We start from the raw sequence: 144179 nt of genomic DNA on the forward strand, positions 1-144179 counted from the left end.
CATTACATTTATTTTTATTTTTGACGATATCCGTGCCGGGTGCGGACACGCGATATATCGCCATCCTGGGGTTACAGAAGTCATGTTTCTCGGTGTTAATGTAGTTATGAAGTTGTTTTATCAAGATACAGCCTACATGAAGTGTCTGCACCGACATTTGTATAAGATTGCCGAGCTAGCGGCGTCTCCTGTAGCCGTAGAGATTGATAGTGTAACGTGCATGGATACGTAGACACGCTGGCCGCTTGCTGGAGGGTCCGACCGTTTAGTCAAGCGGTTAGCGATGTCTCCTGCGTTGCGGGCGATACAGGTTCGCTTCCCGGCCGCGGCACTTCCTGTGGCTGTGTTGTCCCCCGAATTCGCTACAATACCCAACGATAGTTACAGCTGTTGTTTCACTTTGACCTTAACAAAAGGCCGTGTTATGCGGCGGCTTTCCGCTGAGTGTTACGTTGAGGGACAAGATTGAGGGCTGTACAGCCCTCAATTTTAAGATCTTCCAGCACCTCCCTCGGCAGTAAGTGCTATCCCACAATGCCTTGCGTATCAACATTCAAAGCAAGATGGCGGCGAACATCGGCAAGAAGGCGAGCTATAAATGTAAGTATTTTCTTTGTTAATAGAGATCCAAAAATTACGAAAACCACTGTATTATCTTAGTTTAATGTCATTTTATGGATTATGTACCTCTGTGTAGCATTACATTTATTTTTATTTTTGACGATATCCGTGCCGGGTGCGGACACGCGATATATCGCCATCCTGGGGTTACAGAAGTCATGTTTCTCGGTGTTAATGTAGTTATGAAGTTCTTTTATCAAGATACAGCCTACATGAAGTGTCTGCATCGACATTTGTATAAGCTTGCCGAGCTAGCGGCGTCTCCTGTAGCCGTAGAGATTGATAGTGTAACGTGCATGGATACGTAGACACGCTGGCCGCTTGCTGGCGGGTCCGACCGTTTAGTCAAGCGGTTAGCGATGTCTCCTGCGTTGCGGGTGATACAGGTTCGCTTCCCGGCCGCGGCACTTCCTGTGGTTGTGTTGTCCCCCGAATTCGCTACAATACCCAACGATAGTTACAGCTGTTGTTTCGCTTTGACCTTAACAAAAGGCCGTGTTATGCGGCGGCTTTCCGCTGAGTGTTACGTTGAGGGACAAGATTGAGGGCTGTACAGCCCTCAATTTTAAGATCTTCCAGCACCTCCCTCGAGAGTAAGTGCTATCCCACAATCCCTGCGTATCAACATTCAAAGCAAGATGGCGGCGAACACCGGCAAGAAGGCGAGCTATAAATGTAAGTATTTTCTTTGTTAATAGAGAGCAAAAATTACGAAAACCACTGTATTATCTTAGTTTAGGGTGAATCCCAATTCCTTTCTTAACCCTCAGTCTCAAAAATTCGCGCTCCCGCGAAGTACTAGTGCCGTCCAAATTCTCAGAGTGTTACGTTGAGGGACAAGATTTTCCAGCACCTCCCTCGGCAGTAAGTGCTATCCCACAATCCCTGCGTATCAACATTCAAAGCAAGATGGCGGCGAACACCGGCAAGAAGGCGAGCTATAAATGTAAGTATTTTCTTTGTTAATAGAGATCCAAAAATTACGAAAACCACTGTATTATCTTAGTTTAATGTCATTTTATGGATTATGTACCTCTGTGTAGCATTACATTTATTTTTATTTCTGACGATATCCGTGCCGGGTGCGGACACGCGATATATCGCCATCCTGGGGTTACAGAAGTCATGTTTCTCGGTGTTAATGTAGTTATGAAGTTGTTTTATCAAGATACAGCCTACATGAAGTGTCTGCACCGACATTTGTATAAGATTGCCGAGCTAGCGGCGTCTCCTGTAGCTGTAGAGATTGATAGTGTAACGTGCATGGATACGTAGACACGCTGGCCGCTGGCTGGCGGGTCCGACCGTTTAGTCAAGCGGTTAGCGATGTCTCCTGCGTTGCGGGCGATACAGGTTCACTTCCCGGCCGCGGCACTTCCTGTGGTTGTGTTGTCCCCCGAATTCGCTACAATATCCAACGATAGTTACAGCTGTTGTTTCGCTTTGACGTTAACAAAAGGCCGTGTTATGCGGCGGCTTTCCGCTGAGTGTTACGTTGAGGGACAAGATTGAGGGCTGTACAGCCCTCAATTTTAAGATCTTCCAGCACCTCCCTCGGCAGTAAGTGCTATCCCACAATGCCTTGCGTATCAACATTCAAAGCAAGATGGCGGCGAACATCGGCAAGAAGGCGAGCTATAAATGTAAGTATTTTCTTTGTTAATAGAGATCCAAAAATTACGAAAACCACTGTATTATCTTAGTTTAATGTCATTTTATGGATTATGTACCTCTGTGTAGCATTACATTTATTTTTATTTTTGACGATATCCGTGCCGGGTGCGGACACGCGATATATCGCCATCCTGGGGTTACAGAAGTCATGTTTCTCGGTGTTAATGTAGTTATGAAGTTCTTTTATCAAGATACAGCCTACATGAAGTGTCTGCATCGACATTTGTATAAGCTTGCCGAGCTAGCGGCGTCTCCTGTAGCCGTAGAGATTGATAGTGTAACGTGCATGGATACGTAGACACGCTGGCCGCTTGCTGGCGGGTCCGACCGTTTAGTCAAGCGGTTAGCGATGTCTCCTGCGTTGCGGGTGATACAGGTTCGCTTCCCGGCCGCGGCACTTCCTGTGGTTGTGTTGTCCCCCGAATTCGCTACAATACCCAACGATAGTTACAGCTGTTGTTTCGCTTTGACCTTAACAAAAGGCCGTGTTATGCGGCGGCTTTCCGCTGAGTGTTACGTTGAGGGACAAGATTGAGGGCTGTACAGCCCTCAATTTTAAGATCTTCCAGCACCTCCCTCGAGAGTAAGTGCTATCCCACAATCCCTGCGTATCAACATTCAAAGCAAGATGGCGGCGAACACCGGCAAGAAGGCGAGCTATAAATGTAAGTATTTTCTTTGTTAATAGAGAGCAAAAATTACGAAAACCACTGTATTATCTTAGTTTAGGGTGAATCCCAATTCCTTTCTTAACCCTCAGTCTCAAAAATTCGCGCTCCCGCGAAGTGCTAGTGCCGTCCAAATTCTCAGAGTGTTACGTTGAGGGACAAGATTTTCCAGCACCTCCCTCGGCAGTAAGTGCTATCCCACAATCCCTGCGTATCAACATTCAAAGCAAGATGGCGGCGAACACCGGCAAGAAGGCGAGCTATAAATGTAAGTATTTTCTTTGTTAATAGAGATCCAAAAATTACGAAAACCACTGTATTATCTTAGTTTAATGTCATTTTATGGATTATGTACCTCTGTGTAGCATTACATTTATTTTTATTTCTGACGATATCCGTGCCGGGTGCGGACACGCGATATATCGCCATCCTGGGGTTACAGAAGTCATGTTTCTCGGTGTTAATGTAGTTATGAAGTTGTTTTATCAAGATACAGCCTACATGAAGTGTCTGCACCGACATTTGTATAAGATTGCCGAGCTAGCGGCGTCTCCTGTAGCTGTAGAGATTGATAGTGTAACGTGCATGGATACGTAGACACGCTGGCCGCTGGCTGGCGGGTCCGACCGTTTAGTCAAGCGGTTAGCGATGTCTCCTGCGTTGCGGGCGATACAGGTTCACTTCCCGGCCGCGGCACTTCCTGTGGTTGTGTTGTCCCCCGAATTCGCTACAATATCCAACGATAGTTACAGCTGTTGTTTCGCTTTGACCTTAACAAAAGGCCGTGTTATGCGGCGGCTTTCCGCTGAGTGTTACGTTGAGGGACAAGATTGAGGGCTGTACAGCCCTCAATTTTAAGATCTTCCAGCACCTCCCTCGGCAGTAAGTGCTATCCCACAATGCCTTGCGTATCAACATTCAAAGCAAGATGGCGGCGAACATCGGCAAGAAGGCGAGCTATAAATGTAAGTATTTTCTTTGTTAATAGAGATCCAAAAATTACGAAAACCACTGTATTATCTTAGTTTAATGTCATTTTATGGATTATGTACCTCTGTGTAGCATTACATTTATTTTTATTTTTGACGATATCCGTGCCGGGTGCGGACACGCGATATATCGCCATCCTGGGGTTACAGAAGTCATGTTTCTCGGTGTTAATGTAGTTATGAAGTTCTTTTATCAAGATACAGCCTACATGAAGTGTCTGCATCGACATTTGTATAAGCTTGCCGAGCTAGCGGCGTCTCCTGTAGCCGTAGAGATTGATAGTGTAACGTGCATGGATACGTAGACACGCTGGCCGCTTGCTGGCGGGTCCGACCGTTTAGTCAAGCGGTTAGCGATGTCTCCTGCGTTGCGGGTGATACAGGTTCGCTTCCCGGCCGCGGCACTTCCTGTGGTTGTGTTGTCCCCCGAATTCGCTACAATACCCAACGATAGTTACAGCTGTTGTTTCGCTTTGACCTTAACAAAAGGCCGTGTTATGCGGCGGCTTTCCGCTGAGTGTTACGTTGAGGGACAAGATTGAGGGCTGTACAGCCCTCAATTTTAAGATCTTCCAGCACCTCCCTCGAGAGTAAGTGCTATCCCACAATCCCTGCGTATCAACATTCAAAGCAAGATGGCGGCGAACACCGGCAAGAAGGCGAGCTATAAATGTAAGTATTTTCTTTGTTAATAGAGAGCAAAAATTACGAAAACCACTGTATTATCTTAGTTTAGGGTGAATCCCAATTCCTTTCTTAACCCTCAGTCTCAAAAATTTGCGCTCCCGCGAAGTGCTAGTGCCGTCCAAATTCTCAGAGTGTTACGTTGAGGGACAAGATTTTCCAGCACCTCCCTCGGCAGTAAGTGCTATCCCACAATCCCTGCGTATCAACATTCAAAGCAAGATGGCGGCGAACACCGGCAAGAAGGCGAGCTATAAATGTAAGTATTTTCTTTGTTAATAGAGATCCAAAAATTACGAAAACCACTGTATTATCTTAGTTTAATGTCATTTTATGGATTATGTACCTCTGTGTAGCATTACATTTATTTTTATTTCTGACGATATCCGTGCCGGGTGCGGACACGCGATATATCGCCATCCTGGGGTTACAGAAGTCATGTTTCTCGGTGTTAATGTAGTTATGAAGTTGTTTTATCAAGATACAGCCTACATGAAGTGTCTGCACCGACATTTGTATAAGATTGCCGAGCTAGCGGCGTCTCCTGTAGCTGTAGAGATTGATAGTGTAACGTGCATGGATACGTAGACACGCTGGCCGCTGGCTGGCGGGTCCGACCGTTTAGTCAAGCGGTTAGCGATGTCTCCTGCGTTGCGGGCGATACAGGTTCACTTCCCGGCCGCGGCACTTCCTGTGGTTGTGTTGTCCCCCGAATTCGCTACAATATCCAACGATAGTTACAGCTGTTGTTTCGCTTTGACGTTAACAAAAGGCCGTGTTATGCGGCGGCTTTCCGCTGAGTGTTACGTTGAGGGACAAGATTGAGGGCTGTACAGCCCTCAATTTTAAGATCTTCCAGCACCTCCCTCGGCAGTAAGTGCTATCCCACAATGCCTTGCGTATCAACATTCAAAGCAAGATGGCGGCGAACATCGGCAAGAAGGCGAGCTATAAATGTAAGTATTTTCTTTGTTAATAGAGATCCAAAAATTACGAAAACCACTGTATTATCTTAGTTTAATGTCATTTTATGGATTATGTACCTCTGTGTAGCATTACATTTATTTTTATTTTTGACGATATCCGTGCCGGGTGCGGACACGCGATATATCGCCATCCTGGGGTTACAGAAGTCATGTTTCTCGGTGTTAATGTAGTTATGAAGTTGTTTTATCAAGATACAGCCTACATGAAGTGTCTGCACCGACATTTGTATAAGATTGCCGAGCTAGCGGCGTCTCCTGTAGCCGTAGAGATTGATAGTGTAACGTGCATGGATACGTAGACACGCTGGCCGCTTGCTGGAGGGTCCGACCGTTTAGTCAAGCGGTTAGCGATGTCTCCTGCGTTGCGGGCGATACAGGTTCGCTTCCCGGCCGCGGCACTTCCTGTGGTTGTGTTGTCCCCCGAATTCGCTACAATATCCAACGATAGTTACAGCTGTTGTTTCGCTTTGACCTTAACAAAAGGCCGTGTTATGCGGCGGCTTTCCGCTGAGTGTTACGTTGAGGGACAAGATTGAGGGCTGTACAGCCCTCAATTTTAAGATCTTCCAGCACCTCCCTCGGCAGTAAGTGCTATCCTACAATGCCTTGCGTATCAACATCAAAGCAAGATGGCGGCGAACACCGGCAAGAAGGCGAGCTATAAATGTAAGTATTTTCTTTGTTAATAGAGAGCTAAAATTACGAAAACCACTGTATTATCTTAGTTTAGGGTGAATCCCAATTCCTTTCTTAACCCTCAGTCTCAAAAATGCGCGCTCCCGCGAAGTGCTAGTGCCGTCCAAATTCTCAGAGTGTTACGTTGAGGGACAAGATTTTCCAGCACCTCCCTCGGCAGTAAGTGCTATCCCACAATCCCTGCGTATCAACATTCAAAGCAAGATGGCGGCGAACACCGGCAAGAAGGCGAGCTATAAATGTAAGTATTTTCTTTGTTAATAGAGATCCAAAAATTACGAAAACCACTGTATTATCTTAGTTTAATGTCATTTTATGGATTATGTACCTCTGTGTAGCATTACATTTATTTTTATTTTTGACGATATCCGTGCCGGGTGCGGACACGCGATATATCGCCATCCTGGGGTTACAGAAGTCATGTTTCTCGGTGTTAATGTAGTTATGAAGTTGTTTTATCAAGATACAGCCTACATGAAGTGTCTGCACCGACATTTGTATAAGATTGCCGAGCTAGCGGCGTCTCCTGTAGCTGTAGAGATTGATAGTGTAACGTGCATGGATACGTAGACACGCTGGCCGCTGGCTGGCGGGTCCGACCGTTTAGTCAAGCGGTTAGCGATGTCTCCTGCGTTGCGGGCGATACAGGTTCACTTCCCGGCCGCGGCACTTCCTGTGGTTGTGTTGTCCCCCGAATTCGCTACAATATCCAACGATAGTTACAGCTGTTGTTTCGCTTTGACGTTAACAAAAGGCCGTGTTATGCGGCGGCTTTCCGCTGAGTGTTACGTTGAGGGACAAGATTGAGGGCTGTACAGCCCTCAATTTTAAGATCTTCCAGCACCTCCCTCGGCAGTAAGTGCTATCCTACAATGCCTTGCGTATCAACATTCAAAGCAAGATGGCGGCGAACACCGGCAAGAAGGCGAGCTATAAATGTAAGTATTTTCTTTGTTAATAGAGAGCTAAAATTACGAAAACCACTGTATTATCTTAGTTTAGGGTGAATCCCAATTCCTTTCTTAACCCTCAGTCTCATAAATGCGCGCTCCCGCGAAGTGCTAGTGCCGTCCAAATTCTCAGAGTGTTACGTTGAGGGACAAGATTTTCCAGCACCTCCCTCGGCAGTAAGTGCTATCCCACAATCCCTGCGTATCAACATTCAAAGCAAGATGGCGGCGAACACCGGCAAGAAGGCGAGCTATAAATGTAAGTATTTTCTTTGTTAATAGAGATCCAAAAATTACGAAAACCACTGTATTATCTTAGTTTAATGTCATTTTATGGATTATGTACCTCTGTGTAGCATTACATTTATTTTTATTTTTGACGATATCCGTGCCGGGTGCGGACACGCGATATATCGCCATCCTGGGGTTACAGAAGTCATGTTTCTCGGTGTTAATGTAGTTATGAAGTTGTTTTATCAAGATACAGCCTACATGAAGTGTCTGCACCGACATTTGTATAAGATTGCCGAGCTAGCGGCGTCTCCTGTAGCCGTAGAGATTGATAGTGTAACGTGCATGGATACGTAGACACGCTGGCCGCTTGCTGGAGGGTCCGACCGTTTAGTCAAGCGGTTAGCGATGTCTCCTGCGTTGCGGGCGATACAGTTTCGCTTCCCGGCCGCGGCACTTCCTGTGGTTGTGTTGTCCCCCGAATTCGCTACAATATCCAACGATAGTTACAGCTGTTGTTTCGCTTTGACCTTAACAAAAGGCCGTGTTATGCGGCGGCTTTCCGCTGAGTGTTACGTTGAGGGACAAGATTGAGGGCTGTACAGCCCTCAATTTTAAGATCTTCCAGCACCTCCCTCGGCAGTAAGTGCTATCCTACAATGCCTTGCGTATCAACATTCAAAGCAAGATGGCGGCGAACACCGGCAAGAAGGCGAGCTATAAATGTAAGTATTTTCTTTGTTAATAGAGAGCTAAAATTACGAAAACCACTGTATTATCTTAGTTTAGGGTGAATCCCAATTCCTTTCTTAACCCTCAGTCTCAAAAATGCGCGCTCCCGCGAAGTGCTAGTGCCGTCCAAATTCTCAGAGTGTTACGTTGAGGGACAAGATTTTCCAGCACCTCCCTCGGCAGTAAGTGCTATCCCACAATCCCTGCGTATCAACATTCAAAGCAAGATGGCGGCGAACACCGGCAAGAAGGCGAGCTATAAATGTAAGTATTTTCTTTGTTAATAGAGATCCAAAAATTACGAAAACCACTGTATTATCTTAGTTTAATGTCATTTTATGGATTATGTACCTCTGTGTAGCATTACATTTATTTTTATTTCTGACGATATCCGTGCCGGGTGCGGACACGCGATATATCGCCATCCTGGGGTTACAGAAGTCATGTTTCTCGGTGTTAATGTAGTTATGAAGTTGTTTTATCAAGATACAGCCTACATGAAGTGTCTGCACCGACATTTGTATAAGATTGCCGAGCTAGCGGCGTCTCCTGTAGCTGTAGAGATTGATAGTGTAACGTGCATGGATACGTAGACACGCTGGCCGCTGGCTGGCGGGTCCGACCGTTTAGTCAAGCGGTTAGCGATGTCTCCTGCGTTGCGGGCGATACAGGTTCACTTCCCGGCCGCGGCACTTCCTGTGGTTGTGTTGTCCCCCGAATTCGCTACAATATCCAACGATAGTTACAGCTGTTGTTTCGCTTTGACGTTAACAAAAGGCCGTGTTATGCGGCGGCTTTCCGCTGAGTGTTACGTTGAGGGACAAGATTGAGGGCTGTACAGCCCTCAATTTTAAGATCTTCCAGCACCTCCCTCGGCAGTAAGTGCTATCCTACAATGCCTTGCGTATCAACATTCAAAGCAAGATGGCGGCGAACACCGGCAAGAAGGCGAGCTATAAATGTAAGTATTTTCTTTGTTAATAGAGAGCTAAAATTACGAAAACCACTGTATTATCTTAGTTTAGGGTGAATCCCAATTCCTTTCTTAACCCTCAGTCTCAAAAATGCGCGCTCCCGCGAAGTGCTAGTGCCGTCCAAATTCTCAGAGTGTTACGTTGAGGGACAAGATTTTCCAGCACCTCCCTCGGCAGTAAGTGCTATCCCACAATCCCTGCGTATCAACATTCAAAGCAAGATGGCGGCGAACACCGGCAAGAAGGCGAGCTATAAATGTAAGTATTTTCTTTGTTAATAGAGATCCAAAAATTACGAAAACCACTGTATTATCTTAGTTTAATGTCATTTTATGGATTATGTACCTCTGTGTAGCATTACATTTATTTTTATTTCTGACGATATCCGTGCCGGGTGCGGACACGCGATATATCGCCATCCTGGGGTTACAGAAGTCATGTTTCTCGGTGTTAATGTAGTTATGAAGTTGTTTTATCAAGATACAGCCTACATGAAGTGTCTGCACCGACATTTGTATAAGATTGCCGAGCTAGCGGCGTCTCCTGTAGCTGTAGAGATTGATAGTGTAACGTGCATGGATACGTAGACACGCTGGCCGCTGGCTGGCGGGTCCGACCGTTTAGTCAAGCGGTTAGCGATGTCTCCTGCGTTGCGGGCGATACAGGTTCACTTCCCGGCCGCGGCACTTCCTGTGGTTGTGTTGTCCCCCGAATTCGCTACAATATCCAACGATAGTTACAGCTGTTGTTTCGCTTTGACCTTAACAAAAGGCCGTGTTATGCGGCGGCTTTCCGCTGAGTGTTACGTTGAGGGACAAGATTGAGGGCTGTACAGCCCTCAATTTTAAGATCTTCCAGCACCTCCCTCGGCAGTAAGTGCTATCCCACAATGCCTTGCGTATCAACATTCAAAGCAAGATGGCGGCGAACATCGGCAAGAAGGCGAGCTATAAATGTAAGTATTTTCTTTGTTAATAGAGATCCAAAAATTACGAAAACCACTGTATTATCTTAGTTTAATGTCATTTTATGGATTATGTACCTCTGTGTAGCATTACATTTATTTTTATTTTTGACGATATCCGTGCCGGGTGCGGACACGCGATATATCGCCATCCTGGGGTTACAGAAGTCATGTTTCTCGGTGTTAATGTAGTTATGAAGTTGTTTTATCAAGATACAGCCTACATGAAGTGTCTGCACCGACATTTGTATAAGATTGCCGAGCTAGCGGCGTCTCCTGTAGCCGTAGAGATTGATAGTGTAACGTGCATGGATACGTAGACACGCTGGCCGCTTGCTGGAGGGTCCGACCGTTTAGTCAGGCGGTTAGCGATGTCTCCTGCGTTGCGGGCGATACAGGTTCGCTTCCCGGCCGCGGCACTTCCTGTGGTTGTGTTGTCCCCCGAATTCGCTACAATATCCAACGATAGTTACAGCTGTTGTTTCGCTTTGACCTTAACAAAAGGCCGTGTTATGCGGCGGCTTTCCGCTGAGTGTTACGTTGAGGGACAAGATCGAGGGCTGTACAGCCCTCAATTTTAAGATCTTCCAGCACCTCCCTCGGCAGTAAGTGCTATCCTACAATGCCTTGCGTATCAACATTCAAAGCAAGATGGCGGCGAACACCGGCAAGAAGGCGAGCTATAAATGTAAGTATTTTCTTTGTTAATAGAGAGCTAAAATTACGAAAACCACTGTATTATCTTAGTTTAGGGTGAATCCCAATTCCTTTCTTAACCCTCAGTCTCAAAAATGCGCGCTCCCGCGAAGTGCTAGTGCCGTCCAAATTCTCAGAGTGTTACGTTGAGGGACAAGATTTTCCAGCACCTCCCTCGGCAGTAAGTGCTATCCCACAATCCCTGCGTATCAACATTCAAAGCAAGATGGCGGCGAACACCGGCAAGAAGGCGAGCTATAAATGTAAGTATTTTCTTTGTTAATAGAGATCCAAAAATTACGAAAACCACTGTATTATCTTAGTTTAATGTCATTTTATGGATTATGTACCTCTGTGTAGCATTACATTTATTTTTATTTTTGACGATATCCGTGCCGGGTGCGGACACGCGATATATCGCCATCCTGGGGTTACAGAAGTCATGTTTCTCGGTGTTAATGTAGTTATGAAGTTGTTTTATCAAGATACAGCCTACATGAAGTGTCTGCACCGACATTTGTATAAGATTGCCGAGCTAGCGGCGTCTCCTGTAGCTGTAGAGATTGATAGTGTAACGTGCATGGATACGTAGACACGCTGGCCGCTGGCTGGCGGGTCCGACCGTTTAGTCAAGCGGTTAGCGATGTCTCCTGCGTTGCGGGCGATACAGGTTCACTTCCCGGCCGCGGCACTTCCTGTGGTTGTGTTGTCCCCCGAATTCGCTACAATATCCAACGATAGTTACAGCTGTTGTTTCGCTTTGACGTTAACAAAAGGCCGTGTTATGCGGCGGCTTTCCGCTGAGTGTTACGTTGAGGGACAAGATTGAGGGCTGTACAGCCCTCAATTTTAAGATCTTCCAGCACCTCCCTCGGCAGTAAGTGCTATCCCACAATGCCTTGCGTATCAACATTCAAAGCAAGATGGCGGCGAACATCGGCAAGAAGGCGAGCTATAAATGTAAGTATTTTCTTTGTTAATAGAGATCCAAAAATTACGAAAACCACTGTATTATCTTAGTTTAATGTCATTTTATGGATTATGTACCTCTGTGTAGCATTACATTTATTTTTATTTTTGACGATATCCGTGCCGGGTGCGGACACGCGATATATCGCCATCCTGGGGTTACAGAAGTCATGTTTCTCGGTGTTAATGTAGTTATGAAGTTGTTTTATCAAGATACAGCCTACATGAAGTGTCTGCACCGACATTTGTATAAGATTGCCGAGCTAGCGGCGTCTCCTGTAGCCGTAGAGATTGATAGTGTAACGTGCATGGATACGTAGACACGCTGGCCGCTTGCTGGAGGGTCCGACCGTTTAGTCAAGCGGTTAGCGATGTCTCCTGCGTTGCGGGCGATACAGGTTCGCTTCCCGGCCGCGGCACTTCCTGTGGTTGTGTTGTCCCCCGAATTCGCTACAATATCCAACGATAGTTACAGCTGTTGTTTCGCTTTGACCTTAACAAAAGGCCGTGTTATGCGGCGGCTTTCCGCTGAGTGTTACGTTGAGGGACAAGATTGAGGGCTGTACAGCCCTCAATTTTAAGATCTTCCAGCACCTCCCTCGGCAGTAAGTGCTATCCTACAATGCCTTGCGTATCAACATTCAAAGCAAGATGGCGGCGAACACCGGCAAGAAGGCGAGCTATAAATGTAAGTATTTTCTTTGTTAATAGAGAGCTAAAATTACGAAAACCACTGTATTATCTTAGTTTAGGGTGAATCCCAATTCCTTTCTTAACCCTCAGTCTCAAAAATGCGCGCTCCCGCGAAGTGCTAGTGCCGTCCAAATTCTCAGAGTGTTACGTTGAGGGACAAGATTTTCCAGCACCTCCCTCGGCAGTAAGTGCTATCCCACAATCCCTGCGTATCAACATTCAAAGCAAGATGGCGGCGAACACCGGCAAGAAGGCGAGCTATAAATGTAAGTATTTTCTTTGTTAATAGAGATCCAAAAATTACGAAAACCACTGTATTATCTTAGTTTAATGTCATTTTATGGATTATGTACCTCTGTGTAGCATTACATTTATTTTTATTTTTGACGATATCCGTGCCGGGTGCGGACACGCGATATATCGCCATCCTGGGGTTACAGAAGTCATGTTTCTCGGTGTTAATGTAGTTATGAAGTTGTTTTATCAAGATACAGCCTACATGAAGTCTGCACCGACATTTGTATAAGATTGCCGAGCTAGCGGCGTCTCCTGTAGCCGTAGAGATTGATAGTGTAACGTGCATGGATACGTAGACACGCTGGCCGCTTGCTGGAGGGTCCGACCGTTTAGTCAAGCGGTTAGCGATGTCCCCTGCGTTGCGGGCGATACAGGTTCGCTTCCCGGCCGCGGCACTTCCTGTGGTTGTGTTGTCCCCCGAATTCGCTACAATATCCAACGATAGTTACAGCTGTTGTTTCGCTTTGACCTTAACAAAAGGCCGTGTTATGCGGCGGCTTTCCGCTGAGTGTTACGTTGAGGGACAAGATTGAGGGCTGTACAGCCCTCAATTTTAAGATCTTCCAGCACCTCCCTCGGCAGTAAGTGCTATCCTACAATGCCTTGCGTATCAACATTCAAAGCAAGATGGCGGCGAACACCGGCAAGAAGGCGAGCTATAAATGTAAGTATTTTCTTTGTTAATAGAGAGCTAAAATTACGAAAACCACTGTATTATCTTAGTTTAGGGTGAATCCCAATTCCTTTCTTAACCCTCAGTCTCAAAAATGCGCGCTCCCGCGAAGTGCTAGTGCCGTCCAAATTCTCAGAGTGTTACGTTGAGGGACAAGATTTTCCAGCACCTCCCTCGGCAGTAAGTGCTATCCCACAATCCCTGCGTATCAACATTCAAAGCAAGATGGCGGCGAACACCGGCAAGAAGGCGAGCTATAAATGTAAGTATTTTTTTGTTAATAGAGATCCAAAAATTACGAAAACCACTGTATTATCTTAGTTTAATGTCATTTTATGGATTATGTACCTCTGTGTAGCATTACATTTATTTTTATTTTTGACGATATCCGTGCCGGGTGCGGACACGCGATATATCGCCATCCTGGGGTTACAGAAGTCATGTTTCTCGGTGTTAATGTAGTTATGAAGTTGTTTTATCAAGATACAGCCTACATGAAGTGTCTGCACCGACATTTGTATAAGATTGCCGAGCTAGCGGCGTCTCCTGTAGCCGTAGAGATTGATAGTGTAACGTGCATGGATACGTAGACACGCTGGCCGCTTGCTGGAGGGTCCGACCGTTTAGTCAAGCGGTTAGCGATGTCTCCTGCGTTGCGGGCGATACAGGTTCGCTTCCCGGCCGCGGCACTTCCTGTGGTTGTGTTGTCCCCCGAATTCGCTACAATATCCAACGATAGTTACAGCTGTTGTTTCGCTTTGACCTTAACAAAAGGCCGTGTTATGCGGCGGCTTTCCGCTGAGTGTTACGTTGAGGGACAAGATTGAGGGCTGTACAGCCCTCAATTTTAAGATCTTCCAGCACCTCCCTCGGCAGTAAGTGCTATCCTACAATGCCTTGCGTATCAACATTCAAAGCAAGATGGCGGCGAACACCGGCAAGAAGGCGAGCTATAAATGTAAGTATTTTCTTTGTTAATAGAGATGTAAAAATTACGAAAACCACTGTATTATCTTAGTTTAATGTCATTTTATGGATTATGTACCTCTGTGTAGCATAACATTTATTTTTATTTTTGACGATATCCGTGCCGGGTGCGGACACGCGACATGTCGCCATCCTGGGGTTACAGAAGTCATGTTTCTCGGTGTTAATGTAGTTATGAAGTTGTTTTATCAAGATACAGCCTACATGAAGTGTCTGCACCGACATTTGTATAAGATTGCCGAGCTAGCGGCGTTTCCTGTAGCTGTAGAGATTTATATTGTAACGTGCATGGATAAGTAGAGACGCTGGCCGCTGGCTGTAGGGACTGACCGTTTAGTCAAGCGGTTAGCGATGTCTCCTCCGGTGTGGGCGATACAGGTTCGCTTCCCGGCCGCGGCACCTCCTGTGGTTGCGTTGTCCCCCGAATTCGCTACAATATTTAACGATAGCTACAGCTGTTGTGTCGTTTTAACGTTAACAAATGGCCATGTTATGCGGCGACTTTCCGCTGAATATTGTGGTATTTATTCAGGTTATTTGGTTGAATATCAACTCATGACGAAATCAAAGAACTTATAAGCTACAGAAAAAAACCAATAATGTAACTAATACATTACAGGTAGCCCACAACAATTTCATAATCTTTTGAACCCATGCATCAATAATGGCACCGACTGTGGGGAGGAGACAGCAGCTACCTGGCAGTACTACCAGGACATGCACGATGTTCTGGGTGGTCGGCCATCAATTGACCCTCCTCTGCTGGGTGGCACCCCTCACACCACCCGAGGACCCTACCAGACTTCTAATGGTATTGTAACGTGCATGGATAAGAAGACACGCTGGCTGGCGGGTCTGACCCTTCAGTCGAGCGGTTAGCGATGTCTCCTGAGGTGCGGGCGACACGGGTGCGCTTCCCGGCGGTGGCAGTTCCTGTGGTTGCGTTGTTCCCCGAATTCACTACATACAGTACGTTTGGAAGACTAGGAACATTTAATTTTTTTGTATCATGTACATGTGTATCTAGAATATTGTGAAACAGTTCAGTATTTTTGGCAGTTATTTCATAAATTGAAGAATATAATGGCGATGTCAACCGGTTCTTTCATTTTCCCCCCAGGGAGATTGTTGATGGTCCCACCACATCTGCCTCCTCCAGTGCCTCTACTTCCTCCTCATCCACTGACTCCTCCTCCTCAACTGCCTCTTCGATGGACCCTGCTCAGTCTCCCTCAAGCCCTAAAACCCCTTCACCTGCCAAAAAAAAAAGGAGGAAAGGAAACCCCATATTGGATTTTTTGAAGACAGAGAGTGAGAGGGAGCAGAAGCGCCATGAGGAGAGTGAGGCCAAGATAGAGCGCTTCCTCAGCCTGTTTGAAAAAATGGTTGAGAAAATGTGATTGCATTTACTTCGTGATTGGTCCTCTAGAACAGTGTTTCTCAACCGGGGGTCCGCGGACCCCTAGTGGTCCGTGGTGTAATTGCAAGGGGTCCGTGAAAATAAAATATCTTTAAAAAAAAAGATCCTATGACATTTTTAGAAATAGGATTATTTTACTCAAATGTGACTGAGACCTTTATCTATCTAAACTATAAAGGGTAACAGGACTTTTTTCTCTAATTACATCTGTTTCACAAGTGTAATTTATTGTATTTTAATAAGAGATCTCGCTCCCGTTTGCATTGTTAAAACTTACTGCATAAAAATTCTGTTGTTACATATATCTGAAAGTTACTGAATACATATTCTGTTTTGTTACATATATCTGAAAGTTACTGCATAAGAATTCTGTTTTGTTAACTATATCTAAGTTACAACTGAAAGCTCTTATTTTTGCCCCAAAGAATGAATAAATGCTATAATGCAATTTAAAATGCAGTTTCTACTGTTTCTATCAAATTGCAACCCCCCTCCCCCTCCCCCAAGATCAGGTGGAGGGGTCCTCAGGGTATATCAAAAATACGCAGGGGGTCCAGGACCCCAAAAAGGTTGAGAACCACTGCTCTAGAACAGCGGTTCTCCCCCTGGTCCTGAGGACTCGCTGTCCTGCATGTTTTAGATGTTTCCCTCTTCCAACACACCGGATTCAAATGATAGGGTTGTTATCAGGCTTCTGCAGAGCTTGATGATGACCTGATAATTTGAATCAGGTGTGTCGGAAGAGTGACATCTAAAACATGCAGGACAGCGAGTCCTCAGGACCTGGGTGGGGAACCACTGTTCTAGAGGACCAATTACATTTTCTCAACCATTTTTTGCCAGTTTTTTTTTTAATATATAAATCTTTGTTTACACTGTTCATTCAATTTTATATATATATATATTGTATTTTTTGATAAATGTTCTATTTTTAATAAAAAAGTTTGAGTGTAACAGATTGTGAGTGTTCTTATGTAATCACACTAGATTCTCACATAGCTAGTAGAAACATTACCATGATATAGAAGAAAACACAAAATACTGTTTGGATATGAAAATGATTTATTTAAAAATGAAACCGTAAAATTTGACAAATATTTGTGTAAAAATAGAACAAATATTTGCATATCTGTAAGGAAACATGTTGCTCTATTAGTATCAAAGAAAGTAGCTGACATGCCAAATTTTTACAATACTAACTATATACATCAATCTTATAACAGTAAAAAAATATATATACAGAACTCTGAATTTTTTTTGGATCACAGACAGCATTGTTACAGTCAGTCCTACACATTGCCAGAGATTAAGGCAGCCAGTTCATCCCTTTTAGCACTGCCAGAGGTTTCATTAGCCACTAGGGCTTCACGGGGTGATTGAGTGTCAAAGATGTCCTGTGCAACATCATCGTCTGGCTCAAGCATGTCTCCATTTTCCAAACACACATTGTGGAGAAAGGCACAGGTAGCTATGACCACAGGTGAGAATGTGGGCCTAACTTCTAGCGCCTTGAAAAGAGTAGACCTCCATCTCGTCTTCGTTACACCAAATGCCCTTTCAATAATACTGCGACCCCGGGAATGGTGGTAGTTGAAGCGGGACTGTGTACGTCCCCTAACTGGCTCTTTGTAGGGTGTGATTAGGCTGATTGGTTTGTCCAGACAGGGATAGCCTCTATCACCAAGAATAAAGTAACCTGTGGGAGGGTACTGTTGTGTCCTGTAAAAGGTACTGTTCTTCATGATGTGGGTGTCATGAACTGACCCTGGATAACCTACAAAGATGTCCAGAAACTTTCCTTTAGAATCACAAATGGCCTGCATGTTGATTGAAAAGAAACCTTTGTAATTCAGGTAGTCAATTCTGTGCAGAGAGGGAGGTTTGACACGGAAATGGCAGCCATCTATTGCAGATGACATTGTTGCTGGTTCTGTTGCTTTGCCAAAACACCGCGTCATTTCATAGCGACGGTAATGGACGACTTTTGATGACGTAACTGCATTTAAGGGGTGTCCCATTTCCAAGTCGCAAGATAACCCTTAACACTTAAGACTGAGGATTGAGCTTGAGGGTTAAGATTGAGGGTTAAGAAAGGAATTGGGATTTGACTTTAGCTTTGGCTCAGCTGCTTTTTTTGCACTAAGAGGATTGTGGATTTGCCCCCATTAGTTGCATTAAGTTCTAGATGGGCAAGCTAGATAGGCATGCGCAGTATGAAGAAAAGGATGGATGACTGTGAAAATGTAACCTACATACGTACAACATTAGCAGAGAATATATATAAATTAGGGGTAGATTTCAAAAACTCCGAGCTAATTCTTTAAATTAAGTACAATTTGAGAACTGTTGTTCATACAGCACAGGGAGAAGATGGATGGGCTAAAACTAATTCGGGCCCTGGCAACATAGCACATGCAGATACTGAGGCCCAGAGTTCATGAGGTCTGCATAGCCATCACACAAGAGGTACTGTATTTATTTGCTTTAGCCAGTTTTGTGTGTTTGTGTATTTATCCACATTTGCATGAGTCGTAATTGCGTTAGCAGTGGTATCCCTCATTGATCATCAATATCCTTTATTGTCATTCATCATACAGATAATGAACCTGCACTCTGCAGTGTCAAGCTACGCTATCGCCACCTGGTTGACATGTTTGTCCACCTGCAGAAAGCAATGAATAGCAAGACAGAGGCGTTAACCAAATTTCTGCTGCTTAAAGTCCAAGAGTCCAATGCCTTCATCTGCCAGGAGGCAAATCTCACTTTGGCAAACATGGTGTAGAAGCACAGCCCAGGGTGCTTCTTGAAGGCGCTGCTCAATGGTGGACTGATGTAAGAAAAAAAGAGGCAACATTTTATTGGCCAAAGTATGGACACAGTGGCCCAGTGGTTAGCACTGTTGCCTCACAGCAAGAAGGTCCTGGGTTCAAACCTTGGGGTTATCCAACTTTGGGGGTCATCCTTTCTGTGTGGAGTTTGCATGTTCTGCCCGTGTCTGCAGTGGGTTTTCTCCGGGTGCTCCTGTTTCCCCCACCATCAAAAAGACATGCATGTTAGGGTTAGTACTCTTTTCTGTGCCCTTGACCAAGGCAATGGGAAGAAGAACTGGAGTTGATCCCCAGATGCTGCACGGTGGCTGCCCACTGCTCCTAGCTACACAGCTAGGATGGGTTAAATAAAGAGAAGAATTTCCCCACGGGGATTTATAAAGTATATCAAAATCAAATCAAATCAAATCAAATCAACAGGAGAAATAGCAGCATCACCAGTTAATCCAATGAAACAACAGCATACAAAAGCTTCACCAGTTTATTTTTGTTTTGTTCTCACGTCGCTAAATCTCGGTCCTTCCACAACCGCTGTAAATGGCATATGAAGAGGGAGAACTGTGCTACATCTGGACCAGTGGACGAAGGCCCATGGGGACACTGAAGTCCTCTCAGGGAAGAGGGACTGTACTGACGGCTTCCTTATGGCAGTAATAATAAAAATAATAATGATAAATTAAACTTAGTCAGCGTTTTTCTAATACTCAAAGTCGCTTTACAATAAACGGGGTGAAACAAGACAACAGATAAACATAACACAGACATACAGGGGTGGATGGGAAGGGGGGCTACGAGAGGGAGAAACGGCAGCCACACATGAAGCCAGCAGTACTCTCCAACCTGGACAGATACAAAAGGGAAAGAAAAACAAACATCATAAATCACAGATGAAGTCTGAAGAGGTGAGTCCTAATTAATGACCTGAATGTGGGCAGATCACAGCAGTGTCTGATGTGCTTGGGCAGGGAGTTGGGGAGGGAGTTGAGGGAGGGAGCAGGTCGAGTGCTCGGTCCTTAGTCTGCCTCAGATTAGCGGTGGATGGGGGGGGGGGACACGAGAAAGCCATGGAGAAGAGGTGTGTCTTGAGACGGGATTGGAAGAGTGGGAGGGATTCTGAGTCGCTAACAATTTGGGAGAGTGAGTTCCAGAGCCTGGGAGTTGCCCTGGAGAAGGCTCGGTCACCAAAGCCGCAGAGGTTGGACCTGGGGGTTGAGAGAAGGGAGGCTGAGGTGGATCTGAGGGACTTAGAGGGTTGGTAGGGGGAGAGGAGGTCGGTGAGGTATGGGGGAGCCAGTAAAATGTAATGGCATCCTGCCTAGGAAGTGAGGTGAGATTGCCTAAAATGGTTGCTTGGATGTTTGGGTAGTGCAGTTAAGGAGTGTAATTTCCTTTGTTTGGTAGATCAGAGTTGTAACTGTGAGAAAAACATTGCGACCCAGAGAGCAGGATAAGTGGTTGTGATAATGGATGGATGGATATTTGTTAACGTGTCTGATCATTTGGGTTATGTTCATTTGAGAAACACATATGAATTCTTTTTTGTTCTTAGGCATTACGGGCACAGTATGCTGCAAAAACTTAGCGGCCACAGCAAGCCCCCCCCCCCCCCCCCAAAAAAAATGTGGCAACAGATGGTTCCACAAAAAGAGAGTCTCCCTCCATATGATTATTAGCAAACTGAATGCAAGATAGAGTAGCCATCCACGCCGAGGGAACAGGACGATCATGTACAGATTGTCATACAATAGATGGAAGTGAACAATGAAACGATGTAATTTTTCTTGTTTGCATATAATAATGACAAACGAGAACAGCCAGAGAAGAAGAGACTTGTCATGTTGGGCAAATTGCTTTATTTCAGACTGAATTGAGGAGCAATATGACATTTATCTTAACAACCACAGCAAACATGACTCACCATTTCAAAATTCAGATTCAAGTCATGAAATAATTTTCCAGAAACAAGTACAATCCAATGCACAAAATTGTGTTTTCCAGTAGTACAAGTTTCACCCCATATCTTACCTCACGAGCCAGACAAATCTTGGAAGTTTTTCAGAATGTGATGCTACCCCTGCATCACGGTCTCATTTATAAATATTAGAAATACTACAGTATCCCCTGTCCTTCCAAGGCATATTGTTCTCTGGCTCTTGAAAACCAGTTTAGGTTGGACTTCAAACAACTACTGAGATCGAGAGCGTGGCGTGGTTCTTCTGCATGCATTCATAAATAATGGCATTGCATGAAAAAGCTTCATTGCTTTTCAGATTGTTTCCCTAGATAAAAAATGAAAGGGTAATTTAATGTAATCTGTTTGGCTTTGAGTCGGCTTTACACTTTAGTAGAAGTGTTTATTTTTTGTGTTTTAATATCCATGTTTTAGTTTTGTGATTAGATTGTGTTTTGCGAGTTTGATTTTGTGTTGTTAACGTCATTGTTATGCATGTCTCAGCCATCGTACTACTTATTATAGATATAGACAAGTCGGTATCTGTACCTGTTTATATAGAAATTGTACGGGCCTGTATTAGAGTTGAGAGTTGCCAATGTGGATGTGGGCCCAACAACTATTTCGAGCTATTTTGAACTTGATAGAAGTGTACACTTTTAACCCCCCTTTGGTTTTATAAGGAAACCAGTACTCACGTGTAAATGCATTTCAGGACGAATAGATCGTTTTCATGTTCAAATGTGATTGTGGGGCTTACATGTGCACACTGGCTGAAAAGTAGTGTTGCATTGACCTTTTCAGGTTTAACCTTTTAACTAAGCTGCACTGGGGGCCACACTCCAAACTTGATATAAACGTAAAGTTATTACCGTTGAAAATCCTCTATGGCATCATGATTGGGATGTGGCTAGCAGTGCAGCTTAATTAGAAGTTTCAACCTGAAGAGGCCAGTGCAGCACTAAGTTTAAACCAGGTGGCACAGACTGAATATGTATTATAGATGTGTAACCACCAAAAAAAAGTACATGGCTGCAACCTGCAGCGTTTCAAAGTGGGCGGAGTCAAACGGTTGACCCCGCCCACTGAGACCCAGGTCAAAGGGCCCGACCCGGGGGCTGCAGCGAGGCATGTGGTTGTCTCAGTGTCCACGACGTTGTTTTTACACCCAACTTCAACTCACCAAGCACGTACTTCTCCCGTGCGTTGAGGACTCAGCGCTGAAAAACGCCCGAGTGTTCCAGAGCGTCCCGTTTGTGTTTTACTGTCACACATTTTGGAGCCTTCTTCCAGGCTCGTTTCTGGGGCGCGGTCCGGGAGCAAATCGGGGATGAGGGCTTATTGTTGGCCCAACCAACTACACAGCAACTCTTGGCATAACGTTGCTATTTCAATCCACTTTTGACCCATTAAACTGGTGCATTCCCTAGCACGTCTGCCACACTACGGAGGACATATTACGCGACTGAGGCGGCGTGAAAGTGGGCGTGGTTATGACAGTGTTCTGACGCCACCGGCCTCCCAGAATGCAACGGGCAGGACGAAAAAGTAAACAGGACTTAATGATGGCTGCGGACAGCGATGTGAGTATTCGGACCATTTATTATTTTCATTTAGCCGACCGACGGCATAGCTGTTGAACTGTTATCTCGTGGCAAACAGGCTTAAACAAACGGCTGAATGTTTTTGACCTACAGCCCGAGTCGGAAGTGTTTGAGATCACGGATTTCACCACCGCCTCGGAGTGGGAGAGGTAGGTTGCGTTAGCCCTGTCATCACTGCCGCGCTAAGCTAACCAGTGGCTAATTTCATGCGGATCAACAATCGTCCGTATCCTAAGTGTTTTCTCTGTTGAATATCAGATGTCAAACGTAAGGAGCTGTCATAAAGCTGGCCGTGCAACGTCTTTTGAACTTGCTGGGTTTTCCTGAATCAAGCTACTGGCCTCAGTTATGCTGTTACAGTTACGCCATAACCACGTCAGGAATTCAGCATTAACGTTGAATTGGAGATGTATTTTCCATGGCAATTATCCTCTGTTATGACATTGTGCACACACAACTAGTTTTATGCTGGAGATAGGCGAAAGCTAATGCGTCCCCTTGCAGGTTTGTGTCTAGAGTTGAAGAAGTGTTAAATGACTGGAAGCTGATCGGGAGCTTTGCGGGCAAGTCGTCCCCAGAGAAGGTACTCTGGCCTCATATACCGTCCTTATTTTAACTCAAATCACTGTCAATATGCAGTGATGCGCTGCTGTCTCACCAAAGCTCATTCGGCGCTATATCCCTTTTGGGGCCCATTTTGGTTTGTCACAGGGTGAATACACCAGTGGCACCTGGGAAGAAAAGTCTCAGGAAATTAACTTTGCTGACTTCAAGTTCTCCATAACTCACCACTACCTGAAGCAAGAGTCTGATGAAAATGAAGGGAAGGAGGAGCCTGAGGAAGGTATGTGATGTTTTTGGTTTATTGTAGTTATCGGACACTGTAATGTCAGATACACTATTTGCATATTTTCACACCCTATTAGACTACAGATTTGTACATTTATGTGTATTACTTTTTGTTTCTATTCTGTCACTTGTCATCATTGCAAGAATTCATTCTGAATGAGAGGAACTCTGCATTTGCATAATGGAGATCTATCTTTAATGTTAAATAGCATTTATTTGCTTATTTATGATCTGCATATTTAAACAAATTTGCTTATTGATGCTAGGTTTTTCACTGGGAGTGATGAAGAAGGACAGGATTAGGAATGATTATATTAGAGGGACTCCTCAAGTTGGATGATTTGGAGACAAAGCAAGAGAGGCAAGATTGAGATGGCTTGGACATGTGTGGAGGAGAGATGCTAGGTATATTGGGTGAAGGATGCTGAATATGGAGCTGCCAGGGAAGAGGAAAAGAGGAAGGCCAAAGAGGAGGTTTATGGATGTGGTGAGGGAAGACATACAGGTGGCTGGTGTGACAGCGGAAGATGCAGAAGACAGGAAGAAATGGGAACGGATGATCCGCTGTGGCAACCCCTAACGGGAGCAGCCGAAAGTAGTAGTAGTAGTAGCACTTGCTCGCTTTTTGGACATTTTTTATGTCCTAGTCTTTGTTTGCTGCAAAGATTTGATTTTGTCTTGGAAATATATAAAGTTCATCCTATTCTTGATAAGCAATTTTGGTGCTGGGAGAAGAGTTTACCTATAAGCTGTTATTATGGTTTTGTCAAAACTCAATTTATATGTATAAATAGTATATGTAGTATACGTATACTGCTGTGTGCATGATCATGTGGATCATCACCACTTCCTTTAATATCTCAGTTATCTCCTATAAAGAAAACATTCAGACCAAGCTTAAGCAGAAATATGATGGAAAGAAGTGACTTATATCACCAGTCCCTGAAAGCTCATCCACTCACTTAATTTAGAATTATTTTACATTTATTGTACATATTGGGTTGCTGACGGGAGATGTTCAACAGGTTAGTGAATGTTCCAAGACAGCATTACATTCTGAAATTTGTGGTTTATTGCTTATTGACTAGTTCTGATTTGTCCTTCTAGATGCCTTTCCTTTGGCTATGCAGGACCTTCTGTGTATGAACAATGACTTCCCTTCGCGGGCCCACTGTGTGGTCAGATGGTAAGTTTAATCTGTATACAAGAGCATCAGCTAAAGCAGAAAATTAAATCCACTTGCAGGTTAACCTAGTTTTTCTTTGTTTGTTTTGGCAATCTCAGTAAAAAAAAATTTGACCAGAAGTAAAACTGCAAATACCCCAAAGTCCATAATGCTCTATAGAATTAAGTAATTAGCATCTGATAAAGTTCACCCTAGAAGATGCATCAGCAATCTTAAATAGTGCATGTTTTCCAGCTCATAGTCCTACTGCTAAGTTATTTGAAAGTCTGTGTTGCCAGGTTTAAAATTTTGATATTATACATTTGGTCGTGTGTGTCTGTGTATCTGTCTGTGGCTAATGTCGCAAGCTACTGGACCACCAGCCCAAATTTTTTCGTGCACTTATGACTGTATGATAAAGAACCTCTCATGCTTGAGGTGATTCACAACCTTCAAAAAAATGTTTGTTCTCGCTATCACTGCTCCCTCACTTCATTTACTCTCTAGCTCACTTGACCGACGCTGCTCTCTGTTGCTGCCCAATCTAAGTCGACCATGTGCATGTGTGACTCACATTTATGGTTGATTGGGCAGTGACCGTGTCAAAACGTGTATTCGGATATGAGTCTTGAAAGTAAACGAAAAATCGATTGTATTTTGCGAGTCAGCAAATCATTCATTGCTGATCTCAGCACAGGACAACCAGAGGAACACTGGATGAACCAAAAATAATAACCTCTGTCTTTATTTTCCTAGGGTTAAGTTTGGTCGCATAGAAAACCTTTTCTTTTTGGAAAGTGCAAGTTCATATTAGACTTGGTCACATTTGTGTGAGGATCCACCTAGGAGGCTGCACGTCCACAGACTGACAGGCAAAACGTTTTTATTAGGTAGATTTTTTTTAGCTCGAACGCTGCATATTAAAAACTTTTTTTTCCATATTTCCCATTCAGTCGACTTGGGTGCTGCACAAAAGTCTTTTAATGGCAGGAAAAGCACTGGTTTTTCTGTCCATGTGTGCGTGCATCTGTCTGCTGCAAATCCTGCATACTACTGGGCCTGTCAGCCCAATAATTTTTGTGCATAGTTATGACTGTATGATAACGACCTCTTGTGGTTGCGGTGATTCAAACCCTTCGAAAAACCTGTTTTATACTACAATTGAGTGCTAACTCCTCAGCTGGTTTTTCGCATAAGTCCGAGCACCAGAGAAGGGGAGATACACCTGGTGGGGATCTGCACTCTGCTGAGTGCACTCTTCTAGTTGCATGCTGTCACTAGTGCCCTGTGGAAAAAAATGTATTTTGGTTGTGATCAGGGTCAGTATTAATTTAGCACTTTGATACACAATGCTGCCTTGGGCAGAAGACCTGCCATCTCACCTAAAATGAATCAATCAGTTTTGATGTAAATGGAGAAGGCTGACGTTTGATACTACCATAACCATATAAAAGTGAATAGTCTCATGTCTGACAAACATTCGTGCCATTAAAAGCAAAGTGTTAGAACTCACTGAGTGAATCTATGTGGAACTGTGGCCTTATGTGTTACACAAACGTCTCTTCTGCAATAACGCTGTCTGTCTGTGGTGATAGGTATGGCATACGGGAGTTTGTCGTCATCTCACCTGGAGCTAACTGTGAGGCCATCATTAGTGAGTCCAAGTGCAACCTGCTTCTCAGCTCCATTTCCATTGCTGTTGCCAACAGCGGCTGGTAAGTGTTCACCCACAACAATTGGGTTGACATTTTCAAAGATTTGTTTCCACCCATTTTTCAAGAGAATTTAGAAAATGTTTAAATATTACCAATTAAAAGGGCTGTCGATTGATTAAATTTTTTAATTGCATTAATCACATGATAGGTTGTAATTAATCATACTGAATCACGTATCTAAATTACATTAAAATTTATTGCTAGTTATTTTCATAAAAGGCCATAGACATTTGTGGTCATGTTATAATGAAGACAGCAAAGTGGTTGGCCTGAAGTGTCTGTTTATGTTCTCACACTTAAATTTATTTATGTGACATGACTCCACTTAGCGAATGCCATGTTGACGGGCCTGCAGTCTATGGCAATCCATTTTATTGTTGCATTTGTCAGTTTATCTGATGTAGTTCTGGCTTCACTCAGCAAGTGCAGTTTGACTAACACAGTCTGCTGTTGTATCAGTAATAACACCAGCATACCACGACACTCAGGTGGTACTTTGGACTTGTGCTTTGGTGTAAAGACAACTTGACATTGCAATATGTTAGGCTGGGCCATGCTGACAAAATCAGATTTCACAATATTTTTGATTAAATACCTCTATTGAAAATGTGACAATATTTTGGGGATGACTATGGGTGGTTTCGTTAGTTATTATTTCCACAAAAGAAGAAATGAGAAGTGATCATTAGTTAGGAGGATATGATGACCAAGCAGGTAGAAACATTCCATGTTTATTTCACTCTGCTAAAACCGTCCTATAAGTTCAGAAAATTGTATCATTTTACTGTAATGCAGCCTTTAAGACCAGGGAAGGACAACATTTAAGATACATCTCAGTATTATGAAAATCAAAACCTCAGACAATATCTTGCTCATGTCACAATATCGATATTGTGCTGCACGGTGGCCCATTGGTTAGCGCTGTTGCCTCACAGCAAGAGGGTGCTGGGTTTGAACCCCAGGCCGTCCCGGTCCTCTCCGTGTGGAGTTTGCATGTTCGCCCCATGTCTGTATGGGTTTGGTATGGTACTCCAGTTTCCTCCCACCATCAAAAAGACATGCATGTTAGGGGTAATACTCCTGTCTGTGCCCCTGACCAAGGCAATGGAAAAAAGAACTGGAGTTGGTCCCCGGGAGCTGCAGCTGCCCACTGCTCCTAAACAATAGGATGGGTTAAATGCAGAGAACAAATTCATTGTAAGAATACAATCCGTTGTAAGATTACAATGTCGAATTAAGTGGCTTTCAGTCTTTCTTTAGTCTTTTCATTAATATTATATTGATATATTTCCTAGCTCTAGCAATATGTGCAAACTGCTATTTGTTTTATCCAAAGTTCTAGTCAGAAGTTTTGTATACCGAGTTTACTGTTTTGCACACCGATATCTTTCAACTAATTAGCGTTTTTATCACGTTAACAGTTTCAAATTAGTCACGTGTTAATACATTAACTTTGATAACCTCAAAAGATGTTTCTCTCAGCTGAGTTAAAGCAAATCATTTAGCTTTCTAATGGTAGAAATGCATTAGAAAACACGTCCTCTCAAAGTAGGTGAGTTGAAATTCTTTTTTGTGTCTGCTGGTGATATTTCATGCTACCTGAAGACGAAAGAATAGGATATCACTGGGATGTATGCAAATCTGTCAGCTAATGGCCAAACAACCATAACGGTCTCCTTAAAAATGAGAGCATTATCATCGGCAACATTTTCATGGTGAACAGACAATTGACAGCATGTCTTGCTTCAGCACTTCAAAATATGTGAAGTCACTTTAGCTTTTTTGCTTTGCTGTCATTATATCTAATACTACTACTACCTATCTAATATTACTACTACCTTCGGCTGCTCCCATTTGGGTTGACTTTAGTGGATCATCCGTTTCTATCTCTTCGGGTCCTCTGCAGTGTCTCTTTCACACCAGCCGTCTGCATGTCCTCCCTGACCACATCCACAAACCTCCTGTTTGGCCTTCCTCTTTTCCTCTCCCATGGCAGCTCCATATTCAGCATCCTTCTCCATATATACCCAGCGTATCTCCTCCATACATGTCCAAACCATCTCAATCTTGCCTCTCTTGCTTTGTCTCCAAACTGTCCAACCTGAGCTGTCCCTCTAATATCTACTACTACTACTTTCGGCTGCTCCCGTTAGGAGTTGCCACAGCGGATCATCCGTTTCCATTTCTTCCTGTCTTCTGCGTTTTCCTCTGTCACACCAGCCACCTGCATGTCTTCCCTCACCACATCCATAAACCTCCTCTTTGGCCTTCCTCTTTTCCTCTTTCCTGGCAGCTCCATATTCAGTATCCTTCTCCCAATATACCCAGCATCTCTCCTCCACACATGTCCAAGCCATCTCAATCTTGCCTCTCTTGCTTTGTCTCCAAACTGTCCAACCTGAGCTGTCCCTCTAATATACTCGTTCCTAATCCTGTTCTTCTTTGTCACTCCTGCCAAAAATCTTAACTTCTTCAACTCTGCCACCTCCAGCTCTCGTCACCTCCTGTCTTTTAGTCACTATCATAGTATCCATCGAAACCATACAACATACACTATATGTACAAAAGTATTGGGACACCTGGCCATTACACCTACAGGAGCTTTTATGACATCCCATTCTAAATCCATAGGCATTAATATGGAGTTGGTCCCCCCCTTTGCAGCTATAACAGCTTCCACTCCTGTGGGAAGGCTTTCCACAAGATTTTAGAGTGTGTCTGTGGGAATTTTTACCCATTCATCCAGAAGAGCATTTGTGAGGTCAGGTACTGATATTGGATGAGAAGACCTGGTTTGTAATCTCCCTTCTAGTTCATCCCAAAGGTGTTCGATGGAGTTTAGGTCAGGGGTCTGTGCGGGCCAGTCAAGTTCTTCCACACCAAACTCACCCAACCATGTCTTAATGGACCTTGCTTTGTGCACTGGGGCACAGTAATGCTGGAACAGAAAAGGGCCTTCCCCAAACTGTTCCCACAAAGTTGGAAACATAGAATTGTCCAAAATGTCTTGGTACGCTGAAGCGTTAAGATTTCCCTTCACAGGAACTAAGGGGCCTAGCCCAACCCCTGAAAAACAACCCCATACCATTATCCCTCCTCCACCAAACTTTACAGTTGGCACATTGCAGTCAGGCAAGTAACGTTCTCCTGGCATCCGCCAAACCCAGACTCGTCCATCAGACTGCCAGACAGAGAAGCGTGATTCGTCACTCCACAGAACATGTTTCCAATGCTACAGAGTCCAGTGGCCGCGTGCTTTACACCACTCCATCCGACGCTTGGCATTGTGCTTGGTGATGTAAGGCTTACATGCAGCTGCTCGGCCATGGAAACCCATTCCATGAAGCTCCCGGCACACAGTTTTTCTGCTGATGTTAATGCCAGAGGAAGTTTGGAAATATTCAGTTATTGAGTCAACAGAGGATTGGCGACTTTTACGCACTATGCATCTCAGCACTCGATGACCCCGCTGTGTGACTTTACGTGGTCTGCCACTTCGTGGCTTAGTTGCTGTTGTTCCTAAACGTTTCCACTTTTCAATAATACCACTTACAGTTGACCGTGGAATATCTAGCAGGGAAGAAATTTCACAAACTGACTTATTGCAAAAGTGGCAGGCGTCCTATGACCGTACCATGGTTGAATTCACTGAGCTCTTCAGAACGACCCATTCTTTCACAAATGTTTGTAAATGCAGACTGCATGGCTAGCTGCTTGATTTTATACACCTGTGGCAATGGGTCTGAATGAAATACCTGAATTCAATGATCAAGAGGTGTGTCCCAGTACTTTTGTCCATCTAGTGTAGCTGGTCTCACTACCGTCTTGTAAACCTTCCCTTTAACTCTTGCTGGTACCCTTCTGTCATAAATAACTCCTGACACTCTTCTCCACCCACTCCACCCTGCCTACACTCTCTTCTACACTCCCTGTTATTTCTTTTTTTTTCTCCCCCCTTTTTCTCTCCAATTGTACCCGGCCAATTACCCCACTCTTCCGAGCCATCTTGGCCCCTCTGCCAATTCGGGGAGGGCTGCAGACTACCACATGCCTCCTCCAATACATTTGGAGTCGCCGGCCGTTTCTTTTCACCTGACAGTGAGGAGTTTCGTCAGGGGGACGTAGCACGTGGGAGGATCATGCTATTCCCCCCAGTTCTCCTTCCCCCCAAATAGGCACCTTGACCGACCAGAGGAGACGCTAGTGCAGCGGTCAGGACACATACCCACATCCGGCTTCCCTCCCGCAGACACAGCCAATTGTGTCTGTAGGGACGCCTGACCAAGCCGGAGGTAACGCGTGGATTCGAACCACCAATCCCCGTGTTGGTAGGCAACGGAATAGACCACTACGCTACCAGGACACTCCACTCCCTGCTATTTTGGAAGGTTGACCCCAAGTATTTAAACTCATCCACCTTTGTCTACTCCTGTCTCTACTCCTTGCATCCTCACCATTCTGCTTTCTTCCCTCTCATTCATGCATATGTATTCCTTCTTGCTCCTACTGACTTTCGTTCCTCTTCTCCAGTGCATACCTCCACCTCTCCAGGCTCTCCTCAACTTGCTTCCTACTCTTACAATGTCAATCGCGAACATCATAGTCCATGGAGACTCCTGTCTGATTTTGTCCGTCAACCTATTCATCACCATTGCAAACAAGAAAGGGCTAAGAGCCGATCCTTGATGTAATTCCAGTTCCACCTTGAACCCATCTGTCATTCCTACAGCACACCTCACCACTGTCACACTGCCCTTATACATATCCTGCATCGCTCTTTCATACTTCTCTGCCACTCCTGACTTCAACATACAATACCACTCCTCTCTCAGGGCCCTTTCATATGCTTTCTCTAAATTCACAAAGACACAATGTAACTCCTTCTGATAATCTCCATACTTCTCCATCAACATTCTCGAAGCAAACGTCGCATCTGTACGGCTCTTTCCTGGCATGAAACCATACTACTGCTCGCTAATCATCAGCTCTCTTAATGTAGGTTCCATTACTCTTTCCCATATCTTCATGTTATGGCTGATCAACTTTATACCTCTGTAGTTACTACAACTCTGCACATCACCCTTATTCTTGAAAATCATTACCAGTATGCTTCTTCTCCACTCTTCAGGCATCCTCTCCCTTTCCAAGATTGTGTTAAACAATCTAGTTAAAAACTCCATTGCCATCTCTCCTAAACATCTCCATGCCTCCACAGGTATGTCATCTGAACCAACCGCCTTTCCACTCTTCATCCTCTTCATAGCTGCCCTCACTTCCTCCTTGCTAATCCACTGCATTTCCTGGTTCACTATCCCCACATCATCCTACCTACACTCTCTCTCATGTTGTTGATTCATCAGCCCCTCAAGTTACTCCTTGCACCATCTCAGCACACTCTCCTCGCTTGTCTTCATGTTTCTATCTCTGTTCTTCATCCCCTTAACTTGCTGCACATCCTTCCCAGCTCGGTCCCTCTGTCTAGCCAATCGGTACAAGCCCTTTTCTTCATCCTTAGTGTCCAACCTTTGATACAACTTGCCATATGTCTTTTCCTTTGCCATTGCTACCTCTCTCTTTGCTTTACGCCACATCTCTTTGTACTCCTGTCTACCTTCTTCATCTATCTTGACTTCTTCTTTGCCAACCTCTTCCTCTGTATACTTTCCTGTACTTCCTCATTCCACCACCAAGTCTCCTTGTCTTCCTTCCTCTGTCCAGATGACACACCAAGTACTTTCCGAGCTATCTCCCTCACTATTACATTACATTACATTACTTTACAATACATTACAGTCATTTAGCCGATGCTTTTATCCAAAGCGACTTACAATAAGTGCATTTAACATAGGAAATCAGGAGAACTACTAGTCATCAGAGGTCATAAGTGCATTTAAACAAGCATCTAAGAGCAAAACCAGTGCTAAAGTTAAAGTGCAAGAAAGAGATTTTTTTTTTAATGAGTGAATACAATAAGTGCTAAGAACAAGTAACAGGGTAGTAGTTCTTAAAGAGTTGAGTTTTCAACCTGCGCCGAAAGATGGGCAGCGACTCCGCTGTCCTGACATCAGTGGGGAGTTCATTCCACCACTGTGGGGCCAGGACAGAAAAGAGCCATGACCGGGTTGATTGGCAGCAGGGGCCTCTGAGTGACGGGGCAACCAGGCGTCCCGAGGCAGCTGAGCGAAGTGGTCGGGCGGGAGTGTAGGGTTGACCATGGCCTGGAGATAGGAAGGAGCTGTTCCTTTCACTGGCCTGTAGGCTAGCACCAGAGTCTTAAACTGGATGCGAGCAGCTAGTGGGAGCCAGTGTAGGGACATGAGAAGGGGAGTTGTGTGGGAGAACTTAGGGCGGTTGAACACCAGACAAGCTGCAGCTTTCAGAACAAGCTCCAGAGGTCTGATTGCTGACACTGGGGCGCCAGCAAGGATGGAGTTGCCATAGTCCAGCCGGGGGATGACCAGAGCCTGGATGAGCACCTGTGCCATCTCGTCGGTGAGGAATGGGCGAATCCTCCTGATGTTATAGAGGAGAAATCTGCAGGAGCAAGCAACTGATGCAACGTTTGCAGGAAACGACAGTTGGTCATCCAGGATCACACCCAGATTCCTCACAGTCCAAGTTGGCATCACCACGGTGTAGTCAATGGTGATGGCCAGGTCCCGGTGCGGGCAACCTTTCCCTGGGAGGAACATCAGCTCTGTCTTGTCCAGATTGAGCTTCAGGTGGTGTGTTGCCATCCACTCTGAGATGTCAGTCAAGCACGCAGCAATGCTTGTCTCTTACTTGTGTGTCAGAGGGAGGAAAGGACAAGATCAGCTGGGTGTCATTGGCATAACAATGGTAAGAGAAGTCATGCGAGCGAATAACAGAACCCAGGGATGTCGTGTACAGGGAGAAAAGGAGAGGACCCAGAACCGAACCCTGTGGAACGCCTGAAATAGTATACACTACAAATAGTATAGAAATAGTATACACTATTTCTGCAATGGTAGTCCAGCCATCTGGTAACTCTTCACTACCACCCAGTGCCTGACTTAACTCCTCCCTGAACTCCTTCTTCAAATTCCACCATTTGATCCTTGGCTCTGCCGTCACTCTATTCTTCTTTATCTCCAAAGTCATCCTACAGACCACCATCCAATGCTGCCTAGCTACGTTCTCCCCTGTCACCACCTTGCAGTCTCAAATCCCTTTCAGATCGTGCCTCCTGCGTAAGATCTAGTCCACCTGTGTGCACTTTCCTCCACTTTTATGCACCTCTTTGTGTTCCTCCGTCTTCTTGAAATATGTATTCATCACAGGTGTTAATGTCCTTTTCGCAAAATCCACCACCATCTGTCCTTTCCACATTCCTCTCCTTGGCACCATACCTGCTCATCACCTCCTCATCACCTCTGTTCCCTTCACCAACATGCCCATTGAAGTCCGCTCCAATCACCACTCTCTCCTCATGGGTACACTCTCCACCACTTCATCCAACTCACTCCAGAATTCTTCCTTCTCTTCCATCTCACTCCCAACTTGCGGGGCATATGTGCTGATAACATTCATCATCACACCTTTAATTTCCAGCTTCATACTCATCACTCTGTCTTTACCTCCAACACACTCTTGACATCCTCTTCCTTCAGAATTACTCCTACCCCATTTCTCCTCCCATCTGCACCATGATTAAAGAGTTTGGACCCAACTCCAATTCTCCTGGCCTTACTCCCCTTCCACCCAGTATATCTACCTTCCTTCTCTCCATCATGTCAGCCAGCTCTCTCCGTTTACCGGTCAGAGTGCCAACATTCAAAGTTCCGACTCTCACCTCCACACTTTTACCTTTCCTCCTCTCCCACTGCCTCTGGGCATGTCTTACCCCTTTCCGTCTCCTTTGCCCAACAGTATCATAGTTTCCACTGGCACCCTGCTGGCCAACAATACCGGTGGCATTCGTTGGTAACCCAGCCCAGGCCTCGACCGATCCGGTATGGAAATCTGATTTATGATCCGCATATTTGATTTAGCAAAGATGTTACATCAAATGCCCTTCCTGGCGCAACCCTCCCCATTTATCTGGGCTTGGGACCGGCACTAAGAATGCACTGGCTTGTGCATCCACAGTGGCTGGGTTTTTGCTGTCATTACATTTATATGTATATATTCAATCGACACAAAACTCTAGACGAAAGGAGTGAAAAAAGGCTCCTTTGATTTATTTGGAAGTGTTATTGACATTTTCAGTTATCCTTTAGCTTAACAAATTATAGCAATAATAATGAAAAAGGTTGGAATACAATGCAAATATGACAGAATTGATTTGCTATGTGGTGCAAAGCAACACAAAAGGCTACTATATAGATGCAGCAAGGTGGCAGTGCACTTGGAGCCTGTTTTGCTTCTTCAGGCAGCATCAAACTATCTTTGTGGAGGTGGTCCCTAGAAATTGCGAAAGAAAGTGTTGTCAAATAAGAAATTTTGCATGGAAATATCAACACTGCCCTGCTAGAATGTCAGCCATAATGCATATATATGTATGCAGGATTAGAAATGAACTGATAACCAGGGTAGGCGAAGCAAAGAAAACATGACACATCAGAACATAAATAAAAATATTATCATTCATTTGTGCATAATTTGTGCTGATTTGTGCCACAAAAACTATTGTTTGTGCTGCAAGGTTTTCTGAGATATTAAGCATTATATTTTATAGGCTGTGATGTCAGCCTACACCCCATTTTCATCCAAATCCTTCAAAACTGATCTTATTTGTTTGTGCTCAGTTTTCGCCCGTTTGTGCTGTTTAAAACAAAACATTTGTGCGCTTTTAGTAATTTAGATATAAAACAACATTTTGCCAAAGGAATGACGTCACCCTGCAGCCCATTATCATCAAAATCGTTCAAAACTTGTCTTGTTTGTTCTTCCTTGACTTGTGCCCATTTGTGCTGTTAAAATAAATATTTGTGCTCTTTTAGTATTTCAGAAATGAAACAATATTTTGCTAAAGGAATGACGCAATTCTGAACCCGATTGTCGTCCAAATCGTCCCAAACTGGTGTCGTTTGTTTGTGCTCGATTTGTGCTGTTAAAAGAAACTTGTGCTCTTTTAGTTCTTCACATATATGCCTAGAACAATACTTTATAAATGTGTGACTTAATTTCACACCTCATTGTTGTCCGAATAGTTTAAAACTGGTCTCGTTGTTTGTGCTACATCAATGCCGCTTATAGAGATTCATAATTTACCAGGCATGGCTGCCCTACCTCTCTCAGCCAGGATTCTGGAATAGCAACAAAATGTATGAATTGCATCAAATCACTGAATATTTTGGCGTTGCATTTTGGGTATCAGGAAGGCGTTTTGTCAAGAGCATCTGCTGCCAACAGAAATAAAAATTGAAAGGTAAATCTATACTTTGCGTGCTCAGTTCTCCCATAGGTCCTGAGGAACAAAAGCTTACCTCTATTCCAAGCTTAAAATAATAAATCAGGCACTATTCATGTGATTAGCAAGACTAATTGCAATGAAAAGGAAATTGTCACTTGCTTTTGTGTGTGTATGCTGAATGGCTAATTAATTAATCCGAATTGGTGAATGGCATTATTAAAGAGAATGACTGCATTGGCTGTAGAAATTGTGAGTCAGAGGATCTTGCCTGCCAGCACAGAACAACACAGCACATACAAAGTAAATTTAAGCATACTTAGCTTTGTGGTTAGAGCATGCTCTGTGTGCAGGAGATTCGGGCTCATTACATTGTCATTTTTAGATTTGTTGAGTAATTAGCAAATTATTCTTATTTTTATCAAATGCAGAGGAAGCCAGCTTTTCATAAAGATCCATCCATACATCCATCCATTATCCAAACTGCTTATCCTGCTCTCATGGTCGCAGGGATGCTGGAGCCTATCATCTTATCTGCTAGGGAAGATGTTGTTAAACGCCAGTGTATAGCACCTCCCTCAGAAAAAGTGTGGACATACCTGAGTCGACTACTCCACAACAAAATTTCACCAAAGGCTTTATTATATATGTTTGTAACATCGAACAGGCACAATACATGGGAAATCCAGGGCTACAATGATGATAAACACATCAAAGGTGTACATAGAGAGAGTGACAGTCCTGACAGTGGCAGCCCAGATGAGACTAATGTTCACCCCTCGGTGCAGAGCAGGCAGAATAATTATTTGAACTGTCACTTTCTTTCAAAAGATGGACAGAAATCGGGAATGAGGAACTCCTTTACAGCGATGAATATTCGAAGTCCCTGAAAGACAGTACACTATATTAAAACATGGCACATGGACTCATGGCCTGAACGAGGAGATATGGGAAAAGGGGAAATCTCAATGCACGTTAAGATTTTGGAGGGCAAAGGTGCATCCATATGGTGCCTCAAACTATATTGGCGTCATAGGTAACTGCAGTGGGTGCAATGCAACACTGTCCATTACTACAGATAAGATACCAGAGATTGATCAGTCAGTGTTTCTTAAAATGCAAAATCCAAAATATTGATGACAGTCTCCACACTGGACTATATAAACGAAGATTATCTGGAGATATGAGAGCACGTGTGTCTGAACAACTCTGGGAAGGTCGAAAACAGCCACACATATGGTGGGCTGCTGAAGCCCACAAACTCATGGATGTTGGTGACCCAGAACCAAGCCACCTATCAAATCTGACAACATTAAGAAACGCCAAACAAGAGAGAGGTGACAAGGAAGTAGGAGACAGGGATCCCATTCTTTCACTTCAGCTATTGAAATATGGTGTGCCACACAGTGGTAGCATATATGACATTGGCCTTGATAAAAATGTTTGTCATTACTGGACCCCCCCCCCTCAGATGCGGGTTTACAAATCACAATCTAAAAACAGAGGCTCCACTTTGAGTATTGATGCTACAGACACAGTTGTCAAAAAAATAAAAACACCTATTGCATCCTCTGGGCACTTTTTTTTAAAAATATATATATACCAGGGAGTTCTGTCCTCAAGAACCGAAACTGCAATTCATATTCCAGTGGTGCAAATGCTCTCTGATCGTCATGACATTAATACCATTGGAAACTGGCTATCTGAATGGCAGCAAGCGGGTGCTTCTGTCCCAAAAGAAGCAGTGTGTGATTTCTCACTTACATTGCTGGGGGGGTCTTGTCAAGGCCTTCACCCTGCATGTTGACTTGAAGGCTTACATTAATGAATGTTTTGGGGTGCTCACAGGAAAAGCACCATCCAAACTACCACCTTGTTTTATTAGAGTGGATGTTGCGTATTGCATGAAACTGATTAGTCAGTGGTACTATCTCCGGAAAAAGGGCAATCAAGTGAGAGACTTCTACCTCAGGTGCATGGCACAACTTGCACAATCAGTGACCCTAGAAGATGTAAGGGGGCTGATACGTTCAGTTATCCTTGTTGCCTTGAGTGAATCTGAAGGGAGTGATGACAGAGGCATGCCAGTAACCTCTGAGACTTGCAAGATGCAACTAAAGAAAATAATTCCAGAAGGATGTGTCCTGCTTCCATCCATAAGACAATGAAATGGAAGACGTCAGTTTTAAAGAAGCTGTTCATATACACTACCGTTCAAAAGTTTGGGATCACATTGAAATGTCCATATTTTTGAAGGAAAAGCACTGTACTGTTCAATGAAGATAACTTTAAACTAGTCTTAACTTTAAAGAAATACACTCTATACATTGCTAATGTGGTAAATGACTATTCTAGCTGCAAATGTCTGGTTTTTGGTGCAATATCTACATAGGTGTATAGAGGCCCATTTCAAGCAACTATCACTCCAGTGTTCTAATGGTACAATGTGTTTGCTCATTGGCTCAGAAGGCTAATTGATGATTAGAAAACCCTTGTGCAATCATGTTCACACATCCGAAAACAGTATAGCTCGTTACAGAAGCTACAAAACTGACCTTGCTTTGAGCAGATTGAGTTTCTGGAGCATCACATTTGTGGGGTCAATTAAACGCTCAAAATGGCCAGAAAAAGAGAACTTTCATCTGAAACTCGACAGTCTATTCTTGTTCTTAGAAATGAAGGCTATTCCATGCGAGAAATTGCTAAGAAATTGAATATTTCCTACACCGGTGTGTACTACTCCCTTCAGAGGACAGCACAAACAGGCTCTAACCAGAGTAGAAAAAGAAGTGGGAGGCCGCGTTGCACAACTGAGCAAGAAGATAAGTACATTAGAGTCTCTAGTTTGAGAAACAGACGCCTCACAGGTCCCCAACTGGCATCTTCATTAAATAGTACCCGCAAAACACCAGTGTCAACATCTACAGTGAAGAGGCGGCTGCGGGATTCTGGGCTTCAGGGCAGAGTGGCAAAGAAAAAGCCATATCTGAGACTGACCAATAAAAGAAAAAGATTAAGATGGGCAAAAGAACACAGACATTGGACAGAGGAAGACTGGAAAAAAGTGTTGTGGACGGATGAATCCAAGTTTGAGGTGTTTGGATCACAAAGAAGAACGTTTGTGAGACGCAGAACAAATGAAAAGATGCGGGAAGAATGCCTGACGCCATCTGTTAAGCATGGTGGAGGTAATGTGATGGTCTGGGGTTGCTTTGGTGCTGGTAAGGTGGGAGATTTGTACAGGGTAAAAGGGATTCTGAATAAGGAAGGCTATCACTCCATTTTGCAACGCCATGCCATACCCAGTGGACAGCGCTTGATTGGAGCCAATTTCATCCTACAACAGGACAATGACCCTAAACACACCTCCAAATTGTGCAAGAACTATTTAGAGCAGAAGCAGGCAGCTGGTATTCTATCGGTAATGGAGTGGCCAGCGCAGTCACCAGATCTGAACCCCATTGAGCTGTTGTGGGAGCAGCTTGACCGTATGGTACGCAAGAAGTGCCCATCCAACCAATCCAACTTGTGGGAGCTGCTTCTGGAAGCGTGGGGTGCAATTTCTCCAGATTACCTCAACAAATTAACAGCTAGAATGCCAAAGGTCTGCAATGCTGTAATTGCTGCAAATGGAGGATTCTTTGACGAAAGCAAAGTTTGATGTAAAAAAAATCTTATTTCAAATACAAATCATTATTTCTAACCTTGTCAATGTCTTGACTCTATTTTCTATTCATTTCACAACATATGGTGGTGAATAAGTGTGACTTTTCATGGAAAACACAAAATTGTTTGGGTGATCCCAAACTTTTGAACGGTAGTGTATGCCAAACAGATTTGAAGTAGTGGGTGATGGGAGTTCTGTCATGACAGCAAAAAGCTTGCAGTGGATGATGGTGATCAGGACAATTTAAACTTTCTTCCCGAGCTTGTCCCTCATATCACAGGAATGATATGCTACCTGCCTATTTGGACAGGCATAATGGTGCCTCACTTTAAAAGGGAAAACCTTACAGCAAGTTCTGCCAGTGTTGAGGCAGAATTCAGTAATATCAGACATGGTCTCTTCAAGCATGATAACTTGCCAATCCATGTAGACTGCGTCATTGTCCGTCACCTACAACATATTGAAGGCAAGATGAAGCTGTCCTCTGCACCTGTGAAGATTTCAGCGCACACTGAAAAAAAGATCTTAAAGGTGGAGGAATCCACATCAGGTCATGGGAAATAGCATCAGGAGGTCCTTGCAATATTAGAAGATGAACATACAATGACAGGAGAGCGCAATCTACCAAGGGATGAATTTGTTGAAAACTTTAGAGGCCTTGTTCTTCCACCAAAAAAGGAGTCCGTCCTACCTTAATCCTTGCCCTGAGTGGTACCACGTAGATCCAAACTTGAAAACAAACCAAAGTTTGTCTTCTAAGAAATTGCAACTACATGGCCAAACAGCCTGTTAAAGTCAACAAAACCCTTCTTTGAGTAAACAATACTTGTACCTTTGATTCCTTTTTGCCAGTTCTCTGTTGTGCATTCTGTGGCAGTCAGGCATTTTGTAATTATGTCAACAAAGAAGAGAAAATGACTGAAATGTTTCACTTGGTGAAAACCATTGTCACAAAGGGAGTGCAATGTGATGTTTATGCACAGAGGGCAGAAATACTGTCTGATACATTTGAGTCTGTACAGCTAAAGTCAGGTGTTAGTCAAGTGAATGCAGAATGTACCATAGCTCAGATCATCACTACAACTGTGAGACAAGCTGCTAGTGTGACAAGTAAGAGTCAGTGCTCCTCCCCACACTGTTGCCGAACCATAGGACATTCAAGGGAAATTCCTTGAGTTTTAGGTTTTTCTGTTCTATTTTCTAGGTTTGAGGTTTTTCTATTCATATTCACTTGAGAACACATTGTGGTTTCCCACTAACTGTAAAGCAGGCCTACGCGTGTGTTGCCTGGCTTTAACACTTGCAGGCTTGCCTCTTGCCAGTGTACTACCTATATCCTTAAAAAACTCGCTGGAAATAATTATCAACAGTCATAGAAATTGTTTTTCTGTATGTGTGAACCAAAGTAGGCAACAAAGCTTATATCCTCTCTTCCCCGTCTCCTTAGAACTCTTTACAAAAAGATTTAAAAACTCGGAAGTTTTTTGCTTTCGGTGAGTTTGAAATGATTACAGGCTCCTGAGACACACTACAGTTGTCTGTGCTTTGTTGAGCTAAGCACAGGTTGAGTCCCTGATCCTTGCAGCCTGCAGTTGAATTTCTGCCTTTTGAGTGCTCAAATAATGAATTTTGACTTTGCTCTAACGTTTTAAATGTTTGTTTGATTTTTTTTCCTGCATTCTATTTATTTACCTTGTTGTGTGCTGTTTGCCTGAAATGTCGCCGTTTGTCCTTGATGTTGCTCTCTCGGCGAGGTTTCTTTTGAAAAAGAGATTTTAAAACTCAATGGCACAAGATAAATGAAAGTTGGGGGGGGGTGCATCCATGGCAACAGTGTACTGCTTATTAATCGTAGCCAAGTTAATATCCTTCTGCAGGGTAATATATCCATGGCAACGCCCCACTGCTAGGTGACTGTATCCATGGTAACATACTATTGCTAGGTAACTGTATTCACAGCAATATCCTACGGCTTGGTATCTGTATTATTCATTGTTGCATCCAGCTGTTAGGTGACGATACTTTTCATCTCCTCCTCTGCTTAATGTGATCTTTGGCCTGCGCTGAATGTTGGTAGAGATTGAATGACTGCAGAAGCAGCCAGACAGCTTACCCTATTAAATACCATTTGAGGTTGCAGCATAACAGGTTGATAAAACAAACATTAAATTATTCTGTTGGTTTGTGATCCCGTTACAAATGTTATGTTTCAAGTCAGCGCTATGAAAATGTTCTAGAATTAGTTCTCGCAATTTGCAGTCATAAATTGATGTATAAGCCAACCGTAATGTGTATGTGGGAAAAACTTTTTTTATTCTATTTTCTCATGTATGCTTATCTATCTATCTATCTATCTATCTATCTATCTATCTATCTATCTATTTATTAATTTAGTGGGAACCCCCCCCTTTTCTCCCCAATTGTATTTGGCAAATTACCCCACTCTTCTGAGCCATCCCAATCGCCGCTCCACCCCCTCTGCCGATCCGGGGAGAGCTGCAGGCTACCACATGCCTTCTCCGATACATGTGGAGTCGCCAGCTGCTTCTTTTCACCCAACAGTGAGGAGTTTTGCCAGGGAGACGTAGCGTGTGGGAGGGTCACGCTATTCCCCCCAGTTCCCCCTCCCCCCGAACAAGTGCCCCGACTGACCAGAGGAGGCGCTAGTACAGCGACCACGACACATACCCACATCCGGCTTCCCACCCACAGACACGGCCAATTGTGTCTGTAGGGATGCCTGACCAAGCTGGAGGTAACACGGGGATTCGAACCAGCGATCTCCGTGTCAGTAGGCAACAGAATAGACCGCCACACCACCCGGATGTCATGTATTCCTATTTAAAAGAAAATGGGAAAAATAGTGGGCGAGAAGAACACTTGCTGTGACATTAGATTGTGTGGGGTCATTGGGTTTCCATGGAAACTTCAGTGATGGCAAGATGACCTTGGTGTGTTAAGAGTAAGGTCACCTGGCTGCCCCCCTGCTGCTCCTGGGAACCGTGGTTCACAATGTGGCATCACACTGCTGACCGAGGCAAACACTGGCTGCAAATAAAAATGGACAAAAAGATTTTAATGAATATGCATTTCTATGTTTTTTGTATCAGAATTTCTCAGACAAATACTTTTAACACCTCAGTCAAAAATATTATGCTCATAATGTGTTATTTCATTAGATATTCAATGTTTTTGCGTCAAAGATGGTAAGATTCATAAATTGAAATTGCCGGTATTTTATCCAAGTCAACCAGGAGGTGAACGACTTCCTGTGTTTCTGCGTTTGTCCACATGGTGCTGCTGTGTGGCTTTACTAGAACAGGCACTTGGTGAAAGTCTGCTGCTGCACCTTGCTGGTTTCTAATGGACCGACCTGACATCAGCTTACACTAGTTTTTTTATGAATGCCCTCTCTTTGCCCCTCTGCTTCTGTGTGCACAGCCAGGTGCCGATGTTTGTGCAAATCCAGCAGAAGTGGAGGCGGATGTACGCAGGGGAGTGCCAGGGCCCCGGTGTGCGTACGGACTTTGAGATGGTCCACCTCCGCAAGGTGCCCAGCCAATACAACCACCTGTCTGGCCTCCTCGACATCTTTAAATCTAAGATAGTGAGTATTGTGGAGCAAAGTGGGGCACGATTCTTGATCCTGCATTAAAAAAAAAATATTAAAAACTTATTTTGAAGGCGCTCACATTTTTTTTCCCAAACTCCAGCTATCACATACAGACTGACAAAGATCTGGTGTTGTCACCCCCCTCTTTGAAGAAGTTCTCTCTTGTCATGCCGTCATTTAATTTTCACATACTGTTCACCATAATGGTGTTCATTTGGTATTCTTCTGTTCCTCAGGCGTCAGTTATTTCCCTGCCCACGTCATCTTTGTGTGGCACAGTTCCATTTTTCCTCCCCCGCTTTTAATGATTCCTCTTGGTGTTCCTCATCCTCCCTCATGTTCCTATTTTGTTTTCATCAGGGCTGTCCCTTGACCCCTCTGCCCCCCATCAACATTGCCATCCGCTTCACTTATGTCCTTCAGGACTGGCAGCAGTACTCCTGGCCGCAGCAGCCTCCAGGTAAGCACAGGCCCAGCAGGAGATTAAACACCTGACATAAAGGAACGCTTGGCGAATACTCCCTGTGATCAGCTCTCTTTCACAACATGGAGATCAATCAGAGTTTCATTTCAGCCTGTTTGGCATTTAGTGCCACGTTGTTTTTGAGATGGTGCACGTAACACATTAGTGTGCACTGGACCGAGCTAAATAACAGTGAGTGCACAGGTGAAAGTATATGCTCGGAAATAATGTTGAGTTATGGGAAATGTGGGAGTAAAACAAATTGTGGGTCATGCAAGTAATACGAAATAAAATAAGCTCTTAGTGCTCCGTGAACTGAAACCCGGGGCACTTCTTTGCCTCAGTGCCTACCAATAACCTTTTAGGACTCTGATGTAATCCACTTGCTTTGCTGTCCCTCCGCTCTGAATTCACTAGTGTGTTCTCGCCGCAGCTAAGCATCGCTCTTCAAGGTGGCTTTGAGCAAAGTAAAGAGATGCTTGAGCCTGTGAATGGTTCAGGAGAAGAGAGCAAATGCTAGGAGGTCGAAAAGAGATTATTTTGAACGCATGATGAGTGGACTCCTTATCTGAGGCTCCGCGGTGGGTTGGAGAAGAATGGTTTTGGGTGGTGGGAAGTCAGATTTAAGTTTTGGTACTTTGCCTTTTGTTGATTTTATGGGATGATTTTACCTACCCTGAAGGAATGAAATATGCTACAGTAGGAGTTGTTCATTTATTGTCTTTTTTTAGCAGCCCCTTGGGTATAGATAATTTAAAATGAGCCCACATGAAGATAATGAAAGTGCATAACATATTTGTTCTGGCAGACTTTGACGCTCTTCTTGGAGGTGAGGTGGGAGGGGTAGAGTTTGGGAAGCTGCCATTCGGAGCCTGCGAGGATCCAATCAGGTATTAGTATTGTAGCCATGACAACAATGCATTCCTAATTTATCTCATGAACAGTCAATTATGTTCTACAGGTTTCGGTTTGACTTTTAGATGTGAGCTCATTGTCATAAATTATAGGGAAAAAAAGTCTTTGTGTAAAATGAAGTTAACTCTTCCCCCCCCCCCCCCCATATGGCTGTCACAGTGAGCTTCACCTTGCCACCACGTGGCCACATCTGACGGAGGGCATTGTCGTGGATAATGACGTCTACTCGTGAGTGCGCACCCACAACGCCTCAAACTACATTCGACATACGTTGCCTTACATGCATCAAGGAAAATAAGTGAATGTAAAATAATTTGATGAAAAGGATTTTTCTTTTTTTTCTCCAATTACACATACTCTTTCTTAATGGCAGCCTAAGAAGCAGACATTACAATGGAACTTGTAATTGTGGATATGACTTAGAAAGAGTTTTTAGTTCCTTTTAATTTGAACATCAGGCTCGTGAGGTGGCAGGGAACAAAGACCCAGCCAGGTGCCGTTGACAATAGAACAATTTCTACATGGCCCTGCAACAGTGTGATAGCTAGGTCGTTAGCCATATTAATTTCCTCTGTGCCAGACAGTGTAGGTGTGCGAGGGGGCGAGAGTAGAGGAGGTGAGTTATAATTGGAAGGTGGGGGGAGGTGCTTTAACGAGTACCTCGACTTTGCCATTTTAACAGCGTTAAAGCCATAAATTGAATCATACTGCATGATTTTCTGCTTTTCGAGTTGGGAATGAACTGCCACTCAGTGAGCCATTGAATCATTTTAAAATGTTTGTCTTTCGCTCAAGCCCCCCCCCCACTACCACAACCACACTGCCCCACCTCCCCTCTTAAGATTTGCATATAATTTACTGGAAAAAAGGCATGGTGCAACCCTGCCCTCTTTGAAGTACAAATCTGCGCCTAAAAAAAGAGACATGCAAATAATAATCGAGATTATCTAGCTGCACGACAAGAGGCCCCATCTCCTTACATGATTTGCGTAGTTATTTTGATGTCTGTTTCTGGAAAAATGAAATAGATGAGACATTGCTAGATTCAAAATGTTTGTTTTAATTGACTTGGCACTGCTGTTGCCACACTTGGCTTGTCAGTTACATTGTTCATGAATGTGTCCCATGACTCGGCCATATGTATATGTATATCTTCAGCTACAGTTCTGGAGTCGTACTCACATATAGTGTTAAGTTGATAAAGCATTTGCAGTGTGATTTCATCAAAAATAGAAAATGGAGAGCTGTGTACTCATTTATTTAAGTGTAAGATTGTGAAATACTGCATTGTTACACCGCTTGTTGCACATAACCGAAGACATCTGCGGTTGAATTAGCCTCTATGTGTCCTAACCTTGACAGTAATGAGTGCAGGTGAGGTGCTGTGTTAGAAGCTGCCCATCTCTCCCCCATGTGATCTTACCATATGTGCTCTCTGTGTGTGACCTGGCAGTGACCTGGACCCTCTCCAAGCCCCTCACTGGTCAGTCCGAGTCAGGAAAGCTGAAAATCCCCAGTGCTTATTGGGTAAGATTGATCTCCCCTTATTTTCAAGCAATGCATCCATACATACTTGTATGTATCTGACATCTGGCTGATGCCTTGCTAATAAGAAAATATTTTATTAGGAGCTACTGTATGTAACACGTCAGAAACCTGGAACTATCAATCGCTGCTTTTTTCACTCATCAATATTAACTGAATTTCAGATAATATGTATATTACCCAACCCTAATGGCTTAATTCTGCAATTTTCTTGAAGTACACACTTAGTTCCCTCACACTGTATTGAAGTATAGCAATTGTCAATACCACCATCAAGTATCAAGGTATTGGCATATCCATAATCATTGCACATTGAATTGCAAGGGGACACGCTTATGAAAATGTAGCATGTTTATATGCCTCATATGTTTGATTTTTGTTGTATAGGATATATGTCATGTCTTTGCAATTAGAATTTCTACAATTTTGGACATGCCACTTATGCTTATAATTGGACATTTTATGAAATGTGTACGTGGCCCTGTAAATTATGACTTATTTAATTCAAAAGGTCAGATGATGATGAGAATTTAGATTTACCATCAATAGAAAATACACCCTTGGGGCGTCCGGGTAGTATAGTGGTCTATTCCATTGCCGGTTCGAATCCCCGTGTTACCTCCGGCTCGGTCCGGCGTCCCTACAGACACAATTGGCCGTGTCTGCGGGTGGGAAGTTGGATGTGGGTACGTGTCCTGGTCGCTGCACCAGCACCTCCTCTGGTCAGTCGAGGTGCCTGTTTGGGGGGGGGGGGGGGGCTGGGGGGAATAGCGTGAGCCTCCCACGCGCTACGTCCCCCTGTTGAAACTCCTCACTGTCAGGTGAAAAGAAGTGGCTGGCGACTCCACATGTATCGGAGGAGGCATGCGGTAGGCTGCAGCCCTCCCCGGATCAGCAGAGGGGGTGGAGCAACAACTGGGACAGCTAGTGAGAGTGGGGTAATTGGCTGGGTACAATTGGGGGAGAAAAAGGGGGAAAAATCCAACAACAAAAAAATACACCCTTTATTGGTATACATTTGGTTGCTGCAGCTGTAATATGTCTGCCGGACAGGAGATAAACTTTTTCTATGTTTGATCATTGACACTGCTGAAGTTCCTTGGATTTTTAGGTCAGTGTAGCTGCAGGAGTGTGTAACTGATGTCTACGAGAGTGTAACCCTTTCCTCTCCTTCCATACAGGAGACTTCCTGAATGAATTTTTTAAACTGTGCTATAGGAAAGAATCAACTGAAGAGATTCTTGGACGAGGACCATCTGAGGATGAGGGCAAAGGTCAGGAATTGGGCTTTACTGTCACCCCTAGAGTTTGGGGTTGTTGGTAATTCAGTGGTTACCCATTAACTGCTAGTTCAACAATTTAAAACATTACATTTTTTTTAGATTATTTGTGGCAGTGGTTTTTTAGAGTGTATATTTCTCAAATGTATGTGGTAAATGAACTGGAGTCCATGATAGTTTTTTTTAACTTAAATACCAGAAATCCCATTCAAATTTGACATCTCTATATGTGTTGAGCATACTTAAAAAAAAAATTTTTTGTGACTGCAAGCCCAATTTTACACTACAGTCACCATTTAAATTGCCAACTACTTAAGCGGATCAGGTTCATTGCAAGATGACGCAAACGTGCTTTGAGTTGGCCCACATATTTTCTCCAGGAAATGTACTTTTCACGAATCTTATTATGATGCTTTAGGAAATGTCTTGCAGCCGGTCTGTCTGCTGCTATGGTAAACAACTACAGATGAACTTATGTGTCTCCGGGTAAAGTGAATAGGATTGCAATGGAATAATGTAATCTACTGTGACGTCTTCTCATTATGTTTCCTAATCAAGTAGGGTATAAGGTGGATTAGATATTCATTTAACTAGACCGTTAGCAAAAGTGCTTGCTTTTAACCAGCCAACAAAATATCAGAAAGTTGAATCAGTTCATCTGGACACCAAATTTATTGAGAGAGAAGTGTTTCATCGCTCATCCAAGTGAGCTCTTCGGTCTCAACTGACTGCAGGATCCCCACCCTTCCCTTATAAACAAGAGACTGAAGAGGTCACTGACATGAGTGATGAAATGTTTCTCAATAAACTTTGTGTCCAGATGAACTGATTCAACTTTCTGTGATTTTCTTACCTGGATTATTGAGCATGCATGAAGACAGCCAAACAAAATGGTTTTCAATCCCCCAAATCAGACCAAACCTGCTCTTAGTATCTTAAGACAGCTTCAGACAGCTAGCACTGCTCCTTTGGGATCAGATAGGGGCTAATTGTGAGTGCTCAAGTGCTTGACAGGTACCGATGCATAATTGCTGGAACCCGCACCCTCTGGTAGCAGGATGACGTCACTGAGTGCTAGGCCATCTCACTTTCCTGAAAGACCACACAAAAGCTTGCAGAGCGCTACCAACGCTTTCTGTTCCAAGTGCAGCTCTATGCATTGGGTCTCTCCTCATGTTTGTCAGAAACTATAGATGTGTTTGTTTAGCCATGCATGTAGGTTCAGCATATGCTCCTCACAGCTGCAACTCCGACTTCCTGTTGGACGGCAATTTCCTGGCTGTGGGTGTTAATTGAAGTAGATGGCTAAAATACCATAGATGATGAATCATTTATACTAAAAATGTATGTGTATTTGTTAAAATAGTCTGTAATATGATGACAAGCTGTTATTATATTTACCAATTCATAGGGAATGTGTAAAATATAGCAAGTTTAAGAATATACTCACAAATATAGCGATTACTTCCTCAGAGTTTATACACACATGAACTCACATATAAATAAATGATAAGGTTATTATTGAAGCAGATGTTTTTCTTTTTTAGATGCCAACAAACTGATGCTGTCTGTTTTATTTAGAAAACAGTGACATCAGCGCCGCTCTTTCCAAGCTGACGGAGCCGGCAGCGGTGCCCATCCCAAAGCTGTCGGTCTCTAACATGGTGCACAGCGCGCGCAAGCGTATCCGACGCCACCGCCGTGTTGACGAATCACCTCTCAGCAGTGACATGCTCAACTCCATCCTTCTGGTGAGGGAACACAATCTGTCTGTCTGTCGGTGCTATGAGCTTGTGTACTCACACTTACCATATGATAAAAACATGCCAGTTGTTTTTACTGAACATTGCAACTGTAATATGATTTTGAATATATGTAACTAATTTTTAGTTTGATCTGCCATAGCTATTTGTTTTTATATTCAGACGTTTTATGGTGCTTGAATGTTGAGAGTGTGTGTGGTGCATGAGGTGACAGTCAGGATTGGCTCAGTGTGAATTAACATGAAGCATTTTCTCCAACTGCACACTGATTAACTTGTTTGTGAAGGCTGCCTGAAAAATGCTTTTCCCCTGAGTTAAATAATATCTTAATCAATTTGTTATGTATAATTTGCAGCCCTAAAAAAAAGTGTATATCTACGTGGAGGTACATTTCCAGTTCGTGCAGATGAACTCGGAGAGTTTGTGCTCACACAGACATTTGTGGCGACTGGGAGACATTTTTTTTTCCTCACACACACACACAAACACTGACAGACACACACCTTCAGCTAAACCCCATGTGTAAGTAGTGCCAGGGCAGCAGGCCTTGCAGTTTGGCCTGTGATGTCCAGAGCCTCTCCCTGTAGGCTGGCAAAGATTGAGGCTGTCTGACATCCAGAAGTGGCAGTTGGGCCTCAGTGGCTGTATGAGAAGCTGACTGTGCACCTTACTGCTGCTACTGCAGGCCCCGCTAGGAAGACTGACCAGCTTTCTAATCAGCCCCAGAGGCTCAGTGGGGAGTGGTGTGGTGAATAAAACATCGCAGCTTAAATCTCTGTAACCAAGTCGGTCTGCAGCTCCACCAGATGGAATCTTGTTGCGCATATGTTGTTTCTTTGCTAGCCAGAGTAGGGAAGGTTGATTTTTGCCTACAGAATTGACACAAAGATAGGTTTCAGGGTCAAAACTACGCATGATGGGTAACGGTTGGAGGTATACAGTGTGGCGCGATATTTACATACACTGATGAGCCAAAAAAAAACACTAACAGGTGAACTGAATAATGCTGATCATCTCCAAACAAGGGCACATGTCATGGTCTGGGTAGATTAGATGGTAAGCGAACAATCTCGTAGTCAACATGTTGCATGCAGGGAAAATAGGCAGGTGTTAAAGACCTGAGCGACTTTGACAAGGGCCAAATTGTTATGGACAGATGACTGAGTAAATGGCAAGGCTTGTGGGGGGCTCTCGGTCAGCAGTGGGGATTATCTGCCAACAGTGGTCTGAGGAGGCACAAACCGGCAACAAGAGTGTTGGGTGCCCAAGGCTCAACAATGCGCAGGGGCAACAAAAGCTATCTCGTCTGGTCCGAACCAGCAGAAGGTCTACTGTGGCACAAGTCACAGAAAATTGTAATGGTGGTTATGGGAAGAATTTGTAACAACACATAGTGTATCCCACCCTGCTGCTGTGTACGGGTCTGCGCAGCCGCAGACAGGTCAAAGGGCCCATGATGACCCCTGTCCACCATCGAAAGTGCCAACTATGGGCACATGAGCATTGGAACTAGACCTTGGAGCAGTGGAAGAAAATTGCCTGGTCCAAGGAACCCTGTTTTCTTTTAGATCACATGGATGGCCGTGTATGTGTGTGTCGTTTACCTGGGGAAGTGATGGCACCAGGGTGCACTATGGGAAGATGACAAACCGGTGGATGGAGCGTGATGCTCTGGGTAATGTTTTGCTGAGAAATCCTGGGTCCAGCAATTCATGTGGACATCAATTTGACACGTGCCACCTACCTGAGCATTGTTGTAGACTAGGTACACCCCTTCATGGCAATGGTTTTTCCTGATGACAGTGGCTTCTTTCAGCATGATAATGTGCCCTGCCACACTGCACAAATTGTTCGGGAATGGTTTGAGAAACCTAATGAAGTGGTCAATGTGTTGCCCTGGCCTTGAAATTCGCCAGATCGCAATCTGATTGAGCATTTGTGAGATGTCCTTGACTGATGAGTCCAGTCCATGGCGGCTCCACCTTGCAACTTACAGGACTTGAAGGATGTGCTGCTAATGTTTTGGTGCCAGAGATAAAACAGGAAACCTTTAGGGGTCTTGTAGAGTCCATCCCTTGGCGGGTTGGTGCTGTTTTTGTGGCATACAGAGGCCCAACAGCGTATTAGGCAGGTGGTCATAATGTTTTGGCTCATCAGTGTATACATTATTCTGTTTTTCATGTGTTTGTTTTTGTGTGTATGTATTTGCGTGTGCCCCAGTATCTCTTCCCAGATGCTGCAGTGGAGAAGTCTTCTGAGAATAGCGACAGCAAGACTCCACAGATGAACACTAATGGGAGAGGCGAGCAAGATAAAGACTCTGACTATGTGTGTATGCTCTGTTAACATACTTACTGACATTAAGCACTGTGGTTGTCTTTAATGGAATGTAAACAGCGGGGAATGTTGGGATGTGGGGTCTTCATTATATGCAAGCATATGCATGACTGGAATAGCAAGTACAGTGATAAAGCAGTTTTGGTGCAGATTAGGTATTTAATGCCGGGGCCACTTCAAAGCCCTTATTAAAGATTAACACAAACCTCCCCAACCAAACAGAAGTGCATACTCATTCAGGCAAGCCATATGGTTTTCCTTCAGTACAACAAAGCCATGGAAAATTATTTTTGCTGATTTTGTGCCTTTTTGAATTCCTCACAGAGAAAACACAGTTTTTGTGATTTTTGCTTTGTCAGAAAAAAGTCAGTCTATATACAATTACTTTTGAATAATTTTCTCCCAGGGAGATAGTAACCGTGGCTATGTACTAGCTTTTAATCCTTCCCCTCGACCCCCTGGCTTCAGAACCTGTTCAACCAGCTGAAGTCTGCTCCCAGTGACAGTCTGACCCACCGTCTGGCCCTGTGTGTGTGTCTGGTCAACTTCTACCATGGAGGGGTGAGGGCCGTGGTCCATCTTTGGCAGGAGTTTGTCCTGGAAATGCGCTACCGTTGGGAGAACAACTACCTTATCTACGGGTGGGTGAGATGCCTAGCCTTTGGTCATGCTTTGTAAGAAAATAAAAATGTCTAGCTTTGTGTTTTTGTCCCTTTAACTTGGTTTTGCAATCTACCCAAACATAATCTTTTATTTTTCATTTTTAAAAAGTATATTGCATCTGTTAAGAAGCCCTTCATGCAACAATTTTCAAAGTATAATAAAGTCCGGTTTGCCAGTCACATGGATCAATATGGCACAAAGCCCTGGTCGTTTCTGGTAGTTGGGGAAGATCAAGTCAAGTCAAATTTATTTGTATAGCCCAAAATCACAGTTAACTTCCAGAGGGCTTTGCAATCATGTTACATTCTCCAGCAGTTGTAAATAGAATAAATGACCATGTACTTTACCCTAACCCTAAGACCCTCAATTCATATAAGGGAAAATTCCACAGAACCACCAACCAACCAACCAACCAACCAATCAATCAATCAATAAGTCAATCAATCAGTCAGTCAGTCAGTCGGTCGGTCAGTCAGTCAGTCAGTCAATCAATTTTATTGAGCATGTTAAAGAAAACATATAAGCAATAAAAACAAATAAACAAAATAATTGGCAACATATAAATGACAAATGAGCGGTTCAAAAAAATACCGATCATGTTCAAAAGAGGTAAGAAGAAGTTGAGATCTTTTCTAGTCCTACCTTCTTATACTATTCATGCATTGATAATAGCGAAGGTTCAATTTACTACCATCAGTGTCCATGATATGTATCTGTTAACTCAAACAAATCAATCAATTTGGGGAAAAACGGTCATTGGTCCATTTCATAAACCTTCAATATTTTGTTTCTGGCAGGATAAGCGGTAATGGATGGATTTTGTTTCTGAAGAGTCTTTTTAGTTCAGATAAAGTACCACATGTTTTCAGCTCAAGACTCAAGTTATTCCACAAACCAACTCCCTTGGTTGTAGCACAGTGATGTTTTGCATCTGTCCTTACTGGTGGTTTTTTGAATATACAGGTTCCTCTCAGATTTAATTCAAATTTAGTTGCTTTCAGTTGGAACAAAACTTGGATACTAATAGGTAATTGTTGATTTATCATTCTGTACATAATTGGAATACCTTAAAATCAACCAAATCTTTAAATTTTAGTGTAGGATAAGCGGTTTGGATAATGGATGGATGGATGGATGGATGTGTTGATTCTCTTTAAGTGGTGTTATTTACAATTCATATAGCTCTTTTTTGGAGGTTGAAGATTGGATCTGTGTTTGTTTTGTATGTGTTCCCCCACACTTCCACACAGTAGGTCATGTATGGGAGAATGAAGGAACAGTGCAATGTATATAGGGAAGCTTGATTTAGTAGATCTTTGTCTTTGTTTAGTTTTGCAATTGATTTGGATATTTTTACTTGAATATAATTTGTGTGCGGCTTCCAACTTAAATTGGTTGCCTATTCTCCAAGGAATTCAATTTCAGTTACTTTTTTATTTTTTATTTTATATAATTTATCATGAGTTTCTTGTCTGAGTTGGTAGATTGATTCCCAGAGATTCTAAATTTTATTTTGCTTGAATTGAGTGTTAGTCTATTTGCATCAAACCAACTCTTCATCCTGCTCAATTACTTTTCCACTGTATCCAAGAGTTGTTTCAAGTTGTCTCCACAGCAGAATAAGTTTGTATCGTCTGCAAATAGAATGGTTTTCAGGTTTTTGACACTTCACATATATTGTTTATGTAAGATATGAACAACAACAGTCCTAACACTGAGCCCTGGGGCACCCAACACCTAACCTCAGTGATTGTGATTTGAAGTTTTGTATTTCGATATATTGGTACCTATTCTGTAGGTAACTGGATAACCAAGATAGTGCTATCCCTCTGATTCCATGTCCTTGTAATTTTTCTTTATTGATAACTCATAATCTACAGTGTCAAATGCTTTTTTTTTTCAAATCCAGAAATACCCCTACTACATATTCTGTTTTTTCTATTGCCTTTGTGGTTTCCTTTACAAATTCTATCAGTGCAAATGAAGTTGTCCTGTTAGCTCTAAAACCATATTGTTGCTCATACAGTACGTTGTTTTGTGATAAAATCATCTAGTCTTGTATAGATTTTTTTTCCAGTATTTTAAGAGAACTGAGGAAGCAGGAAAACGTGTCTGTAGTTTGAAAGTACATGTTTGTTCCAGCTTTAGTATATATTAGTATGACTTTAGCTGTTTTCACTTTTCTTGGAAATACATCGGTTTGTAGAGACTGGTTACAGATATGTGTCAGGGGTTTTGCTATACATTCGCTAATATTTTTAACTATAGACATGTCAATACCATTACAGTCTGTGGACTTCTTGTTCTTGAGTTTTTTTTTTATGTCACCTCTTATAAATATGTTTTCTTTAAAGTATGTGTACATATATATATATATATATATATATATAGATAGATACACTCACCGGCCACTTTATTAGGCACACCTGTCCAACTGCTCGTTAACGCAAATTTCTAATCGGCCAATCACATGGCAGCAACTCAATGCATTTAGGCATGTAGACATGGTCAAGACGATCTGCTGCAGTTCAAACCGAGCATCAGAATGGGGAAGAAAGGTGATTTAAGTGACTTTGAACGTGGCATGGTTGTTGGTGCCAGACGGGCTGGTCTGAGTATTTCAGAAACTGCTGATCTACTGGGATTTTCACGCACAACCATCTCTAGGGTTTACAGAGAATGGTCCGAAAAAGAGAAAATATCCAGTGAGCGGCAGTTCTGTGCGCGAAAATGCCTTGTTGATGCCAGAGGTCAGAGGAGAATGGCCAGGCTGGTTCGAGCTGATAGAAAGGCAACAGTAACTCAAATAACCACTCATTACAACTGAGGTATGCAGAAGAGCATCTCTGAACGCACAACACGTCGAACCTTGAGGCAGATGGGCTACAGCAGCAGAAGACCACACCGGGTGCCACTCCTGTCAGCTAAGAACAGGAAACTGAGGCTCCAATTCGCACAGGCTCACCAAAATTGGACAATAGAAGATTGGAAAAACGTTGCCTGGTCTGATTTGTCTCGATTTCTGCTGCGACATTCGGATGGTTGGGTCAGAATTTGGCGTCAACAACATGAAAGCATGGATCCATCCTGCCTTGTATCAACGGTTCAGGCTGGTGGTGGTGGTGTAATGGTGTGGGGGATATTTTCTTGGCACACTTTGGGCCCCTCAGTACCAATTGAGCATCGTGTCAACGCCACAGCCTACCTGAGTATTGTTGCTGACCATGTCCATCCCTTTATGACCACAGTGTTCCCATCTTCTGATGGCTACTTCCAGCAGGATAACGCGCCATGTCATAAAGCTCGAATCATCTCAGACTGGTTTCTTGAACATGACAATGAGTTCACTGTACTCAAATGGCCTCCACAGTCACCAGATCTCAATCCAATAGAGCACCTTTGGGATGTGGTGGACCGGGAGATTCGTATCATGGATGTGCAGCCGACAAATCTGCAGCAACTGCGTGATGCTATCAAGTCAATATGGACCAAACTCTCTGAGGAATGTTTCCAGTACCTTGTTGAATCTATGCCGCGAAGGATTAAGGCAGTTCTGAAGGCAAAAGGGGGTCCTACCCGGTACTAGCAAGGCGTACCTAATAAAGTGGCCGGTGAGTGTGTGTGTGGTACACTACCGTTCAAAAGTTTGGGATCACCCAAACAATTTCGTGTTTTCCATGAAAAGTCACACTTATTCACCACCATATGTTGTGAAATGAATAGAAAATAGAGTCAAGACATTGACAAGGTTAGAAATAATGATTTGTATTTGAAATAAGATTTTTTTTACATCAAACTTTGCTTTCGTCAAAGAATCCTCCATTTGCAGCAATTACAGCATTGCAGACCTTTGGCATTCTAGCTGTTAATTTGTTGAGGTAATCTGGAGAAATTGCACCCCACGCTTCCAGAAGCAGCTCCCACAAGTTGGATTGGTTGGATGGGCACTTCTTTGAGCAGATTGAGTTTCTGGAGCATCACATTTGTGGGGTCAATTAAACGCTCAAAATGGCCAGAAAAAGAGAACTTTCATCTGAAACTCGACAGTCTATTCTTGCAGCACAAACAGGCTCTAACAGGTACTATTTAATGAAGATGCCAGTTGGGGACCTGTGAGGCGTCTGTTTCTCAAACTAGAGACTCTAATGTACTTATCTTCTTGCTCAGTTGTGCAACGCGGCCTCCCACTTCTTTTTCTACTCTGGTTAGAGCCTGTTTGTGCTGTCCTCTGAAGGGAGTAGTACACACCGGTGTAGGAAATCTTCAATTTCTTAGCAATTTCTCGCATGGAATAGCCTTCATTTCTAAGAACAAGAATAGACTGTCGAGTTTCAGATGAAAGTTCTCTTTTTCTGGCCATTTTGAGCGTTTAATTGACCCCACAAATGTGATGCTCCAGAAACTCAATCTGCTCAAAGAAGTGCCCATCCAACCAATCCAACTTGTGGGAGCTGCTTCTGGAAGCGTGGGGTGCAATTTCTCCAGATTACCTCAACAAATTAACAGCTAGAATGCCAAAGGTCTGCAATGCTGTAATTGCTGCAAATGGAGGATTCTTTGACGAAAGCAAAGTTTGATGTAAAAAAAATCTTATTTCAAATACAAATCATTATTTCTAACCTTGTCAATGTCTTGACTCTATTTTCTATTCATTTCACAACATATGGTGGTGAATAAGTGTGACTTTTCATGGAAAACACAAAATTGTTTGGGTGATCCCAAACTTTTGAACGGTAGTGTATATATATATATATTTACTTTCTACAACATCACTACTACTAGTCTTTACAATCCCCCGTACAAACCAGGACTGACACTGGCAAAACATTTATTGAACTCATCTGCAGCTAAAGCCATATCAGTAGTGGTTTTGTTGTTGTTGCTGTTGTTGTTTTTGGGGTTTTTTTGGTCAGGAAGTGGTTGGGGTTATCTACATTCCCTGATCCATTTTTAAATTATGTCATTCAATAATTTCCATTATTTTTAATGTTGTTTTTTTTTCTGCAGTAATTTACTGTACTATTCCTTTTTGCTGCTTCTCATAATTCATGTTTGTTTTTATATATCTTATTTGTGTTTGGCCTCTGCTGTTCTTTCCTTTTAAGAATTCTTTATATAATAGATTTTTTTTCTTTCTGCATGCGTTTAATATTCCCTTAGTTAGCCACGGTTTCTCAACATATTTTTGTTCCACTGCTTTCTTTACTAAAGGAATTTTTTTGTAATAGAGAGCAGGTGTTTTGGACAGAAATGTGTCATAGGCTACATCTCCATCTTCCACATAAACAATATTCCAGTATTGTTTTATTAGGGCTTGTTTAAAGGAGTTGATTGTGTCTTTTGATTTATAGCTAATTGTTTTGACTGTTGTAGTGTCATTCTTGGTCCTAGTACAGATCTGTATGACTGCAAAGACGGGCAGATGATCACTTTTGTCGTTTATTAATAATCCACTTGTTACTTCCTTGTCAATAACATTAGTAAATATATTGTAAATTTTTGTAGCACTGTGTGTTGTTTTTCTAGTTGTCCTTGTGAATGAGGGATATAAGCTGGTACTGGACATTCAGTTAATGAATTCTGTGGTTGTATTGTGTTCTTGTGGGTTTAACAGATAGGGAAAAACTCCACAGAAAAAAAACATACAAGGAAAAAAAGTGAGAAACCTCAGGAGGAACAGAGGAGAGATTCTTTTTAGAAGATTGATAGACATACGATAGAAGTCGAGTGAGCAGAGTAGACAAACAGTAACAGATATATGATAACTGCTCAATGAGGCAGTTAGGTGTGGAATTTAGGTGTCTAGATCTCTGAGGCTGCAACTTAATTATGTTTTCAACTTTGGCTTCAGAGCAACTGTAGTCGTAAACAGCAAAGAAGCGGACATTTCTCTGCCGTTTCTGTTTTGATGACTAGGAGGGCAAAGGCTTTGAATGGCATTGCTGTGCATAGGCAGGTAGCGCTTTGCCATGCACTTTCTGTCATTCTCTCCTTGTGTCCTCCACACAATTCTGTCTAAGCTGCCTTCTATCTCAGGAATATGGGGCCCTTTCTTGCTGAGTGCTTATTGTCTGGACCACGCAGACACAAACTTCTAGAGATAAGATGGACACAGTTTTCAACGGTATATAGTGATATCCATCTAATCTGCCTCCATCTTTTTCTATCTGTAGACTGGCAGGCGGCCCTCCTGACCTCCGCTGCTGTCTCCTACATCAGAAACTCCAGGTAGCTATTGGTACATAAGCACACACACAAACACACATGCACCTAACTGTGACTGGACAACGAAGATTTTGCTTCCTGAACACTTCTGGGTGTATTCTGTGGATTTTGGGCTGCTGATCACAACGATCACCTTACAATTTTCCTATCACATACCATTTTGTAGATATAACCCATTTTTGTGATTTATGATCATATTTTAAATCTAGTATATTGCCCACAAAGCAAGGTGTTTTGGTCAGTCCAAGCATGCCTGAGCTCAGTGTATGTGCTATGCAAATGTTGTCTTAGGCATGCCTGGGCATGCTTAGTCAGGTTAGATGCTGGCAGACAAGCTATAAAAGCTGCTCACATTTACAGATGCTGTTTGGATGCATGTTGATGCACATGTTCTTCAGGCAATAGCATAGTAAGTATACTTAACAATAGGATTTATTGTCTTCAGGAAGATTTAATCCAGCAGACATATCTCGCCAAGGTTGCAACAGCTGCGATACATTCTGTTACATCTGTGGCGAGTATACGCTTAAGACGCACCATGACTGCACTTATTAAGAAAGCCTATGAGCTCTACTTCGGACATAAAATTGATGACCAAGAGAAATCTTTGGCTCCTCACATTTGTTGTGTAACATGTGCAATCAACCTGAGAGCTTGGCTCAGAGGTACTCGGAAGTCAATGCCATTTGCAGTCCCAATGATATGGCAAAAACAGAAGGATCACGTGACTGTTGCTTCTGACTGACCAATGTATCTGGCTTCTCTACTAAAAATAAGAAATCTATTGAATACTAAAATCTGCCTTCAGCCATGAGACCAGTGCCACATGATGACAGCTTGCCAGTATGGAAGCCACCAGAAACATGGAGCCTAGTTGAGGCAGATAAAGATGCCACGCCGCATGAACCAGATGTGGAAAATGACACTTATCCAGATGTTGAACCCTTTATGCCTGGTTATCCTCATCTGGTAACACAGCCAGAATTAAATGACCTGGTCACGGACTTAGACTTGTCAAAAGCTACAGCAGAACTACTTGGTTCAAGATTGCAAGAATGGGGTTTGCTGTCACCAAGTACAAAAACTTATGTCTTTCGGAACCATCAAGAACATTTGACAAACGTCTTTACACAGGTTGACAACCTCTGTTTCTGCACTGACATTGATTGATTGTTCATGGCTTTGGGTTGTGTGCATGACCCACAACAATGGTGTCTTTTTATAGATTCATCAAAGTTAAGCCTGAAAGCTGTCCTGTTACACAATGGCAATGTCCACCCTTCAGTACCCATTGACTATTCAGTACACATGAAAGAAACCTACAGTAACATGGAAGTGTTCTTGAGACACAGTACAACAATTACGACTGGAACATCTGTGATGATCTAAAAGTATTGGCACTGCTACTAGGAATGCAGCTCAGATATACAAAGCACTGTTGTTTCCTTTGTGAATGGGCTAGCCATGCTAAAAAGTCACTACTACTACTACTTCTTTCGGCTGCTCCTGTTAGGGGTCGCCCCAGTGGATCATCCGTTTCCATTTCTTCCTGTCCTCTGCATCTTCCTCTGTTACACCAGCCACCTGCACGTCCTCCCTCACCACATCCATAAACCTCCTCTTTGGCCTTCCTCTTTTCTTCTTCCCTGGCAGCTCCATATTCAGCGTCCTTCTCCCAATATACCCAGCATCTCTACTCCACACATGTCCAAGCCATCTCAATCTTGCCTCTCTTGCTTTGTCTCCAAACTGTCCAACCTGAGCTGTCCCTCTAATATACTCATTCCTAATCCTGTTCTTCTTTGTCACTCCTGCCAAAAATCTTAGCATCTTCAGTTCTGCAACCTCCAGCTCCGCCTCCTGTCTTTTCATCAGTGCCACTGTCTCTAAACCATACAACATAGTTGGTTTCACTACCATTTTGTAAACCATCCCTTTAACTCTTGCTGGTAACCTTCTGTCACACATCACTCCTGACACTCTTCTCCACCTCTCTTCTGCACTCCCCGTTACTTTGGACAATTTGACCCCAAGTGTTTAAACTCATTTGCCTTCTTCACCTCTACTCCTTGCATCCTCACCATTCTACTGTCCTCCCTCTCATTCATGCATAGATATTCCGTCTTGCTCCTACTGACTTTCGTGCCTCTTCTCTCCAGTGCATACCTCCACCTCTCCAGGCTCTCCTCAACCTGCCCCCTACTCTCACTACAGATCACAATGTCATCTGCAAACATCATAGTCCACCAAGACTCCTGCCTGATCTCGTCTGTCAATCTGTCCATCACCATTGCAAACAAGAAAGGGCTCTGAGCCCATCCTTGATGAAATCCCACCTCCACCTTGAACCCATCTGTCATTCCAACTGCACACCTCACCACTGTCACACTTCCCTCATACATATCCTGCACCAATCCTACATACTTCTCTGCAACTCCCGACTTCCTCATGCAGTACCACACCTCCTCTCTCAGCACCCTGTCATATGATTTCTCTAAATCCACAGACACAGTGTAACTCCTTCTGGCCTTCTCTATATTTCTCAGTCAACATTCTCAAAGCAAACATCGCATCTGTAGTGCTCTTTTGTGGCATGAAACCATACTGCTACTCACTAATCGTCACCTCTCCTCTTAACCTAGCTTCTATTACTCTTTCCCATATCTTCATGCTGTGGCTGATCAACTTTATACTTCTGTAGTTGCTGCAGTTCTGCACATTGCCCTTATTCTTGAAAATCGGTACCAATATGCTTCTTCTCCACTCCTCAGGCATCCTCTCACTTTCCAAGATTGTGTTAAACAATCTAGTTAAAAACTCCACTTCCATCTCTCCTAAACATCTCCATGCATCCACATTTATGTCATCAGGACCAGTTGCCTTTCCACTCTTCATCCTCTTCATAGCTGCCCTCACTTCCTCTTTGCTAATCCACCGCACTTCCTGATTCACTATCCCTACATCATCCAACCTTCTCTGTCTGTCATTTTCTTCATTCATCAGCCCCTCAAAGTACTCCTTCCACTTTCTCAGCACACTCTCCTCACTTGTCAGCACATTTCCATCTCTGTCCTTGTTCGCCCTTACCTGCTGCACCTTGGTCCCTCTGTCTAGCTAATTGGAAGAAGCCCTTTTCTCCTTCCTTAGTGTCTAACCTCTCATACAATTCACCATATGCCTTTTCCTTTGCCTTTGCCACCTCTGTCTTTGCTTTACGTTGCATCTCCTTGTACTCCTGTCTACTTTCTTCATCTCTCTGACTATCCCTCTTCATCTTTGCCAACCTCTTCCTCTGTATACTTTGCTGTACTTCCTCATTCTACCACCAAGTCTCCCTGTCGTCCTTTCACTGTCCTGATGACACACCAAGGACCTTCCTAGCTGTCTCCTTCACTATTTCTGCAGTGCTTGCCCAGCCATTCAGCAACTCTTCACTACCACCCAGTGCCTGTCTTAACTACTCCCTGAACTCCACACAACAGTCTTCCTTCTTCAACTTCCTTGGCTCTGCCTTCACTCGCTTCCTCTTCTTGGTTTCCAAAGTCATCCTACAGACCACCGTCCGATGCTGCCTAGCTATGTTCTCCCCTGTCACCACCTTGCAGTCTCCAATCCCTTTCAGATCGTGTCTTCTACAGAAGATATAGTCCACCTGTGTGCACTTTCCTCCACTCTTGTACGTCACCCTGTGTTCCTCCCTCTTCTTGAAATAAGTATTCACCACAGCCATTACCATCCTTTTTGCAAAATCCACTACCATCTGTCCTCCCACATTTCTTTCCTTGACACCATACCTACCCATCACCTCCTCATCACCTCTGTTCCCTTCACCAACATGTGTTGAAGTCTACTCCAATCACGACTTTCTCCTTCTTGGGTACCCTCTCCACCACTTCATCCAACTCACTCCGGAATTATTCTTTCTCTTCCATCTCACACCCAACTTGCGGGGCATATGCGCTGATAACATTCATCAGTACACCTTCGATTTCCAGCTTCATACTCATCACTCTGTCCGACACTCTCTTCACCCTCCAGCACACTCTTGACATACTCTTCCTTCAGAATTACCCTTACCCCATTTCTCCTCCCATTCGCACCATGTTTGAAGACTTTGAACCCACCTCTGATGCTCCTGGCCTTACTCCCCTTCCACCTGGTCTCTTGCACACACAGTATACCTACCTTTCTTCTTTCCATCATATCAGCCAGCTGTCTCCCTTTATCAGTCATAGTGCCAACATTCAAAGTTCTGACTCTCACCTCCATACTCCTACCCTTCCTCCTCTCCCGCTGCCTCTGGACATGCCTTCCCCCTCTTCTTCTCCTTCACCTAACGGTAGCATAATTTCCACCGGCACCCTGCTGGCCAACACCAGGCCTCGGCCGATCCGTTACGGAAATCCGATTTATGATCCGCACATTTGATTTGGCAAAGATTTTACGCGGGATGGCCTTCCTGATGAATCCTCCCCATGTATCCGGGCTTGGGACCGGCACTAAGAATGCACTGGCTTGTGCATCCTCAGTGGCTGGGTTGCTAAAGAGTCATATTGCATTAAAAAGAACTGGCCGCTCTGTGAACGTTTCGTTCCAGGGCAGAAAAGTGTGGTGTATAAACCACTTGTCGACCCAACAAAGATACTTCTGTCTCCTCTTCATATAAAACTCTGATTGACGAAAAATTTTTTGAAAGCAGTGACCAAAGAAGGTGATGGATTTCACTGTTTGAGACAGGTGTTTCCAAGAATAACTGATGCCAAGTTTAAGGAAAGCATTTTTGTTGGTCCACAAATCAGACAGATCATCAATGACAGGGAGTTAGAAGATCTCCCGGTGGGGCCAGAGAAAATAGCATGGAAGGCATTTAAGGATGTTGCTGGGAATATTTAGGCAACTATAGAGCACCAAACTACATTGAGCTGCTTGACAAAATGCTTAAAGCATACAAAACCATGAAGTGCAACATGTCTTTGAAAATTCATTTTCTGCATTCACTCTTGGACTTCTTCGCTGCTGATCTTGGTGCAGTCAGTGACGAACATGATGAAAGGTTTCACTAGGACATTGTGACCATGTAGAAGGGCATGTTAGAAGTGGGATGGTGAGATGGTGAGGCCATCAGAAGCACGTGTGCCCAGAGGCGTGAGGGAGCTGATATGCTGAAGCGCGTACCTACGCTGCCCAAAGGAGGGGGGTAGTGTCGCGTGCACGGATAAATAGACTTGCTAGCCCTTGGTTAACGGGTTGGACCCTTTAGTCGACTGGTTAACATAGTTGCCCGTGGTGCGGGAGACCCGGGTTTGCGTCCTGGCTGCGGCAGTTCCTGAGCTGTCCCCCGATTCCGCTACATCAGGGCAACTGGAATCCATCAATGTTGGCTGACTATTGTTGGACACTGACATGGGAGGCACCAGATGCTGAGTACAAATGAAAATCGCCTGCAAAATATTTTAAGCTCAGTTGAACTAACACAATGTGTCAGCATTATTATGCGATTAAACATGTTAAATTCTATAAAAGTTATTTTAATGTTTTTCCAAATTCCTACGTGATACAGCAAATCTGAAATTATTTTTGTGTGCATCTTGACATTGTCTATCGTATTCAATTCAGTTCAATTCAATTCAATATAGCTTTATTGGCATGACTGCATTCATTACAATGTTGCCAAAGCAGGTGACAGTGAAACAGGTCAACAGAGTACCAAAAAAAAAAAATTGAAATGGAAAAAGGAATAAGTAGAACTGGCAGAAACATAGAACAGCACTTGAACAGCAACTGACAGTAAGTGAAACAGTAATTGGAACAGTAATTGACAGTGTTTTGGTCATTCACTGACTCTTAGGCTATGGCATTCTGACATACTGTGCTGCAAGGTGTGCACTTTGGCCCTCTCCTAAAATAAGTGGCCATTGCTTTTTCTCATCCAGGAGTAGAAAATTTGGAATCTGGTTTTCAAATTTCTCCTGGTATTTTTCTCTTGTTTTGGAATTTCTCACAATTTAGGAGGAAGTGCATCTCTGTCTTGACCTCACCTGCCATACAGTGACCACATATTCTTTGCTCTTTTGGTAGCCAAGATTTTTTGTGTCTGCCCTTTTCAATGGCTAGACTGTGGTCACTGAGCCTGTACTTGGTAAGGATGTGTCTCTGCTTACTATCTCTGACAGTGGACAGATAGTCAGCCAATTTGTATTCTCTTTTTAGGGCCCGATAACCTTCTAATTTGTGTTGTAATTTGGTTTCTGTGTCCCAATGTTCCAAAAATTAGTTTTTTGCATTGTTTGATGATTTGGTTTACTTTAATCTGTGGTTGGTTTGCAGTCCTAGTGTAAAACTCATCTATGTTAGTGGTTATGGGGTTAGGTAGTTTCAGAACCAGCTGACTGAGGGGACTCTTTTTGGGGCTTAGCTCTTGGATTTGGAATGCTTTAAATGGCAATGTGTCATGGGGACTTGATTTAAAGTGCATCCAGAATTTAAGTGATCTTTTTTGGATATTTATTATCAATGGGAAACGGCCTAATTCTGCCCTGCATGCATTTGTTGGTGTTTCTCTTTGTACATCTAGCAATTTTCAGCTGAATTCTGCATGCAGGGCTTCTATTGGATGTTCATCCCATCAAGTGTAGTGGACCCCATAGTGAGTGGACCCCATACTTCACTTCCATATACTGCAGTGGGCAGGATGACACTGTCAAAGATTTTGGACCAGATTTTAATTGGGATGTGTGTTTTATAGAAATTTCTTTTTATTGCATAGAAAGCTCTTCGGGCTTTCTCTGTAAGTGCATTCACTGCCAGACCAAAGCTTCCCGAGGCACTGATTTTCAGTCCCAGGTAATCATAATCTCTATCGTTTTTTTCAAGAAGCAAAGCATTTGATAAAATTTGTTGTCCAGTGGCATGACTCTTAACTTCCACCCTAATAGCTTTTGTCAGCCCTGCACTGTCTTTGTAGGGGCCTGCAGCGAAGCGTACCAGAGCTTTGATAAAGACTACCGTAAAGCCCTCACTCATAAGAACAATAGCCACAAAAGCTTTAATCCTGTACCAAAGGCAATTAGTCTGTTCAAACAAATTGTTCATAGTAAAGAATGAATTAAAATGGATCGAGATGGGCAGTTATGTGTTTGTTCTTTTTTGTGTTAGAGCCTGCCTGATTCCATGCAAAAACACATTAGCACAAGATGACTCTCATTCCCATGTGATTCCCTCTCACTTACATTTTAATTGAACCTGACAAGGATGAGCTGAGAGGGGAGCAGTATCAAATGGAGTGTATCAGAAAACATCCAGTGGCAGGAAAAAATCAGTGACCTCCCACACACAATTATATTGTCATCTGAAAATAGCAATGTACTCAAACACTTCAAGTAAATGGCTCCTTAAATCGTCTCCTGTTTATATACAAAATTTTGTAAAACATAACAGAGCTGTTATTCCAGTACAGTGAGATGCATATTAAAGTGCTTAAAAGTAAACGATGACACTGTGTAAACATGACTAATATCTTCTTTTAGGGTAAAATAATGATTCAACATTGGCCCGGAAAGCTAAAGTGCACAGATCCAAAAATAGGTTTGTAAAAAGAAAAAACAAAAACAGTGCTTTTGGTTGGCGCACTATTTTTTCCTGCAGTATTCTTTTTTTTTTTTTTTGTGATTTTTTTCTTCCCCCCGTTTTTCTCCCCAATTGTATTCAGCCAATTACTCCACTCTTCCGAGCTGTCCCGGTTGCTGCTCCACCCTCTCTGCCAATCTGGGGAGGGCTGCAGACTACTACATGTCTCCTTCAATACACGTGGAGTCGCCAGCCGCTTCTTTCCACCTGACAGTGAGGGGTTTCACCACGGGTGTGTAGTGCGTGGGAGGATCACGCCATTCCCCCAGTTTCCCCAAACAGGCGCCCCGACCAACCAGAGGAGGCGCTATAGCAGCGACCAGAACACATACCCACATCCGACTTCCCACCCGCAGACTCGGCCAATTGTGTCCGTAGGGATGCCCGACCAAGCCGGAGGTAACACGGGAATTTGAACCGCCGATCCCTGTGTTGGTAGGCAACGGAATAGACCACTACGCTACCCGGACTCCCCCTACATGTCCATTTTTAAGGGTTTACACTGAATTGATTGACATGATGTCAGGTGCTACTTTAGCAAACACAAAGGTGAGGTTATCATGCATGAGGTGATGCATTATGTTTGCAGGCAGAAAATAAAGACCTAACTGGACCTATTTAACCGGTTGTCCAAAATTGAAATGTATTAATGATTGCTGAAACTGATTAAGCACAGTGTGTATGACATTGAACTGGCACACATACTTAGAGATTAACTGCATACTGACGACACTTTTCCGAGATTAATACACTGGTTATTGCTCTAGAGCAAGGCATTTTTCTGCCATTGAATCCAACCTGAAGTAATGAGTGACCCAAAGCTCATCGTCTGTAACAATTTGCTTTAGCTGATAACGTCTACAGGAGCTAGATTTTAGGGGTGGTGGGGGGGGGGGACTCATCTCTCCACTGGCCAGCTCTTACTGTCTTTCCCAGAGTCAGCGCCATAAAAACTGTTGTTATTCAGCCACCCACGCCTCACCTGTGGGAGAGAAACAGAGCTACGGCTAATAAAGACATTGTGAGAGGGAGGGAGGAGAGGTTATATCTGTAGAAAGTGAGGGACGTGATGAGAGAGACTCAGACTCTTTAACTGCACTCATTTCAATAAGAGGAGACACCCAGACAGAGTTGCACTGAGTGCACTTCTCTCAGTTCATGTGAAGAGCTCTCTCTCTCTCTCCGTCTGTCTGTCTGTCTGTCTGTCTCTGTCAGTCTTGCCCTAGCTTTAGTTTTTTCTGTCTCTCTGTGCACTTCCTTCTCTCTCTCCCTCTTTCTCTCTCTCCCTCTTTCTCTCTCTCTCCCTCTCTCTCTCTCTCTCTCTCCCTCTCCTCTGTTTTCCTATTCACCTATCAGGTAAAAGTCTAAGAGTGCAAAGTGGGCCTCATTCACGGTAATGATGGTAAACGGACTGCATTTTTATGCACCATGGATTGCATTGCTAGAATTAGACTGCATGATAGGAGAGTAGACCTTAGGAGGGGGCAAATATTGCAATATGCCTGGGGAATGATTTGGACTGTCTTCTATATGGTAAAGAATGACAAACACTCCAGTTTTTTCACTTTTTACACAACTTGTCCCTGAACCTATGAAAGTGCAAATGCAATCATAATACAGATACACAAGCAGGTATACAGTACATTCTCACAGAATGTCTGACACACACACACACGCACACTCCAGCTCTGTTTTTCTCAGCCCCCTAAACATGGCCTGCAGCCCCGCAGCATCTCTACCCTCATCACTCTCTGTCGTTCCCCCAGATGCTCAATTGCTGCATAGAGAGGAAGAGAGCAAGGGACGAGGCACGTAAAGCAGGGGAGGGCGGCAAGGAGAGGGAGCGCAAGGTGTCTGGTGGCTGCGAGAACGGCCGTCTGGGCCGTGAGGGCCCAGCCACGTCCGAGTCCACCAGGGAGGTGTCGCCGGGGAAATCGTGGGACTCGTGGAGCGACAGCGAAGACGAGTTCTTCGAGTGCCTGAGCGACCAGGAGGAGATGAAGGAGGCCCCACCAGCAGATGGGGAAAAGGGTGGAGCCAAAGATGTCAGTAGGGCTAAACCGGAGGGCAGGCTCCACCACCATGGTGAGATGACCCTGCTGAACTCCACAGAGCCTCTCTACATCCCTGTCACACAGGTCAGACACACAGCACGCACTCTCACATACACTCCGTCCCCTACCCCTGGTCTAAACTTGGCAGACAGATAAGTCTCTGTTAGGACACACACACACACACACACACACACACTTGTCTTATCCTTGATCCCACTCTTAACATTGACTCATCACAGCTCTTTCAAAGTGCAGCAGAGAAGTAGAGGTTATTTAAGTGGTGGAAAAGAAAGAAATATTTGTTTTCACACTGTTTCGAGAGTCCTTGAATGATAAAAAGAAAAGGCTGTGTAACAGTATGTGCCCTGGTAACAATACTGCACCATGTAGTGCCTTGCTCCTTGTTCAGTGGCGCTGTTGTAACATCGTTTTTTTTAAATCGTTGTCTAAGAGAGTGAAAAGACTTTGTGTCTGCGATGACACGCTTGTGTCAGACTCCTCTTAAGAATATTTTGACAAATTTTAATACCACCAGTATTCTTTTTAGCTTCTGTGGCTGATAACGGCACAGAAGCACAGAACCACCACCCTTCCCCGACGTACACGCATGCACACACTGTCTCTCCCTTCATCAGGCTAATCAGCCACCATGTGTGTCCAGCCTCACCCTCGCACCAACTCGCAGAGGTGCAAGGTTTTAATCCGCCAATACACACACACACATTCATTATTGCAGGTCTACTAATATGTCATGGTAAAACAAAGCCTAGACCTAGAGACATGCCACTAGATACACGGTTCAATTTATTAAAGCAGCGAGGCCATACTTCATAACCCCATCCCCGTCATCATCACGTGTCCACACCTCCGACCAATTCATCATTGCACTCTGTGCTAACAATAAATCACTGCTGCATAATTCCCCTAATTGGCTCGAGGGAGTGTGCCTGGCCATATAACGCCACTCCATAAAACAGTAACCGTTCTGGAAATCAGCCTAACAATGGCGAGTATATGAAAGTGGCGTCGTCTCAAGCACATGCAATTACCCATCCGTCTTAGCAGAGCGTTACTAAGTGACCACCGCCTCCACCCGCTGATTAGGGCTCGGTGACACTAGCTGAATTAGCTGGAAGCTAGCCTGGAGAGATTTGTGGCTCCTCCACCACCTCATCAATTATAGATATGACTCAATGGTAGGGGCTAATGAATGCAAAAAGGCTGACCCTGCTCAATAATTAACAGTAGGAGAGGTGAGAGGAGGAGAGAGGCTGGCAGACCAGGACACTGTATTGCTGTCAACGACTACTACACTATACACACACAGGCACACGCGCACACACACACACACACACACACACACACACACTGTGGGCGTGTCAGTGCATGGAGGTGAGTTAAGACAGCATAACGGACTGGTAGGTGGATGGAAAAAAGAATGAGAGAGAAAGAAAGAGCGAGAGAGAGAGAATGAGGAAAGGAGCTCATAGATGAAGTTTGTGAGTGTGAAAGTAAGAAGCGTCAGCACTTCTGCTGCCGGCCAGACGGCTTCTCCAGGGACTGTGTGTGTGTGTGCGTGTGCGCACGAGCGTTGCGTGGTGTGTGGTTGAGCAGACATACACGAAGCAAAAATGCACATAGGCACATTTACACATACATTCAGAGCCTCTAACTATTTGGTTATATCAGGCAGGGTCGGTTTCCAAACGAGAAAAAAAAAACTTCTAGATTTTTCCTTGCCTCGCTTATATTAAAACAAAACAAAAAACTAAACAAAAACAGCCAGTTTTTCTTCTCTCTGTCACATCAGGCGCACCACTTGTAACACTGTCCGTCATTTTGGCATTCCCTCCATCTCTCTATCCGGTTGTCTGTCCTCTCATTGACACACTGCCTCTGTCTATTTTTTCCCCCCCTCTCTCTTTTCTCTTTGTTGTTTTTTTTTGCAAGCTGTTGTTATATCAAACCGCTGTCTGCTCATCCCTCCACGCCTCTCCCTCCTGTCTGGATCCACGTCAGACCACATGCCTCCGCAGAGAGCGCTTTTGAAATCCTACCCAGTGGCCTTAGTTGCATACTCTCTGTCTCTCTCTGTCTCATCGTCCTCTTCCTTGTGTTCTTCCTCCCGGCGACGCGGGAGTAGAATATGATAGGAGGGGAAGGTTGGTAGCTAGAGACACAGACAGAGACCCCTGCTTGAGATTCATGGCGACGCCACTTCATTTGTAAAGAGGCGGATGGCTTGCTCACAAGTCTCACCTTCCCCAGGTTTAATTAGTCTGCACGGGAAAAAGTGTTGTTTCGCCCACTCACCTCCACCCTATTCATACTCTCCACACTCTCTCAAGAGCTTGTCTAACCGCTTCACAGACTCAGGTGGGGTTTTTTTTTTTTCTTCAAATCTAAATTTCATTAGAACTTGTTCAGAAGGCATGTGTGTTTGTGTTGGTGGTGGTGGTTTGTTTTTGTTTTTTTTACACTACTTTATTAATCCACTGTGGGGCAATTCTTTCTCTGCATTTAACCCATCCTAGCTGTGTAGCTAGGAGCAGTTGGCAGCCACCATGCAGCACCCGGGGACCAACTCCAGTTCGTCTTGCCATGCCTCGGTCAGCGGCACAGACAGGAGTATTAACCCTAACATCCATGTCTTTTTGATGGTGAGGGAAACCGGATCGCCCGGCGAAAACCCACCACAGGGAGAACATGCAAAGTCCACACAGAGGATGACCTGGGATGACCCCCAAGGTTGGACAACCCCGGGGTTCAAACCCAGGGCCTTGTTGCTGTGAGGTGACAGCGCTAACCACTGGATCACCGTGCCGCCCACCACTTTACTTTCTCTCCATTCCTCACACCACCCCCCTCTGTGAAAGCAGCCCTGGGCATCAGCCAAGGCGACATACATTCAAAAGGGCCCGTGTGGCATGCAGATGAATTCAATCCCACACGACCATGCCGTTTGCAATTTATGATCCCGTCCCCAGTCTTCACAGGTACTGACTGGCAGCGTGAAAGCCGGTCCAGGGCTCCATCTCCATGGCAATGTCTGTGCGCCGGCATGCCTTTGGCAACCATAGCTGAGTAAAGCACTTGACACAGGGCTTAAATGGCTGCAGCACAAAAGACCAGAGCAGACATTCAAGTCAGGTTGGAAAATTATGGACGATAGTAGTTGTGCCGCTAATGGCAAAATCATAGCTATTATGAGGTGGAGGCCAGGAGGGAGAGGAAAGCTTCTTTTATTCTTTCTTTCCTGCTTTCTTTCTGTCTTGCATTCTTCTCTATGACTTTGATATCTTTCGTGGCTCTTACATCTACAGCTCTAGTTATATTAAAAGCCCTAGAATGATTTCTTTTTTTACTTTTCGGTTGCACTGTAGATCAGATTTCTGTCTAACTAACCAAAGACCAGTCTGTCGATGTGAGCATTGCAAGGGGCCACATCAGTCTCACTGGGACTAAGCATCTACTCCAGCTTGTGGGCTGTAGAAGAAGCCATCCTGTAACAGGAAGGTTTGGTTGTGCCTCGCCAGCAAGCTAGTGCAGGTTCACAAACAGCTTCGTGCTCTGTCAAAGTGCCTGTGAGCAAAACACTTAAGCCCTTACCTGAGGATTCATTACCAGTCGCTGCGGAACAAGACCAGCATTGTAATGTCAGTGTATTTCTGTATCAGACGAATGCCTGCCTTGACCTATGGTAAACTTTCATAATTTTCAACTTCTATTCCATTAATTTGATGAACCCAAAATTTTACCTGGTCGTAGCAAGCAAGACTGTCATCTCGAGCCTGTTAGAGGTTTTACCAATGGGCTCCACAGGCAGGCATTGATTGGTTTTCCTTAGGGTGCAGCTGGTCCCGTAGCTTCACAATTGCAGTAATGATGTTGTCCTGTCAAACGTTAGCCGGTCCGGTTGTAAATGACTGACAGGGGTCCTTGAGAAGTGGTTTGGGCCTGCTCAGCCAGGATTCCTGTATTCTCCTCACATGTCATCATGACAGTTCTTTGTTTTTTGGGTTATTTTGGACCTTTTTTTTTTGGACCCCCGCCCCCCTTTTCTCCCAATTGTACCTGGTCAATTACCCCACTCTTCCGAGCTGTCCTGGTCGCTGCTCCCACCCCCTCTACTGATCCAGGGAGGGCTGCAGTCTACCGCATGCCTCCTCTGATACATGTGGAGTCACCAGCCACTTCTTTTCACCTGACAGTGAGGAGTTTCTCCGGGGGGACGTAGTGCATGGGGAGATCATGCTATTGCCCCCAGGTCCCCCTCCCCCCTGATCAAGTGCCCCAACCGACCAGAGGAGGCGCTAGTGCAGTGATCAGGACACAAACCCACATCCGGCTTCCCACCAGCAGACACAGCCAATTGTGTCTGTAGGGATGCCTGACCAAGCTGGAGGTAACACGGGGATTTGAACCAGCGATCCCCATGTTGGTAGGCAACGGAATATCCTGCCTCGCCACCTGGACGCCCTATTTCAGAACCTTATTAACTAGACTGTTCATTAAAGTAATGATGCCCTATGGCCTTTGCAAATAATTGCGCTAGCATTAATGCTCATACTTTTATGACAAATAATTGTGTTATTCTCATAATGTTTGTTGTTTTATTTCTGTGCTGTTGATGGGAAAATATGAGGTCATGTCAGTAATACCATAGCTGTCATTTGGTGACACCTATAGTAACAAGTAGACGAGGAAACATGTCAGCTATTAATAATATCATGACTCAGGATGGAACTGCATGCATGAAAAGGCTTGTATTTGCTGCCAAAGTCACAATTTTGATGTTTCCATCAAAATGAACAAAAATAAGCAAACAAAATAAAACAAATATCAAATGATTAGGACATTGGTTTGCCAAAAAGTATGTAACACTAACAATTTTAAAAGATATCTTGATGCTCAGTAATCCAGGTAAGAAAATCAAAGAAGGTTGAATCAGTTCATCTAGATACGTTTATATAAACATTGTATCCAGATGAACTGTTTCAACCTTCTGTGATTTTTAAAAGATTTTTACCACATTCTGTCAAGTCTGAACTTGGGAATGCGAATGATGGCAATTAACTGCGTTTCTCCTCTCTGGACACGTCTCAAGACACAGGAGCTGTCATTTCCCTTCTGAAAAAGATGCAATTACTTTGCCTTCGTGTAAATATTAGTCTCGCTTTTGTTTTGACATTGTATTCAAGCAGCTGATCCTAAAATTGTAATTGTTCCCACCTCTGCATGCCTCTTGCACACATTATTGAAATGTAAATCAAATTAAAGCTACAAATGCCAGTAATTAGGCTACACTTCAGTGCCATACCTACAAACTAACTGGCTTGTCTCGTCTGTGTGTGTGTGTTTGTGTGTGTGTGTCGGCGCGTGCGCACGCATGTTGGATCTTCCAGGAGCCTGCTCCCATGACAGAGGATCTCCTTGAGGAGCAGTCAGAGGTTCTGGCCAAACTGGGTACGTCTGCTGAGGGAGCCCACCTCCGCGCCCGCATGCAGAGCGCCTGTCTGCTCTCAGACATGGAATCCTTTAAGGTGAGACGTCACCGAAATTAAAAATTTGCCTCATGTGAGCAAAAACACAGTTATTTGTCTGTTTCTTTTTTTTGGGGGGGGGGGGAATTTCCCCCTTTTCTGCCCAATTGTACTTGGCCCATTACCCCACTCCTCTGAGCCATCCCGGTCACTGCTCCACCCCCTCTGCCGATGCGGAGAGGGCTGCAGACTACCACATCTCCTCCGATACATGTGGAGTCGCCAGCCGCTTCTCCTCAACCTGACAGAGAAGTTTCGCCAGGGGGGAAGGATCATGCTATTCCCCCCAGTTCCCCCTCCCCCCGAACAGGCGCTCCGACCGACCAGAGGAGGCGCTAGTGCAGCGGCCATGACACACATTCACATCCAGCTTCCCATCTGCAGACACGGCCAATTGTGTCTGTAGGGATGCCCGATCAAGCCGGAGGTAACATGGAAATTTGAACTGACAATCCCCGCCTTGGTAGGCAATGGAATAGAACGCTACGCTGCCTGGATGCCCCTTATTTGCCCTTTTCAACAGACTCACATGGACTTAGGCAGCTGCTCGTACACCTATACTCTGTGGCATGGGCACATATGTGTCATCGCTGTGCAAACACACATGTACACACACACACACATCATTATAGTCAGTGATAGACAGATGCAGACACACACAGCACAAGCATAGACTACCCCGTGACTGGCAGAGGAGCCCATTAGTGTTGTGTTGTGGCTCTCTGTCAATGTGTCACACTGGGCGGCCTTAGATTAGATTCAGTCCGCCCCCTCTCAGAGGGGCACAGGGCACACTCGCTAATTACATTATCAATGAAGCGCCGTCTCGCTGGACTGAAGTATGACGTCCGCACTGGAGTGCAGTCTAGAAAAGGTCGCGGAGAAACACACTTGGAAATGTACAGGCTTTTCGCTCAGTCTTGTCCTTTTTCTTCTTTGCCAACCTGATGGTTTATCCCTGAAATACTTTTAAGTTGTTACGCTTAAAGGGTCACCGACATTTTTTTCTGAAGTTCCTCACCTTACTGAAATTGAGAAAAGCAAACTTGGTGGTCTTGTAGAAATGTATAAAAATCATCAACTGACTATTGCTGCAACATATCAAGAGCTCATATTATCCTAAGATTGTTTTCAACACTATCATCATGGCTTTGTTGGCTCTGGATTCAGGATTCACTGTTTCTAAGTGTATCACTATTGGTATTCATCCATCCATCCATTATCCAAACTGCTTATCCTGCTCTCAGGGTCACAGGGATGCTGGAGCCCATCCCAGCAGTCATTGGGCAGCAGGTGGGGAGACACCCTGGACAGGCCGCCAGGCCATCACAGGGCTGACACTCACACACATTCACACCTAGGGACAATTTAGTACGGCCAGTTCACCTGACCTACATGTCTTTGGACTGTGGGAGGAAACCGGAGCACCCGGAAGAAACCCACGTAGACATGGGGAGAACATTCAAACTCCACACAGAGGATGACCCCTAAGGTTGGACTACCCCAGGGCACGAACCCAGGACCTTCTTGCTGTGAGGCGAACGCGCTAACCACTGCGCCATCATGCCGCACTATTAGTACAGTTAATATATATAAAGACATAAAGTATCCTCGAAAAGAGAACAACACATTTTCCTCATTATCCTGGTTTGGTTGCAAACGCCGATGTATCTTAATCCTAACAAAGTGTTATGCCTGGTTCCTTTTCATACCTTAAATTAAAACAAGGGCTCAGTTTCTTCCCCGTTCTTTGCATCTTTTATTAAAAACATCTCGTTAGAAATATTTTAAGTACTTCAGATAGTTAAAATGTTGCATCAGCTTAAGGAGTTGATTGATCCATACTAAAGGGCCCTTTTCAGCCGCAGTATCTTTTGTATAAACACCCAGTTTCATTGATGTTTTCTAAAGAGCGTTATTGATTACCCTAAGCATCCCGCTACAGACTAAAGCAGTTCAGATGCTGTTGTCCTTTCTGCTGAGTACAACTCTACCTGCTGTGATTTTTAAGTTCAAGGCAAGGCTTCTGCACTGTTTGGAAGGGAATTCAATTCAAACCCCCATCTCCTTGTTTTCCCTAGCCAACGATGACAAATAGCGCTCACCCAAAAAGTGAAGGAGATGCAACTTCTTCTCTTTTTTTTTTTTGCTTTGCAATGCCCTATTTTTTTATTTTTTTTTTAAGTGGCCCACTAAGTGCTCTACTTTTGAGTGTTTTGCTCCAACACATTGTACTTGCACAGCTTAAAGTTCAACACAAACTGAAGTTGAAATGAAGAAGTGTGAATGCTGTGTGCTCAGGTACCGCAGTAAAATGGGCTTCCTAAGCCAGCAGAATGGTCTCTAAATTTAGCAGGGGAACAGTCCTGTAATTGTGCTTAGCCAAGCATAATCTGGCATTTTGGCTTTAATTACCAGCTCCCTCTGGGCACAGCACAGACACAGGATGGCTATGATGAATGGTGTGACTTAGGAATATGACAGTTTTAACATACTGGATGATCCACCAATCCCGTGCCCCCCCCCCCCACCCCACTACCACCACACACACACGCGCACACACACACATGCACAAAGGCAGTGTCTTTTCCTGAAAGGGACATCAGCAGCAGCTCGCTTCCCCCCCTGGGGCTACAGAGAAAACCTCCTGTCTCCACAGTGCTGGGTTAGACCCTGTCATCAATCCCTCCCAGCAGCCAACTGTCTCCCCGCTTCCCCATTCCTCCCATCAGCCTCCTCCTCTCCTCAGCTCCAACCAGCCAACTCATTAATTATCCCATGTGAGTGGTGGAACACCGAAAGTTCCAAGAAAGCACCCACACACACACACACACACACACACACACACACACACACACACACACACACACATGCTGAACATCATGCAGTGTGTAAAGGTCAAACAGTAGTAAAAGTTCCGTCGGACGGATTTGTCAGGTGGGCTCATTTCCAGCGAGGAGGCAGGGAAACCAAGCCCATTTCCCAGTCACACTCTGATTGTGAGCCAGTGGGCCGGGACGGGAGACAATGATGTTTCAGCCACTGACTGACTCGGTTGTCAAAGAGTGGATGGAGTGGTTTTTTGAGCAGTGTTTGCCATTATGTTCACAGCGCTGGGAAACGCTTTGATACACACACCAACAGAAGGGATAGTGGATGTTGATGTGCCGTTTTTTGATGTGTCTGTCAGACTTAAGTAATTTTCTTTATTTTCACCCCCTTCTTTTTAATGAGGCAAGTGGGCAGTCCATTGTATTTCCTATTTTACTGTCAGGAGTATCAAGACAAGAGACAGGAATACGCAAAGTACTGCATAACTAGGATAGCTCATGCATGCAGAAACACATACTGGTCCAAGAAAGAGTGATTAAATGACAAGATGGAACTGAATGCATACCAAACAGTCACCCAGCAGTAGCAGGACTCAAACCTGTCATGTTCAGTTTAGACCAAGTTGGGGTGTAGCCACCTCTCTGTACACTAAACAAGTAGGCCAGATGTTTGAAGGGGTGGGGGTGTACTTTTCTCCATGTACTCTGCAGCTGTCTTCATCAAAATTGTTTTATATCATGTCAGTTTGTGTGAAAGTCTCTATCATTTCCACAGTTCTTCAGTGTAAACCCTTAAAAATGGACATGTAGGGGGCGTCCGGCTGGTGTAGCGGTCTATTCCATTGCCTAGCAACACGGGGATCGCAGTTTGAATCCCTGTGTTACCTCCGGCTTGGTCGGGCGTCCCTACAGACACAATTGGCTGTGTCTGTGGGTGGGAAGCCGGATGTGGGTATGTGTCCTGGTCGCTGCACTAGTGACCCTCTGGTCGGCCGGGGCACCTGTTCAGGGGGGAGGGGCAACTGGGGGGTATAGCGTGATCCTCCCATGCGCTCCGTCCCCCTGGTGAAACTCCTCACTGTCAGGTGAAAAGAAGTGGCTGGTGACTCCACATGTATCGGCGGAGGCATGTGGTAGTCTGCAGCCCTCCCCGGATCAGCAAGCAGGGGTGTAGCAGCGACCAGGACACCTCAGAAGAGTAGGGTAATTGGCCAGATACAATTGGGCAGAAAAAAGGGGGGGGTAAAAAAAAAAACAGAAGATATTCTCCATCAGTCATGTGCATGTCCTGGTACTGGCACACTTACAGGACTGCAGCGGTCGTTTCATGGCAGAACAGAAAATGTTCTACTGGCAAATGCTGTCAGCCATTCATGGCTGCCTATAAATGATCATAACAAGACACTTTAAGAATCTCTTTTTCCTGATTGCAACTTGTAAACCTCTGTGGTTCAATATTTTCCCTCGCGGCTGGTGACTCCACATGTATCGGAGGAGGCATGTGGTAGTCTGCAGCCCTCCCCGGATCGGCAGAAGGGGTGGATCAGTGACCGGGACGGCTCGGAAAATGGGGTAATTGGGCAAGTACAATTGGGGATTAAAAAAAATGGACATGTTGCATGTTTCGTTTAATTGCTAGTTTTTGCTGTAGATTCTGCATTATGACTTGTAGAAGAGCCTGTGGCATCACGGAAAGGAAATTTTGAACATATATGTTGTCCAGAAATCCTGCCGAAGGCCGTTTTGTGAAACTGCAGTGTTTTTAAAACTCAAACAGTTGTCCCAGCTATGATTCTCTATCCAGTTTGATTTTAGCTTACAAATGCTTCTAATCACTTTTGAAATCGATCAGCAAACAGCTTGAGCTCATGGGTCTGTATTAAAGTCAACTGGTTCTCTTCACCTCAGGTTACCAAAGAGACATACTCATAGACTCAGACCGGTGTCAATGGCTCTTCATTGCTGTAAGCTCAGGTTGAAATGACTGAAAAGTTTCTCCTCCCAATTTCCCCTCTGGGATGAATAAAGTATTCTGATTCTGATTGATTCTCTCCATAGGCAGCCAACCCCGGCTGTCTTCTAGAGGACTTTGTGCGCTGGTACTCGCCCAGGGACTACGTAGAGGAGGAGGCGGTGGATGAGAAGGGCAACACGGTGCTGAGGGGTGAGCTCAGTGCAAGGATGAAGATCCCAGGAAACATGTGGGTGGAGGCCTGGGAGACAGCCAGGTCCACGCCTGCCCGTCGCCAGAGGAGGCTGTTTGACGACACCAAGGAGGCTGAGAAGGTAAACTTGCAGTGGCGATGGTCGTGGGTTTGAAAATTTGCAATCACCCCAACAATAAATCTTAAAAGAAAGACTAATTAAAATCAGACCCCAAAGGTCACTGAGCCAAGAACTGATATGAATTTGTCAGCTCCTAATAACAGTATTTTCTGATAATATTTTTGAATGCAACTCTGCCCCGTATTGTCTGAATATTATTGGGGTTTCTTGTTTTGTTCTAATTTGTCCGATAATTATCCTTTTTGTGCTGTCTTATTATGACTTTGCAACTGCTGATAACTTTACTCTTTCGTCTTTCTCTGCGCTTACATTTTTTTTTAGTGTAACACGTTGGTGTGAAATGCATTAATTTGGTTTGACATGAACTGAGAGTGAGCCACCCTAAGCCCGTCAGGTCTAGAACGATCTGGCAGGTTTATGTATAGATACCATACTATATTTGTGGAGTGACTTATCTTGACACCACATAGTACATTCAGGTGATTTTTTTCCCCCAACATTGAGGTGATTGGGAGATGTGTCATACCCAGACACTACCAGAAAAAAACAAACTGTTGAATGACACTTGGTAGGATGAGAAGCCAGGCCGGTCTCTGGAGTTATTTGTGGGTTTTAGGAACATTCATGAAGCTCTCAAACAAACTTCGGTGGGCTGGTAGACAGCCAGGGCCATGCTGACATGCGTTTAGGGAGGCAAAATATACCAGACCTTGACAGCAAGGTTTGTTGCGATGGAAAAAAAAAAAAAAAGAATCTTGATTCGGAAAGGCTTGTTTAGATTTTTATTTTATTTTTTTTGAAAATCTTTTGAATTCTGTCAAACTCTTCGAGGTGTTTGAGAAAGCCAGCTGGCCTGGAGCGAACGGCAGGGTGTCAGTAAGCACTTCACTGGTGAGAAACTGGAAAAAGAGCTGTTTTGAACAGAGAAGCCACATCTGGGGGGGGGGGGGGGGGGGGGGCTTTCAGGTTATGAAAGCACAGGTTCAAGCCTTCAATGCCAAACTTTCAAAGTGGCGTCAAGAGTGCCCCCCCGAAAGTTTCTCAATACTTTCTTTTCCTTTGTCCTACATTGATATATTGGAGGTGGGGGTGGGGGTAAAAACAGACACGCGGCCAGCATTCTTTACGAGCGGTTGAGAAGATTTCCACTTGGACTGCAAAGCTGCATTTTTAAAAGTTACACTATCAACCTGCAAGTTCCCTATGCTGGCAGGGAGCTGCTGATACTGCCCTGCAGCCAGGTGCCACTGCAATCTGCCCGCTCGGCCCCGTTTCAGCCTATGCTGCACAGGGAGCCGCTTTAAGTGGGTCAGAAAACAAGGTGTCCCTGACAAGGTCTCTGTAACCCCCTCCCCCCAACCCCAACCAAAGTCCCCCCCCGCCTCTCTCTCTTGGAGAGTTTAAATAGAGTTCAGGGGAACCTTGGCCAACCTTGAAAGTCACCATCGCCTCAACTCCACTTGTCCTTCAGCCGTCTGCCAGCCATGCCACAGCCCCTCTTTGGGGGAAACTCCAGGTGCAGGATTTAGTTTAGAATTAATTTGCCGGTTTAATTTTTCTCTCCCCCCTAGCCCACTCTATATCCCCCCTCCTTGCTCCAGTAAATTGTCCCCAGAGATTACAGAACTGCTTATATATTCACGGTGCTCTGATAGCAGTCAAGATCATCATCATAGCAAAGAGGTCACCTGGCAACAAGAGGACTTTTGTCTCCCAATCGTACAGCGAGAATGATTTTTTTTCTCTTTTTCTTTCTCTCGCTCTCTCTCACTTGTGTTTTTTTGGGGTTTTTTTATTTCCTTTGCTCCCTATGAACAGAAGTACCCAAAGGCTTTGGCTTCTACTAAGGGGCAATGGAATCAGATCAGGCACTCCTCCAAAATCCTATCACCCACCTCGAAGCCCACCCCCTTCAAACAGTAACAAATGACCCTCCAGTCTTCTCCTTTTATATAAAGAGTCACATTAAAATGCAGCACAGTCTCTGCTTGGCTACAATTGCATTTATATGGCAGCACCCCCATAACTCATGAAAAAAAAAAGAGAGAGGGAGAATGAGCCACTTACTCAAAAGAACAATACCTTTTGAAATGTCAAGTACCTTGCTGGGGTTCATGACAGCCCCTGTAATCATAATAGGTGTAAGAGAGAGCAAAAAAAAAAAAAGCCAAGAGGAAAGGGAACAGCAAAGTTTGATTTTGACGTTGCTTCTTTCAGGTTCTGCACTACCTGGTGGTTCAGAAGCCAGCAGACCTGACCCGCCATCTCCTGGCCTGCATACTCCATGCTGCTATTCTGAAGCTGAAGGAGGAGGGTGAGTGTCAGCCTCGGTGACACGCATTGAGCCGTGCGAAATCTCAGCAGGGCATTACTTGCCTCTCTCCAAGACATAAAAACTGATTAGTTGTATTGTTTTCTCCAACTACTCATTGTGCGAGTGTAGCAGGAGACCCAAGTCCCAGAATTTCTAAAGCATTTTTGAACGTGGTCGCGTGACCTGATCAGAGATTCTAGAGCGGTATTCCTGTTGAGAGGCTTTCTGCCTACAAGTCCAGGACACTGTGTCCTCTCTCAAGCAGAGAGAAAAATCAGTGTTTGGACAGCTATCATTTGGAAGAAAGTGTTAGCTTGAGCTGCTGTGAATAATGTGGACGGTGGACTAAAACCTGTGTTTGTGACACGTCAGTCAAACGGGATTACCATTCTTTTCTGTTATGTTTTTTCATTTGAAGTCCACCTCATTCTTTATCCTCTCTCCACACTCTCTCCCTCTTTCTCTCCTCTCTTCATCACTCTTTGCCCAACCCTTTCATCGCTGTCATTGCTCTCACCTGTTTTTCCCTCTCTCTCTTCTTCATCTCCTCCCTTTCATCTCCTCCCCTGTACTCTGTCCTGTTGTCCTGTCACAGAGTCAGTGGAAGACATTCCGTCGGTGAAGAAGGCCATCCAGCAGGCTACGTCTCATGCCAGCAAGCTGCTGCGCCACCCAAGCCCAGACTACAAGAAGCTGGAGGTCAGTGACAAGTAGGATTTAAGAATAAGCTGTACCAGCAGCAGGTAGGTTATCTCGGGAACAGGGAAGTCTGTTCATTCTTTCGGCCTCTTTGGCGGCTGGCTGACCTGTTAAAACATCCCATTCTGCTCTTTAAAAAAAAACAAACACCACTGTTCTGCTAAACTAGTTGCTGGTGAAATTCTGAATCTGCTGTGTTTGTTTAAGACAAATGTAAGAAAACTTTCTTGCAGGTGAAAGGGAACAAACCTCCTGACATCCAGTGCCTTGGTTTTGGCTGAGATGCATTGTGCTCGGTGTCTGTGTGACATTGGAATATGAACAGTCTCACCTCGTAGCACAGGCTCCTCCTCACAGTTTTCTAGCACGTTCTCTGTACACTGTGCCCTCATTTTCGATTTGTAGTTAATTTATCAACGCATTTATTTGTTCCTTTGTTCCTTCCTACCTTCCTTCCCCCCCTTTCCTTCCTGAGAATGTTGTGCTATTTTGGTCATTTATTCCATCATACTTTTGATACCTTGACATGTTGGACTCGAGGCAGATATCACATGCTGTCATCAGCCCCTTTCCTGACAGTGTCTGTGTACCCTTCCTCCATTGACAGGATATCATTAACCAGCTGATGGCTGTGGAGACGATCATCGCCCGCGCCCGCTCACTTAAAGCTAAATTTGGTATTGGCAAGGGCGAGAGGGCAGAGGATACAGAAGACCTTGAGAAGTAAGTTACATTCCCACGAACTTGCTCCTCCCCTTCAAATAAGGATTTTTTTTCCATACCTTTAGAGTTTAGATAATACATGAGTAGACCCCATAGGGTTGGATTTGTGTAAAAGAAGTGCAGTGTTTGACACTGACTCTGTCATACCGAGCAAATCCTTATTCCTCTGTCACTGGAACCTGATCCAATCTCAATATGAACCATACGGATGGATGGACTTTCAACTCTGTCATCTATTTCAGATTTGCAAATACCATCGATTTTAGCCAATATTTACTACCACTATGAATATAAGCTAAACTTTTCATGATCACCTCTCTCTCCTTCTCTCCCTCAGTCATAACACATCTGCTGTCTCCTGCAGTGAATTATGGTCATTGACCGTTATGTGATACTGAACTGTGTTGAATATCTTGCTTCTTTTTTTTTTAAATACATTTATTTCTAGTTTTTCCCCTTATCCCAGCCGATTAACCCAATGGCATATGGCCGGAACTCTTGTCGAATAACTCCCCTGGCTCACGTTTCCATAGGAAGGAGATAATCGTAACACCAGCTTCCTTCAAACTCGTGTCGGCTGCTCTCGCTATTTTACACGCTGAAGCCTCGCATGGATTGCATCACCTTCAGGTCGCGGAGGAGGCGTAGGGAGAATGCTTTAGGTTGCTTAGCTGCAGGCGCCCGGATGGGCCAGAGGGGTCGCTGGAGAACAACGAGTCCCCAAACACTACACCGATCTACAGCCACTATCCCTCGGGTAAGGGTGGCCTAATGAATGCCTTACCCCGTGGACACTCTGGCTGTGACCGGTTATGGCGAGTCTGGGATGCGAACCTCCCAGCCACATGACGAGCGGACTGCAAGAACGGCGGTTTATTCCGCTCGGCCGTCAGAGCAGCGGGGGGGGGATGATATCTCGCTTTTACTACGAAAATGTCCAGCAAGCTAGACGCTACAAGTCGTATTGCTGCGCTCCACAGACAATAGCATGCACTGCGTGTCATTTTCCTTCTGATCAGAAGAAATCAAACGCTAACTGAGTTTCAGTGTTTCTAATAGTTGAACCGCTCTCGATCAATTTGGGGTTTTTTTTTAAAAACATCGAAACTATTTGTTGAAATGTCAAACATTTGACTGATATTTCGGTTATTCACTCAGCAGTAGCAGCAGGGAAACTTTGGGCCAACATGCTGTATCCATCTCTCCCAGCCTCGCCTCCACCCTGCTCCTCCCCTCCCTCTGATCCTCGTCTGCCTCCTCTCATGTTTACCTTCCCCAACATCTTGCTCTCTCTTTATTAATATCACCAGGCTGCCTTCGTTTCATCAGCGGTGCTCCTCCAGGGCAACGGCGAGGAGGCGCTAATAAATGTTGGGCAAACAGCCACAGTGTGAGAAGTCGTTTGAATAGACCGAGGTGGGGTGGATGGGGGGGGGGCAGTTATAGTGCCCTTTCTGCCACCTACGTCCTCTGGATGTAGCCAGCACACTTTTTATTAAAGTTCCACGCAGCGCAATGCTTTCTCCCACAGCCACACAGCTTGTGTCAGCCCTTTAATAACAGAGAGCTGTCGGGCAATATACGCATGCATCCGTATGTCTTCCTGTGAGCCCAAACAGTACCAGTGTTAGTCTGATGGCTGTTGGCGTCTTTTTTTGCTTTTTTTTTTGAAAAAATTTTTGAAGAAAAAACGGGGGAAAAAATCCCAAGTTTTCTAAAATTTGAAGTGTTTCCCAGGAAATATACCTCAAGGGGATCTAGAAGATTCTGTAACAATGTTCACTGAAACCTGCCTCTGAAACCAGTTAAGGTAAAATTCTTGGGGGCGTCCAGGTAGCGTAGCGGTCTATTCCGTTGCCTACCAACACGGGGATCGCCGGTTCGAATCCCCGTGTTACCTCCGGCTTGGTTGGACATCCCTACCGACACAGTTGGCCGTGTCTGGGGGTGGGAAGCCGAGTGTGGGTACGTGTCCTGGTCGCCGCACTAGCGCCTCCTCTGGTCGGTCGGGGCACCTGTTCAGGTGGGAGGGGGAACTGGGAGGAAAAGCGTGATCCTCCCATGTGCTGGTGACTCTACGTGTATTGGAGGAGGCATGTGGTAGTCTGCAGCCCTCCCCGGATTGGCAGAGGGGGTGGAGCAGCGACCGGGACGGCTCGGAAAATGGGGTAATTGGCAAAGTACAATCAAGGAGAAAAAGGGGGGGGGTCCAAAAAAAAAGAAGATAAAATTCTTTGCAGCAACGTAGCCTGCTCTTTTTTAATGTTAACAAGAGTTACGGCTGTTGCTGTGCACCTGTTCAGATGAACATGAAGTAACTGAATAGTTCGATGCATATGTAGGAAGAACGGCACAGCTGTGCAGTTGCAGGACAGAAGGTTCTGGTGCTCTACTGCACTGTCATGGAGACGGGAAGGTTTTATCAGGGGAGACCCATATTGTTGATAAGGCTCAGGACACACACACACACACACACACACACACACACACAGGGTTGGCCTCATTAAGAGGACACCCAGGGCTGGCCCTGGAGCAGCAGCTTCCTCTTTCCCCTCTAGACAACACCTGCCCCAGCTAAGGTGCACTGTCAGAGAGGGAGAGGCACTATTTCCCAATCAAATTCCCTGTGATTTAACAAACTTAAAACAACTTCAAAACTTTTATGAGCCAAATTGGTCAAAAATGGTAAATACTTTATGAAATCATTAAAATCTGTTTTCTGTGTATTTTAAGAGTTAAATAAAAAGAAACACCATGAGTGTCTGGGTAGCATGGCGGTCTATTCCGTTGCCTACCAACACGGGGAATTGCTGGATCGAATCCCCGCGTTACCTCTGGCTTGGTCGGGTGTCCCTACAGACAGATTTGGCCCTGTCTGCGGGTGGGAAGCTCAATGTGGGTATGTGTCCTGGTCGCTGCACTAAAGCCTCCTCTAGTCAGTTGGGATGCCTGCTCAGGGGGCAGGGGGAATGGGGGGAATAGCATGATCCTCCCAAGCGCTACGTCCCCCTGGCGAAACTCCTCACTGTCAGGTGAAAAGAAGTGGCTGGCGACTCCACATGTATCGGTGGAGGCATGTGGTAGTCTGCAGCGCTCCCCGGCTCGGCAGAGGGGGTGGCTCGGAAGAGTGGGATAATTGGCCGGATACAATAGGGGAGAAAGGGGGGGGGGATCCAAAAAAGAAAAACACCAAATGAAAACAGCAGTGAATAAGGATAAAATAATTTAACATGCTGAATTTCCTGTTTAAACTCCAAGGACTGGTCTGCAAACCATTCATTTATGATCCACATTGAATATTGTAATGCGCAGTCAACCTCACACCTTAAAAACCCCGCTAAGAAATGGTTCTCAGATTATATTGTTCAAACCGATACACTGGAGTAAAGAGACCGAATCAGAGCAAATTTAAATGGATGAGGCCCTTAAACTGCCGACGGCTTCTCTGTTTGAGAGTTTTGAGTAGGTCCTTCAAAAATGCTCAGCAATTTCTTTACCTGAAGCAGCTCGAATTTCCCTTTTCACCTTGATTGATGCGAATAATTTCATCTTGATTTCAACTGCCCGAAAAACAGATTCCCATAACATGCATAATTGCATAATTAGGATGAATGTCTATATATTTAAGTATGTACATAAACATCAGAATAGGGTACAAAGGTTTATTGCATTTGGAAGGAGCAGGCAGAGCAGGAAGATGTTTGCCGAATCCAAAAATTCATTTTCTGTATAATCACGTTCTTGGCCCTGTACCGCATAGAAAAAGGCGAAGTTACAAAAGTAAAATTTACTTGAATGTTATCTCATCGTACTGGAGTCCTGTTTGCTCAGCTTCCTCATCCCCTCCCAAGGAATATACGATGCTATCGAGTGATGGCTGCTATTTGATTTGTGGGTTAAGGCCATGCAACTGCGTGCTTAAATCATGAAAGGGCAATATGTTGTTGCATTACGAGCGTAAAGATTTATCTGCAGATATTGCGGTAAATCCCAAGTTGTGCATTTGGTGTAAAAATTTGCGGCGAGGGTGCAAAGATTTATAGCTAGTTAAAATTTCACAACCATACAGTTTTTACCGAGCCATAAAGGGCAGACGTGATTTGTGGAAATGCTTCTCCTCAAGTGTTGGGTAGTTTGATAGTGTACAGGTAAAAAAAAGTGTCTCACCTGACTGACTGAGGTTACCATGACTATGTTACTGTTGCCCCTTTGCCTTGAAAAAAAATATTAGAAGTGGAGTAAGGTGGGCAGGAAAGCGTATATAACAGAAAACAAGCGCGGGCTATGCCGGTGTAATTGATCCAATTCGTGGCCCCCTTTGGCCTCGTTGAAATTAGTCACTTGAAGGGAAATTGGGAAAGAGGATCCTTTTAAAGATTTAAAGAAATCTGTGTGGTTGGAGTTGCCCACAGTGCACTAATGGGTTTTTATTTTTCTCCGAAGCAAAATCATTTGCCCCCAGACACCCCCACAGATCTCATGTTCACTCTCGTAGCTCCGCCGCCTGTGTGTTTTAGACTGGCATTTACTCTGAATGATGATGCCTGTTCGGAAGATAAATGAAAACGCATATACTCTAGTGGAAACAAGCATGATGCTCAACAGCTTCACTGTATGAAAGCTTAACTGTTTCAGGCCTGTATGTTTTTCAGCGCTTTCTCGCAGTTTATGCAATGAAAGGAGTGCACTTGTTTGTAGAATGGTTGGAAATGCCATTTACCCCATATGTTGAATGGGGCAGATGAATAAAATATTGAACCACAGAGGTTTACGAGTTGCAATCAGGAAAAAGAGATTCTTAAAGTGTCTTGTTATGATCATTTATAGGCAGCCATGAATGGCTGACAGCATTTGCCAGTAGAACATTTTCTGTTCTGCTATGAAATGACCGCTGCAGTCCTGTTAAGTGTGCCAGTACCAGGACATGCACATGACTGATGGAGAATATCTTCTGTTATTTCCCCCCTCCCCCCCCTTTCTGCCCAATTGTATCCGGCCAATTACCCTACTCTTCTGAGCTGTCCCTGGTCGCTGCTACACCCCCGCTTCCGATCCGGGGAGGTCTGCAGACTACCACATGCCTCCCAAGATACATGTGGAGTCGCCAGCCACTTCTTTTCACCTGACAGTGAGGAGTTTTGCCAGGGGGACATAGTGCATGGGAGGATCACGCTATTCTATTCCCCCCAGTCCCCCCCCCCGAACAGGCACCCCGACTGACCAGAGGGGCACTAGTGCAGCGACCAGGACACATACCCACATCCAACTTCCCACCCACAGACATGGCTAACTGTGTCTGTAAGGACGCCCGACCAAGCCGGAGGTAACACGGGGATTCGATCCGGCGATCCCCGTGTTGGTAGGCAATGGAATAGACTACTATGCCAGCCGGACGCCCCTTTTCTGTTACTTCTTAATAGACCATTATAAATAAAGACTAAAGCAAGGGGAAGAAAAGTCACAAGACACTAATGCAAAGGATTGCTACACTCTCAAAACAAGAGATTTGCTGCTGTTCTTCTAGCTGCAGCCAGTTAAAAATCCCAAAACCAAGACACGGACACGTTTTACTTTGAACAAACTTGTTTTTTTCTTTAATCAACTCATTATTTTGACAGACGAAAAGTGTCGGCGTACACCTTTCCCCAGTGTTACGCACCAGCAAGCATTTGTTAGGCCGTGAACGCCATCACAGACTGATGCACGGTGGATTGGATAGAGAGTCTGGAACGCCACTATGATTGCAACGCTAGCTTGTCACTTGTTACCATACCATGACAACTCCAGCAAAACCATCACCCCAGCGTGAAAGGTGGATGTGATCGAGATTTTTCATTTATTTTAAATGAAGTTTGTCAGAAGGGTCATTTACCAAAAATAAATTACCATACAGGGTTTCTCGCTAAAGGAATTAAAAAAAAAAGTTCTTTGAAGAGCCACAAAAAAGAGAGCTTTTCAAAGAGGAACGGTCATATTTATTAAGAGGCTCTTCAGGGAACCTTCTGGGGTTTCTCTGTGTTCACAATTCAAAGAACCTGAAATGGTACCTAAAAGTTCATTGACTTTAGAGTGTAGCATTCAAATTAGATACCCTCCTGACAGCAGTCACAAGAGAAACTACAAAAATACATCAACAGTGTCTAGCTTATAAGATTTTAAGTTGTGAAATCTTGTCAGGAGAAACAATTCTCTCATATAAGTGAAATATAAGATGTGCCTGTGAAGTCGGTGTGAAAACACAGAACATGATCTGGCATAAAGATGCCGTATTGCCTAACGGCTCCATGAGTGTTGCTTCATGTGTGCTAATAGATTTACATGGAATTATTTTAGAACCAAGGAAAAGTTTGATTTTTTTTTTTTTTTTTGGCGGAGAAGACCTCGTGAATACTACTGTTGGGTTGCAGAGTGAAAAATGCACGTTTTGTCAGTTCTGTTGCCTTTTTACCCTGTAATTTCCTCAACTGCTGCATCAGGTAGTTTACTTTCATAGCTGCATGGCTGCAGGAATTAACAGGCATTGCTGAACAATAGAGTCCATATATAGTATTCCTACATTTGCCGGCCTGTATGTAGAGCCGAACAGGAGCGAGCAACATTCATAAAAAAAAAAAGACCAAAAAAAAGCTAGTGTTCTAAAGAATGAAAATAACTTTTTAATTGTGTGAGTGCAGTTTTTGGCACCCAAAAAAGTCAAGTATTGGCAGCCTCTGAAAATGGTTCTCAGGTCTGGTACCCTGAAATGGGCTAACCGTATAGAAAAAAAGGGATGGAGTTGATGGGTTTTTTTTTTCCCTTATATGGCATGTTTTGTTTTTCTTAACGCGGTGCTCATTGAATTTTAATGGAGATTCCTGTTTTACTACTTCCCCTCCGTTATTTGCCGATGTTATGTGTGTGTGTGTTTTCCTGGTAGAACTGATTTAGATGATGCTATGTTTGTCTGACCTATTCCACCTTTCATCCCCCATTTCCTCTCGCCCCTCCAATTGCCTCCACTCGTCTTTTCCATTGTGTCGTTGACTCTTCCTTTCCTGATTTCACCCATCTATCTCCTTTTGTTTTCAAACCTTACTCGTTCTCCCTCCACTCCTCCTGTCTTCTGCCTCTTCTCTTTACACATCACTTATGTCCATTTCAACCTCCTTTCTCCTTTTGTCTCTTCATTTTCTCTTCTGTCTTTTTCTTCTCTCTCTCTCGCTCGCTCTCTGTCTCTCTCTCTCTCGCTCTCTCACCCTCTCTGTCCCAGGTTCGTCAGCTCCTTGCTGGAGGAACCGGAGGTAGCAGTGATAGGGGCTGGCCGCGGGCCGGCTGGCACCATCATCCACAAGCTGTTTGTCAGCGCTCAGAGGGTAAGGCGACCTCTCCATCACCCACACCCTCCCCCCCGCTAGTGTTACCACCCTGAGCACGTATGTACCAGCGCCTCCACTGTCTCTTTGCCGCCTCGCCACCCTCGCCTCGCCACAGGGGAGTACACTTAAACGCTGCATCGCGGGATGTCGCGTCAGGCATGGGCTCACCTGCTGTCCGCCAAACAGCCGAGGCAGAACGCTCACTGTTCCCGCTGACTGATCACCCAGCCCTGAAGGGTTCTTGCATGCCTACACACACACACACACACACACACACACACACACACACACACCAGTGGGTAAACCTGCATACATGCAGACATGGCAGGTGTAACAACAGTGCTGGATTGTCAGCCACAGGGGAGCAGCCATATTTGCCCTGCACAACAAGCTGCACCAAAAAAAAAAAAAAATACCCCCATCATGAAGTTTGTCAGTCATCCAACATAATGAGCCCTTATGAACTCTAAACAGCGGTAAAATGCGAGCTTTATTTCACCATGGCAGTTTCGGTGCCGTGTCACCAGCAGCCGCGCCGCCATTTCGTAGGGGTCTCTTTCTTAGAACATCAAGGTGTGAAAACCTCGCTGAGTCTACCTTGAAACTTTTCCACCGAGCGTGACTTCAGTATGGAGGCTGCGTTCACAAAACACCAGCGAAGCTGTTTTCTGCCGTTTTCTGTTGTGATCAGCAGAAGTGGGGCAAAGCCAGGGGTGGGCGTGTTTCATTTTGCACGGGCCGAGATGACAGAAGGGAAAACATGCACACACATACTCGCGCACGCACCTGGCACTAGTGGACAATCTTGCCCGCATGTCTTATTGGTTATGCAAATCAGCCTGCCTTGCACCGTTTACCCTCTGTATCGCGCTAAAAGCGTTTTGCCCCCATCCGATTTGGTTACACATGCGTGTGCTTCGCTAGAGTGGAACGCGGGCTGGTCCTCGCTGCGTTTGAAGTGTACTGGAGTGTCTCGTTTAATTGGAGTTAAACTTGGGAGTTAAACACGATAAAACACTTGGCCCAGAGACAAAACTTTATCAACTGGTTAATTTCCTTGCTTCAGATTCTGCTGATGATAACGGCTTGTGAAAACACGAAAGTGGAATGAATGCTTGGCTCGACACCCTCGGCGCCCCCTAAGTGTGTGTGTGTGTGTGTGTGTGTGTGTTAAGAACGATGGTAGGAGGGGCGTCCGGGTAGCGTGGCAGTCTATTCCGTTGTCTACCAACACGGGGCTCGCCGGTTCGAATCCCTGTATTGTCTCCGGCTTGATCGGGCGTCCCTACAGACACAATTGGCCGTGTCTGTGGGTGAGGAGCCGGATGTGGGTATGTGTCCTGGTCGCTGCACTAGCGCCTCCTCTGGTCGGTCGGGTTGCCTGTTCAGGGGGGGGGGGGCCACTGGGCACTGGAGGGAATAGCGTGATCCTCCCGTGCACTACCTCCCCCCGGTGAAACCCCTCACCGTCAGGTGAAAAGAAGTGGCTGGCAACTCCACATGTATCGGAGGAGGCATGTGGTAGTCCGCAGCCCTCCCCGGATCAGCAGAGGGGGTGGAGCAGCGACCGGGACTGCTCGGAAGAGAGGGGTAATTGGACGGATACAATTGGGGAGACAAAGGGGGACAAATCCAAAAGAAAAAAAGAACAATGGCATGAGAGAAGTTGGAACTGCACATTTGCACATCTTCCTTCCTCCTGCTCCTCCTCCTCCTTTCTCCTTTTTTTTTCCAAGACCTCTGAGTGTTAAATTATAGGCTGTGCTCTGCCGAGCTCTAAATAGAAAGCTAGCAATTATCTCCAGCATATGGAAATCAGGTGAAATCAGCACATTGAATGGGGTGGGTTTCTCAGGAAAGACAGATGGACAGAAAAAAAGAGACATGTGTCCTTTGACCGGAGCTGTGAAGCCGACTAAGAGGGCGGACTTGCAATTTTTAACCCTGCTTGATTTTTCATCCTGAAACCGGCTGTCGCTCTTTGCTCTCTGGCATGGGTTCCTTGTGTGCACATGCATGGACTGCGTTAAGGAAATGGCACCGTGCGTGAAGTGGAACAGGTCTTTGTGCGTGCTTCCTAATTGCCAACTTGTGTGGGGGGTTCTTTTTGTTTGTTTGTTTGTTTGTTTGTTTGTTTTTTTGCATTGTCTCCATCCTGTTGTGTTTTGTTGTTTTTTGTGTTTCTCTCCTAACGCTGCTTGCCTATCACCCATGTCAAGCTGGCTGACTTCACCAGTGACGAGGTAACCAGTAGTTGACTAGCCCCCCCTCCCCCCCCCCCACACACACACACACACCCCCGCCAGTAACCACGCCACATTTACCCCCTGTACTCCAGTCTGTCGGTACAACCTCCATACTATACAGTCAGTCACACTCCCCCAATGATATACAAACGTGTGTTATAGATGTCGAGATGCCTGCATGCAGAACTATATCAACATTATAACCTCCTTCCTCACCCCCCTCACAACTCCCAGCATCCTTCTTGTCACTCCCATGACCTAGATACAAACATTCCCAAGCAAACACACTCAAAAGCTGTGAGTGCAGACAGTTTGAACACACCTGCATCGTCATTTCTATTCTGGTGAAGCCTGGAAGACATACCCCCCCCCCACCACCACCACCACCACCAAGAGAATACAAGAACACATTCCTAAAGCGACACCACTTTGGGCAGCCTTATTCTGCCATTGACCTTTATTTTGTAACCTTAACCTCACGACCCACACAAACGCACCTTGTCTCAACCACAGAACCTCCCCAAGCTAATGCTCTTGCTTCCTTTTTTTGTGCGGCCGCTTTCTCCGGCGTCTCCCCTCTCCTCTCTGGTTCGAGCGCAGGGCTTTCTGGTTGACGTGGAGGTTTGTACAGCGGAGTGTTAACATGGCGTAGTTTTAGTGCACTGCTTTCAGTACTGGATTTAGAGATAGCCGCTGGGCTGCGTACTCCTCTGGTTCTTGGCACTAGACGGGGATTGTTCTGCTTTACGGGTTAATGGGCCCCTTTCCAAGCCAAATGCCCCCATTGATTCACAAACACAGAATTACATTCAATGGAACTCCCCAAATCTATTAAAGGCTGTTTCCCCTCATCTTACGATGACATTTAAAGGAAAACGCGAGGAGTCGTTTGTTAATTTGCAATCAGTCCACCTAATTCCTGTAATTCGTTCCTCCTCAGTAAAAATAGATGGAGCCATTTGCTTTCCTACCCCTCTGTCGAAGTCCAGCCAGGCAGCTCTTACTAGTGCCAGCTCTCATCTGTGTCAAACAAGTACTTCACACACCCCAGAATCTGCAGAGAGTGAGATGTATATTGATAGTACACTACGTCTTGGTTGTCACCCTGTCTTTTTCAGTTACACTCATAGTGACGTACAGCAAACTCAGGGCATATATATACACCCAGTGTACAAACACAAACATCTTCCTTGTCTTGAGTTGCACCTATTTTTTTTAACAGTCAGTGTCGGAGTTGTCTGAAAACGTCCTCTTTAACTCATCTCCTACCATCCATCTATGTGTCCCACCCCCCCAATATAGCTGAAGTAGTAATAAAAAGCGAAGCGGCTACAGCGTTGTAGCTTGCCTGGATTTACCCAAGTCTCATTTCATTGAAAATGTAGGCGGTCTCAATAATTTTGCCCACTCATTTGTGCAAAGCCCCAGTGTAACCCAAAATCCCCTCCACCCCGCAGGCCGCCCTGCTGGCACCGCTGGATGAAGATTTGGGACGTGTGGGCGGAGCCGAGGACAGAAAACCGATGGGAGGAGGCATCAACCTGCCGGATTTCCCCCCTCCAGCGGGGCGGGAGATCCTGCTGCGCACTTGCGTCCCGCGGCCCGCGCCGTACTCCAAGGCCTTGCCCCAACGACTCTTCTGTGTGCTGATGAGGGAGGAGTTCCGCCTGGCCGGGGCATTTTCCTCAGACACCTCCTTTTTCTGAGACCCTCGATCCACACACACACACACACACACTCACACACACGCACACATCCCCTCCTCCCTCCTCCTCTGAGCTTGAAGGTGGGAATGGCTGAATGTGGGTATGGGTGGTTAGGTGGCCGCCAGCCACGTGAGCAGCAGCAGTGGAGTTTATCCGTTGTAGGTGGAGCCATGGCTCTTCCACAGTCGGAAGCTGTGAACGACTCGGTTGTTGTTATGTCGTTTTGACTGAGAAATCTCCACCACGCAACAGCCTCGACCCACCTCAAGGTTGGCACTTGCCGGAAAGAGAAAAAAGACCAGAGACTATATGATAAATTGTGTTTTGTTTTGTTTTTTAATCTCGTTTCTGAGGATGAGAAAAAGATTTAGTGGGTGTCATCATCCATCTGCAGCAGCGTTGTCAGGACCCGAGCGTTTGACATTTACTTGCATCTAAACTTTTCACACATCTCACAGAAAATGTCTTTCCTTTTCTAGTTTACCTGTGTATATTTCCTATGTCAAAACGACTTGTCTTGTAACTTAATTTCGGCCCTTTCGTTGATCTCTTTGTATTCGCAGGGTAGACAGCGATCATTTCAGTACTGGCCAACACTTCATATACCCGATGAAATTGTACCCTTTTTCTGTTGTTCTGCTTTAAAATTCCTGCACTTTAAAACCCGGGAAATATGAAACCGTGAGAAATAACCATGGCTTAATGAAGAACATACAACTGGAGTCCATCACCAGAGTGATATTAACATGTCATAATGCCATTTAGCGAATTCCCGTGCCAACCCATTATGTCGTAAGTGGGCTTTGCGGATGCCCTGTTGTCGCTTGAGTGATGGCATTTGTTCGCTTGTTTCTTCCGGTGTTTGATCGGCTCACGTACTCATGCTCACCACACTTATGCAGTCTTAAGTAACCAAAACTAGCAAGCATTTTGCACAGGGGTGCTTGTTGATGAATAAATACAATCACCAAATCTGTCCCGGTCCACAGAAATGTTTAGATTCCTAGTCAAAAGTGCAATTACATACTCAGTATTGTAAAAATGTAGCCTTACTATAGCAGCAGTAAACCAGTGTCACTGAAATTGTGCTTTCTATGAGATGTAATTTTTTTCAAGTGCTATTAATTGCTAATTGAGTCAGTCATTGCAGGCATTTTTGTCTTTGTTTGACTAAGGGATGGGTGTGATCTATGGAATTGGCTTCAGTCTGTATATGTTAAATGTCGGTCCTAAATGTCTTTGTTTAGTATGGTTACATGGGTAATAATAAACATTTGAATTCAACTTCTGTCTTTAGTCATTCACAATGAAAATATAGTCCACCTGTGTGCAGCTTACTCCACTCTTATACATCACCTTGTGTTCCTCCCTCTTCTTGAAATACATATTCACCACAGCCATTTCCATCCTTTTTGCAAAATCCACCACCATCTGTCCTGCCACATTTCTCTCCTTGACACCATACCTACCCATCACCTCTGTTCCCTTCACCAACATGCCCATTGACGTCCGCTCCAATCACCACTCTCTTCTCCTTGGGTACACGCTCCACCATTTCACCCAACTCTCTCCAGAATTATTCTTTCTCTCCCATCTCGCACCCAACTTGCAGGGCATATGCGCTGACAACATTCATCATCACACCATCAACTTCCAGCTTTATACTCATATCACTCTGTCCAACACCTCCAACACACTCTTGACATACTCTTCCTTCAGGATTACCCCTACCTCATTTCTTCCCCCATCCACACCATGGTAGAAGAGTTTGAACCCACCTCCGATGCTCCTGGCCTTACTCCCCTTCCACCTGGTCTCTTGCATAGTATTTCCTTCGTTTTCTCCATCATTATCAGCCAGTTCTTTCCCATTGCCAACATTCAAAGTTCCGACTCTCACCTCCACACTTCTACCCTTCCTCCTCTCCCGCTGTCTCTGGACATGCCTTCCCCCTCTCCTTCTCCTTCACCCAATAGTAGCATAGTTTCCACCAGCACCCTGCTGGCCACCTGTACTGGTGGCGATTGCTGGTAACCCAGGCCTCAACCGATCCAGTATGGAAATCTGATTTATGATCTGCATATTTGATTTGGCAAAGGTTTTACATCGCATCCCCTCCCTGATGCAACACTCCCCATTTATTTGGGCTTGGGACCGGCACTAAGAATGCGCTGGCTTGTGCATCCTCAGTGAGATGGCAGTCTATTGGCTGTTAAAAACTCAAAAGTTCCAACCATATCTCTTAGGTATGTTTGATATGGGGACACTAAAAGGGGAAAGGGAGGAAATGTGAGAAATGCTGCTATTTGGTTATTAAAACCTGCATTTGGAAGAATCGCCGAGGGGATATCTCAAACTATATCAAATCCAAGTCCTCCATTCAGAATGGGGCTGAAATGTCACAACAGCCACGAATGCCATATTTATCCAACGGGGGTGATTTTTTTTGCCCCCTAAAATGTTCACTTCAGCTAAGATAACTTCTTTGCACCATATTGAACCACCGTAGCAGATTTTATCCCACAGCTAAATTGATTTATTTTTTTTCCTTTTGACAATGGAGCAGAAACTTGCTACCTGTTTCTAGGAAATACCTCAGTGTGTGTATGTGTGTGTGTGTTGGGGGGGGGGGGTCCTCACTCACACAAGCCCAGTTTGACCTGATCAGGTGATTGTTAATCTATAACAAATGTCGTGATGCAGCCAGGTCTGCAGAGGGTCTACACAACCCACACCGCGGCACTTTGGGGGCCAGTGTGTACAGCTCTCAAGCAGAGCTCCTCACATAAATAAACCAACGACATTTTGCCCCTTACTTTGCCCCGGTGCAGCGCGCGTGTGAGAGAGAGAGAGAGGCAAAGTGAAACTTTATCTTGAAGCAGTTTATTAATCGGGTGGGGGGCGGTGCGTATCTCTCATTCTTGCTCTGCTGGAATGGCGAACATGGAGGACAGCTGGAGATACGGCGTCGTCTTCCAATGAGATCCGTTCAGCGGGAGGGGGGGGGGCTGACGTCCGCCTGGTCCCGTGGCGCCTCCATAAACAGCAGCACTTTAACGCGGCTTATCGCTCGTCTGTTTCCATGGCAACGTGCCGGCACTTAGTATCCGCCCCTCCTCTGCGCCCCCCCCCCGCGCGCGACTCCCCCCCCAAACAGTATAGGGTCAAAGTTTAAGTCGGGCGGAAATCGGTAATCGGTCTTTGAACGTTTCACGTCTCGAACCGCTCGTAACAGAACACTCGGCGGCGTTCTGTTTCGCTCGTTGGTGACGTAACAGCGTCGGTCTGGCGCAGGTTTTTGGAACGTTTGACATTGTTGCGATTTGATGTGATTGGCTGCACGTAAATGAGTGTGTCTGATGGCGTCATAAGCATCGAGGGGGGGACGTTTGCTGAGGGGGAGCTCTTTTAAAAGGAGGCAAACGGCAAAGCTGAGTTCTTGCGCATACTTTAACGAGAAAGAGAGAATACGGAGTGATGTGACGTTAGAAAAACATCCGCGTTTGAATCCCAGGCCTACTTTAGAGACAGACTTGTACAACTGCTGACGCTCGCGACAGCGAATGTGACCATTTCCGGTCCCTCTGCAAGACGGACGGAAAGCCATAAACCCCATAGACGTCTGTGTTGTTTTGTAGCTGCGGAGAACATGTTACTGAAATGATGGCGCTTACACTTTGCTGATACACACATGAGCAAGAGAAGAAGAAAAAAAATATCCTGGAAAAAAAAATTGCTGGAAGTTTGGCGGGTGTGCTTAAAGTGACTTCCCTTCCGTTCCTCTCAGAATGTGACAAAGCTTAACAGGCAAGCAGATGTCAGAAGTTTCACGAGGAGAAGTTGAGGCCGCGCTATGAATATGCAGCGTGGAGGCATTGCGTCTGCTATTTTTCACCAAGTTTCACACCCCTCAAAATAGCTGCCACACTTTTTCAACTGTTACTCCCCCCCCCCTTTCCCTTTCCCTTTTCTTTCTCGCTCCTCTTCTCTCTCGACGTCAGTGCCCCAAGTTTTGGATGTTGGACTTGGAATATATGGCAGCTCACTTTTGATTTTCTTTACACTCTGGAACGTCTGGCTCGTGGTCAACCCTGTTCCACCAGCCGTCCTCCTTTTTCTTTTTTAAAAAAAAAGCATTTTGACGCAAGGTCTTAGTTGACCGTGGTGTTTCAATTTAGACATAAATAGAAGAAATATCACATACCGTGTGACAAAAAGTGCTGCACACTTAAGCATTGGGACAAGAGCTTCTGGGTGGCGTGGCGGTCTATTCAGTTGCCTACCAACACGGGGACCGCCGGTTTGAATCCCCGTCTTACCTCCGGCTTGGTCGGGCGTCCCTGCAGACACAATTGGCCGTGTCTGCGGGCGGGAAGCCAGGTGTGGGTATGTGTCCTGGTCGCTGAACTAGCGCCTCCTCTAGTCGTTCGGGGGGGGGGGGGTAGTGTGATTCTCCCACGTGCTCCGTCCGCCTGGCGAAACTCCTCACTGTCAGGTGAAAAGAAGCAGCTGGCGACCCCACGTGTGTCAGAGAAGGCATGTGGTAGTCTGTAGCCCTCTTCGGATCGGCAGAGGGGGTGGAGCAGCGACCGGGACGGCTTGGAAGAGTGGGGTAATTGGCTGGGGGAAAGGGGGGGGGAGGGGGAGAAAAGGGGAACCCCCCCCCGCCAAAAAAAAAAGAATCGGCACCAGAATACATACTGAAGAAAGTGATCTCATTGTGCTACGGGTTTTGCTCTCACAGCTTCGTCAGGCTCATGCAGGGCGTAGGAAGCGAGGTAATAAATACGAAACGCCACTCAGAAATGCACGTACAAGTTTGAAAGACGCATGATATTTGTACAAATGTGACATACAATATTTACACATTTCCATAATGCATGCCAACACAACACAATACCTCAGATAGCGTGCCGTAAATGGCAGTAGGCGCTTCGGCATATCATAATAAACATGATTCAATAAGGGACCCCCACAGTAAAACAACGAGGCTACCAGCAGCTCGGGCGTGACAACGGTGCACGCAGGGACAGCAGTAGGTGCACAGTAAGACTTGCAAAAGACATATTCAGAGAGAGAGAGAGAGAGAGGAGCTGAGATCCGGTGATCGGTTAAAGCCACGTGGTAGAGTAAGGATCCAGCATGCCTCTCTTCGTGCGAGCATCTTGCGCATCTTGCTGAGCCGTGGCGTCTTTCTTTACACCGCCTGGCTGCGGCGTGGTCCAAGTCGTCGTTTCGGATCGCTGCTTTGTGTTCAGCGATACGTCATTTTAGATCACGCTTTGCTTGTCCCGCATAAACGGGCCTCGTCACGCCTGGGCTGCTGGCAGGCTCATTATTATATGTAGTATGGCGGTCCCGTATTGACCCATGTTTGTTATGCTGTGCCGAAGTGCCCATTGCCGTTTACTGTGCGCTGTTTGAGATATCGTATTGTGTTGGCCCGCATTATGTAAATGTTGTATGTTATATTTGTATATCAATTATGCATCTTTCAATCTTGTATGCGCATTTCTGGGCGACGTTTCCGATGTTCATTACCTCACTTCCTGTTCCCTGCAAGTACTCTCGTCCTGATTCGGAAGTGTGTGGCATTTTTGTCACACAGAATATGGTGTGTGTGTGTGGGGGGGGTCTATGTATGATTATGTTTTTGCAGTTTACCAGCATCGTTTGATGGCACATTCTGCACAGGCTCGTGTTTCAGTTTACATTTAGGGAAAAGACGCCCCGCCGAAGATCAGCATTTACTCACATTGTGCATAGTGTGTTATCAAATGCTGTCGGACTTGTCTTTCAATTTCTGTCCCAGTGTGAGTTCATGATCAGGAATATTTTTTTTTTCTTTTCTTTTTTTTGTGGAAATTTCTCCCCCCCTTATTCTCCCCAATTGTATCCGGCCAGTTACCCCACTCTTCCGAGCCGTCCCGGTCACTGCTCCACCCCCTCTGCCGATCCGGGGAGGGCTGCAGACTACCACATGCCTCCTCCGATACATGTGGAGTCGCCAGCCGCTGCTTTTCCCCTGACAGTGAGGAGTTTCACCAGGGGGATGTAGCGTGTGGGAGGATCACGTTATTTCCCCCCCCGAACAGGCGCCCCGACCAACCAGAGGAGGCGCTAGTGCAGTGACCAGGATACATACCCACATCCGGCTTCCCACCGCAGACACGGCCAATTGTGTCTGCAGGGACGCCCGACCAAGCCGGAGGTAACACGGGGATTCAAACCCCCGTCCTTCGGGAAGCGCGTTCAGCATATCAGCTCCCTCACGCCCCTGGGCGCACGCGCCTCCGATGACCTCACGGTCTCACCATCCCACTTCTGACGCCAATGTAGCGAATTCGGGGGGGGGGCAGCCCGGGAACCGCCGCAGCCGGGACGCGAACCCATGGCTCCCACACCGCAAGCGACGACGTTAACGTACAATAGGGACGCCCAACCAAGCCGGATGTAACACGGGGATTCGAACCGGAGATCCCCGTGTCGGTAGGCAACGGGTTAGACCGCCACGCCACCCGTACGCCCCCATGATGAGGAATAATTAACCTTTAGCACAGTTAACGGCGCCATTTTGAGGCCGATGAACGGTGTAACTGAAAGGTACCAGGCGGCAGCAGCAGCAGCCGTGAGAAAGGTCTGACACTCCCGCCGCGAGAGACGTTTGCTTAGCAACGGCAGCGGTAAGAATAGACACGGATCTCTTCCGCTCGGCGCTGCCGCTGGTTGGCTGTTGGCCGCGTTCTGGTCTGTGGCCAATGTTCTTCAGCTCGACGCTGGGGTAACTGGTTAGCAATCATTCTGGTTCGGATCAAGGAACATCTCCGCTGTTTGCCTGTCAGTCGGTCACACAGACAAGCGGGCAGATCCGCGCGTGTGTGCGTGTGTGCGCGCGCGCGCGCACGGCTGAACGGGATTAGTTTGTTCCCTGAATGCAGCAAGATAAAGCAGTGTGGGTGGTGGATGCTCGTTCTGCTCAGCAATGCTATGGATTTTGCTCCAACACCCCCAGCGATGTGAGAACGCGTCGAGCTCTGGAGCAGCCAGCTTCCTGTTACACAACTGCCTTTATAAAAACCACACCGTTACACAACCTCTGACGGAGTGGCGCGTTGAACTCCACACTTCTGTCAAACACTAGCGCCTAACTTGATTGTTCCGGGGTTCTTTGGGGGTTCTTTGGGGGATTACAGCCGGCGTGTCGGATGTCTTGCTAGTTACACGGCTTGACCACAGTGCAGCAGCGTGTTTACAGTGTAACGCGGTTTTACGGTTCATGCTTCATATAACTTTTATTTCATAATAATGTTCTCCCCAGTTCATCTACAGGTCATCTTGACTTTCCCTGACAAGTCTGAATTTAAACATTGCAACCGGTTAGAGAGTAAAAACATGGGGCAGAGGGGCGTCCGGGTAGTGGAGCGGTCTATCCCGTTGCCTACCGACACGGGGATCGCCGGTTCGAATCCCCGTCTTACCTCCGGCTTGGTCGGGCGTCCTTACAGACACAATTGGCCGTGTCTGCGGGTGGGAAGCCGGATGTGGGTATGTGTCCTGGTCGCTGCACTAGCGCCTCCTCTGTTGGGGGGGGGGGATAGCGTGATCCTCCCATGCGCTACGTCCCCCTGGTGAAACTCCTCACTGTCAGGTGAAAAGAAGCGGCTAGCGACTCCACATGTATCGGAGGAGGCATGTGGTAGTCTGCAGCCCTCCCCGGATCGGCAGAGGGGTCGGAGCAACGACCGGGACGGCTCAGAAGGGTGGGGTGAAATACCGGATACAACTGGGGAGGAGGGGGGTGTAAGGTGGTTTTAAGGTTCATGCTTCATGTAACATTTGTTTTTCATAATAATATTCTCCCCAGTTCATCCACAAGTCATCTTGACTCTCCCCGACAAGCCTGAATTAAAACAATGCAACCGGTTTGAGAATAAAAATATGGGTGATCGAATTGAAAATGTGAAGCCATTACAGATCCACAAGAGGCCCAGGTGGTTTTGCTCTCTTCGGTCCTGGACATCACGCCGTTGTATCGGAGGGAGGTTTGAAATTCCATTAGTAAAGAAGAGAGACGAGGGAATCGGGGTCGAAGTTGAAGGCCGGTATCATTTCGCGCCAGGAGCCAAGAGCGTGTCTTGGCTGGCTGCACGAGGAGGATAGATCTGGCGTTTGGGTTGTCGACAGAAGTTGGGGGGGGGGTTTTTTTAGAAGCTCGCTTTTCACCTCATTCCCAGCGTCGATTTCAGCCGTTTGCGCCTTCCAAGCGCCGCTCGTCCGAGCAGTTCTGCTTAGATGCTACCCGCGGGGCTGCCACCCACCTGCCCAAGATCCTCCTGCCAGTCTGCGAGGACAAGGCCTTGCTTTGGATGATCGCCAGTCTGACTGCCAAGTAAACACATGCGAGGGACTGTCTGTGCAATCTCTCAACCTCTCTTTCCTCCATCTTTCTTTCTTTCTGTTAAAGGGTTGGTTTTTTGTTGTTGGGAGTTGTTCCTTATCCGATGCGAGGGTGTAAGGACAGGATGTCGTGTTGCTGTAAAGCCCACCGGGCCGAATGTGTAATTAGTGGTAATGGGCTATACAAATAAAATTGACTTGACATTCCTTCCTTCCTTCCATATACCTGCCCTTCGTACTGCCCTCCTCTACGGCTTATTGGTGCACTCTGCTAACGGAGATTTGCCTCGTATTAATGGCGGCTCCCATAGTTGTAAGCTTTGTGTTATTTATTTTTTTTGTCCGAGGCAGCCGGGAGCAAAGCAAATAAAGCCTTGTGGTATAGTGCGCTCCTATTGCCTCCAATAAATGTCACACTTTTTTTGCAGCAGAGCAAGAAATGGTTGCACCCGGAGTACCTTGGGAAGGGCAGAGGCCGGGGAGAGCGGGAGGATGTGGAGGAAGGGCAGAGGCCGGGGAGAGCGGGAGGATGTGGAGGAAGGGGAAGTGGGGGGGCTGCAGGTGTTGTGAGGGGAGAGCGGCGTCTGCTGTGGTTTGGGAGGCAAACATTGGTATTTGAGATTGCAGACTCCGGCAGGGCCCCCGGGCCTCTTTACACAGAGGTGCTCTGGGGACGGGGCCGGCTGCAGAAATCAATCTCTTCATTTCAGCCTACAACAACGTTGATCTTGGCTCATGAGCGGAGGGAAATTACCAAAGCACCTTAAAGTAGCTCTTTGGAGAAGCGACAACCTCCCACCACCAGAACTAGCATCCCCCCCCCCCCACACACACACACACACACATGCACACCACGATGAACACAGCCGCCACAGTGGTGGTGCGAGTGTGCATGCACACGGAGCACGGCGAGGAAGTCATCTCTCTGTACAGCGCTCGCTCCACAGGGGCAGCTCCTTCACCGTATTGGGCTAATCATGTTTGGTGCTGATAGCATTTATTATCCTGGCCATTTCCTCCCTGAGCCAGGAGAGCTCTGCCAGCCAAAAAGCCAGCCATTGATTCGTGAGACTGAGTCTCAGCGGGCTCTTGTGGGAAAATGGCAAACAGTATCAGAGGGCTGGCCGGTGGTGGTGCTGTCAGTGGTGTGTGGTGGTGGTGGTGGGGGTGGGGGTGGGGGGGAATCAATGCCTGTATCTCTGGGCCCCCAGATTCTATTTCCTCTGAACGTCTCAGAGGGCCCACATGCATCTGCGCATCTCTTAAACACCGCCCCCCCCACCTCCATCCCCTTCCTCCACTCTCATCAACACCACCACCACCACCACCCCCCCCACACACACACACACACACTCCCCCCCCACCCCACTGTCGGCATCTTGGCATTGTTGCTGGCTTCCAGAGGGAGTACAACCCACGCAGCTCCAAATCGTTTATCTTCCTCTCGCACAAAGCCACAGATCACAGGAGAGGGAAAAAAAAGAGGAGAGGGAGAGAACAAGAGAGAAAAAAGAGAAAAAGGTTTGTGTGCGAGTGCACGCGCGTGTGCGTGCGCGTGCGCGTGTTGCATCCCACCTCTTCCCTTCCGGCCGCTCGCTCTCTCTCTCTCTCGCTCTCTCTCTCTCTGTCTCGTTCGCCGTCTTCCGGGGAAAGTGGACGCAGACAGCGCGCGGAGGAACCGGGGCGGGGGGGGCTCGAGCGCGGTCTTTGCTTTGACTCAAGATGTCCGCCGCGCCGCGGGCTCCATCCATCCTTCTCCGTGGCTCAGTTCGAGCCGCTTCCGCGTGTGTCTGCGGCGACACGTCACGCCCAGAGAGGGACATGAAAATGCAAAACACCGGGACTTAATCTGTGCTCGCCATTGCCGGTCAGCTTTGCGTGATGCTGTTGTTTAAACATGCACACACGCAACCCCCCCCCCCAGTGGCGCCCCCAAGGGGTGGCCAGGGGTGGCCACGGCCACCCTGATTCTATCCCTGGCCCCCCCGCTGGCCCCCTCCAGCCACGAGTCGCATAAGCAGAATATGCTTCTGATTATGCATAATATGCTTCTATCTGATATTTTACATTAGGTGCTGTTCATTTAAATCAATAATGTATATTTTTCTTAACTCTCATATTGACAGTTTTCCACTGGTTTTCCACAACAGCAGCATAGAATTTCCGAAATTCAGTCATGGCTTTTGGTTTTGGTGTGCCACCCCAAGATTTTCAGTGGCCCCATTTGGCCCCCCCCCCCCCGATGAAATTTTTTTGGGGGCGCCACTGCCCCCCCCCCCCCGGTTCGCTAGATTTTACACGACCTCTAATGAGGATCAGCGTTGCTGCTAATGCCGGACGTGATAAAGAGCACGTGTTGTGTTAAACGATCAATCAGACACGACTGCAAACGCGAGGAAGTTGGCTACCGGCAATGACGGGTGCAACGTTAAGACCAGAGTTCTGAAGCTTTCCGATATGTTGTTAAATCACAGCCACGCTGCTAAAGACGAGGCAGCCGGTCTCTTTTTTTTACTACTTTATTAATTCCGCCTCTGCATTGAAGCCATGCTAGCGGTGCGGCGAGGGGCAGGGGGCAGCCGCCGCGCAGCGCCCGGGGACCACCTCCAGTTCGTCTTGCCCTGCCTCGGTCAGGGGCACAGACAGGAGTAATACCCCCCCTCCCCCTTTTCCTCCCCAATTGTACCTGGCCAATCACTCCGCTCTCTGAGCCGTCCCGGTCGCTGCTCCGCCCCCTCTGCCGATCAGGGGGATGTAGCGCGTGGGAGGATCACGCTATTCCCCCCTCCAGTTCCCCCTCCACCCCGAACAGGCGCCCCGACTGACCAGAGGAGGCGCTAGTGCAGTGACCAGGAGACATACCCATATCTGGCTTCCCACCCGCACACACGGCCAATTATGTTTGTAGGGGCACCCGACCGAGCCGGCGGTAACGCGGGGATTCGAACCGACGATCCCCGTGTTGGTAGGCAACGGAATAGACCACTACGCTACCCGGACGCCCCCCGTGCATGTCTTTTTGATGGCGGGGGAAACCAGAGCACCCGGAGGAAACCCCCCCCCCCCCGCAGACACGGGGAGAACATGCAAACTCCACACAGAGGACGACCTGGGATGACCCCCGATGTTGGACAACCCCGGGGTTCGATCCCAGGATTCTTGCTGTGAGGCGACGCCAATAACCACTGGGCCGCCGTGCCGCCCGTTGGCCTGGCACAAATGGGGTAGGCCTGAGATGGCAACATCTCCACCTCATTTGAGCATTTTTGGAGCCGTTACCCTTTTCTCGCTCTCCGGTTGAGTGTCCGTTCGAGGGCCCGCGTTTACGCTGTGTTTTAAAGCACGTGTGTTGCCGCCAGCTCTGAAGCGACCACTTCAACACACACCCGACACCACCAAACGGACCTCATCCAAACTGCAGAGTTCAAAAGTTGACGTGAAACAACACACTCCTCGTCCGCCATGTTGCGCTAATGACAGCGTTTTCACCCGTACTTTTAGTAAGGGTGCAAACCCTCGCCTGTGTCTGAATGCACACACACATTCACACCACACACACTTGTGCTTTGCTTACATAGACACACGCACAACAATACACCCGCATGCCTCCCTTCTCTTCCCGAGGCAATAGAGTTGACGGGCCTGTGGCTGCCTCTCAGACAGTGGATTGAGCCCTCATCTCTCTTGAACTAAACACTCGGCATGCCTGCCAGCCTTCGAGCCGTGTGTGTGTTTTTTAGGGTTCTCCGGGACTCAGAGGAGCAGACAGTCTGCAGTTGTCTGTCCTCATCAGCTTGCATTGAGCTCTAATCTCATATTGGGCCTTCACCAACACCACCCCAGTCCCCGTCTGGAAAAGGCTCTGGGGCTATACGCCGCGCTTTGAGCCAATACCGTGATATATTGAAAGCAGCGTTTTTAACCTTTTTTTTTCATTAGGACAAGATGCCGATGTGCTTCTTCTCCGAATATTGAAAGGGGGATTTTGTTTTGATATCATGCATAGAGGCGGTTGATCTCCACGGATGGAGGTCATTGCTATTTATCCATTCTGCTTTTATTTTGATACCAATTCATTCCCCCCCCCCCCATCTGTTTTTCACGACTTGATGGAGCGAGGGAATGAGAATGTAGGCAGTTTTTGGAGAGTCTAACCAGCAATACCTCAAAGTGAAGCTGGGACCGTGACTTTTTCTAAAACAATAATGATAATACTAATATATATATATAGATTACATTTATATAGAAACCTACTTGACTTGATATGGCGCTTTATCTAGATACCCAAAGTGCTTCACATCGAAGGGGGTAACTCGCTTCAACCACTACCGATGTGTAGCACCCACCTGGATGATGCGCGGCAGCCATTTTGCATCAGATCGCTCACCAAGCATCAGCTTGAGGTGGGGAGGGAGGAATCATTGAGCCAATTACACGCGGGGATGATTAGGTGGCCAGGTGGAGATTGGAAAGACTTCACAGATTTCCGAACTTGCAATGTAAACACACAGCGACACAATTCAGTCTATGGCTAAATGTGTGTCCTTTTGCAGTGACTGGCAACTCATTGTTGTCTTTCGTTTTTACAGGTTTGTTTAAATGAAGGTATTGACAAAATGCAACAGTAGGATTCCTAAAGTTCAGATCAAATGAAATGGCCTACCAAGCAGCACAGGCCTTTTCTATGCCGGATTTTGTGACACATTAAATCAAGTCAAGTCAATTTATTTGTATAGCCCACTATCACAAATTACAAATTTGCCTCAGTGGGCTTTACCGCAACACAACATCCTGTCCTCAGTCCCTCACATCGGATAAGGAACAACTTCCTAAATAAAACCTTTTAACGTGGAGAAATAATAGGAAGAAACTTCAGGGAGAGCGACAGATGAGGGATGTCTCTCCCAAGACGGACAGACGTGCAATGGATTTTGCGTTTGCACAATTTACTCAATACAACGTTGAAAGAGGATAACAGAATTATAATGAAATTATAAGATATATGAAAAATATGATGAGGAGGAAGCCAAGCAGTGTCCAGGTGGTGACCAACATCGCCATGGAGACAAAAAAAAAACAAAAACAGATTAGTCACACGTAGAGAATGATATAACATTGAAACAGGATAACAAAATTATATGGATTTATCAGATATATAAAAAGAAAATGTGATGAGGGGGATGCCAAGCAGTGTACAGGGGGTGACCACCATCACCATGGAGACCTGGGAGGAGGACAGACTGGACGTGCACACAAGGGAGACTCACATCACACCATTCACACACACAGAAGAAGAGAAAGGAGAAGACATCATTCACAGAGAGAGAAAAGACGGGAGAAAAAAGAACAGTTTACAATGGTCAATAATCTATACTTTATAATCTCGTCGGCGGAGGTGTGCTTGGTAAATTCATTGAGACAGAAACCGACCCACCATGCTGTACAGGTTGAGAAACACTCAACTTAAAGGGAACTAGATGTAGGCTAAGGTAAAAAGATGAGTTTTAAGTTTGGGTTTAAAGGACTCAACAGACTCTGATTGTCTGATGGCAGCAGGCAGGTTATTCCACGGGAACAGGGCCCTATAGGAAGAGGCCCTGCTGCCACCAGCTGACTTCTTTTTAACTTTGGGTACACACAGGAGCCCTGTATTTTGAGAGTGAAGAGCTCGAGATGGAATTTACAGATTAAGTAGATCGGACAGGTAAGATGGGGCAAGCCTAGTTAGGGTTTTATAAGTCAGCAGAAGCACCTTGAAGTCTGTTCTAACATGGATGGGAAGCCAATGAAGGGAGACAGGAATTGGTGTAATATGGTCCAATTTTCTAGTTTTATTTAGGATTCTAGCTGTAGTATTCTGAACCATCGGACGACTTTTAGTACTAGCATGTGGCAGACCTGAAAACAGAACTTTACAATAATCAAGTCTGGATGAAATAAATACATGTATTAGAGTCTCTGCATCATCCATGGACAGGAAAGTCCGAATTTTAGCTATGTTATGTAAGTGAAAAAAGGCAGTCTTGGTGATTTCTTTAATGTGCTTATCAAGGGAAAAACTGGCATCAAATTAACGCCAAGATTTTTGGCTGCAGCACTTTGTGAAATCACAGAGTTGTCGGCTGTTATTGTTACTTGATCAAATTGATGTCTGTGTCTAGCAGGGCCAACAACCAGCATCTCAGTTTTATCCAAATTTAAAAGCAGATAATTTAGTGACATCCAATTTTTCACAGCAGCCAAGCAGGCCTCTAAATTATTCATTTGTGTATGATCATCAGCCCTTATAGGCACATACAGCTCAGTATCATCCATATAGCAATCGAAATTTATTCCATGACTGCAAAAAATTTGGCCAAGAGGTTAAATATAAAGAGAGAAAAGTAGATGGCCAAGAACCGAGCCCTGAGGTATACCATATTTAACGTCAGTGAATTTTGATGTAATATAATTATAGCAGACACACTGTGTTCTTCCAGATAAGTAGGGCTTAAACCAAAAGACAGCTAAACCAGAGACACCAAAATTACAATTTATTCTAATAGTATACAATGATCAGTGGTGTCAAAGGCTGCACTGATGTCCAGTAGAAGAAGCACAGGGGTGGAATCAGTGACCTGACTTTTAATAAAGCTGTTTTTATTGTCTGAACATGGGTTTGTAGAAGACTGATAATTGAAGTCTGAACTGGTGATGAAATGTTTTGATTCCTGTATATTATGGGGAGATTATTGAGTCTGTGTTAATGGTTTATTATTACAGGAATTAGTATGGCAATTTGACAGTCATCAGTATGATGGATCAGACTCATCAAAAGACTTGAATAGTTGTAGTTTACTGTGGATCCAAAATTGAAAGCACTCTGTCCCTGTGGACATCAATTAGTGACAGAACTGTCTGCAGCTGTGGCGGGTGCCGAATGTTGTTGTCCATAGTACAGACAGGAGAGTTGGAGACAATGGAATAAAACACGTTTGCAGCTAGCGTTTGAGAGCCTGCTCAATTTGGATGGAGTCCATCAAGTTTGAAAATTGAAGTGTTCCCAAAACAGATTAAAATGTTTGATAAAACCAAATTGTAAATGACAGCACTGTGACTGAATGCAGGTGTGAAGCTGCAAAAGTCTGCTAAAATGACCAATGCCACGGCCAAAAGTGGGGAGTGAGCAAGAGATAAAACTTTTCTTACGAAACTTTAGAATGTTAAAAAGACACATAAAATCAGATTTCAAAAGCTCCGACTGCTGCTTTGGAATGTCATTTATGCCAATGTGAATGACAACTTTCTTAACGGAGTTATACTGAGATAGCAAACTAGGAAGTTCTACCAGAATGTCATCTACCTTGGTACCTGGAAAGCAGTGTGTTGCAGCCCTATTTGACCTGAAGTACCTGATGTTAGAATCACCCACAATCAGAACAGAAGGTGCTGTGGAACAGGTGCAGTAAAAGAGCGCACCTAACACCATACACCAGTGGATGGGGGCTCCCAGCCAGTGCAGAAGATGCAGCACTAGGGGGGAAGTTACCGGTGGTCAGTTCATAGCTGAAAGAGTGTCTGGACACCCCCTCCTTCAGCAACCTATGTCGAACAGATGAGGTTTCCTTTCAGGATCCGTGGTGGTGAGCAGTAGCTTATGGGGAATGCTCCACTCCTGGATGCAACAGACTGGTCAGCTGAGGGAAGTCTTTGTTGTCCAGGATGTCAAATCTGTTTGCTAGCAGGTTGGGAGGAGCAGCCAATAGGGATAGAGGACAGCCAACCAGATCAGGATGTACCGGGGGAGTTGGGGAGGTCAGATTTTTCGGAACTTGAAACTTATTTCCAAGATGGAAAGCCTGTGAGAGTGGCTGGAGGTGGTGTTTACCCTGGTGGGGATTGATGGAGTCGAGCAAACTTGGGTCTTAGGTTTTGCTCCAAAGCTGAGCCACACATCCTCCCCTAGGATAGAGAGGCCCGTAGAGTGGATCGCTTCACCTCCAGACCACGGAATAGTGGTATCATTGTCCTGGGGTAAGGCTGTATGGTCTGGGGGGGCAGGATGGACTAGTGCCCCTTCAATTTCCCAGGAAGGAGAAATGTTTTTACTACACTGTGGCTATGGATGATAGGTCCACGATTAACTTGTCCCTCTCCCTGAGTTCAGCCTGTAGTCACATAAAGTCAGTCTTCAATTGTGCAAAGGTAAGACGGCAAGCCACACACACACGGCCATGTTTGTTGTCAGACGATAAGCAAGAAAATTGGCATACAAGTCCATAAAGATGCTAAAAGCTTAAAATCCTCAATAAAAGTGACTGGCTAGCCTAGCCATCAGGCTAAACATAAACCTAGTTAAGCTGGCAGCAGTCAAGATGGTCCAGTAAGCTACGTCCAGGCCAGCTGAGAGCCAACTTAAAATTACTAATAACTTAAGGTCCAAATGTCTGACAAATAACATTTTTTACCTTGTTAAAACATATTGGTAAAACAACCAGGATCTAAAAGTGTAGTGTACAATTATGGCTAAAAAATAGATAAAACTGTCAATTTATGACAGAGCTTCTAGCGGAAAAGCACAATGCTGACACATGCACCTGAGGGCTAAGGGAATGAAAGGAGAGAGAAAAGATCAAATGACTAATTTAGAGGCCTGCTTGGCTGCTCCGAAAAATTGGATGTCACTAAATTTCCTGTATTTAAATTCAGATAGAATTTAGCCCTGCTAGACACAGACACTAATTTGATGAAGTAACAATAACAATCGACAACTCTGTGATTTCACAAAGTGTGACAGCCAAAAATCTTGGTGTTACGTTTGATACCAGCCTTTCCTTTGATAAGCACATTAAAGAAATCACCAAGTCTGCCTTTTTTTTCACTTACGTAACATAGCTAAAATTCAGTCTTTTCTGTCAACGGCTGACGCAGAGACTCTAATACATGCATTTGTTTCATCCAGACTTGATCCTGTAATGTTCTGCTTTCAGGCCTGCCACATGCTAGTACTGAAAGTCTTCAGATGGTTCAAAATGCTGCAGCTAGAATCCTTCCTAAAACTAGAAAATTGGACCCTATTACACCAATTCCTGCCTCCCATCATTGGCTTCCTACCCATGTTAGATCAGACTTCAAGGTGCTTCTGCTGACTTATGAAATGCTAGCTGGGCTTGCCCCATCTTACTTGTCTGATCTCCTTAAACTGTACATTCCACCTCAAGCTCTTCACTCTCAAAATTCAGGGCTCCTGTGTGTACCCAAAGTTAAAAAGAAGTCAGCTGGTGGCAGGGCCTCTTCCTATCGGGCCCCGTTCTTATGGCATAACCTGCCTGCTGCCATCAGACAATAAGTCTGTTGAGTCCTTTAAATTCAAACTTAAAACTTTTTTCTTTTTTTCTTTTTTTGCCTTAGCCTACAATTAGTTCCCTTTAAGTTGAGTGCTTCATGATCTGTACAGCATGGCGGGTCGGTTTCTGTCTCAATCAATTTACCAAGCACTGTTCTGCCAACGAGATAATATAGTTTAGATTATTGACTATTGCAAACTGTTCCCTTCTCTCACATGTCTTTTCTCTCTCTCTCAGTGATGTCTTTGCCTTTCTCTTCTTCCTTGTGTTTTATCGGTGTGATGCGAGCCTCCCTTGTGTGCACATGCAGTCTGTCCTCCTCCCAGGTCTCCATGGTGATGGTTGGCATCCCCCTTCATCACATTTTTTATATATCTTATAACACCATATAATTTTGTTATCCTGTTTCAATGTTATATCCTTCTCTCACTCCAATGTGTGACTAATGTCTTTCCTTGTCCCTTCTCCCATGTATGTGAACGGTGTGATGTGAGTCTCCCCTGTGTGCATGTGTAGTCTGTCCTCCTGTCAGGTCTACATGGCGATGCTGGTCGCGTGGCTCAAGTCCTGGGCTGTCCGGGTGGCGTCTGGACACTGCTTGGCGTCCTCCTCATCATATCCTTCATATATTTTATAACTCCATTGTAATCCTGTTATCCTCTTTCAGTGTTGTATTGTGTAAATCGTGTAAACACAACATCCATCGCACGTTGTCCGTCTTGGGAGAGAGATCCCTCCTCTGTCGCTCTCCCTGAGGTCTCTTCCTATTCTTTTCTCCCTGTTAAAGGGTTTTTCCCAGGGAGTTGTTCCTTCTCCGATGCGAGACAGGATGTTGTGTTGCTGTACAGCCCGCTGAGGCAAATTTGTAACGTGTGATATTTGCCTACACAAACAAAATTGACTGGCTTCGTCGCTCTGCTTTACGGTACGATCCGGCCATGGACTAGCAGTGCTCTAACGAACAACAGCGCTAGAAAACCCTCCGCCTGGGTAATGATTTGACTCTCTCTTGGAAAATTGTTTCCACCTGCCATTTTTTTTGTTGTCATCTTCATGTGAGCTGAAGGTGAGTGTGAAAATGGTAAGCGCTCGTCCCGTTAACATGAGACTCGCGGGAGCACTCGCAGGTTTCCGTTCGCCGCTGACATTTTGCCTTTAAAGAGTCAGCCGAGATAAGAGTTGCCCCACTGACTCCATTATGTCAGGGCCTTTTCCGTGACGCTCCACTCATACACGTCACAAGCCCTTAGACCAGGTGGGGTTCAACCGTGTGCGCCGTACAGGTGGTGTCGCATGTATGCAGGTTTTCATTCTACCCCAACACGCTATTCACCCCCCCCCCACCCCCACCCCCAAGCTGGTGTATTGTCACGCTGTGAAGACAACCTGCGTATGGTAAGTGGATGAATACCACTGCCCTAGTTGATGCATGTGTGTGTGTGTGGGGGGGGGTGCATGCATGTGTGTGTTGGAAGGGTTGGGTTGGGTGGGGTTGGGCGGGGTTGCAGGAGACTTCGCAAACCTGGCTTCTCAGTTACCTTTTTCCCCATTCGCTCCCCCAAGCCCAGCCATGGATGTACTCCCCACCCCACCCCCCACCCCGGACCAGGACAGCGGAGCTGGTCACACAGACGCGGCGGGTGGAGTAGCGGGGCTATCTGAGTGGAGGGAGGGAGGCGACTAAAAAGGAAGCGACTTCAAAGGATGCGGGAAGAGTGACGGCGTGCGCTGATTTGTTTCCACGTGTATCCGCATGAAAGCGAGGCCTTTGTCTTCAAAGGGATGTAGCCAGTGTGTTTGTTTACACCTATGTGTGTGTGTGTGTGTGTGTGTGTGTGTCTGTGTGTGTGTGGGTGTGGTGTAACAAAGACAACAGCAGTATAACACAAGGATGAAAAGCAGTAGATGAAAGATGCGTCCCACCAGGGTGACGGGGTTTGAGTAAGGGACAAGAAGGAGGAGGTGTGTGTGTGTGTGTGTCTGTGTGTGTGTGTGTGTGTGTGTGTGTGTGTGTGTGTGTGTGTGTGTGTGTGTGTGTTTGGTTGGTTGGGGGGGGGGTGAAGACAATGTGCAAATTGATTTCTGGAGAAACTTCCCTTCAGGGCTACGAGCGGGAAGTAGGGGTTGATCTCTCTGGAGCGTTTTCCCGAGGAGTTGGCTCCTCCGCAGGATTCTCACCTTTTAATTGGCATACCCCCCCATCCCCCCACCTCCTCCTCCTCCTCCCCCCCCCCGAGATGTCACGGATGGTGTGAGCTTGATATTAGCACCTCCCGCTCGCTCGCTACGCCCGCGGTGGTGTTGAACTGGTACGAAAGCCCAGTGTTTTTTTGCTGGTATGTCGTGACTACCTGATGGAGCCTCATGGTGCATTGTGGGGAAGTGCGGGTGTCGAGTGGCTTCACCCGCTGCTTTGCTTCTGCTAAGACAAAGCAGCGCTGCTCCGTAACACGGCACAGCCCCGCAAACTCCAGCACTGGGTGCATCATCGCATCGGAAAGCTCGGTATCCTTGGCAACTGGTAGGAGCACCAAGTTCAGCACTCGCGGTCGAAGTCTCTGCTTTTCTTCAGAGGTCGGTGGTTTATTTCCTGCAGTTGTTTTCTTTTTTTCCCCTCCTCCTCCTCCTCCTCGTCCTCCTCCTCCTCCAAGTAGCTGTGTTGGTTCTTCTCGGTTTGTGCTAAAGTTAAACCTGTGCATTGCGTACCACATTTCAGCCCTGGGTGGAGTTACGACCTCCCCATCTCTCAGAAAGCGGCGAACACACTCTCTCATCAGGCTTCACACGCGGTAACCTGCCGTGACCCCTCGTTCTCCACTTGATGTGCAATGGGCTCGTTGAGGCCCCGAACCCCCCCCCACCACCACCACCACCACCATCATCCACCCGCTTTTAAAACAGCCCGGCACTTCCTCTTCACCAGAAGGTTTCTCTCCATCTCCATCCTCTCTCTCTCTCTCCCTCCCTCTCTTCATCTCCTCATCCACTCCATCCTCCCACCATCTCTCTCTCTCTCTTGCTCTTCCGCAGGGATGAAAGCCGTGCTCAGTGCGCCACCCGTCAGCGCGTGGGCGGCCTGGAGAAAGAGTGAGCCCCCTAATGACACACACACTCCCACGCGAGCAGCTAAAACCAATCCCATCCTGTCAGATAATAAAAGCCATTTTCCATCCCATCACTTACACTCGGCCAATCGATGGGTGCCACTGACTCACCCGCCCAACCGTCCACCCACAGCTCTTTCCTGCCGTCTCCCGAGCAGAGCTGAAGCCGGGCGGGGGGGGGGGGGAGGGGGGGAGAGAAGCAGCCCGAGCGGCGAGGCGTTGCGACGGGAGAGCGGCCGCCGCCGTCGATCTGAGCGATGGTCGGTGTTGCAAGGAAGGACACTGACAAACCCCCACCCCCACCCCCCGCACCCACAACCCCGCTACCGCCTTGCCACCGCTAAACCCCGCCCACCCGCCCCCACGCTGTTTCTTGATGTCATCGCCAGTCCTCGATTCCGCCGCGGTCGTCGGTTCCCATTCATTGCCTCTAATCTCATTACAGATTGAAACAGATCCCCCTCTGAAAACATAAACCCCAACTTCAACAATACCTCCGGGATTAAGCTAATCTGACAGAGGGTAAATCACTGTTCTCTCCGCGAGCTGCTTATAGTGAGCTAAGTGCTTTAGCAGACGACCATGTCCTCTCTCTGCTGCGGGGCGTCAGATAAGGACGCGGAATCACTCCTATTTACACGCCGCCACACACCGGCAGCCTCCAAATGCCTTCCCGTGTAAGCCGTGCGCTCACTCGTGGATTTGTGTGGGGATGCGTGCGTGCGTGTGCATGCGTGTGTGCGCGCGCGCGTACGTGCTCGATCCTGCGTGCGACTGCGCTCCCGTGCGCGGTTGAGTATGTCCGCCTGTGTTTCATCACCGTTTTGGTGCGCCCGTGCCTAATTTCGTGTGTCAGCATGGGTGAGCGCGCGCAGACAAGACCCACCGCCTCGCTGCCACCTCGCTTCGCGTGGAGACGGAGCCTGTCTGAGTTTGCGCTGGCATCAAGCCTTGGGGGCCAAGTGAAGGGAAGGGGGTGGGGGGGGCTGGGTTGGGGGGTGGCATCAGCAGAATGCTAACTTGGCTCTTCTGTCAACGCCGAGGGAAGGTGGAGGTGAGGGAGCGTTGCTGCCGCCTGTCACGGCCTCTTGTCCACGGAAGAGGAACAGAGAGGAGGGTTCGACAAAGCCAACAGTAAGAAACGAGGGGTCCCCCCCCTCCCCAGGGGTCCCCCCTCCCCCTCTACAGCCCCGTCCCCTTTACTGTGGACACAGCTGCAGGCAGCTCGGCGCTGAACGGCAGGCTGGCTGTGATCGCGTACTTTATGCGGCTCCTTCCTTTCCGGCGCAGAGTTTGCGATCGTGGCTAGGAAGTGTTCCCGGAACCGGCTGGGGGTGATGAGGAGGAGCCCTCAGGACCAATCACCACCATGAGCAAGCGAGCTGCCGCATTCTTACACTGCTAAAAATGGAAGACGTGTTGCTAATGCCTTTTCTGTTACTGCGGAAATGAGACGCGCTCGGCGCAAGGCGGGGCCACGTGATTAGCGCAGCGGCTTCCTCCACACTCGCTGACACATGGACCCTCCATGGCCCGGTCCCGAGTGGTCCGCTGCTGGATCGGACTTAACCCCCATTAAACCACCAGTGGGGAGATGTGTGTGTATACACACACACACACACACACACACACACACACACACACACACACACACACACACACACACACACACACACACACACACGTGTTGTGTGTTGTGTGTCCCGGCATATTTTGAATGGCAGGTGTGAAGCCCTCCGTCCCACGACGGGTTGCCATTTCTTTGCAGAGCCAACTGAAACGTGTGTTGTTGTCAAGCGTTTGTTTCCATCGTGGAAACAATGAAAAACACACGTGATTAGTCATGGCGTTTGCTGATGCTCGTGTAAACAGAAGCTTTGTTAATGGACAACCGAATATATGCTCGTCTCCACCCTGAGAGTGGATGTGTTGCGCAATGAAATAAAAAAAATTAAAAAAACGACGCATGCAGAAGCCGGAAACAGCAGCCCCTCTGTTCTCTCTGCCTGCGGGCTTCTTTCAAGTGGAAATTATGGACAGTTTGAAGTCCTTGGTTTCGTGTCAAAGGGCATCCAGAGGGGGTTTCAGTGTTAATTGCGCTTTATACGGCTCCTTGTGGGGTACACCACAAACCCAGCTAGCTGGCAGACCTCAACTCTCCCTCTTCCCCCTCCCTCCCTCCCTCCCTCTCTCTCTCTCTCTCTCTCTCTCTCTCTCCTTCTCTCCTTCTCTCTCCCCCCACCTCTCTCTCTTCCCCTCTCTCTCGCTCTCTCTCTCCTGCTCTCCCCCTCTGTCTCGCTCTCTCTCCCCCCTCGCTCTCTCTCTCCTGCTCTCCCTCCTCTCTCGCGCTCTCTCTCCCCCCTCTCTCTCGCTCCCCCCTCCTTCTCCCATCTCACACTTGCGGCAAATCACAGCTTCATTTGGACTCCCCCCCCCCTCTGTTTACCGTCTCTCTTCCCCCATCTCCATGCCAGTTCTCATCCCAGGTTACCACACTGCGTTTACACATAAACCCAGGCGCAGACACCATGCACGTACACACTACAGGAACAAAGACACACGTCTCTGTCTCTCGCTCGCTCCCATGCACGACACACATGCACAACACGAACAGAAAATGCACACACTTGCACATCTCTCTGCTGTCTCCCTATGTATGTCTCACGCACAAATGCACAAAACACACATGCGTGCACACACGTACGCACGCACGCACGCACGCACGCACGCACACGTTCCTGGTGTGGCGGGCTGTGGGTCGAGACTGGGTTTCTGGTGGTGCCGGTGTGTGGATGAGGATAACTCCGTGGTCGCTTGCCAACTCATTTTGTGTGACCTTCAGTAGCACCGGAGCTGCCGGGATGCGGGGGGGGGCGGAGGGGGAGGAGGGGGGAGCATATGGTTTGCTCTCCTCCCTTTCGCGCCGTGCGGAGTGCTCCTTCCCTGCCCTCCTCCTTCATTTGCCTCCCGCTCCTTGCCATGTAAAGGCGCTGACCTCAGGTTTCCGTCCCCCCCCCCCCCGCAACACGCCCAACCCCGACCGGCGACGCATCCATCTATCACCGCAGCCGCCGCGGGTATCGATGAGCTGTACGGACCCTTCGATCTGACGTGATTTTTTATACGATAAACGCACACGTGAACGACTCCATTTCCCCTCCTTTCCCCGCCCGCGCGGGTTAATGGCACACCAGGCGCAATAAATTGGGTCACTTGTCGACTCCCGCTGCGTGGTGGGCGGAAGGGAAACGTTATTGAGGAGGAATTAGGGAGGCGTGGAGGTGAACTAAACAAACAGTGGTCCGGCTGGATCCATAAAGCCATTAGGATAGCCACGGCATCCACAACAAGACACTGACACCCCCCCCCCTTGATGCCGGTGTCTGTGGTGAGAAACTACCAATAAAGAAATACTGCAGGCTTTCTTGGACCAGCGGCTGAATCAAACACGTCAAAGACACTGAGGAAGGGCGTCCGGGTAGCGTAGCGGTCTATTGCGTTGCCTACCAACATGGAGATCGCCAGTTCGAATCCCAGCGTTACCTTCGGCTCGGTCGGGCGCCCCTACAGACACAATTGGCCGTGTCTGCGGGTGGGAAGCCGGGTGTGGGTATGTGCCCTGGTCGCTGCACTAGCGCCTCCTCTGGTCGGTCAGGACGCCTGTTAAAGGGGGAGGGGAACTGGGGAGAATAGCGTGATCCTCCCACGCGCTCCGTCCCCCTGGCGAAACTCCTCACTGTCCGGTGAAAAGAAGTGGCTGGCGATTCCACATGTATCGGAGGAGGCACGTGGTAGTCTGCAGCCCTCCTCGGGTCGGCAGAGGGGGTGGAGCAGCGACCGGGACGGCTGGGAAGAGTGGGGTAATTGGCCGGATATAATTGGGGTGAAAAGGGGAGGGTGGGGGGAAATCCAAAAAAGAGAGAGAGAGAGAGACTGAAGGAGTCTGACTGTCCCTGATGTCCAGTTTAGTTCCGTGTCTCTTCCACTACGAGGAAGTAAAAAGAAAAAGAGGGGGGGGGGTAATGAAAGGGTATACCGGAACCTGAATAACATGATGGAATAAATAGAAGCAGAATAAATCCAGATACAAGCCGTCCCCGGGCAGGCTGACATCCACGTGTGCTTTCACTTGCGTGCGCACTTCCACGCAAGCGTGAAACCCAGTATGAGTGTGCACTGTGCAGGGCGACACAGGGTGACACGTCATAGCCCCCGTGGTGGATTGTGATATAGTGAGATGGGTTATGGAGGCTATACGTCATGCGCAATCTGACGGGAGCTGTGACAGCTCGCTATTAGGACATGCCGATGCGCAGCGGCACTAAGGCAGAATGTTGGCGTCATAACGCACGTGGCCTTGGGTTGCGCAGCCTCAGCGCCACTTGACTCGTGCAACAGCGTCAGCCCTGCCGTCGCCCGTGACACTTGCGCGAGCCCAAGATTAGAAGCCAAGGACGTGTGGGTACACTTCTCATGGGCTGGTTTGGTGGCGGAAGTAGCGGCTCCGCGGGACTCTTGATCGGAAGGGTTCCTTTGAAAACGGCTGGCGCGGCGGAAAACAGCCCTAATGGCTCACATCCTTTAACCGCTCCCGGTCCTCCGCGTGCAGCTGCGACGGACATTTGTCTCCGGAGATCGTTGCAAAAACAAGAGACGCACACTGTGCCTTTTTCTTCTGGCCCCGCTTCAGCACCGCCGCTAATTGTCTTCTCCGCCCTGAGAGGCCACCTCTGAAAAGAGCAGGGGACTCGTATGGATTTTTCCCAAATGTCATCCGAGTTTGGGGTTCACTTTTATTGTTTCCCAAGTGCTTTCTGCCGCTTTCACCACTCTCACCGATGCTGTGAGGCAGACAGAGCTGGACCACTCCGCCTTGTGTGAACCACACACACACACACACACACACACACACACACGCACTCACGCACTCACGCACACACGTGCAGCACACACATACATATATACTATATACTATATACATATATACTATACACACACACATACACACACAGGTCCACACAAACACACGCACTCACGCACACATACGTACACACGTGCACGCACACATACGTACATACACACTTGCACATACATGCGTACACACACGCACACATATACGTACACACGTGCACACCCACATACACACATGCACACACATATATGTACACGCGCGCGCATACACACACGCACGCACGCACACATGCGTACACGCGTGAACACTTACGCACACCCGCACGCACTCACGCACACATACGCACATACACACATGTACACACATATACGTGCACGCACGCACGCACACACGCAGTCACGCACACATACGTACACACGTGCACACACACGCACTCACACATGTATATACACATGCACACACACACATACGCGCACACACAGGTCCACATACACACATACTAACGTTCACACGCATGCACACATACGTCCGCACGTGAACACACACACACACACACACACACACACACACACACACACACACACACACACACACACACACACACACACACACACACACAACAGAAACACAAAATGACCCATTTTGGAGGAATCTGTTTTGTCTCGTGACACGATGTCTTTTCTATGGTAATCTTGAATGTCACAGTTTGAGATGCGCTTATAAACATCATAACTCGTATGACACAGCTGTGTTTTGTCTGTGGCGCTGGTTAGGTAGTCTGTATGCGGCTGTAAGGGTGTACGTAATTCCCCGAGGTTTCAGATGTATAGGTCGCTGTCTGGGGAAGACGAGGAGGAGGAACACTCATCACGATTTAAGGGGGCGTCCGGGTAGCGTTGCGGTCTAGTCCGTTGCCTACCAACGCGGGGATCGCCGGTTCGAATCCCCGTGTTGCCTCCGGCTTGGTCGGGCGTCCCTACAGACACAATTGGCCGTGTCTGCGGGTGGGAAGCCGGACGTGAGTGTGTCCTGGTCGCTGCAAGAGCGCCTCCTCTGGTCGGTCGGGGCACCTGGTCGGGGGGGGGATAGCGTGATCCTCCCACGCGCTACGTCCCCCTGGTGAAACTCCTGACTGTCAGGTGAAAAGAAGCGGCTGGCGACTCCGCATGTATCGGAGGTGGCATGTGGTAGTGTGCAGCCCTCCCCGGATCGGCAGAGGGGGTGGAGCAGCGACCGGGACGGCTCGGAAGAGTGGAGTGATTGGCCGGATACAATTGGGGAGGAAAAGCTTGATCAACACGCCTGTGATGGAGTGGAAAATGTAACTGTTAGCTTTTCATAAGGCAGAGAAAAGGCCGGAACACCATTATTTCAGTCGCTGACATTCTCGCCGGAGTCGATTACGTTCCGAGTTTAATTACTTTGTGTTTTTAATTTAGCACATCAAGAGGCTAGGATGACACCATCACAGTCTGTGATTCAACCTTTTTTTATTGTGATTGATTGCAAGAAGGCCAAAATAAAAATAAAAATTAAATCCTACGCACATGTTCCCTCTGTATTAAAAGGATCGTCAGCTCTGTACCGGAACTGTCGAACAATGAAACACGTCAAGGGTTTGTCGACAGGTGGCGTGGCTGTCATTCTGTTGCCTACCAACACGGGGATCGCCGGTTCGAATCCCCGCGCTACCTCCGGCTTGGTCGAAGTTGGATGTGGGTGTGTATGTGTCCTGGTCGTTGCACTAGCGCCTCCTCTGGTCGGTCGGGGTGCCTGTTGAGGGGGGGGGTAGCGTGATCCTCCCACGCGCTACGTCCCCCTGGTGAAACTCCTCACTGTCAGGTGAAAAGAAGCGGCTGGCGACTCCACATGTATGGGAGGAGGCATGTGGTAGTCTGCAGCCCTCCCCGGATCGGCAGAGGGGGGTGGAGCAGCGACCGGGACGGCTCGGAAGAGTGGGGTAATTGGCCAAGTACAACTGGGGAGAAAAAGGGGAGGGGGATCCCCATATCTTCACCGGGCTCCCGTTTCCTGTACTGGCCTTGCCATGTTAAATGTTGTGACATCTACTCATCTTGACCCCTGACCTCCCCCCCATCAGCACCCCCCCCCCCGCTTCCCTCTGCAGCAGCGGTAGCTGCATGATACCCGTATGTACAGGGTGTGGGGAGGCCGGAGCGCCGGGACATACGCCTTGACGGTACTGCTAGTGGAGTAGACCCTCGGTGAAACGATGCCCAGTCATGTTGTCCCCTGTCTTTATCTCGCGTCGGGTCTTGACAGCGGCGGAAGTTGCTGCCGTGGTCCAAACCCAGCTGCATGCACGCGAGGCGGTCTACATGACGGCCCTCGTCGGACTCGCCCCGTCCAGTTCCAGCAGCACATCCGCTAAACTCACGCCCACGGAAATGTGTTAATAATTAATCCGCTGATTTATTGTTACGTGATTTTGAAATGATGCAATATTTATTCTTCATGTTGTTGTTTTGTTTTGGGTTTTTTTTTTTTGGTCACGTGAATTGTAGCAGTATAAATGATGCATAACTGTTGTCAGGGTTTTATTTATGAGCTTTTTAAGTTGCTCGTGCGCCTATTTGTCATGACGACCGACGTTTTCACACGCGCGCGCGCGCGCGCGCCCGGTTGATTCGAGAGACTTCCATCAGTTGGTTTTTCTCGTATCAGCGGAAAGACACTGTAGCAATGGTCTCATTAAAACGTGCTCACTTACACACCGCGGAACACGGCACTTCCGCCCCGTACGGAGGGTCTGCAGCACAGCGGTTGGCCGGCGCCGGCCGTGTTAAATACGCCTCACGCCGAGAGCCTTAACACCTGCCGAACCGGCTCCGACGAGCCGGGTTTGCGCTGAGATGTGCGGATATGCGGTAAGATATGTGAGAGATGTACGTCCACGTTCACAATCCAGCACAGAACACCCAGGAGGTCTGGCGCTAAGCTGCAGCCGTCCCCCGTGCACGTTCATCATCGCCGCCATCATCCCCACCACCCCTCCCCCTCCCCCCCCCTCGCTAAGACAAGGTTTTAACTAGGCCAGTCGGTTTCCATCACATTATTCATTCCCCGAGCCGTTACTGCTAAGCCAAGGTGACTTACACGCGGCTTCATTTCGGGACACGTTTCCTCCGCCCTGCAAAGCTGTCTTCTCTCGCTGTCGCTGGGAGGGACTCGCGGCGTGGAAACATGTGACGCATGTCCCGCTCCACCCTCACCTTTCCCCCACTTTATATTGTATCGGAATCCACTGCGCCTTTCTCTATTGGCGGCCGAGTGCGCGTGCGCGCTCGCTCGCCCAGGGCATTTCTAACCTGGCTTGTATCTCAGATTGACATCATCAGAATCAGAATCCACTTTATTAGCCAAGTGTGCCTATGCACACCAAGAATTTGACTCCGGTACCCAGCAGCTTCTTCTTCTTCTTCTTTTTTTCCTTCCTTCCCCAATGGCCAATTACCCTGTTTCCCGAGCCGTCCCGGTCGCTGCTCCACCCCCTCTGCCGATCCGGGGAGCGCTGCAGACCACCACATGCCTCCTCCGATACATGTGGAGTCGCCAGCCGCTTCTTTTCACCTGACAGTGAGGAGTTTGACAGGGGGAGGTAGCGCGTGGGAGGATCACGCTATCCCCCCCCCCGAACATGCGCCCCGACCGACCAGAGGAGGCGCTAGTGCAGCGACCGTACCCACATACTCACATATGGCTTCCCACCTGTAGACACGGCCAACTGTGTCTGTAGGGATGCACGACCAAGCCGGGGGCAACACGGGGATTCGAACCACCGATCCCCGTGTTGGTAGGCAACGGAATAGACCACCACGCCACCCGGACGCCCACACAGCAGCTTCTAGCACAATGCAGACTCACACAAAAAAGAAAGCAAACACAAAAAAAATTTAGAATAAAAGATAAATGGAACAACAACAGGACGTTGGAGGCAAGCATGTGTGCACAACAGGAATGTCGCTTCTATGCAGTCTTGCTATTGTCTGTTCGGTAATCAACAACCTATTCCCATATATGTGTATAGCGCTTATATACTATACACCATATACCATACCACAACTCCACAACCCATCATGCCCATATACAATGCTATATACTCCCACTCTATTACACTATATTATCTTATGTACCAGAAGTATACACTATATATTCACCTACCATCCACCTCACAACTACATACTGTATACCTATGCAACCACAACAAAACAGTAGTAATTTATAACCAGTATACAGCAGTTGTATATGTATTTACAACTGTACATTTGTGTTGCACATTGTAGATATGCAGGTGAGATATCTTGACCAGAGGTGGCTATTTAAAAACTGTTATATTTACATAACAAGTGTCTCTTCCTGCACCATCCTCATGACAGAGATGGCCTGTGGGGGGTGGGGGGGACTGTTCCTATGTCTGGTGGTTTTGATGCTGTGTGCTGGGTGGGCAGCACAGTGGCGCAGTGGTTAGCGCGGACGCCTCACAGCAAGAAGGTCCTTGGTTCGAGCCCTGGGGTAGTCCAACCTTGGAGGTCGTCCCGGGTCGTCCTCTGTGTGGAGTTTGCATGTTCTCCCCGTGTCTGTGTGGGTTTCCTCCGGGGGCTCTGGTTTCCTCCCACAGTCCAAAGACATGTAGGTCAGGTGAATTGGACATACTAAATTGCCCCTGTGTGTGTGTGTGTGTGTGTGTGTGTGTGTGTGTGTGTGTGTGTGTGTGTGTGTGTGTGTGTGTGTGTGTCGGCCCTGTGTGATGGCCTGGCGGCCTGTCCAGGGTGTCTCCCCGCCTGCCGCCCAATGACTGCTGGGATAGGCTCCAGCATCCCGGCGACCCTGAGAGCAGGATTAACGGTTTGGATAATGAATTGATGGATGAGTGTGTGTGTGTGTGGGTGGGTCTGTGCTGATTCTGCTCGTCCGTTTCTGGGCTCTAGAGGAGTGCATGTCCTGCTGGATGGGCATGACAAGAGTGTGTTAGAGGAAACTTTGTTGTGGTTGTTGTTGTTGTTGTGTTGACATGGGCTACAGCAGCTGTATGCATACGGGACCCCTGAAGCGCCGGCAGGCCTTCTCCTTGATCGGCGGATAGAGGACCACCGGAAGTTCATGTTGGTTTTAAGTTGCTCGCCTCCTCAGTGGCCTTAGATTAATGCGAGAACAACTCTGTGATGATCGATGGCGTACTGAACGTGGGAAGGAGGAGATTTTTGAGTGTATCTCCGATACGGTGAAGGATGATAGGTGAGGTGTGTGTGTGTGTGTGGGGGGGGGGGGGGGCCGCCAAGGCGAGTCTCATTAGGCCGCGTCACACCGAGGCCCGTTGACTTGACACGCCACGAGCTTCACCCAGCGAGTTGGGAAAACTTTGTGATTGGCAGGATGTGGGCCCTCGCTGTTCCCACGCGGTTAAAAATATAGCTCTGCCGCAGAGTCGCCATGACGATAATGACACCATCCCAATCCGGTGCGCCTCAGCTGCCATCTTGTTAAAGAACCGATGATGAGCTTAAAGGGCAATAAAGAAAGAAAGAAAGAAAGAACAGAAAAGGGAAACAGAACTTTTTCTCGCGCGACCCGCTGCCACGGACGCCTCGCCCCGAGTGGCTCTTCGAGGAGAAAACTCGTGCGCTCTGCCCTCCGCGTGAACGTGTTAGAGGGAAGTTACCCACATTTTCAATTGCCCGGCGTCCCGCTTCCGCCAGCTGAGATGACGAGTTTCCGCCGGGGCACCAGAGAGGCGTTTTAACGCGGCTGCGGCGCCGCGTTAAAACTGACGTGCGTGAGAGGATGCGCGTCACATTAGCCCCGGCACAGCTGAATTAATGCGGCTAATGGCGCGGGGCCGTTTTGAGCCACCGGTGTTTGAGCTAAAGGTTAGCCTCTCCTGCACGGCTGGGTTAAATGAGTGTGCTTCTTTGAGCGCAGGTGACCAAGGTCGCTGATGCGACCCTGCATTGAATCGAATTTTGAGACAGTGACACTGACACCCCAGGAATGTCTGATGGGAACTGGGCTCCGGTGGCATTGACGCAGTACGAACGGGCTGACTTACCCCAGCGCTATGTAGACGGAGTACCCCCCCCCCCGCCTTCATGACAGACGGAGTAGTCCCCCCACCCTCTTCATTTCGCTGCATGTCTTACTTTGTATTTCTGCGCATGTGACAAATAAGATACTTGGACTTGAACTTGCATAACAGGGTTGAGTGAAGAGGAAGCCCCACACCGACGCCTTTAGATGCTCTCGGTAAAGATGGGCCTTTGGTTTTACTACTTGGATGCATGTCCTGGCGGTGATCATGACGACGTGCTATGTCTACACAGACATAACCCACCACTGTATCTTGTACAGGATTTTAAAATGCAACCCACCGAGGAGGTTCCAAAGGCGAGGGATTGACCCCCCCCCTTTCTCTCCAATTGTAGTTGGCCAATTACCCCACTCTTCCGAGCCATCCCGGTCGCTGCTCCACCCCCTCTGCCGATCCGGGGAGGGCTGCAGACTACCACTTGCCTCCTCCCATACATGTGGAGTCGCCAGCCGCTTCTTTTCACCTGACAGTCAGGAGTTTCGCCAGGGGGTCGTGGTGCGTGGCAGGATCACGCTATCCCCCCAGTCCCCCCCCCCCCCCGAAAAAAAGAGGAGGCGCTAGAACAGCGACCAGGACACATACCCACATCCGGTTTCCCAACCACAGACAATGCTAATTGTGTCTGTAGGGACGCCCGACCAAGCCGGAGGTAACACAGGGACTCGAACCGGCGATCCCCGTGTTGATAGGCAACAGAATAGACCGCTACGCTACCTGGACACCCCCAGGGATTGATTTCTTAAGAGACGTTGATACGGCTCTGGGGGAAAAAAAATATTTTCACTGTTTCGTGGGCCCTGTGTTAGGTATACCAGTAAAGAGCCAAATACAAAACTGGTGAGGACTTGCAAGACACATACCTTTGAGATCATTGCTGTGCTGTTATAGATAAAGCAGGAGATCAAGCCTCGTTAATTGAATTGAGGAGGAGAGCCAAGCATATTAACATCTGTGTTCAGAGTTCTTCAGCTGCAGAAGCAAGAGAATGTCAGAATCTGCATTTTTATGACATTATATTGCCAGTCTGTTGTCTCCAATGGGAAATCAGAAGCTATGTGATGGCGGAGAGCCACGCTCTCGCTCCCCTAATGATCACATTGCTTCTACTCTGAAATAATGCCTACTGATAGTTTCATCACAGCACCATTAGTCTAAAAATAAAAGGATAAAAGGTTGAACGGTAAGCATTTGGGCCTGTGGTGCCCATAAACTCAGCTCAGGCTGTGTGTGCTCTGGAATAACATGGAGCCATAATTGGAAAAGCCGCCAATTAAGAAAGACCCACCGATCGACTGAAATCATTAAAGCTCTGGAGGCCGGCTCCTGCTGTTGCTAGGCTCCCAGTTTTCTGAGGATTTCAGTGGTTTGTGTGATTGATTAAATTTAAGGCAGAATGCCAATTTCTAATGTCCGTGCTGGCTGCTGGGATCTATATGTAAACAGGGAGTTTGAGTTGAATATATCACTCTGCCGGCGGAAAAGTTGACGTGTTTACAGTTAAGGAGTGTGATTAGAAAGGCAAAGGCGGCGTCCGCGTGGCGTGGCGGTCTATTCCGTTGCCTACCAACACGGGGATGGGCGGGTCGAATCCCCGTGTCACCTCCGGCTTGGTCGGGCGTCCCTACAGACACAATTGGCTGTGTCTGCGGGTGGGAAGCCGGATGTGGGTATGTGTCCTGGTCGCTGCACTAGCGCCTCCTCTGGGCGCCTGTTCAGGGGGGAGGGGGAACTGGAGGGAATAGCGTGTTCCTCCCACGTGCTACGTCCCCCTGGTGAAACTCCTCACTGTCAGGTGAAACTCCTCACTGTCAGGTGAAAAGAAGCGGCTGGCGACTCCACATGTATGGGAGGAGGCATGTGGTAGCCTGCAGCCCTCCCCGGATTGGCAGCAGAGGGGGTGGAGCAGCGTCTGGGATGGCTCGGAAGGGTGGGGTGATTGGCCGGTTACAATTGGGGGGGGGGGGGATTGTAAAGTGGGGAAAAAAAGAATCGCCGGTGCTCCAGCAGATATACCATATGGCCTGACTCTGACAGCAGACACTCGGGATGAATGAAGGAGGTGTGTTTCTATCCTCCTGTTTTCTTTCCATTCACCACGGCGGCGGTCGGTGCCGCACGCGCGGCGTGTAGAATCGCTCATACGATGACGTGTAGCCGACCTCAGAGGTGAGGGAGTGACTGGCAGGCGGCCCGCGGACTAGCAGGGCGGGCAGATGTCCTCGCGCCGGTCGCGCGAGGGGGTACGACGCCCTCACATGGCTGCCATCCTGGCAGGGCCATAGAGGTGAGGGACGGCGACGGAGGACAAGGCCCGTCCCCGCCTGTCAGAACGTGACCCGGCGACAACGGCACGCAGGCAAGGATGTCAGCGCTCATCAGACTCCCAAAAGCGCCCGTGTTGAGACGGCGTTGCTGCAAAAGGAGCTTCTTCTTCTACTTCTTCTTCTTCTTCTTTTCATTCGTTACACAGAATCCGACGAGACCATCATTCACTCTGTAAACTCAGGTGGGCTGGGATGGAGAAAGCTGGCTTTGGCTCGGACAGGGTGGCCAGGGCTGCGCCTCCCCGTCGCTGATCTTTTGTTGAGTCAAGCCAACAGCACCTCCAGAAGGCTCAACTGAAAAGGTTCGGCTTTTCCCCGGTACTGAACATCCGCTCTCAGCACCGGTCAGAAGAGCTCTCACCTACTACACTGAGGCTACACCCACGCTCCGGGCCTTACACAACCACTCACCACTCACACGCAGGGGCGTTAGTTCCTACCGGGGGGGGGGGGGGGAGAGCCAAACTGACTGCTTAAAAAAGAAAACGATCAAGGTGACACATCTCTTCTCGGCTGATGCGAACTAAATGTCAAAACCACGAAGCATACCAGCGGACCACAGGAAATGGAAATGAGTCCTTGTGTGTCTCGTGTCCTTGCAACATCTGGGTCCCTAAGCCAGGTATTATTTCATGGTTATGTCACAGTGCCTGGTTACAAAGAGAGCTTCCCTGAAAGCATGGGAGAAAAGGTCACCTTTCTACCCGTTTCAGCATATGGGTCACATCTCCCCCCTCTCAGGCTCGTGGTCTCCTTCATCTCCTCTATCTGCATGATCACCCATTTTCTCTGGCTGCAATTAACACCTCCCGCTGTCCTCCCCCCGCCTTACGTTTTTACCCCACACCAACAACCCTCCCCTCCCCTCCCTCCTCTCATCATCCACCTCCTACCGTGAGGCAACCGTGTCATCTCCCAACCCAACTCCTCTGAGGAGCAACCTGGATTTGTCACCTTGAACATGGTAAGGACATCCTCCCCTGCAGGCCCCACCTGCCCTGGTTGGCTGCTGTAATGGCTGGGTAGAGGAAACACACCAGCACCTACACATTAGCACAGGCATGCATGAACACACTTGGACACACTAACACACACACACACACACACATACATATATGCACATGCAGAGAAGCATATGTGCCATGCAGACACTCATGCTTTTATACACACACTCACACACAGACATATGCACACATCATCCTTACATACAATCCATGCACTTACACAGGCTCAATACACTTCTGAACCACTCCCAGTCTCCCACTTTTGGGGAGTGACTGGGAGAAATTGGATAACTGACTTAGTTTCTTTCCTGAAAGAATGGGATTGGACCCTCCCCCCCCCCCGGCTCCTTCCCCAAGCCTCTGCATTGCCACAATGTGCAAGAGATGGGGTTCCACACAGGGCCTGCCCATAGGGCGCGTGTTTCAGATTGAGATGTATGACCGGTAGGAGCCTGGAGAGCCTGGTGCAGGACTTCATTACTAAAGGGCAATATGGAACATTGGCCCCCATTAGTGGTTCAATAACGCTAATGTCATGACTAGGTCTGCGGCGCCGTGGCCAGCAGTGATTGGAGGTGGGACGGCATTCCATCTTTATGGATTCTCTCCGTCCCAGGATGATATCGGAGCCCGCGGGGGTCTGTGTGTGTCTGCCTGTGCCTGCGCGTGGCGGCCCGCCGTCTCGAGTCTAATATGATGCCTCACTGCCTCTCAAATTGACCTTTTACTCACGAGGGACAGGGGACGGTCGGCCAAGTCATTTGCGAAGGGAAGCCTGAAGAAAGTCTGTCAGTGTTGGAAGTTGAGCCGGTACCCGGCGTGGAAAATGGTACCTGCAGGGTTGCTGACACGACGGAAGGACATCTTTGCCCGTTTCAAAGCAGGTGATATTTTCGGAGTAATTGCTCAGCTGTCGGTGGTGGTTGTCAGAAATGGTTGTTTCGCAGGGTGTGAAGGCCCTAATGCGACTCTTAAAGCGGCGCGAGAGCGAAATGTCACAAAAGTGGAGGGATGTCACAGGTCGGTGGTCCGAAGTCCTTGCGTCGCACCTAGGGAGGACTCCAAACGTCACACGGGACGGGACAACTCGTCTGCTCGTCCATCACACTGTGTTCTCTCGCTACCTGAAGAAACCACATCCTACACGCTGTAATGACGCGTCCTTGAGTAGAGGCCACGCTAAACAAAAACACACTCGTGCTCAGTTCTAGCACCCTGCATCCGGTTGTCCGCAGAACAATACTGTGGCGAATTCGGGGGACAACGCGACCACAGGAAGTGCCGCGGCCGGGACGCGAACCCGTATCGCCCGCACCGCAGGGGGCATCGCTAACCGCTCGACTAAAGGGTCAAACCCGCCAACCGGCGGCCAGCGTGTCTTCTTATCCACGCACGTTACAATACTTAATCATTTCCGCATTCTTCGGCCAAAGCCACCTTTGATTGACTCTCGCGGCGAGCCGCCTCTGAGATCGATATAGGGGGCGTGATGCGTTTTGATCCTGCTAACCGACTTAACAACCTTTTCGCCGAGGGGTGGAGGCCGGGGTGGGGGTGGTGGGGGTGGGCTTCATTCCTCTAGCCAGCTCTAATCACGTTGCTCGCCCCTGGGTCTCTCGCCATGTGTTCCCATCAAATGCAGCATGTTCAGAGAGCACCAGACCCCGCCCCCCCCAGCTCCTTCTCCCCCTTAATTGGAGGTGAGGGATCCGGAAGTGTGAAAACGTTCGCGTGGAGAGGTGAAATTGCATACTTTGCAGTCGACATTTCTTTCCTGCTGTCGTTTTTCTTCTTCTTCTTCTTCTTCTTCTTCTTCTTCTTCTTCTTCTTCTTCTTCTTCTTCTTCTTCTTCTTCTTCTTCTTCTTCTTCCCTTCACACCTTTCCCGGCATGCTATTAATGGCGTGTCGAGGAGATTAGTTTCCCGGATCGCGGAGAGCTGTCTCTCGGAGGGGCGCGTGTACGCAACGCCAATAAAACATCTCATTTTCTGCTTATTTCCAGACCTCTGCTTTTCCGTCGCTCCGACTCCCCCTGGAAGCACGCCGACACCTCGGCAGCGGCTTATCAAAAGAGAAATGAAACCAAACAACACGATCTCAAACTGTTTAAAAGACATCGGAAATAGCTCTCGTTTTCTTTAAGTCTGCCCCCCCCCCCGGGATGAGCGGCTTGCGACGTATCCACGACGTCAAGGCAAGTCTGTTTTATTTGTGTAGCCCAGTATCATAAATTACAGATTTGCCTCAGGGGGCTTTACGGCAATCCGAAATCCCGTCCATAGATCCTCGCATCGGATATGGAACAACTCCCTAAAAAAAACTTTTAACAACGTACAAGCCAATGCTTTTTTTTGGGGGGGGGGCCTTCATGCTGCACTCTAAAACCTGTGTTTGTATTTCTCAATCGGTTGGTGTTCAGGTCAAACCGGAGGACCCATTGCGAGGAAGATATTCACCGGCAGCAGCGTACGGATGTGCTTGCGCCAGGTGTGTGGAGTGTTGCAGGTAAATGGACAAGAAATAGCTCCCCAAACTCTAAATATAATAGAGCTCCTGCGGCAATAAGCAGAGAAACACTGCCTCAGCTATGTGCCTCCAAAGAACCAGACAAAAAACCCCCCCCAAAACTGGGCCCTTTCCGAGGTCCTGAATCTCTCGAGCCCCATGGTGCTGAATGGACAGCAGCGGAAGTCTTCAACCAAACTTTCTGAGGGTAAAGAAGCGTGAGGCCTGAACTGACCCCTGATACTGCGAAATAACCCAGCGCAGACGGTCAAACCCTTAAGCTCAAGCATGGGCTCAGCATGTTAATAACACATTCATAACTGCGTGCTTCTCCCCGTCCCCTTTAACAAGGACGAGTCAGGGAATACTTTGCTGTACAGGCAGTTCCCGGATTACGGACGAGCTCCGTTTTTGAGTCTGTTCGTAAACCGAATTTGTATGCAAGTCGGAACAGTTACGTACAGTTCACATCTACCGTCAATTAGTCAAAGGTTTGTCTTAGTATATAGTATATATTTTACCTAAAACATCATAAATATAATAATGCAGTAATAATAATAGATGTAACTACAGTACAGTATTTATAATTGAGAGAGATGATGTGTGTATAGGTGTAAAAAGCTTTAAAGAAAATGTTCTTACATTTCAAACTCCCCTCCTGCCACTGTTCCCGGAGTGGGTCGCGACCGGCGGAGGCCGGCCGTTTGGCGCCAGAAACGAAGAGCCCGCCCGGCGCTCGCCTCCCCGCCTCACCGGAAGTGGAAAAAACGATGAGAGCGTTTCTCTGAACGCTTTATGATTTACGTTTCGGTCGTGATCGTTTTGCTTTTCTTCGATGAGTCACCATCACTTGCATCAGATTTACGCTTTGCAGCCGTGATCACGAGGGTAAACACACGGAATGTTTAATTCAAAACACGACGCACACAACAATGTTTACACGATCCGACTTAAAATGGCGGCGACGGCGTAGTGTTGTTCCCCCTCGGGCCGACGAACCGCCTAAAACGCGCAGTGTTTTGAGCCTCGCGCAAAGTAGCCCGTCCGTTCCTTAGTACGAACCATTGTGTGTAACTCGATTTTTTTTTTAAATAATAGGCGTTACAGAGGTCGGTTCATAAGTATGGGCGTTCGTAAGTCGGGCGTTCATAACCCGGGGACTACCTGTATCTTATCTGATATCTCGCTGTGATTGATGATTTAAGATTGCAAAGCATGGGTCCGCGGTGGTGTAGCGGTCTAAGCATCGTCTTTGTGTCGATGCAGTTGACCACTGGAGACCGGGGTTCGCGCCCCGGTCTCGTCAGATCCGACTATGGCCGGACTCGATGAAGCAGCAATAACTGGCAGCGCTGTCTTCGGGAAGGGGGCGGAGTCGGCTTGAGTTCGTCACATGAATGCGTCTCTGGGTGTGTGGGGAAAAAGCAGTGGTTCGGCCTGGAGTCGCCTTGTCACAGAATTGGCGAGGCGTCTCCTTCCGATACTGCCGGCCCGAGAGATGCAGTTGGCGAACGCATGCAGTACGAGGGTGGGGGTTTGAATTAAAATAGGGAGCGATTGGCCACTAAATTGGGGGGGGGGGGAATCAGAAATAAATTTTCAAAAAAAAAGATTGCAAAGCAAGAGTATCTAAAACATGGGCTTTTGAGTTATATTATGTAAAGGGGCTTGTGTAAAGGCCTGAATAGAATAGAATAGAATAGAATAGAATAGAATAGAATAGACACTGTCATTGTACATACATACAATGAAATTCACTCTGCATTTTACCCATCCTAGCGGTGTAGCTAGAGCAGTGGGCACCCGCTGTGCAGCACCCGGGGACCAACTCCAGCTCTTCTTTCCATTGCCTTGCTCAGGGGCACAAACAGAAGCATTAACTCTAACATGCATGGCTTTTTGGTGGTGGGGGGAAACCGGAGCACCCGGACGAAACCCACGCAGATATGGGGAGAACATGCAAACTCCACACAGAAAGGACCCGGGACGGCCTGGGGTTCGAACCCAGGACCTTCTTGCTGTGAGGCAACAGTGCTAACCACTGGGCCACTGTGCCGCGCAGTACAGTGTGCACAGTCCAACTCACCTACATCCATCACCTAGCAGACTACTTATATTGAGCCTGTAGTGTAGAGCGGTGCTTTTCAGACTAAGGGTCACGACACAAAAGAAATGAAAGAGGACATTTATTTTCAGACTTTTTCAGTCAATGTAAGCCATGCACTGATTTCGTGTCATTTGAAAATATCGTGAAAATAATGTCTAATGTTGACATGCCTTGTCTGTTTCATTTGATTATTAGTAGGCCATGTATGAAGACCGAAAAGGAGACAACAACACTAAAGAACAATTCAAAGAGAATTGTTAATTATCTCGTTTTTCTGATAGGTAACGGGAATTTAGTGCCTATCTTACTGCACAAAATGTTTGGTGGGTCCCAGGGCACAAAGGCTCGCCCTCGGTGGGTCATGGCAGGAGAAACTAGGTGTTTCACCATACTCCCAGTGGTAAAACAGTCTGCAAAACTTTTTCCAGCTAACGCAACCTTTGAGATTTCCCATTTGTTATCATTCCTTGACAGATCAGGACAAGACTAAACTTAGTTGCAGAAACGAGAAACAATATAATCCTGAACCTTTTTCACATCACACCGCTCGATGATGCACTTTTATTCCCGTGTGCCTCTACAGCAGCACAGCACAGAGCTGCTGCCCCTGGGTCAGGCTGACATTTGTTGTCGTGACGACACACGAATAAGAGTCTTTGGGTTTGTCAGTCTTTCAACAACTGTAGTGACGAGTAAGCCTTGCAAGGTCAGGGATGACCCTCCACCTGGGGGGGGGGGGGCTAATGCAGTCCTCCTACTCCACCCCTCTGTCCCATCTCAGCTCATTACTCTCCATCTTCAACTCACATCCGCAGCCTCTTTCCTTCCCCACTAAGAAAACGAGGCTGTTGTTGCTGCTGATTTTAGACAATGGGTTCAGTGGGGAATGGGGGGGGGGAGTGGGGGAGACAGTAATTGCAGACCCGGTGCAGGGGCAGCGATGGGAGGGAAGCAGGTGTGACAGACTTCACAGGTGATAGTAGTGATGAACATCTGTGTCTCTGTGGTGCCCTGACCACCAACCAACGCCCCCCCTCCCCCCATGATCAGCCAACTGCAGCGGCGGTGTGACAGCTGGCAACACAAGGAAGATGGCAGTAATTGAAGGTGAAGATAATTGTGGGTAGCTGTGAATGTTCAAGGCCACGGTGAGAGCCCACAGCACACGGCGGCGATGTTTTTGGGGCTGACAGGTGATGACAGGAACAACTGGAGGTTTTGTCTCTCCGTGTGTCAGTTTGTGCACGATTGGCAATGAATTACATGGGAGGAGGTGTACCTGTTTGATTGTGTGTGTGTGTGTGTGTGTGTGTGTGTGTGTGTGTGTGTGTGTGTGTGTGTGTGTGTGTGTGTGTGTGTGTGTGTGTGTGTGTGTGTGTGTGTGTGTCTGATAATCTTCTCCTGGATTGCCACCTTGCTGTGCTGGAGAAGCTTGCGAGTACCAATGATCCCAAGAGCTCTGCCATCCGGAGCTTGGCTCCTGGTAGGGTCACCCAAGGCGGACAGGTCAAGGGGCAGCAGGCTCCAGACGAAGCACGATCCGACAAAGACTTCAACAGTGGAACTGGCAGAAGATGTCTCCTGGTCACAATGGAAGTGAAGGCAGATGAAGGCTGCAACAGAGGGTGGTCCCCGGTCGTCTTGGTTCTCCATGCCTTTGGACTCTGGCTACCCCCTGCCAAGGACCGTGTGGTGGCTGCAGGCGCCTCAGCCTCGCCACATAAAAAGCTGTCACGCGCAGGCATCCTCCCATTATGCAGCTCCAGGATCAGCCTCTACACCCACCCTGAGCAACCAGAGGGAGGATGGTCTTACATGACCTCGAGTGACCGCCAGTGATGATGATGGTGTGTAATAATAATAACTGTTATGTATATAGCACTTTTCTAAAACAATGTTACAAAGTGCTTTATAAAGAAATAAAACCATTTATCCTGCTCTCAGGGTCGTGGGAATGCTGGAGCCTATCCCAGCAGTCATTGGGTGGTAGGTGGAGAGACGCCCTGGACAGGCCGCCAGTCCATCACAGGGCCCACACACACAGACATTTTTAGTACAGCCGATTCACCTGACCTAAATGTCTTTGGACTGTGGGATGAAACCGGAGCACCCGCAGGAAACCCACGCAGACATGGGAAGAACATGTAAACTTTACATAGAGGATGACCCGGGATGACCCCCAAGGTTGGACTACCCCGGGGCTGGAACCCAGGACCTTCTTGCTGTGAGGCGTCCGCGCTAACCACTGTGCCACCGTGCTGCCCGAAATAAAACCAGACAAGGCAAAAATAAGAATAAGGCCAAATAAGTAAGGGTACAAATAAAAATGACACGAATAAATAAAAACAAATATCAAACATTTGTAAACGCTTTCACAAAAAGAAACGCTTTAAGACGAGCTTTAAAAGAAGCTAGAGACTTGGTTTGTCTTAAATCAATAGCAAGAGAGTTCCATAGTGTGGGGGCTCGAACAACAAAAAACTCCATCAACCTTTGTGACAAACCGAGACCTGGGAATAACCAGCAGGCCTCCATCTGCTGATCTTAATGGTCGAGGGGGCGTATATCAGGTCAATAAATCAGAAATGTATGTAGGAGCAAGACCATTTAAAGCCTTAAAAGTGAGCAATAAAATGTAAAATATAACAGGGAGCCAGTGTAGGGAGGCAAGCATAGGCGTGGCATGGTCATGCCTCTTTGTCCCGGTAATGAGCCAAGTAGCGGCATTTTGTACCAACTGAAGGCGGTGGAGGGAGCCCTTGCTGACACCCGAGTAAAGTGCATTGCAATAGTCAAGCCGAGAATATATAAAAGCATGTGCAACTTTTTGCAGACTGGCAATTGATAAAAATGAGCTAATTTTAGAGGTTACCTTGAGCTGGAGAAAGCATGACTGAACAACATGTTTGATTTGATTATCAAAACCGAGGTTAGCATCGAATATTGCCGCTAGATTCCTTGCAGCCTGCTTAAGACTACCTGACAAACCACCAAGATTAGTACCAAAAGGGCTGATGGAATTTGGGGGACAGAATAGAATGACCTCAGACTTACCATCATTGAATTTAAGACAATTTTCAGACATCCATGACTTACTGTCAGAGAGGCAAGTTGTGAGATTTGCTACGGCACTAAGGTCTGTGGGTTTTAGTGACATGTATAACTGAGTGTCATCAGCATAAAAACGGTAAAACACATCATGATTTTGAACGACCTGGTCAAGGGGCAACATGTATATAGAAAACAGAAGGGGGCTAAAAAATGAACCTTGAGGGACACCACAACTCAACTGAGCCACTGAGAAAGTACAGTTACCCAGAGCAACAGAAAAAGTTCTGTTGGAGAGGTAAGAGCTTAATGAACTCAGAGCCAAGCCCTTGATGCCAACCAGAGTCTCTGAGCGATGTAAGATGATACTGTGATCAACTGTGTCAGAGGCAGCAATTAAGTCTAAAATAACTAAAATTGAGCAGTTACCTCTGTCTGCAGTCAGCAATAGCTTATTAATAACCTTGACTACAGTTGTCTCGGTACTATGAAGTGCTCTAAAATCAGACTGGAAACTGTTAAAAACACTATTAGTGTTCATAAAAGAAATCAATTGAGATGAAATTACTCTCTCCAGAACCTTAGATAAAAAAGACAATTTGGAGATTGGTCTGTAGTTACTTAGGGACAGGGGAACTAAATTAGGTTTCCTCGGCAATGGGTGAACAATGGCGTTCTTAAAACTGTCTGGAAAAGAACCGGAGGCCAGAGAATTATTAAGAATTTGCAGCATAATGGGGCTAACAGTTGAAAATACCTCCTTGAGCAGCTTAGTGGGAATTATGTCTAAGATGCAGGAGGAGGAGTTCATATTGGAGACTGTACTCTCTAACACTGAAATTGTAATTGGTTGAAACTGGGTAAAAGAGGCAGAATTAACATGGGGAATGGGATGAATGCAAGGGCCAGGCTGGAATTGGGACCTGATATTCTCCACCTTATTTACAAAATGAGTGAGAATTTTTTTGTTAGGGCTCGGTCTGTTGACCAACCTGGCAACCAGCAATGAGAGCGGGGGAAGGGCGCGTCTGAAACACCTGCAGCCTACCTACTCGTTAACCACTCTAGTATAAGTTTGTTTGCTTTCCAGAACTCGTCGCGAGTTCGTCCTGAACAGTCCCGTGAGTAAATTCTTCGTCTCGAGTTTTGTGACATTTCTGTGTCTCCCGGTGGAGTACAGATTGTAGTATTCTCCGTGTTTTTGCTTGTTTGATTATTCCCTTGTGTCAGTTCTCCTTGAGAGCTTGTTCGGAGAAGAACTCTCTTTGTGTTTTCCCCATTGGATTTTCCCATCGTGATTTTCTAGTTGAGATCAAGTTTTTGATATTCTAATTTCTCCTCTCTCACTGTGGATCTTATTACTCGGTTGGACTTCTACCTTAAAGGAGCAGTTTGTGTTTTTTCCCCTTTCGGACTTTAAAGGAGCAGTTTGTGTTTTTTCCCTTTCGGACTTTAAAGGAGCAGTTTACGTTTTTTCCCTTTCGGACTTTAAAGGAGCAGTTTACTTTTTTTCCTTTTCGGATTAAGGGGGCAGTTTACGTTTTCCCATTTTTAAGAAGCTATTCTCAAGTTCCGCCTGAAGCGCCTCCCCCTTCTGTCCAGGCCCGGCCGGCTCTCCTCTACGAGTCCTGCCAGGTTGGTGCTTTACTTTGTCTTGTGTTGTCGCTATTGGGTTCGTTCTACAAACCTTAACAGTACGAACTCGCCACCACTATGAACCCAGACAACCCAGACGCCAATCCTGTCCAGGCTGCTCTCTATAAGCAGATTCAGCTTACAGCCTCCCACGGCCAGCAACTACAAGAGGCCGCTGTTGCCATGCAGGGCCTCCGGGCTCAGGTGCAACCCCTCCAGGCTTCGGTGGATTCTCTTTCGGCCCAGCAAGCGGCGCTCGCGAGCCAACAAGAGGAGGTTCTTAAGCAGTTGCAAACTCTCACAGCGGCTATCACCATCCAGCCAGCTGTCCCACCAGTTCCGGCCGCCCCTCCTCCAGCAGTGCCCGCAGCCGTTGCCTTAGACAATCCTACCGTTTATGTTTCGGATTTCCGGGAGCCCAGTATCTCCAATCCCAGGCCTTTTGATGGCAACTTTGAGACCTGTGCCACGTTCATCATGCAGTGTGAGCTTGTCTTCGCCCACCATTCCAGGGGGTTCACCACAGATGCTGCAAAAGTTGCTTACGTGACTAACCTGCTGACTGGCCGCGCTGCTCAGTGGGCCACTGCTTCCTGGTCCATGGGGGCCAGTTTCTGCTCTTCCTACGATGACTTTGTGGCTGAGCTTCGGAAGGTATTCCATCATCCAGTGTACGGTCAGGATCCGGGTGTCCGATTGAGCAGGATCCAGCAGGGCAGTGGCAGTGTCACTGACTACTCAGTCGAGTTCAGGCTGGCTGCGGCTGAGAGTGGCTGGAACGACCAGTCACTTCGGGTAACCTTCCGTAGGGGCCTCAGCGATGCCGTCAAGGATCAGCTAGCCACCCGGGAGGATCCTACCTCTCTCGACGACCTTATCAGCCTTGCCATCCGCATCGATGGACGTCTCCGCGAGAGAAGGCGCGAGCGAGGTCTACGGGGAACCGTTTCTACCTCTCAGCCATCCAGAGCTTCCGAAGGGGGCTCTTCTTCGTCGCACTCCACTTCCCCTGTGGCAAGCCTCTCCTCCTCCCAGACAGTGACAGAGGAGGAACCTATGCAGCTTGGGCGTACACGACTGACTCCCGCTGAACGTGAGGCCCGGTTCAAGGCAGGTCTCTGTCTTTACTGCGGTCTTAAGGGACACCGGATCAGCGAGTGTCCTACGCGGCCAAAAGATTAGGCTCACTGGGACCCCGGGAGATCCTAGTGAGCCGTCTTTCCTGTTCCCGCCATCCTGCTCCGGCTAACCATCTTGTGAGCGTTACCCTGGCTTGGGCAGACCAGTGGCTCACTGTAGGCGCACTCATCGATTCGGGAGCTGATGGGTGTTTCTTGGACTCTACGTTTGCTGCTCAAGCTAACATTCCATGTGAGGAATTGGAGAGGCCAATAGAGGCCTTTGCTCTGGATGAGCGCCGCCTGGCCAGTGTTACCCGACAGTCCTGTCCCTTGTCTCTCACTATTGCTGGAAACCATGTGGAGAGCCTTCAGTTCTTCGTCATCCAGTCTCCCTTAGTTCCTGTTATCTTGGGGCGTCCCTGGTTGGCTCAGCATGAGCCACACATTGCTTGGTCGTCTGGTAACATTTTGGAGTGGAGCTCCTCCTGTCACGCCCGGTGTCTTCAGGCCGCACCTGGTCCAGCAGTCCAGACTGTTCCGATTGCCCCTCCTCCCGATCTTTCCTCTGTTCCTCCCGAGTATCATGATCTCGGGGAGGTCTTCAGCAAGACGCGGGCTCAGTCTCTCCCTCCGCATCGGCCATATGATTGTGCTATCAACCTCCGTCCTGGGGCCTCTCTCCCTAGCAGTCGTCTTTACAGCCTTTCCATCCCCGAGAAGGCTGCTATGGACGATTACATTTCAGAATCGTTGGCGGCAGGGCTCATCCGACCCTCATCCTCCCAGGTGGCAGCTGGTTTCTTTTTCGTTAAGAAGAAGGATGGTGGTCTCCGACCCTGCATTGATTATCGCCAACTCAACGACATCACCATCAAGAATAAATACCCCCTGCCTCTGATGAGCTCCACCCTCGAACCCCTGACCCAGGCGACTGTCTTCACTAAGCTGGATCTCCGGAACGCCTACCATCTCGTTCGGATCCGGAAAGGGGACGAGTGGAAGACAGCCTTTAAGACTCCCCGTGGTCATGAGTACCTGGTAATGCCGTTCGGCCTCACCAACGCCCCGGCGGTGTTCCAGGCACTCATGAATGACATCCTTCGCGACATGCTCGACCAATTCGTTGTCGTCTACCTTGATGACATCCTCATCTTCTCCAGGTCCCTCGAGGAGCATGTCCAGCACGTGCGGCAGGTTCTCGAACGCCTCCTTCGTAACCGGCTGTTCGTCAAGGCTGAGAAATGCCTGTTCCATTCTGAGTCAGTGGACTACTTAGGTTTTATCGTGGAGGGAGGCAAGACTCGAGCTGATCCTCGCAAGATCAAAGCGGTGGTGGAATGGCCGGATCCTAAGTCACGTAAGGAACTGCAGAGCTTCCTCGGGTTCGCGAACTTTTACAGGAGGTTCGTCCGAAACTACAGCTCTGTAGCAGAACCCCTCACCCGTCTAACCTCCCCCTCTCAGCCGTTCGTCTGGTCCCCAGCTGCTCGCTCTGCATTTCTGTCGCTCAAGGAGAGGTTCACCAGTGCCCCCGTCCTACTCCATCCCGATCCCAAGAGGCAGTTCATAGTTGAGGTGGACGCTTCGGACACCGGATTGGGGGCTGTGCTCTCCCAACGATCAGAGGCCGACCAGAAGGTTCATCCTTGCGCGTTCTTCTCCCGCCGGTTCCTTCCCGCCGAGGAGAACTACGATGTTGGTAATCGGGAGCTTCTCGCTGTAGTGGCTGCACTTGAGGAATGGCGCCATTGGCTGGAGGGGGCAGAGCATCCATTTACCATCTGGACTGATCATAAGAACCTGACGTTCATCCGGGCAACCAAACGTCTCAATGGTCGGCAGGCACGGTGGGCCAGCTTCCTCAGTCGGTTCGACTTCACACTGACTTATCGTCCTGGCTCCCGCAACACCAAGGCAGATGCTCTGTCTCGTCAACACCTTAAGGAACCTGTAACGGTGGAACCAAGTCCCGTCCTCCCTGAGACCAAGGTCGTTGGCGTGGTGACCTGGGGCCTTGAAACGGTGGTCAAGCGCGCCTTGCGCTCCAGTCCAGCCCCGAGCAACGTGCCGCCTCGCCGACTGTTTGTTCCGGACTCAGTGAGGTCTCGGGTCCTCAAATGGGGCCACACCAGTCAGCTCGCTTGCCACCCTGGAGTCCACCGCACTTTCACTTTCATAGCTCGACGGTTCTGGTGGCCCACTATGAGGAGGGACGTCAAGGAGTTCGTCATGGCCTGCACCATCTGTGCCCGCAGCAAGGCCTCTCACCAGGCACCGGGTGGTCTGCTGCAGCCCCTTCCTATTCCCAGTCGGCCCTGGTCCCATGTGGCGTTGGATTTTGTCTCTGGACTTCCTCCGTCTCAGGGCAACACAGTGATCCTGACGGTGGTGGATCGCTTCAGCAAGGGTGTTCACCTGGTGGCTTTGCCTAAGCTTCCTTCTGCTTCAGAAACCGCTGACCTCCTGATGAGCCACGTCTTCCGTTTGCATGGACTTCCCAAGGACATTGTGTCAGACAGAGGGCCCCAGTTTGTTTCCCGTGTGTGGCGTGCTTTCTGCAAGGGGTTGGGCGCCTCGGTCAGCCTTTCGTCGGGATATCATCCGCAGACTAACGGACAGACTGAGAGGATGAACCAGAGTGTGGAATCTGCTCTCCGTTGCGTCGCTGCCAAGAAGCCAACCTCCTGGAGTCAGTTTCTCCCCTGGGTCGAGTATGCGGTCAACTCCCTGGTCAGCTCCGCCACCGGCCTCTCGCCCTTTGAGGCATCCCTGGGTTACCAGCCGCCCGTCTTCTCTGCACAGGAGTCCGAAGTGGAGGTTCCCTCCGTGCAGACTCATCTGGACCGCTGTCGTCGTGTCTGGGAGATCACCAGGGCTGCGCTGCTCCGTGCTACGGAACGTGCCAGACGAGGAGCTAACCGTCGCCGATCCACAGCACCAGCTTACCAACCCGGACAGAGAGTCTGGCTGTCCACCAAGGATCTCCCCCTTCAGTCCTCTGCCAAGAAGCTGAATCCCCGGTTCGTTGGACCCTTCGAGATCCAGGAAGTACCCAGTCCTGCAGTTGTGCGTCTTAAGCTCCCGGCCTCCATGAAGATCCATCCGGTTTTTCATGTGTCCCGAGTAAAGCCTGTCTCCGAGAGCCCCCTTATGCCTCCGGCCCCAGCTCCGCCTCCCCCTGAGATTGTGGATGGGCATCCACAGTGGAAGGTCCGTCGGCTGATGGACGTCCGACGCAGGGGACGGGGGTTCCAGTATTTGGTTGACTGGGAGGGCTATGGGGTGGAGGAACGAAGCTGGGTATCCCGCCAGCTCATCATGGACCCTGGTCTGCTCGCTGAGTTCTATCGCCGTCACCCTGACAAGCCTGGCAGGTCGCCTGGTGGCTCCCGTAGAGGGGGGGGGTACTGTTAGGGCTCGGTCTGTTGACCAACCTGGCAACCAGCAATGAGAGCGGGGGAAGGGCGCGTCTGAAACACCTGCAGCCTACCTACTCGTTAACCGCTCTAGTATAAGTTTGTTTGCTTTCCAGAACTCGTCGCGAGTTCGTCCTGAACAGTCCCGTGAGTAAATTCTTCGTCTCGAGTTTTGTGACATTTCTGTGTCTCCCGGTGGAGTACAGATTGTAGTATTCTCCGTGTTTTTGCTTGTTTGATTATTCCCTTGTGTCAGTTCTCCTTGAGAGCTTGTTCGGAGAAGAACTCTCTTTGTGTTTTCCCCATTGGATTTTCCCATCGTGATTTTCTAGTTGAGATCAAGTTTTTGATATTCTAATTTCTCCTCTCTCACTGTGGATCTTATTACTCGGTTGGACTTCTACCTTAAAGGAGCAGTTTGTGTTTTTTCCCCTTTCGGACTTTAAAGGAGCAGTTTGTGTTTTTTCCCTTTCGGACTTTAAAGGAGCAGTTTACGTTTTTTCCCTTTCGGACTTTAAAGGAGCAGTTTACTTTTTTTCCTTTTCGGATTAAGGGGGCAGTTTACGTTTTCCCATTTTTAAGAAGCTATTCTCAAGTTCCGCCTGAAGCGCCTCCCCCTTCTGTCCAGGCCCGGCCGGCTCTCCTCTACGAGTCCTGCCAGGTTGGTGCTTTACTTTGTCTTGTGTTGTCGCTATTGGGTTCGTTCTACAAACCTTAACATTTTTCAGACAGCTCAACATCAGATTCCCAAAAAACAAAAAGAAGTGGAAGGACCATTAATAACAGAATGAATTACCTTAAAGAGAACTTTAGGATTGTGGTTATTTCTTGATATCAGTTCAGAGAAGTACGCTGATCTCACATCCTTAACTGCCTTCTGGTAAATTAACATTTGGTTTTTAAGGGTGTTATGTGCTAATTCGGACTTGTTGACCTTCCATTGTCGTGTGTGTGCGTGTGTGTATGTGTGTTCATGCAACTACATGTGAGAACCTTACATTTCTGTGATGATATAACCAAAATGTGAGTGAGTCAACACACATATTTCTCCAAAATTAACACTACACACATGCTCTCTCACACACAAACGAGCACACACATTCAGTTTCTCTGCTGGCACCCCTGCACACATGTATCCTCCAGGTACTAAAGTCCATAATATGTCTGGTTTTGGCAAACACGCAATGACACAAATTATCAACTAGGTATCGGTCGTAGTTAGGGTTAACCAAAGTTCGAAAACTCTGGCCTCCTCTCTGTTCTTATTATACGTCTAATAAGTCTCCTAAGAGACAACACGTTGGCAGCTCTCGTTGTCACCTTCTTCTGGAAGCACCTTAATTGGGATGTTGAAGTCTTTGTAAAACAAAAGGAAAAGATATGTGGGGAACAGGTAAATTACGTGGGCTTCCAGACAAAATCTCTCTTTGCTCTCAGATACGGGGGGTGTAATCGAGGAGTCAGGAGCCCTGGGGTGGCACCGCAGCTGTACTTTTGCAAAGAACTCATATTGCAACCCACTGCTTAACCAGTGCTGTGCTCGCTGAGAGGCACTACGTGTTTTCCGTGTACAGTTTGAACGGCCAGTGAGTCAAACACAAACAATGAGATTTGCGAAGCTAACGTGCATGCATGTGTGCATGCATGCGTGCATGCATGTGTGCATACACCCCAAGCATACATCAGAAAAGATGAATGGGGACTCTCATAAAACACAACTTCCGTCATATTCATCCTCCCTGAACCACCTGTGGCGAAAGTACCTCTGTACCTCCCCGGGGGCACGGCTTCAGCTTCATTTATTAGAACTTCTTTCGAAGCCAGCCGACATAAAAGAGAGAGAACGGGGCGAGGGAAAGTTGGAGAGCTCTAGCGTGTCACCATGGAAACGCTGAGCGCGCCGGCAGAGAGAGAGGGGTTGCAAAGCTGC

General features: G+C 46.9%; 1 protein-coding gene across 1 annotated transcript; it reads left to right on the plus strand.

Moving 5' to 3' along the window:
- Nucleotides 1–22223: 22223 nt before the first annotated feature.
- rab3gap1 (RAB3 GTPase activating protein subunit 1) lies at nucleotides 22224–94509 on the plus strand. The gene is made up of 24 exons (XM_056289403.1): nucleotides 22224–22266; nucleotides 22381–22436; nucleotides 22792–22870; nucleotides 22999–23131; nucleotides 24244–24322; nucleotides 25897–26016; nucleotides 42498–42663; nucleotides 43030–43129; nucleotides 43941–44022; nucleotides 44207–44275; nucleotides 45501–45574; nucleotides 46774–46866; nucleotides 48454–48623; nucleotides 50856–50963; nucleotides 51441–51613; nucleotides 57809–57863; nucleotides 67253–67624; nucleotides 72946–73083; nucleotides 77973–78200; nucleotides 80418–80514; nucleotides 81110–81213; nucleotides 81821–81936; nucleotides 89186–89288; nucleotides 92995–94509. Exons 1-24 carry the CDS (start codon nucleotides 22246–22248, stop codon nucleotides 93241–93243), a joined length of 2985 nt encoding a protein of 994 aa, XP_056145378.1. The 5' UTR covers nucleotides 22224–22245; the 3' UTR covers nucleotides 93244–94509.
- Nucleotides 94510–144179: the final 49670 nt, after the last annotated feature.

The sequence above is a fragment of the Lampris incognitus genome, chromosome 11, assembly GCF_029633865.1.
Source record: "Lampris incognitus isolate fLamInc1 chromosome 11, fLamInc1.hap2, whole genome shotgun sequence".
Taxonomy (NCBI): domain Eukaryota; kingdom Metazoa; phylum Chordata; class Actinopteri; order Lampriformes; family Lampridae; genus Lampris; species Lampris incognitus.

Coding starts and splice junctions, on each gene's coding strand:
- rab3gap1 (XM_056289403.1), top strand. CDS start 22,246: ATGATGGCTGCGGACAGCGAT. Junction 22,267..22,380: donor TGATGGCTGCGGACAGCGAT/GTGAGTATTCGG, acceptor TTTGACCTACAG/CCCGAGTCGGAAGTGTTTGA. Junction 23,132..24,243: donor GAAGGAGGAGCCTGAGGAAG/GTATGTGATGTT, acceptor TTGTCCTTCTAG/ATGCCTTTCCTTTGGCTATG.